The sequence below is a fragment of the Leiobunum rupestre genome, chromosome 9, assembly GCF_980474605.1.
Source record: "Leiobunum rupestre chromosome 9, qqLeiRupe1.1.hap1, whole genome shotgun sequence".
Classification (NCBI taxonomy): Eukaryota; Metazoa; Arthropoda; class Arachnida; order Opiliones; family Sclerosomatidae; genus Leiobunum; species Leiobunum rupestre.
In genome coordinates, this window is record NC_143392.1 from 51,516,882 (window position 1) to 51,638,777 (window position 121,896).

General features: G+C 36.3%; 5 protein-coding genes across 5 annotated transcripts; 3 read left to right on the top strand and 2 right to left on the bottom strand.

Moving 5' to 3' along the window:
• The first annotated feature begins 331 nt into the window (after nt 1-331).
• LOC149930860 (uncharacterized) lies at nt 332-892 on the top strand. The gene has a single exon (XM_090157955.1). It carries the CDS (start codon nt 332-334, stop codon nt 890-892), a length of 561 nt encoding a protein of 186 aa, XP_090014081.1.
• Nucleotides 893-72,453: 71,561 nt separating this feature from the next.
• Nucleotides 72,454-73,461, bottom strand: LOC149930861 (uncharacterized). The gene has a single exon (XM_090157956.1). It carries the CDS (start codon nt 73,459-73,461, stop codon nt 72,454-72,456), a length of 1,008 nt encoding a protein of 335 aa, XP_090014082.1.
• Nucleotides 73,462-73,880: 419 nt separating this feature from the next.
• On the bottom strand, nt 73,881-74,729 carry LOC149930862 (uncharacterized). Its single transcript, XM_090157957.1, has one exon. It carries the CDS (start codon nt 74,727-74,729, stop codon nt 73,881-73,883), a length of 849 nt encoding a protein of 282 aa, XP_090014083.1.
• A 1,235-nt stretch (nt 74,730-75,964) lies between these two features.
• On the top strand, nt 75,965-84,092 carry LOC149930863 (solute carrier family 60 member 1-like). Its single transcript, XM_090157958.1, has 4 exons — nt 75,965-76,087; nt 79,845-79,971; nt 80,194-80,352; nt 83,614-84,092. The coding sequence occupies exons 1-4, from the start codon at nt 75,965-75,967 to the stop codon at nt 84,090-84,092; spliced, it is 888 nt and encodes a 295-aa protein (XP_090014084.1).
• An 11,696-nt stretch (nt 84,093-95,788) lies between these two features.
• LOC149930864 (uncharacterized) lies at nt 95,789-102,969 on the top strand. The gene is made up of 5 exons (XM_090158545.1): nt 95,789-96,012; nt 96,957-97,093; nt 97,649-97,960; nt 99,474-99,660; nt 102,758-102,969. Exons 1-5 carry the CDS (start codon nt 95,826-95,828, stop codon nt 102,943-102,945), a joined length of 1,011 nt encoding a protein of 336 aa, XP_090014671.1. The 5' UTR covers nt 95,789-95,825; the 3' UTR covers nt 102,946-102,969.
• The last annotated feature ends 18,927 nt before the right edge of the window (nt 102,970-121,896 follow it).

A 121,896-nucleotide genomic window follows, 5' to 3' on the forward strand; every position in this document is an offset into this window, starting at 1 on the left:
AATACTTTGGAGACATCAGAAATAAGATCGTTTTGAAGATTATCAACTACGAACGGTGACGTATTAAACAGCGTCAGCACCCTACCTAGACACAAAGGTCTTTCAACAGCTATCCAAGCATATAGAGTCCAAACATCCGCTGGCTTCTCAAGTCTTGTGTGACGATTTGTACATGGACGATCTATTATCATACGCAGCTCTCTTATCACCAGTTATCATCCGAGCTTAAATCATGTTACAAGATATGTGGAAAATTAATGTAAGCTGGGAAGAAGAATTACCATCAACGCTCGTTCATAAATAGCGTACATTCCGGGATGACTTAAATGACATGGAAAACATGAGAATTCAGCGGTTTATCAGTCAACATCACTTCAACAAATCAAGTCTCCATGGCTTCGGAAATGCTTCGGATAAGGCGTATGTGGCGGCAGTCTATTTAAAGACTACCACTTTGATCAGGACTGGTCACTGTTCAACTGTACGCTCCACTCAAACAGATCACTTCAACAAATCAAGTCTCCATGGCTTCGGAAATGCTTCGGATAAGGCGTATGTGGCGGCAGTCTATTTAAAGACTACCACTTTGATCACTGTTCAACTGTACGCTCCACTCAAACAGATCACGCTACCCAGACTAGAACTCTGTTCCACCGTTCTCCTCGTAAGACTAAAAAAACTCGTGCAATTATCTTTACGAAATACCGTATCAGATGCCCATTGCATCGTACTGTCCTGGTTGGCCTCTCCTCCACAACGATGGAAGATGTTCGTGGCGAATCGAGTATCAGAAGTTCAAGATGTACGACCCACTATTCAGTGGCATCACGTTCCGGGAACGCATAAGCGGCATAACCCAGCTTCCCGTGGCATCGAACAACATAATTTTTAATCCATCAATTGAAATGATCAAACCATGATAGACAAACCTACATGTTCTATCGAAGAAAGAATTAGACCAGCTGTCATCCTACATTGCAATATAGTCTTCTACTCAACTACTCTTCGCTAACAACTCTTATTCACGTTGCGGCGTACATTCATCGGTTTTTTCGCAATACCAGAAGGTCCAATGAGTCAAGATAATTCGGACTTTTAACTATGGAAGTAAAAGATAACGCCCTCAATCACTGGATAAAAGCCATGTAGTCGTACTGCTTTGGAGAGGAAATCCGGCCACCGAAGATTCAGAAACCCTTGTTAGGAAAAAAAACCAAATTCTGTTGTTGACATGATGTATTGACGCAAGAGTTGGTGGACGGGTTTGACATGCAAAATTGATAACCGAACAGATTCATCCAGTCGTGTTACCTTGAAAAAATCCACTCACCAATCTCATTATCAACAATGAACATGCCCAAACGCTACATGGCGGTCCACAACTTCTAATGGCTTCGCTTTAGTCCGTACGATTCCACGTCCGAAGTGCTTGCGATGTGTGCGAAAACAGGTGAAGACAGTCACTAAACTCATGGCCATTCTACCGGCTCCTCTAATCATTCCTGGACGATCGTTTATCGAATGCGAAGTCAATTATGCTGGGCCTTTCAGTCTCAAAAACATAAAGGGCCGAGTGTGCCGATCTTTCAAGGGCTACGTTACCATATTTGCATGTTTCAGTCAGTGACATGTCAACAAACGCTTCGTCTCCCCTCGAGGCAAATGCACAAAAGTCTAAAGCGACTGTGGGACGAATTTTGTTGGCGCCAACAAAGAACGTAAAGAGTTTATCAAAATAGTCACAACCTACACGAAGGACTAGACCATAGCACGCTGCATGAGTGGCGAAGGAATCGTTTGGCACTTAAACCCTCCGGCAGCTCCTCATTTTGGTGGACTTTGGGAGGCAAGTGTAAAATCCGTTAAATACCACTTAAAGAGAGTCATCGGTAAGACAGGACTAACCTTCAAAGATACGCAGACCCTTCTATTTCAAGTCGAAGCCTGCCCGAGTTCTCGTCCACTCACTCGGATGACGTCGGGTCCAACTGACCTAGCAGTATTGACTCCTGGACATCTACTGATCGAGGATTTCTGGAGAGCCATTCCAGAACTCCATCTCACGACAATCAAAACCAACCGTCTTTCTCGGTGGCATCTCTGACAACAATTACTTCAAAACCTTTGGTGACGCTGGCAATCAGAGTTCCACTCTCGATTGCAACAACGGGACCGAAATTGACTAAACCTACTCGTCACTTACAAGTCGGCGACTATGTTCTACTGAAAGAAGAGCTACCTCCAACCAAATGGAAAATGGCCATAATCATTCAAGTACATCCTGGCGAAGATCAACTAGTACGCGTTGTCACAGTAAAACTGCGAACAAAGAGCTGAAACGACCTGTCACAAAACTTTCTCAACTACCTTTGGACTCCGTAATTACCTGTACTTTCAAGTTAAAATCCGACAATTTAAGGTGGCCAGAATGTTCAGTCTTAATGTTTTTTTATTTTTTTTACAACAATATCTAACGCTTATCAACCTTTCCATGTATGGTATTTTATATCTAAACATTCAATAAGATGTTTTTTTAGAAACGGTAAATAAACCCTATACAATTATTATTATCAAGCTGTTTGGCATGATCTTCAACCTTTTATATAATCTTTTGTAATTAAATATTTAAGTTCAGTATTTAGAACCGTCGTCAATTCTTTTTGGTATTCTGTCACGAACACTTACCAAGGTCATTTATTAAGCTGATTTTACTATACTCAACCACAAGGATCTGTTTGAAGGAGATGTTTTTTAGACTTTGTCCTACGCTCCATGGGATATGGTTTTTACTTCGAGTAAATCGATGAGACTTGGTAATTTTAGCAGGATATATTTTAAGCATGCGTTAAAGATAATATTCCATCAATTGCCATTTATAGGAAAGAGAGTTCGCCTTGGATTATTGGTGACCTTATCCATGACAGCTATGTAAAAAATTCTCCGGGAATTCAAAGAGATAATTGGGATGGACAAAGTAGCAGAATTTTATAAACTTCTTACGAAGAAAGACGCGAGCGACTAACGATCGGTTTAAATCTCCATTGCACGATACAATTGTGCGTATCCCTAGCGGTTCTGGACATTCGTACGCTCAAAATTCAAGATACCTCTGCCGTCGTCATTTGAAGTCCAGAGTTGTCAATTGTTATGTCCTTTGACCATATCCACAGCTTTGAAGATTTCTTCTACCGTAGTTTTAGTACGGCGGACCCTCACTTGACTTTACCTTCCCTTAGACTTTCGAGAATTGTATCTCATTTTCTTCAGTTAACGCAACAGCTTTGGCCTTAAAGCGATTGAAGAATGGCTCAGCCTGCGGACCAAATGGTATAACTCCTTGACTTCTCAAGATGATGGCTCAAGCTATTATTTACCCCCTAATGGTGAACATTTCTAACTTGTCGCTCTCGACGTCTTCTCTTCCTTCGAGTTGGAAGCTTACTAATGTCGTTCCAGTCTCACGTTACTGACGTTCGCTCGTCGACTTTGTGGCCTCATTTGAAGAACAACCGGTTTTCGCGAGCATCCACCACGCTATTTCGTTCGATTTACTTGACGTTGCGTCTCTTGTTTGGATATCCTACCTCAAGAAGGATATGGCGTCGTTGGAGCGCATACTGCGTAGCTTTACTCGATTCTTCCTTAAATCTCCAAATTCAATTAGTAATATTACTTATAAAACGCACCTTGAATATCTCGATCTTTGGCCGCTAGAGGTGTTTTGGACATGATAACGCTCTTAAAATTCATCCAGTCTACAACTTTCTATCTTGGTGTACATATGACCCTGGATTCAGGGCGGACCATCGCTACTGACTATGAGAAGTTTGCTAAATGGTCGACTCTGGAAAATTCTACTGTGCTATCATTCCCTAAATATCGTTCTCTGGTTTCGGAATATTTATTTGCTCGTTGGATCCATCCTAATACTTAGTTTATCTAATTCAAATTTTTTATTTAATGTTCTCTTAATTTTAACTTATTTATTTATCACTTTATATGTATTGTGTATCTTCCAAATAACCACCCTTTAAATGCTTTGTATCCGTGGTTGCCAACTTGCTTGTAATGTTTTTTGCGAAAAAAAAAATATTTTTTTGACAAGCAGGCAGGCATTTATTAAATCTTTACAATTGTTAGAAAGTTTAAATATATAACATTGAAAATTTAAAATGTTTCAACAACAGAAGCTACAAATCAAATGAAGTTCGAAAAATCAACCAGTTAAATATCTGATCCGATTGATCACTCCACCATATTGTTCTAGAATTATAGGTCAGACCTAGAATTTAATTTGTTTTGTTATTCCAGGAAATTCCCAGAAGATAATCTTGTCCTCCGTGCCAAGACCGTAGCCATAGGCCACAACTTTTTTCCAAATTAAAACTTGCGTTGCTATTTCTGCCATAAATGATACATTATATGACATCCGTGAACGACAGGACCGATAATGGCTTCGAAAAGAATGGCAGTTTAACTGATTGATCACTCAATTTCTATCTCAAGTGTCACAAACGAAGTTCTAGTGACAAATTTGCTAAACAGTGTTATACTTATGTTTATTATGTTACTTATATTAAAAATAAATTTAAAAAAATGCAACCTATTTAATTTTCTTTTGCATTGTCATTGTATCCCTATTTAAATATGGAATTTAAAATCACTTAACTTCAAGCACTCTTAAAATAAGAATAAAGCGAAGATTGGAATTTCCCGGCGCAATAAAGATATACAAAAATATTAAAATTCAAAATTCGCGCTCTGTAAAGAGATGGGAAAATATTGAAATTTGAATTTCGCGCCAATTTTTAGCGCGCCAGAAGAACAAAAACTTGTTGAGGTTAACGGTAATAGTTAGTTTAGGGAGCTGTTGGCTGGACCGCGTGGCATGCAGGGCTTGCCACCACCCTCTTACGCTTAGTAACCCATCCACCTAAATTAATGGCTTCAAAAGTCGCTTGATGACTTAGGCCTAAGGTGGTGCCTTGGGTATAAGCCTAGCTGATTATTATTATTTAAGCAATAAGAGTGGAATATTGCAGAGTTCCGAGAGTGCCACTCTTTCGAAAGAGGGAGAGCGTCAATAGGGGGAAAATTCCCCCTTCGCAGAGGGTGCTAGATGTGAGAGGGAGAGAGAAAGGGAGAGGGAAAGAGGGACTGATTCGTTTACTCTTTACACTCACCCTCAGAGTTTCGCCCATCTTTCATAATTTTTCTTTAGATTTCTCGCTCCCGATGGTTGTTTCCCATTTTGTCAGACTCTCCCTTAATACTAACTTAAAGATGGACACATTTTTATTGAAGTCTCTGCTATGATTGAGGCCCACCACTCTTTTAAAAAAACCTGCTCTGCTAAAAAAGTACATTTTTTAACTCTTTAGATTTTGCTCTTTTAATTCCTCGGCGCAAGAATTATAAAAAGAGTGGAATCTTAAGAATTTGTAAGGTCCACTCTTATAGCGGAGTGACTTCGTGAACTAGCTAAGAACTAGGGAGCGCGGCGAACAAGTGAGAAATCCACTCTTTCGAGCGAGCGTCTAAAACCGAAAGCGTAAGAGCTAATACTACTTTACTATCTTCATTTTGGCACAGAGCTTCTTTCAAATCTGAAATAAATAATAAGGGAAAAATTTCATATAATGGAAATATCAGTGTTTGGTCAAACAACGAAACTACCCGACTCGTTAAGGTTCCAACTACATAAACTAACCCAAAAATTAAATTATAATAGGTAAAATTGAATTTTTATATTTATGTACTTAAAATCGCCACGAAAAATGAACCAAGGATTTTAATTAATGCTTTCAAATATCAAAAACATCAACCCTAACTCGTAAGCCTTGGTGTCTTTAGCATAATTGCGTGAAATTTTTATTCACAAAGCAGTCTCACGAGATCAATTAGCCCAAATGTAATAGGTACTTCACAATGTAATTTTTTTTGTCGGAAATGAAATTTTATTTTTAATTTTTATTTTATTTTACAAATATTTTCTTGTTGGCAGAAACGATGTTTTTTCCTAGCACGAGGCTTTTTTGGTGGAAATAAAAATGTTATTTTTAAAAAATTTACTTATTTTTAGAAAAATTTGCTTTGGCGGAAATGAGGATTTTTTCGGGTGAAGTCTAGAATAGCCCCCGCCAATGAATGTTACCAAAACTAGTAGCAACTAATTCTTTCCCCCTTCCTCTTTGTTATACAATTAATATTTCGGGGCGGAAATGTTTTTGATTTTTTTTAAATTACATTTTTTGAAAAACGTTTTACAACATTCTTTGGCTTTAGTTCGCGTTACTTGTGTTTAGGCGGGTACAGTCTGTTCTACCATTAGTTTTATATCGGGTTGGAAAATACAAGATGCGTTTGGCTGGGTACTATCCTCTAGGTCACGTTGTAGGCAGCCCAGCTTGATATAAAATAACGGGGCTGGGGGAACGAACCAAGTGCACGGCACCGTCAGGTGCCAATATTTAAGTGACGAGTCTTTAAATTTAAGTTTCCCCAAAATATTTTTGCACCTAAATAATCTACAAGTTGCACTCTTTCGAAATAAAAAATAAGAAAAAAGGGTGGTGGGGGCTATTCTGGAATTTTGCCCAGTATGCAAAAGTAAGTGGTTAAAAACGTTTTCACTATGGTAAAAATTAATTATCGGCAATTAATAGCTAAGGTGGGGTTTATATATGCACCCATGATGATATAGAACTCTTAATAGGTTATTTTTTTTAAAAAACACACATTATTTCCAGTGGCGTAGCTGAGAACTCAGAGCCTTCCCTCCCCCCCTCAAAAAATCTCTATGAGGCCCCCCTTTTCTTTTTTTTTTGGTTAGCGGGGCCCCCTTAAGCTCGAGGCCCCCCACAGTACAGGCCCTGCGGACCATCAGCTACGCCACTGATTATTTCCACCCAAAAGCAAAATTGTAGTCCTTTAGATATTACTTTATTTGACGTATTTATATCTATTAATTTATACTATATATTTACCCCACCAAACCCAAAACATTTTACCCTTAGTATATTCTGTAGTCCTTCAGTTGATAACGTTTCCAGTACAGTTTTTGAAAAATCATTTCCGCCATTAAATATTTTTTGTTTTCAATGAAAATTTTTCAAAAAACTAATTTCCGCCAAAAAATTGCATCGGGTTCAACACTGAATTCGGCATACTTAACCTATTGTAAAATTTAACCCTAATTTATATTAAAAGTAATATATTTAAAAAAATTAAAAATAGATAACTAAAATGTTTTTATATTTTAACTTACTTTAGACTCGATGTATGATAATAAATTTTAAATAAAAATGTAAACAAACCATGGCGATATTTAAAATTCAAACATGGACCACATAAATAAAGATATTACTCTATAAAGCTTAAGGGATTTATGCTTCGTTTTATTGAATAATCATCCTTGTAGTTTACAAAATTAATTATGATTTTGCGGTCAATATCTGGCACTTGAAATAGCTCTACATTATGTTTGATGGACTAAAGTTAGATAAGGTTGGATTGAGTTAGGCCTTTTTCAGTTTGGCTTCAAAAATATTCACTGTTCTAAAATTGTTTTAAAATTTCTATTTCTTCACTAACGGTTTGTTTCACAGATATTTCGTCATCCGTACCCTACGTTATATTTGACGTCATATTTGATGTCATATTGGACGTCATCGAATCTCAAATGGCGATTATGCCTTCGCGCAATTAGCTCTACGTCTGATCAACCGACCGACATTATTTTAGTAAACAAACCGGTTTGAACAACCAAGGCTTAGGAGCTAAAATGAACTACAATATACTGTCAACTGCTGATAACGTAATTAATATTCAAATAAATGAAGTTTTCGAAGACTCAGTTCTAAAATAAATTTGCATAGTCAAATAAAAAAAGCTGGTTTATTGGAAAAAATAGTTGAAATTCAGGTTGAGCTTTTCTGGCGCATCTACAAGGTTGGAGTCTTTGCAGATTCTTTTGAGGCTAGGCCTTACTTTTCTCGACTTGGTATGGGTTTTAATAACGCTGGTGGAATATCCCACTTCGACGACTTGTTCCATTTTCGGAAAGCGATCAATAAACCGAACCGTATTGGTCATTTTCCAAAAAAAACAGTTCTTTTTCTAAACTACTCATTATTTAACTTCATCCGCACAAACCGAGCGAGTTTATAAATTTCAATAAAGCTACATTGGGCTGACTAAAATTCCTACATTAACAATTTCTTCTCAATTTAGAGGTTTTCCAATGGCTTAAATAAATATGTTAGTAACCAATAGTGTGACTCCAAAAATTACAAGGATGCATAAAAAGGTTAAAATCTAATGTAGCCCACCTTTTAAATGGTTCGTGGTGAAACCAACCGTTAGTGAAGATTTTTTAATGGAATAAAAAAAAACAGTGGCATGCTTCTGAGTAATTATGTTACATATCCTATATAGGTAATTTTATTTAAAACCTATTAAACCGTGTCCCTATATTTAAACCACTGTATTAAAATTTTAGATACAAATTTAAATAAATTTTTGCTTTATAAAATATGACGGAAAATTCGGGATTCCGTTTACAAAAAAGATATCCCCAACAAGTCAGAAATACAGAAAATCAAAAGTAAACTTCAATATTCGCAAAATTGTTATTAATTTGAATATATTACTACTTTCTAGGAATTGTTTTGTGAAATATCCAATGGGAAAAACCTGTAACGTAATTATTTGGGAAAATTTACAATTTTTATAACATCCTAGTCGGTTCTTCTCTTATTACGCAATCAAAGGGTCAAAATAACTGGGTAAATGTAAAGCCTGGCACGACTACATAACGTTCACAGTTTATCGCTGTACAGTGTACACTGACAGGTTTTGGATACAACGCCCTCATCGACGTCAAACATCCGGCCAATAAAGCTGTGATTTTATCGAATGCCCAAAAATCGCGTATCAGAATTACAGAATAAGCAGTTGAAAAATTAAGCAATAACTGTTAGTTCTCTATTAGATGAACTATTGTACTGATATTTTTTATAAAAGCGCTTGTTTCTATTACATATATTAAGCAAGTATATTAAACATTTTGTTTTTTTATAAAATTTTATTCATTTAAAACGAATCTCTATTACCGCTAAGCGGAAGGGCAAAGTAAAAATATAAATTACGCCAAATTATTTATTTCATAAATATTAAAAAACATTTTTTGTAGACCACGAGGGTTTTTTTTAATTTCCTTAACCTCTAAAATTCGTTTTTACGTAAATTTGATTTTTATCGCTTTAAAAACAGATGTGCTAAGACTTTTAATTATTTTCCATTTGTTATTATAGCTAGGATAATGGTGAAGCAATGGCAGATTTTTGCGTATCTTTTCACCATATCGTACATTGTACTGATATCATCCGAAATCACTGATACCAGAAATACTTTAAGTAAGTTTATTACATCTATGTTACAGATTTAAATAACCTGGCGAAACAAATACACCACACAAAAAACAATGCATGCGATCATCAATTTTAGGGTATGGAGTTGAAATGGGTCATCAAACGTATAGAATAGATATAATAATAATAATCAAGGCACCACCTTAGGCCCAAGACATCGGGTAATTTTTAATGCCTTAAACAGGTGACCAATTAAACAATTACCGTTAACCTTTAAAAGTTTTTAAGGCAAGTGGAAACCGAAGAACTCAGTTTTAAGGAGGTGCAAAAGGTAGCTTTCGTTTCGTTTTCATCGGAAGTAGAACAATTAAACCTCCGCAAAAATAAAAAATATATGAATGCGAATGTAGTTGCTATTTAGACAGTGAGCTCTCAAAGCCTGGGTTTCCTTTACCACTTCTGGTTTCGCACAGTTGTTGGTGAATGTTATTATTGATTAACGTTAAAACTAAATGTTGAACTACAAATCATTTGCGCCTCTTGCAATTTTTCAACTTTATTTATTAACACCATAAAAGACTACTCTCTAATACTAAATTCTTTAACAATTTTCGTTGTTTCCAATTTTACGGATTTTATGTTGCTGCGAATTAGGCTTACGTTATGGATTATTTAAAACATTATCTAGAATAAATATAATGAAAATAATTCAGGCTCTCAAACTTTTATTCGAAATAATTTTATACAAGTAAATAATATGAATTTGCAGGCATTAACCAAATATCCCTTATCGTTTGATTTTTCAGGGGCAGAAGTTAACAAGATGTTTCGTTTAAGTGCATCGAATGGAAAACGAAAAATACCCATTAAGACAAAATTAATTAGAAGCGGCGATATTTTAGAGCTTATAATAGAGTTTATTTTAGATTTAACAAATAATCTAAGACAGCTTAGGCTTTCTCAATAATTTGTTTCCTTGAAACGTTTGAAAATAAATAAAAAAACATTAATATTTATTTTTAATTAAACAACTTTAAATGAAACCAAAATTTTTAGAAAATTAGATTAATTGTTTATCTTGGTTAATACCGTAGAAACCGAATTCTTGAATATTTTTGAAAGTTGCAGTCCTAGTGGTTTTTAAGTTACTTAAAGGGAATATAACCTTAAGTCTTTTTTAAGGTTTTTTATGTTTTTTTTTAATGTTAACAATTTAGGCGGGTAATCACTAACCAGCGCCAAAAATATCTGAAGCCATAGGAGGGAGCGGGAAATGTTTGAAGTGTTGGTGTTCCACACCAAAAAACCTGAGGTTATATTCCCTTTAACATTGCCATTTACTAAAATAACTCTGACCATTAAAAATGACCATTGCGTAACTTGCTCAATAACGGTCGAAATTTAATGAATTAACTATCATTTTAAAGAGAAAGAGTAATAGAATCTATATTTTCGGGCAAAACTTTCAATTTTTAGTTTCGAAAAGGTTATTAATACTATACTATATTTAGACCTTTCACCAACCACTTAAAATGAAATGACAATTTTTCCAATTTATCCGTGCCTACTTTACCCGAGAATAATGAAATCCAAAATATTTTTTTTGTAGATCTTGAGGTATTAGTAAATATGTACAGCCCCTAAAACTCGAATTTCACTGATTAATACAATTTTTTTTACTTAATTTTATGGTTATTTCATACGAAATCCGCCAACGGTTTTGCTCGATAAGTGGCGTATTTCTTCCAAAAATTATTGGTTTATCTAACTTAATTATCGAGATTTCCGAAGTTTGGCAGGTTATTTTGAAAAGTTGTAAATTTTTGGAAATTAACCGCTTTGTGGCTAAATTTTGCGCACTTTTAATTTATGTAAAAAAAAGTTGACCAAGATATAACTGTCAGCAAAAATGTATCAAATGTATATACGGATATTTTCAGGAAATATTTTTTCCCCACACTTTCACTGCTTATTCAACAAACGTTTCTTGGTAAAACATTGTGCCGCGTCGAATACATCAGATAGTAGTTATTTCCTTTAATATTTTGGTTGAAAATTTATGGATAAAAGTTAGAAAATATCATTATTTATTGTAAAATCTAGCAAAGAAAATTATACATTATTAAAAACATAAACCAATGTGTTGTTTCATGTCTGCGTCAGGTCAAGTTAAGGAATTTGTAATAACGATAAGGGGGCATAATTTATATTTATCTTGTTTAATGTTACTTCCAATAACGGACTTGTTATGTTAAGCATTCGAAGAGGATTGATACGGCAACAAGTCAATAGAGAGCTTACTACGTTCCATCAATTAACAAGAAGGCTAAATTTAAACAATTTTCAAGATCTGATGTTTTAGTAATCGTTATTACGCCAGAATTCAAATTGAATCTACATTCATAGTAGCTAACACTTGAGGGAGGAGTGTCCATGATAAAACGTATTGGTGATATTTATGGTTTCATTTCAAGAGTATTTCACAAGGTAGGACATCAATTCTACCTTCATATACTGCTAATTTAGTCGATGAAAAGTAAGAACCCTCAGAAAGGAAACTTAATCTCCAGATTTGGTAACGAAACCATGAATAACTTCACCATGTGAAAATTAATCAAACCTGTTTAAATCGGAAAGGATTTGGTAAGACTTCTCCAGAATTATTTGCATTAGTGTTTTTTGTTGGGAATAAATGCATGAAAAACCACTTTAGTATCGTTTTAAAATATTTACAGCGTACACATGAGATCCGCTGTAATTAGTTATTTCACTCCTTATTCTATATGTGTAAATAAATAAAGCACTTGCGTTTAGGCTGAAATGGTTCATATTAGCGAAGCGTAGCTCCATATACGTTGGAAATGGTTCATCATTATTGTGTCAACTTATAACTAGATTATAACGGGTTATGGGTCTATCACCATGGAACCTCTTCTAGGCGTAGTGAAAGTAACTATAGTTGATAATTAACGTATGACTAAGAGCGTTTATTAAAGGGGCTCAAAAGTTCGGGGGCAAAATGTGTGTAAAGTCAGTAAAGTGCGAAATTTACGTTTGACTCTGCCCGCCTCTGCCTAGGCCGAGTGAGGGGTAGGGGGGGATGAAAAGTATGCTCATTCTTCTTTATTTTGCCACCGAACTTTGGAGCCCCTTTAAGTTATTAGGTAAAATTCAAAATTGTCAATAAGAAGAGACAATTCATTATTACACAGTAGAATAATATAAGAGAGTCCGAATACAACCTTGAGTCTAACTGTGAAGTGGTCCTCGCGAAGAATAAATTTCAAAGGAAAAACCGAAAAACACTTGAAGCGCGAAATTTAAACGATTCCGGAAGAATATATGCAACGATAATTTATATTTTTTTACCTACGCTAAAACTAACATGGGAGATGCGTACAAGGTAGAGAAGCTCTATGACAAATATTATAGACATTGGTCGATGAGGGCCCAAGGACTTCTCGAAGTTAAAGGTTGTTGGTTACAGAGGTGGGCAAATAAGCGAGTGTTCTTATATCAGTAGTCACGCTTAATAAAAAAGTGATAAAAACAAGTTTGTAAGAACGCTTATTCAAACAGCGAGCAAAAAAATTATCTTCAACTCGTTCAGAGCGAAATGCGACGAGATACTGAAAAATCGTTTGAACTTCTGGTACCAACTGATATGTGAGAGAGCTCGCTCTAGCGCCGTTCGCTCTCGCTATGTTGATGTTTCTATCTCTAAGCGAAAAGGCTCCTCGTTCGCTTACGAAGAGGAGAGCGAGTAGTTCCGATCAGAGGAGCTATTCCAAGAGCCAAAAATTGACCCCTTATCCATGATTAATTCTATGGAGCTTATTGCTGGGAGCAGCGTTGCCTAGCAGAAACGACATTGGAACGACAACAGAGTGTATTAAAACCGAAGTCTCGTAGCCTTCTTCAATGCAACTGGAATATTTAATATTCTTTGGTTTGTTTAAATTGTGTCGGTGATAGCTTTAATTTACGCGTATACAGATTATTTTGACCACTATGAGGTAAGTTAAATTATTTTTTGAATGCTTGCATTTTTGCCGTTTTATTTCCATCGAAGGGCTTTAATTTGAAACCGAAATATGATATCGCAATATAATTTTATATATATGTTCGTATAAAACATATATATGTTCGTATAAAACATATATATGTTCGTATAAAACATACATATGTTCGTATAAAACATATATATGTACGTATAAAACATATATATGTACGTATAAAACATATATATGTACGTATAAAACATATATGTACGAATAAAACATATATATGTACGTATAAAACATATATATATATATATATATATATTGAACAGCTCGTCGAGAGCGGTCGCTTGCTTTTTGGCTCCGTAAAAATTATCGCCTAGCCAGTCGAGGCCTAGTTTTGGCACTTTGCTTTACTTTATGACACCTTTGCGGTTTTCAAATTATGAAAAATAATCGTAATAAATTAACGACGGGTCCTTCCCAGAAAATGACAACAACCGTCAAGAAGAGCTCCAACAAGATACCTGGTAAAGTTGGTGTCCGCGGACTTTGTCCTCTTTGTAACTTTGGGATTCATGGTAAGCAAGACATCTTAACGTGCAAGTATTGTGAAAACGTATACCATCGTATATGCTGTGATGTTACCAAGGAGGATTATCCTTTAGTTTACAATAAGATCGTAAGTAAATTCACGTGTGGACCTTGCCTTGGACTGACGACAAGCGCTTCAATGCCCAAATCTACAAACGACCGCAATGTGAGCGCACTAAACTTGTCTACTGACGATGACGAGGATGGTAATTTGAATGAATGGGTAGATGAAGTGGACAATTTTTCAAGTACCGGTAAGACAATTAATACTACTAGCAAGGATAATGCCTCTTTTCGTCTAATTCTGACATTGCTAAATCACCTTAAAACGGAAATGTGTGACTTAAAAGTTCAAAATATGGATTTAAAAAAGGAGCTAGATAAGGTGAAGCAACAAAATTTGGATATAAAATTTTTTCTTGTTTTATCGGCGGTGCATACCCTAGACGCACATGACACGGATAGCGTAAATGTCCATAAAAAACCTGAACAGCATTCAGACCCAGATAACGAGCCAAATGGCATTTCAGTAGACGATAATGCGGATGGATTTATCGAAGTAATAAGGAACCGACCTACTTCCTATGTTAATGTTTTAAAAAATAGACCACAAACGAATTCGAAAACTTTCCACCAACCTTCGAATGGACGTTTTTTTCAGGACTCACAAACTCAATCAAAACACAATAATAAACTAGAACAAGATAACAGAACCAAGACTAAGAAAAAACTACTCGTGGGAGGTAAAAGCTCGGACACTATACAAGCTATAACTAAACAACCTAAAGTTCCCCGTAATAAAGCTTTATTTATATCGAGGTTGCCCGCTAGCGTCACCAATTTGGAACTAAAAGAGTATATCGAGACCGATACGAATCTTGGATCTGTGCTATGTACACGTATGAAAACAAAGTTTCCACCCTACTCGTCTTTCCACGTTACCTGTAACGCCGAAGAATTCGATAAACTTTTTAACCCGGACAATTTTCCGAGAAATTGTCTAGTATCCGAATTTTTCGGTTTCTTGAAAGATGACCAAAAGTACACTTTTCCGGCCCCTGGAGACAGCGCAAATAGTGCACCTTGTGACCCTCAATCTACAGAATAATAATGAACAGGACCGAACTAACGATTCTTTATCAGAATGTACGCGGACTCTGTACTAAAGACGTGGAGTTTTACGAGAGCGTACTCGAGTATATCTGCTCTATTTACTGTGTAACCGAGACTTTTCTTACCTCGGAACACTTTGATACGAATTACTTCAACGATAATTACATTGTACATCGTAACTACCGCGCCACGTTTAGCGGGGGAACCTTGATTGCCATTTCTAAAGATATAAATTCCTTTCGTCGTAATGACCTGGAGCTAGATTTCGAAGCAGTATGGATCGAAATAGGGCTTGGAAATAAAAAAAAACTACTAATCGGGAACATATACTTACCACCATGTAGCACAATAGAAACTTATGAAAAATTGGATGTACATTTACGCTCTTTCTTGGCAAGTTACGAGGGGGACGTCTTACTCGTAGGAGATTTGTTACGCTAAACGGAAAGCGGAAATCTTAATCAATATGGCTCAGTTTTGCAACTTAACTCAGACCAATAATATTATAAACTCTCAAGGTAATTCTTTGGATTTATGTTTTTCTAACAACCAACTTTCTTGCTTGTCTCCGCATCCGCCGTTAGTTAAGGAAGACAAGTTCCACCCGACTTTCAGCGTAACGTATCATGGAAATCTGGAAAAGTTGTCCCCTCCAAATTCGAACCATTATATGTTTGGAAAGGGTGATTATTTCTCCCTTTATAAATTTATGGACTCAGTCGACTGGACACCTGTGTACGATGCTACCAGTGTAAATGACGCAGTCAATTTTATTTCCGATACAATTATCAAAGGTATGGACATTTTTATACCAAAGCGTTCGTTAGTACGGAATACGACCTCTAGGAAATATAAAGAGCACTTCCCAGACTGGTTTTCCCTTGAATTAATCAAAGCGCTTAAGAAGAAAGCGTATCTCCACAGGAAATTGAAGAGGATACCTTCTATCAATAACAGGAAAATGTATAACGAGCAGCGTCTCCTTACGAAATCCCTTATTAAGAGGGACAAATCTGATTACCATTCGGCCATAGCTAATTCTCTAAAAACTAATACAAAGAACTTTTGGTCATTTATTAACAAACATAAAAAACCTACTTACCTCTCCGTCAGTCTTATAAAAGAATGAAACACTTTAGTGGATAACATTTCAATATCTAAAGAATTTACTCGCGTGTTTTCCTCAATTGCAGTAGACGATTCTAACCCATCACTTGTTCCAGTTATAAACTGTTGCCCAAACGAATTCTTCGATCTTAAAATTATAGAAGCGGATGTAGTCTCGGCCCTGAGGAAACTGAAACCTAAAACAACACATGGTATCGATCGTATCCCAAACTTCATTTTAAAAGGCTGTTCGGAGCCGTTATTAAAACCACTAACTTTTCTATTTAATTTGTCCTTGAAAACCGGAATATTCCCTGAAAATTGGAAGCAAGCCGTTATCTCCCCGGTCTTCAAGAAGGGTTTTAAAGGGGATCCAGAGAATTATCGCCCTGTCTCGGTTTTATGCTCCCTCGCTATGGTGTTTGACTATGTCATGCACTCTCATCTTTATAACTGGTTTAAACGCTTTATTCCGGATACCCAACATGGCTTTGTCAAAGGTCGTTCGGTTGAGACTAACCTTTTGGATTTTGTGAATTACGTGGACCCAATCGTAACTAATCGGGGACAGGTGGACACCATTTACATTGATCTGTCCAAAGCTTTTGACCGTGTTTCGCACCGTCGCCTGATTCAAAAACTCTCGGCCTATGGACTTTCTGGGGTGTTAATTGATTGGTGTAAGGACTACCTTAAGGATCGTCTCAACTTTATAAAATGTAATGGTGAAATTTCGTCATCTTCTTATCCAGTTGCGTGCGGTGTCCCCCAGGGGTCGTCCCTTGGTCCATTACTGTTCAACATTTATATCGCCGATATATCGACCGAAATTGAGTATAGCAAACTATTACAATTAGCAGACGACCATAAGCTGATTAAAAATATCCAATTTCAATCTGACTGTGGAAAACTTCAGCTTGACCTTAATAAAATAAACTTTTGGTTCCTAATTAATAATTTACCAATTAATGAAAATAAAACGGTCGTTTTAACGTATACAAGAAAAATAAATAAGGTCCAATTTAATTATGAAATCAACGGACAAAGTTTACTACGCGATAATTTAACTACAGACTTGGGACTTTACTTTGATGGTAAACTCAATTTTACAACCCATGTGGAAAAAGCACTTTTAAAAAGCCTAAAAAATTTAGGTATAAGTTTTAGATTATCTCGACAAATAAATTCTGGTGCCTGCTTTTTAACCCTTTTTAAATCTTTAGTTATGCCAGGTATTTTATACTGTTCGGTAATTTATAGCAGTACCTGTAATTCTAATATCTCCAAATTGGAAAGAGTCATTAAAAAATTTAATTATCTCCATACGTAATATTTTACAAAGAACCGGAAAAACGTTTTAATCGACTCGATCAAAAAAAGTTTTATCAAGAATGACATAAAATGGTTAAACAGAATAATCACCCAAAAGCTTAACTGTGGTGATATCTTAAATCTTCTGAATTTTAATTGTGGCAAGCGAGTTTTTAGAAAAAATCATCTCTTTTATTACAATTCAGTTACTCCTACCGCAATGAAACGCATGATGACTAACTATAATAACTACGGGTTCGAAAATGACATATTTTGCATAGATAAGTTGTTCAATAAAATGATAAAAATATCTGACTTTAATTTAGTTTATATATTTAGTTATTTATTTTAAGCTTTTATTTCTTTTTGTCTGTATAAATTACTGAATATTTTTTTCTATTTAATAGTGTCTAAAACGACGTTGCAATAACATATAAAATAATTTTAAATTAATCAAATGTTTTGTAATGAAGAATTGTATTTTATATATTTTTTTGTTATATAATTTTGGTTTTGTAATACATTGACATATTGTGTAACAACCCGTTGGTTCTTGTAACTGTTTTGTTGCACATTAAACTCGATATGTTTTATACATACATATATATGTTTTATACATACATATATATGTTTTATACATACATATATATGTTTTATACATACATATATATGTTTTATACATACATATATATGTTTTATACATACATATATATGTTTTATACATACATATATATGCTTTATACATACATATATATATATGTTTTATACATACATATATGTTTTATACATACATATATATGGTTTATACATACATATATATGTTTTATACATATATATATATGTTTTATACATACATATATATGTTTTATACATACATATATGTTTTATACATAGATATATGTTTTATACATACATATATGTTTTATACATAGATATATGTTTTATACATATATATTATCAACTTGCGTGGCAAATTTTCAACTTGCGGGGCAAATTTTTAAAAGTTTAACGTAAAACACAGTTATAAATATACAAAAAGAGCTAATGGAAACGACAATGGAACCTCAACAAGTTGCGTCAATGAAAGATCTGGAAACTGCGAAACTACAGCAAAGAGAACAAATAATATTCTTTCTCAGATAGTTTTAAATTATTATTATTATTACTAATGGGTGCTCTTTCATTGTCAGCATTAAAAATTATTTATTAAATAACCAGAAGTCTTAACAATATTCAATATTTTAGTTCGTCGGCGGTTCCACTCTACATAAAAATATCTGTTTTCCCTTCATTGGTTAATAAAACTGATTCTTAAGCCTTGGTTTTCAAAAATTATATTGCGATATCATATTTCGGTTTCTAATTAAAGCCCTTCGATGGAAATAAAACGGCAAAAATGCAAGCATTCAAAAAAAATAATTTAACTTACCTCATAGTGGTCAAAATAATCTGTATACGCGTAAATTCAAGCTATCACCGACCACGCCCCCTGCACGCGCTCACGCTGCTCGCGACGATAGCGGCCCCGGCGATCGACTGAAAATTGCGAAAGTGAAATTAGTTACCTTTTTTCCTACATCGACCTTTGGCGCTGACGTAACAACTAAGAAATGGCTGGAGTATAAGGCGAAAACGTTCCAATTTTTCGAGTATCATTAATTATTACTAATTGTGTAATTTTAGGGTTATAATTTCTTTCCGTAATCTTTAAATTACTTATTAATAAATAAGTAAAATACGTTTGGATATTTTTTAAATCAAAATACGCGCCGAGAAAACCAGACAAAGAAGACGCTGTCGACGTTAATAATGTAAACAAAAGAACTAGTCATGTGTCCGCTTATCAGCTGTTGTTTTTCGATTTTATTCTTAGAGTTCTTTGATAGTAAGTTGTTTTAATATTTACAAAGTTAACTTCAATTTAAGTAAATAAGTAGTAAATGTAATGCAGATTATAAAACTAGAATATTATTTTTACAGTTAACAAAGTCAGACAATGTTGAAGATTGCTGAAATATATGTATGAGACATGTAAGCATTCTAAATCACAGACTCACTAGTCTCACTTACAGTTTACAAATCACAATATGGGTTAGGCCTAAATGTAGAGATTCCCATTTTTTTAACCATAATTTAAGTTAAAATTGGTTTTGGTTAATTGCCTTTAATCCATTCCTGACTAAGAATCTCGATAACTTAGTAGTCCCACGCTCACATTAAATTAATCAGCTTTTTTTAAGTAAAATTCATCAAGATTCAATTAAAATTACTGGATGATGTAGGAACATGCTGGATGATGTAGGAACATGCTGGAGGATGAAATAGAAGTTGATTCGGCGTAGAATATTTTGTAGTGGAAAGAAGGAAAACTAGATGAACAGAGACCTGGCGAAATTGCGTTTTCAAAAGAAGTTTTTCGGAGTTATAAAAATGTATATATCTTGAAAATTTCGCGCAACTTCGCACTCGGACTTTTTGCAAGTTATAATGCGGAACTTATTCTACCAAATTATGATGATTTTTTCTGCAACTACTTGCAACATTTTGGAAAAAGGCCGTTTGAATATGCCATATTTTGATCAAATTTGAACCTTTGAGCGCATTTTACAAAACTTCTGTACAACCGATTTTCACTGAATTTTAAATTTCCGTTTAGCAGAAGTCTATACACACATTGACTAAAGAAATTCCACAAAATTCCCAAAGGGGAACGTTTGCCCCCCTGGTGGCAGTTACCAGAATATAAGTTATATTTTCGGACTGAGCTAAAAACAGTGATCAATAATATATACACATTCATTATATTTTGTTGAAATTTAATTTTGGCCCAAAAAAGTCGATTTTGAAACACTGTGAGGCGCTTGGCTCTCTTTGAGTGAATAAATTTCAAAGTCGGGTTCCTTTGCTCTTAGCAGTTTTCTTATTATTTTAACAATAAAATACCAATTCTGATACATGTTCATTATTTTATTGATTTCATTCATAGTATTATAAAAATAAACCATAATTTTTAATATAGTATTTCAACCACAAACAATAAATCGATAATTAATATTGTTATAAAATATTTTTAACGGAATCTTTCGTTTCTGGACGTCTCTCTACGAGTCTACGGCGTAGTGGAACTCAACGACGGATTAATTTTTCGTGTCGCGAATAAAGGCGCGATTTTAAAAAAAAACTACGATATGTGCGGAACGTAATTGGTGATTTTTAATGTTTTTTTTAAAAGCACTAAATTATGTTCCGCACATAAATCGTTAGAACTCGGAAATGATTAATCCTAAAGTATGGTTGGTCTTACCCAAAATGTTGATATAAGTTTTCAATATTTAGTGAAATTTCGAAAAAACTACGTTTTTGAATGTACTTTTGGTTATACTTGTACCTCCAAAACTATTAGTTCTAACGCTTCGAAGCTGGTCTCATTCGACTCAGCATTAAAACCTGCAAATTTTACTTCAAAAAAAAATATTTGGCAGCCAAAAGACCTTGATTCTTAATTCGTTAGCAATATTCACGAAAAAAGCTTAAATTATTACAATTTTTTTAAAAGCCTTCTTCTAATGTAATCAACGTTAAATTGGGTTAAATTGTCATTAATCAGTTTGTTATTTTGTGTACAGTGCCATGCGTTGAGACTGTTATGGTAGCGTTGTCTGCTATACAAATCTGCAATTTACGACTTAGAGGCCCCAAAGGGCCAAATTTAGTGTACATACTCATGGAGTCCTGACTGTTGTCGTAAGCGGTTTTACTCGCCAATCAGTGGTGTAGCCAGAGGGTGGCACAGGGGCTACGTGCCCCCCGAAAGGCTTTCGCTAATACTTGACGGGTACGCGCCTGTTCCTACTGACCCATCTTTTCTCAGTGGCGGATCCAGGATTTTTGGAGGTAGGCTAGAATTTAAAAAAAAACACATCATTAAAAAAATCGGTTATTAATTAATGTGGTGTTTACATTTAGTAAGCAATTTTTTTTTACAATCTTTCCTTAAAACCCTTTTAATCGTACAATGCGCGACCGAAACGGCAGCGCGGCACCGAAGTTTTCTCGCCAATTATCTTTTGTGAAGCGTCTGCTAGAGCCGTTAATAGGTTAATTTCAAGTTTGGGGAGTTGATGGTTCTGTGTTGAATTGTAAGATGAAGCACGAAGAAGACAGGTTCATTATTTTATTCTACTAAAAAAAATAAAATGGTCGTTTAAATGTTTATAAAAGAAAGCAATTTTGCTAGACGCGAAAACTGAAAGATATACCCAAATTCGGATGGGGTTGATTATACATGGTGTTTTTTTAATTTAAAAAATAAACGAATTTTTCAATGAAAAACATGACGAAAAATTCGTTTAATTTTTTCGAACAAACGGTATTCTTATGTTTTCAATGACGCTCTACAAGTTTCCCATTGACAAATTAATTCCACCACCTAGCGGTGAGAAATTAAGTTTTGGAAAAACGTGAAAATAATTTCCGAAATCGATGAAAAGTTTTTCAGCGAGTGTCCTCCGGCATGTACAACGTACCATAAATATTTCAACTTTCTAGAAAACAGTTTTAAAAAAAATAACTTTTTCGAGCTAATAATCACACCCTGTATATGATACAGAGACACAAAAGGTAATAATTAAATATTATTGAAAAAAATTTAGATAAAAATAACAATTGTTTACTTTTCAAATAATAGTTTTTTCATTTATTACAGTTTAAACACATTGTTTATTTGCATTTTATATTTGATGGTCGGCGTTCGCGCGACCGGAATAAAGGAGCCTTTTTCCAAATTCGAATTGAAACTAATCCTTTTAGACGATTGACAGGTGGCGGGGTCGCGAGTTTTTGTATCTGTATCTACGCGCGGAGCCCAGCGGAATTTCCCTTTTCTCTCCGAGACAATAACTCTCGGCTTGAAAAGGGACCGCGGTCCGAAAGCTCGCCAATGTAATTAAATAAAAAATTTTACCATGAAGTATCTTGGCTTTTAAATACTGTTGTTTTTATTTTAAAATATGATCAGTACTTATTATAACAAAAACAATTTGCAGCCTTAAAGGGACATATAAACATTTTATTGTTGATTAATTTGTCAAATTCATAGAAATAGTATTTAAAAAATTCCTGTGAACAACAGAATGACGTCATTCAGCCTTTCAAATCACAGTCCACTGCTCTTCCAATTTTTACCACAAAATCTTTGGTAAAATTTTGCCAACAAAGGTATCCATATTTATATTTATTTTCTTCCCTACACATTTAACATTAAAATTCTAATTTTTTTTATTTTTATTATTATGTATTATTAATTTATTGCAGATTACTGCAATAAATTAATAATACATAATTAAACTTAGTCGCTATCGGAATCAAAAAGTTCGTCCTCTGGCCCCCACTCTGGCCATCCCTGAGCGAATTGAAAACTTTCAGTTTCAGATTCAGAATGAGTTTCCCACTTTTCGCAGCTGGCTCGGTTCCTTTGAAATGAAAATTGTTACATGTACCAAAACAATTCGCTATATTTATGAGAGTGGATGATACCTTGCTTAATCTTCTCGTAATCCGCTTTCGTTTTTCCTTTTCTAAATTTGCATTAGCGATTTCTTTTTCGTGTTTGGTTTTTAATTTTTTTTAATTTATTTCCGCGTCTGCTAGTATTCAGGACTACTATATGGAAAACACTATAAAGCTGGAAACTACTTTTACGCATTTAAAAGCAAAAAAAATAGTAATCGTTTTAATGATTCGATTTCAGATTTGCATTTTTCAATCTCTCCATTGTTTCCAACATGATTTTCACTTGCGATGGTTTGACATTCTGTATTAGATAGTAAATTGGCTTTTAAGTATTCACGCCTGAAGAATGATCATTTATTAAGTAAAGTTAGTTAAACTTAATTATTTTCCAGAATATGACGTTCCGCGTTTCCCTATTAAAAAAACAAGACGCTCTGGTGTCGATGTTAAATCTAAAGATTCAGAATAATTGGGAGTCATTTTTATCTTTACAATGAAACGTTTTCAGATTCTACTCTCCCAGAACTCTTAAACTCTATGACACTAAATTTTAGTGATTTGAAATATGTAAAATTTAGTAGTAAAGGACGGTTACACGGCCGTCGTCTGTTGAATCACGTGGTTCATTTTAACGAAATTATATCCAATAAAATACAGCTCTTTGATTGGCTCGTCTATCTCACGTGATGCAAAAAATTTAGGAGGAAAAAAAACCCTAAAACTCCGGTGGTAATCCTAAGTTACCGACTTTACTCCTAACGACCATCCTATCCACTATGCTTAGAATGCGAAATTTTTGATCGGTATGAAAAAGTCGCTAAAGAGAAATCGGTAAAATACTGGTTAAAATTTTAGTCGGTAAGATAGCGACTATCTCAGAATAGGGCCCCTGGCTCTCACCAGCGCTCCCGACCCAACTGCAGTCTGACGCGATCTGAGTAGCCGGTGGATCCTATACTCAAATCTGAACTCCATATGCAACAAGATCCACGCCCTCCTGGCCTAGGTTGACACTCACAGACCATTCGTGATTGCAATCTCCGAGACCAAGGCTGATGCCTCTATATCAACATCCGAACTAGTTGATCCAAGCCTTACCGTCTATCGTAAAGACAGAAACATGCACCGAGGGGGTTTCTGCCTTGCAATTGACAACGACTACAAGTCGTTTCCACTGAACCTAAATATTACTGTCGAGGCGGTAGTGGCGAGGGTAAATATTGGCTCCTCCTGCCTTTGTATCTGCTGTGTCTACCGATCCCCCACGGCGCCGGCCGCATCCACCAAAAAACTTAATGCACTAATAACTCGACTGGCCTCCATCTCGTCTGACCTTCTACTATTGGGAGACTTCAACTTCCCAAGCATCAACTGGGGCTCCCTTACCAGCCCCTCCTCTGTGGCATCGGCCTTCATCTACGCCACGCTAGCTGCAATCCTCACGCAATGCGTTGAAGCCACAACTAGGGACATTACTGCGGGTGGAAATTTGCTCTATCTTGTCCTTGTTTTTATACTGACCTTATTGGCCCAATCAATAATCTCCCTGGCCATGATTTCCTTCCTCCTGTTTACCGTGCGGCAGGTGCGTCCCCAACACCGCCCTACACCGCGTATCGTACCGAATTTCAACAATCCCAACTACTCTGCTGTACGGAGGAATGGTCTGCTGGCCTCGAAAACTCTGGCAGAGTCGATGTCATATTCTTGGATTTCCAGAAAGCCTTCGACTCTGTGCCGGTTCCGAGTAGTGATTCCGGGCTATATTTCCGAGTGGCTTAATGCCCCATCGGGTGTCCCCCAGGGCTCGGTCCTTCGCCCACTCCTATTTGTGGTATATATTAACGAAATTGGTGACAATGTTGCCTCAACTCTGTTTATCTTCGCTGACGATGTGGCCGTATACAGAACTATTCATGCCTCTCTCGACGTGGCACTTCTACAGGAGACCTCAACCGCATTCAGGACTGGAGTGACAAATGGAAGCTCCCACTGAATGCGTCCAAGTGCGCCGTGCTGTCCCTGCACCGATCTGGGCAACCAGCTATAATTCCTGCCTACACTCTCGACGGCTCCACGCTGACGGTCGATCCCAGGCATAAGAACCTAGGAGTCACGATCACCAATTCTCTAGAATGGTCTGCCCATATTGACCAATTCACCTCTCGAGCTGCGCTGGCTCTCGGATTGGTGCGCAGACATCACTCGCACTGCTCCTTCTCCACCAAAGCCTTGGCTATAAAAACGTACGTCCTGCCCATCCTTGAGTATTGCTCCTCGGTTTGGTCACCGAACCCTGCGAGCGCCACGCACGCGCTGGAGCGCATTCAGAGGCGCTCTCTCCATTTCGCGGTCAACGTCGGGTTTTCCTGGAGTGTGAGCATGAACCAGGTTACGAAAAACTGACGGTGGGATACATTGGCTTCTCGTCGTCAGGTGAAACGCCTCACCCTAGTGAATAGCGTTATCCATCGCTCAAACGGTGCCCTGGCCCCACTTACCTCTGCCATCTCGGCATGGTGCCGGGCCCCTCGGGGTAAAAAGGCAGTTTCGTTCATCCTCCCTGGCCTTCGCCTTTCCGTCCGGAAACATTCCTTTCTCCCGTCTTCTCTCCGCGATTGGAACTCTCTCCCTGACTTTCTCAAAGTCGTACCTAGTCCCAAACAATTCAGGAAGGCCCTTACGACTTACCTATTCCTCTTTGTCTAGTCTCTAGCGGCTCTTTATCGGAACACTGTATAGCGTTCCTGTATATATTCAAATTCCCTATCTATATGTTACATATTTATGCGGTTTTTAAATTATCTGTCTATCTGCTTATATTAAACTTTTTTCCGCGCTTCTCGTATGCATTCGGTATAGTGATTCTGTATTGTTTGTATTACTGTGTCTTGACGTGATGGGTTTCGACCTTCTGTTGGGCAATAAAAATAACTTAAGAACTAAGAAGCTGTATATAATCGTCAATATTGAATTTTCATACTTCATTTGCATTCACGCGTCTTTCTTCTTGACGATTAACATCCAGTTCTTATTTCGTTCATTTGGCGTATTTTGTTTACGACCTTGAGTCTAGGTGTGAAGTGGAACTAACAAAGAATTAATTTTGAAGCAATAACATTTGAAGCGCGGAAGCATATACATATAATATTTGGATTTTTCAGAACAGCAGAAAACTATCCTCCTAAATAAGATTATGATATTTATATACCCCCAGTTCCACTAGGCACTACTGGGGGTACCACCAGTTATCAAATTTATATTGTATCTAATCACATAATCAGTGGCGTTAATAGCGCCCCCGCAGACCCCGTGGCGCAGGGGGGCCCCGAGTTCTAGGGGGCCCCCAAACGTTTATGATTCAAATCGGTCCTATTTAAAAGGGCCCCGAGTCATTTGTCACGTGGGGGGGGGGGCGGAGTTCCTAGTTACGTCACTGCACATAATATGAATCATCACGCATCGTACTTTTTAAATAAAAGATTAAAATAATATCACAAAAGACACATAAAAGCCCTGCAAAAAGGGTAAAACGTTAAAACACAATAAAAGGGCAAGTATAAATAAAAAAGATAAAAATAACCAGACATCAACCCGGACAAATTTCTCCGAAGTTGCTAGTTATGAAGCGCATGATTTTATCGAATACAATCATCTTTTCTGCAAGCTTCATACCTCCGAGGTTGCCTCTAGGGATCAGATTGAGAGTGAGGGCACAATTAACTAAGTAATGCTGAGAATCGCCTGTGTCTGACCCACAAACATAGGCAGGACTGAGCAAATGTCCTAAACTATGCAAGTAGCTAGGAAACTTGCCGTGAACACTGAGAACTTGCGTTGTGAAGTGGTTCGGATTGATCGCATTGTCGCCAACGTTAGGAATAAAATTCCTTGTAACATTGCCTTATTCCTGTTGCTCCAACTACTTTGCAAATCCTGGTAATGCCCCTCAAAATATTTTTAATGCTACCCAATCGAATTTATTAGAATGGATCACCTGATTTTCTAAAGCGCCCTTGGGCAGCGCATCCGCTCTCTCGTTACCAAAGCTATCACTGAAGATAGATACGTCTTCATTGTGGGGTCGCTCCCTAGCGAACCACTTAATGCTCTCCAATATGGAGTAAAGCTCAATATAAAATATACTAGTATTATAACTTTCTAGACGAAATGTCTTTGACACGAGTTCCAATCCATAAAAGAAGACCACAAATGCCGCAGCTGCGGCATTCTCCGATAGAGATCGGCGTTTGGATAAAAATTAACCGTTTATTTGGATAATAACCATAAACCAAAATTATCCAACAAATAATCAGTTAATTTGGAATTTTTCCCATATTAAATCGTTTCTATACATGGATAATATCCCCAATTTTTAAGATTAATTGAAATTTTGCCAGTTAATTTATTTGTTACGCCGATCTCTATTCTCCGATAGCGAGCCATCGGAGAATATCACTAAGCCTGCATTAGTGGGAAGAGCGTCTCCACTAGAAATCTTTACACGAGAGACTGGGTGCCTTCTCCAAGGGTCGCCCGGGTAACGAAAATTTCCACCTATAACATTGGTATCACAGTGTTTAGCGCCCATCTGTTGGTAAAAAGTGCGATGCCGAAACAACCTCCTTGATATGTTAGTATTGCGTGCTGGGACAATTAATTAAATGCGTATTCTATCCTGATATTTAAAAGGCCGTAGCTCGCGAACTATTGGTTGAAATTAAAAAATTCAAACACTATTCCTATTTAAATCGACCCAGAGGAATATGAAAATCATAATTAAAAATCAAATTTGTAAGCGGCAAAAAAGTTACTATTCCACTTTTTGGAAAGTTTAGACGAAAGTAGGTCAAAACCTATACGTTTTCTTATGTCAAAATATGTGTATTGTAGGGCTTTTCGGTTCTTTTCAACAAGCTAGGAACTTTGTTACTACCATTTCTAGAAAATAAATTATCCCCATTTAAATTTTAAAATTATAGGATGAACAAACTTTTCAGACAGACTGTACTTGGGGTATCGAAGAAAGTTACATGGCGGTATCGTAAAAAGGTTCTAGGAGGTATTGAAATATTATTAGATGGTGGGCTATTTATCGAAAGTACTACAAACATATTTCTGAACTGAATAAAAGCGACAAATTAAATTTGGAATATTGAACTGAAATGAAGTAGAAACTAGATCTAACAATTCGGCCCAGGCCGTTACATTAGTTCCACATCAGTGTATTCGAGTGGGCAAACCCTTAAACCCTATAGTAGACACAGGTCGGCAAACTAATACAAAAGCTGTTGAGTCTACGTGATTTCTTATCGTTTGATATATAAATTGCCATCCTAAATTAAAGAGTGGATGCTGCCCACCATCAGGAGATCCGGGTGGGAAAACTGATATAAAAACTGTTGAGCCCATGTTATTTCCTATTGTTTGATATACAGGGTGTTACGGATAAGAGTACCGAAACTTTCTATATGTATTCTATGGGTCTCTATGAGTAAAAATTGACTAATAAACATGGGTCCTAAAGTGCTTCGTTTCAGAGATATGGGCTCCCAAAAAAATACCCCAAAAACCGGACACAGCCTTAAATCTGGCAAACAATATTCTTCCTTAAACCAAATTGTTGGTGGTAAAACTAATATAAAAGCGGTTGAGCCCATGTGATTTCCTATTGTTTGATATAATATTTACCATCATATGTTAAAGAGTTGGCACCGCCCACCATAAGAATACGCGGGTGGGCAAACCAATACAAAAGCTGTTGAGGCCATATGATATCTTCTCGTTTGATATATAGATTACCATCCTAAATTAAAGAGTGGATGCCGCCCATCATCAGTAGACCCGGGTGGGCGTAAAGCAATAAAAAAGCTGTTGAGATCATGTGATATCCTATTGTTTGATATATAATTTACCAATCTATGTTAAAGAGTGCGCATCGCAACCCCCCACTGGATACGCGGGTGGGAAAACCAATACAAAAGCTGTTGAGGCTATGTGCTTTCCTATAGTTAGATATATAAAATTCCATCGTAAGTTGAAAGATTAAAACTTGGGTGCCACCCACCCTCAGGATACGTGGGTGGGCAAAGCAATAAAAAAGCTGTCGATCTCATGTGATTTCTTATCGTTTGGTATAAAATTTACCATCCTATATTAAAGAGTGGCCCACCCTCAGGATACCCGGGTTAGCAAACCAAATAATCCAATAGAAAAGGTTTTGAGGCCATGTGATTTCCTATCGTTAGACGGAAAGTATCAAATGTGAAATAGGTAAGCAAAACACGACGAACAGAACTCTTAAATTATTGTAATTATTGGAAATAAGATTTAAAGAAGTTCTTAAACTGGGATTAAAATGGGTTTATTTTAGGAAATTTATATCAAACATTTGGGTAGTTGAGGCACCAAAATTAAGTCATGTAAATTAGCAAATTCCTAAAAAAAATACCGATGAATTTATTAACTTGTTTTTTTCGATCACAATCACTTTAAGGGGGTTGGTCGGAGGGGGCGTAAATTAACGGCACTGCGTGCGCGTTAAAGAGTTCTATCTAATTTGACAATCAGGTTTTTTTTCGGTCACTCTTCCTTTAAGGGGGTTGGTCGGAGAGGGCGGAACTTAACGGCACTGCGTGCCCGTCAAATAGTTCTATCGAATGAAACCAAATGGTTTTTTTCAGTCACTCTCCCTTTAAGGGGGTTGGACGGAGGGGGGGAGGTAATTAACGGCATTGCCTGCGCGTCAAAAAGTTCTATCGAATGAGACCAACTTGTTTATTTCGGTAACTCTCCCTTTAACGGGGTTGGTTGAAGGGGGCGGAAATTAACGGCACTACGTGTTCTATTGATTGATATAAAAAGTACCATCCTAAGTTAAAGAGTTAAAGGCGGGTCGAAATTGTGCCCCCTGTTTACCTGGCAGACCTGAAACTGGCCATCGGCAAAAGTTGTGTAGCCCCACATTGTAATTCAAACTTTCCGCCACGCCCGTGTCACCCTTCGTGAAAATCCACTGGGTTGGGGGGAAGGCGAAGTTTGAGGTTCACTTGACCTTAAACGCTGTAAATATACGCAAAATAAAGCAGAAAAAGTAACGACAATCGGGACAAATAGAAACTATAAAAAAGTTTAAGGCTTAAAGTTCAAGTATGAAATTCGAAGAGGACAGTGTGGCTTGATAAACGCGTCGGTTTTTGGAAACTAGGCGGCTAGAAATTAATGGCCAATAATATAAATCCACCCATAAACCATTCGGTTAAAAATTGCAAAGTTTTTTAAACAAAAACGTCAAATTCTATATTACTCTAGGTCTTAAAAGTAGTGAAATCAAATAACGGGCAAGATCTGTAATTATATTTCCATAAACGTCCTAAACTGGACTAATTTATCGACAAGTGAGGTGCTCTGAAGTAATATGCTAGACTTTGCGCGTCCTAAGTGTTTTACTGAGTTAAAATCCTTTGTACAACCATAAAACATTACCAAGAGAATGGCTATTATTAGAATCTCATTGTATCAAATACACCGTTAAATAAATTGGTTTGAAAATTTTCAACAGTTCTTGGGATGTTCGCAAAGCTTTCTGTGAAAGAAAGAAACACACTATGGGCTGAAAATGCTATCTCTCGCTAGAGCTCGGCGTTTGGATAAGAAATAATCACTTTATTTATTTTTATCCACAAACGAAAATTATCCCGGGGGAAAACGAATATTTTACATGTTAAATTTCTATATAGCCGTGGATAATATTCATTGATAAACAGTTAATCGTAATTTTAATGGTTAGTCAAAACTTTAGCGGTTAATTTTTCTGTTTCGCCGAGCTCTGTCTCTCGCTCATGCGCTAGAACGTATTTTCAGGTCGATGGCTGAGACAAGTTTTCTTAGCTTAGCTGTTACGATTCTAATGATACAATATCAGTTAAATCATTTAGCAAGTTAATTAAAGAAAAAGGTCAATATAAGATAAAATGTTTTCTTAAGAATGTAGAAAGAGTGAAAAAATCAAAATATTTACAACGTAGCGGACGAAAGGAAAGCATAAATATCAAGAATTAGTTCCAAAAAACGATGTAGATGGCAGCATTACCTAATCACGAGACCATTTCAACCTCCCGACTTTAAAGTTTTCTTTCGTTCTCGCAAAACGTGGCCCGGCTTGTTTATTTTATTTATAGGTGCATATATTGTTTAGATAGAAATATATTATCTACTCTGTTTAGATTTACTCTTTTACCTTAAAAGCATAGTAAACGAGTTTCAATAATCAGAGTCAACATAACTTAGCAGTGAAATAAACGTTGGCACATGTTTAATTCTTGTCCCGCTCAAAGTACCACCCTGGCCAACCGAGACAAAATAAAAACAATCAATAAAATTACTGAAACTGTCCGTACTAGTGGTACTCGAACATTTATGTACATTATCGATAGGTAGCGGTGAGACTATTGAAACTGGCAAATTACTAAAAGCAGACAAGTTGTTGACTGCAGTGACGTAAGTACTGCAGTCAACAGCTTGTCTCCTTTATTAAGTATGGCCTACCGGCCATTCTTACCGGCCATTCTTATTTATGGGGTCAACGCGATTTCCTATGGCTAAAAGTAATACAGCCAAGCGCAGGAGAATTAATAGTCGGGTCGCTAAAAATTTTTAAGACTTTATTTTAAGCGATTTTCATGCCTAAGATTCAGTATTGTGGATGCCTACTTGCCTAGCGGGATTATTCTTACTGTCAACAATTATTGTCTGGAAGTACTACAATGAATATTAATGTATTAGCGTTGGTGTACAGTACAGAGATACCCATACGGATTTGTTGCTACTGTCAACTTCAGCGAGAAATGTATTAGAATCCCATCATTTAACGAAAGTTAGTCGACTGTAGATAAGAAGCTTCGTACTGTAATGAGTTAGTCTACCATTTTTGACATGGAATGCCAACTGATCAGCTCGTATCCATTTTCCCGGAAAAATGCAAAAATCAAATTTTGGCCGTCTTCGAGTTAACGTTAGTTTTCGCACTTTACACAATAAATAATAAATCATTTCTTATAGGAGCTTTATTTAAATCTCATTATTTATACGTCATTAATTTTTTAAGTTAAAAGTATCATTATTGTAATTAATTTACTTGCAGTTGAATAGTAATGAACATTTAACCGTTAAGCCTTTGCTTCGTAGGGAAATTAGCCGGTAGAACCCGATCATATATTTTAGATTAATAATAACGTATTTAGTAGTACCAGAAAGAATTTAGTGGAAAGTGAAATTTAGTTTGAAGTTAATTTTGTTTTATCTCTTCCATAAGGTTTTTTACCCAGCTTATTTTTTACAGAGTTAAAGAAAAATAATCATTGAATTTTGATTTAGGTGTATCCATCTAGCATTGTTTAATAATTTTGGGAATTTTAATTACAGTAATGAAGTATGGTAAATATTTGAATAATTTTTCATAACAATAAACGTTTTACGCATTCAAACTTAATCCTCTATGTAAAGGCGTCTTGATTATTCAAAAGCTTAAAGAGTGACTAGACTGAAATTATTGTTATTTGAGGATCAGTAGTGTACGAGCCATACCGTCGTAAGATAGTACAGCCAGAACAGGACTGGAGACCCACCATTCAAGTACTGTTGATAAATGTGCTTACTAACACTAAGCGCGTTTGAATTTTTTTAGTTTTTTAATATAACACATATTCATATTAATTGCCTTTGTGGCTATTTTCATTTACAATGTCTGTGTACTGTACGTACTTGAAAGATTTACCAAAATTAGCATATTTCACTTGCTTACTAGAACCAGTTATACACCTATTATCTTATCTTAGTCTTAATGGGAAATTCAAACTCAATTTGACATAACCAATAATCATCATTATTTTGAAATTTTAAGTTAAATATTTAAGATAATATTCAATATTTTAAATTACATTCAAAAATATAATAATGTCTGTTCAAAATATATTTAAAAATAAAACCTATTTTTTTTCTATTTTACGGCTTTTATTTTCAATTATAAATATTAGGCAAAATATGCCCTGTGAGGCAGAGCAAAGGGACAGCTATTAAATAAAAAATGCTGTTATCAAAGCAGTTGGAAGGTTGTTTTAAGGGGTAGTTCGGATCTATTAAGGCACAGATATTGGAAATGTTTTAGAATTAAAGAGCTATTTTTTGGAATTATTTTATAAAGCAAAATATATTTTTAAACAATTTCCATCAATTGTTTCTCACCTTTTATATATTTTAAAACCCTTTCCTTAAATTTGAGCCTTGAAACTGTAACAGTAAACTGATAAAATTTTAAATTTTAAAGGATTACCTGTAAAATTACTGCATTTAAATTGCTGAAACTCATTATAGAAACTAGTAAAAAAGTCATTAATAAAAGATATTTGCAATCAATTTAATTAAGAAAGTTATAAAATTAACAGAAAATTTGGGTGCAGCTATAGAGCCTCTTTTTTTACCATCAACAGATGATATTCTCTACCAATAGAAAGAGCCTGCAAGTGCAAAGAAAGCCATGTGTCTTGTCCTTTAGCTTAGAAAAGATAAGTTATTAATTTTCTTTTATTAAAGAGACTTTCAAGAGACCGTCTAGTCAATTTAAAATACGTAATTCAGTTGCCGTACATTGTGAACCCAAAGTTCCGACTGAAGGACTTGTATTCAACTAGGTCGTTCTTGAAAGTCCCTTTAACAATTCAAACCAGCTACTGCAGTGTAACTGCACACATTTCATCAAGCCTTTCTAAAATGAAATGTGGTCATTTTAATGTCACTCTAATGTCCCTCTTTTGTACTACCCGCGGGTACTTGACTTGTGAGGATCTTCAGTTTTTCATGATGCATGGCAAATTTAAATACTGATGTATAATTCTACTTTAAACCAGAAGTTTAAAATAATAAGTGCAGACTTGAATAGATAGAATTTAGTACATGTCTGTTTTATATATTCATTAAAAGAATTAGCTTACATAGAAAGTTGCAAACTCCTTTGACCGTTTAATTTCATATGTATTTATACAAAATTTTAATTTAACATATCAAACCGCATATTAATTAAGCTTATAATATTTTGCGAGTAGTAGTATGAAACATAAAACTGCATAATCCAGTTAGGACAGCATAGCAGACGTCTATACAGGGCTTCCACATTTGATACCGAAAATTTCCCATTTGCGTTAATTTCATTAAATGAAAAAATCCCGTTTTTCGCGTTTTTGACCTAGAAATTTCCATTTGGTATCCCTTGCTCTTAATACTAATTTATATAGATATTCAGATTAATTCTGAAAATGATTCCAAATTTAAGGTTTTATTTATTACAAAATTACTTACATTTGAATAATTTTGCATAAACATATCCTCAAAATTATTTTAGATATTTAGATCGTGACTTTCATTACTTTTATAATGACCCTCTATTAAAATTCCATCGCTTTCCCCGTTTCCCTCCTAATTTGCATTATTCCCTTTTAGCGTTTTTAAAGGTTGAAAAATTCCGGAAAAAGGAAATATTCCCCGCATATTGAAGCACGGCGTCTATAGCATTGAAAATCAATGCCAGAAATAAGCGTTTCAAAAATATGGTGCCTTATCAAGCACCATAACTCACCTTGTAGTATGTCTAGATTTTACGTTGGATGATTTTGCAATAACAAATGAGTACAAAAAGAATCGGCTCCAAATGATTTGATACGCTTAAAGAGCTTCCTGGTTGTCTAGTCGGCACGTCGAAGATTTTATTAGACGCTTTTTAAATATTTGAACTTCGTTTGCTTTTAGTCGTTGAATACTCTGTAATGGCCAAAGCTCAAAACAATTAACCGAAAACATTATTTTTTTTAAATATAAGCCAATATTTTTATTGAGAAGGGAACGAAAAAGCGCCAACTGTTTGAATTTTTACCGCAAGACTGATATTTTTGGTATCGGCATTGCAAACTATTCCTTTTTTCAGGAATAATATCGCACAACTACTGTTCCGATTTCTCGACTTTCAAAGCCCTTTAGTGGGCGAACCGTACATTTTACAGCGATTCGTCTCATTGAATCCTTGTTAAGAACATTGAATACTATGTAATGGCCAAAGCTCTAAAAAATTAATTGACAACTTATTTTTTTTCAACTATAAAGCAATATGTTTATTGAGAAGAGAACGAAAAAGCGCCACCTGTTTGTACTATGAGCGCATGAAAATCTAAACCTACGATATGATTTTTAGATCGATCGACTTCGTAGTTCTTCTGAAAACCTACCATTACTGTTTCGATATGACGACTATCGAAGCACTCTAGTGGCCGAACCGTACATTTTACAGCGTTTCATCTCATTGAAACAGTGTTCAGCATGACGAAAACTATATTGCACCCAAATTTCAGAAAAATTAACCGAGAGCCATTCCTAATGTTAAATGTGCGGGGTCCTTTAAGGAAAGGGTTTTAAAATATATAAAAGGTGTGAAAAAATTGATGGAAATTATTTTAGAAATAAATTTTGCTTTTTAAAATAATTCCAAAAAATAACTCTTTAATTCTAAAACATTTCCATTATCTCTGCCTTAATAGATCCGAACTACCCCTTAAACCAACCTTCCAACTGCTTTGATAAAAGCATTTTTTTTATTTAATTATGGTTTTAAGGTAAAAGAGTATATTTATTCAAAGTAGATAATATATATCTATATAAAGAGCAAACATTTTAAAGAAAGTACAGAAAATTTCATCAAAATCGGTTAAGTGGTCTTTGAATTATTATAAAAAGAAGTCGAAATGGTGGAAATCGATTTTTTCGGCGAATTTTCAGACTTTGTCGGCACCCATGACGTCAGAAAATGCGAAGCGTGTCATTGGCTAATTGTCTGTAATACATTTCTTTACATCTGGGATTAAAGCAGGTTGATTTAACTGCCAGGAAAAAGTCCTACGCAGTAGTAATTAAAAAAGGCATACACAAGCCTAAGTAGTAGAAAAACGATATGAAACCGAAGGCTCCTCGTAAATTTTTTGTTAAACGTCGGGTCGCGCGCTTCGCTTAGCGCACGCGTAAAAAAAAATTATTTTGATAATAAGCCTAACATTATCATTAAAAACCTCTGGTTTGAAAACTTCTACAGGTAAACAGAATCCCTCCACTTCAGTTCCTTCTATTTTAGGAATAAAACTACAGCTTTGATATGCCCCAAATTGCTCGTGCTACGGAGGAGAGATATTCGCCTAAAATTTCAGGATTTTGAGGAGCGAAAAAGATCAGTTTCGGACTCAAAGTTAATGACATTTTTGGAAAGAGAACGTCCTGCGCTTCAAAACAAGCCCGCATTCATTCGTTTTTATTACTATGGAGATTTCGTGCAACCAACACTTTAATAATTGTGACGCCTGGTAAACTCCACTGCCACCAAACTTCACCTTCTTTAGATGAGAAGTATTTTGTAAAGGCATTTCTAACATTAGCAGCTTCAATCGTAAAATTTCTTCCATAACCACAAGCACCTTGATTCAACAAACCCGTATTTGGATCTTCCCGCAATACTGTTTCAAACTCACCGGGAACTAAATTTCCATTAGGGTCTACAGAATCGGAAAAGCGTGGGGGACAATATACTTTATTTGTAGTTTTAGATTCTTCGTTCATCAGGTAATTGTGTAGAATAAGGTGGGGCGAAAATGTTGAGCGCTATCGTCTCTAGGATAAATTATTGCTATTCATACTACTTATCATATTTTTAATAGTTTTTTAACATTTTGGTTTTATTTTGTGTCTCCAATTCTTTTGTTTTCTGGCAAAAGTCGCCACACTATTGGACCTAGTTGGATTTTGGGGTTGTTTGATGTTATCAGTATTTAATAACTTATATTATGGTTGATTTTTATAATATTTAGTAAAATATTCGCCTCCGGTTCAAGTTCAAATATTTCAACGCGATCTCAAATTGCCCATTCTGTGTTTGGTCAACCATGTGAGTTACTGGATCTCCAACTACCAACAAAAGCCGATGTTTTCAAATGTTACTTTTCGTACTGTGAACGCGAATGGCTTTCGGATGATAGAAAAGCAAGTAAAAAAGACATTTTTAAACTTGTTGGTGGTGATGTTTTGTCATAGCTCCTTGCAGCGTGTTAAACAAATTGCAAAAAATTGTAGATAAAGGTCAGTATTTACAAAAGTATCCAATAACAAAACATTCTTGGCCGATTAAAAAGCCTTTGAAAAAGTCTTCGACATTTGTCCTTGCAAGTGTATCAGTAAAGGCTTGAGAGATAGAAACCTTTGTAAATGTGCTTCACAGGTTCCAGATCTGGAATGGAATTTTTGGTTCGACCAGTCTTCAAGCCGAAAGATGGTAATTGGATCAATTGATAAACGTGAAAGTGACCTGTTGCAAAAAAGAGCAGAAAGAAAGAGGCGAGCTGATCAGTTTCGGGAAAAACATTTAGAAAACGTAGGTTACGCGTGTACTTCTAATGAACCTTCACAAGAAATATCAACTGATTCAGAATCTGAAAATTATCCTAATGCAGAAAGTAAATCTGAAAATAGCACTTCTGACGTCTCTTATTCTGAAACGAGAACCAATCAAAACCGTCAACAGTAGGAAAATGTATCACACATGATGGAAAGAACTATAATAAGCAACCGTGACGCGTGTAAAATAATCAACGCTTGCTTACGTGGCATGAAACTAGACCAATCTGAAAACATTATCAAACCAACAAAATTGCGAAGACAGCGTATTAATTGGAGAAGAATAATTGTACATTCGCGTTCTTTGGAATCAACAGAGTTACTTTGTATTGGTTTTGATGGTCGAATAGATGTCACAATAATTCAAAAACCTAATCAAAGGCGAAGAACAGAGAAAGAGGACCACTACGTCATCGTCTCGTATCCCAATGGAAAATATATCGATCACGTTGCCCCACAAAGCGGAAAATCTAAGGACATCACAACTGAATTGTTGTATGTTTGCTTGAAACTAATTCCATTGACACACTTTGCGCTGTAACGTGTAATGGAACTTATGTAAACACGGGAGAGCAAAATGGCGTAATTCGACAGCTTGAAATATATCTCCAACGTCCTTTGAAATGGTTAATTTGTATGTTACATCTCAATGAGTTACCGTTAAGAGCTGTTTGTCAGCTGATGGATGGAAAAACGTCGGGACCAAGGGGATTTAGTGCAACCATCGGTAAGGCGTTAAAATTTGACTATGCCAACATACCCATTGTCGATTTCAAGGCAATTTCTGGATGATATTAAAAAATATTTAAGCACTGTTCAATCGTACGTTGCTAAAGGCTTGCAGGTAAGCAGAATGCCCGTGAAGACTACTAGAAGTTTTTAGATTCAGCGCTACCAGGTCTCCTGAACCATGCACGATGGCTGACCCTTGCGAATCAAATTCTACGGTTGTATATGGGAACCAATGAATCGTCAGGTGTACTTGTAAAAATTTTGAAGTACATTGTTCAAGTTTATGACCCAACGTGGTTTCAAATAAAATCACATCCCCATTGTACTGATGGAGCACGTAACTTTCACTTCTTGCTTCAAAAATGCAGATGCCAATATTCGTAAATCTGTAGTACATTTGCTAAATATAAACTGTTATTTCGCACACTAAGAAAATGTTCTTCTTTCGGCCCTGACAGACACAGATGTTGATATCAGAAAAGATACCGCCAAGAAAATTATTGCTTCAAGAATTAGAACGAGATCGTTGGCCCATTTTTTTCGAAGGTTTTCCAAATCCAAAATTAATCTCAAAATGGATGGTAGAACATATTATAGTATGATAGAATAGAACATGTCCGAAATAACACCACCTCCTGTAATCGATTCAATGTCTGACGACGAGCTAATTATCAAGTCGAAATTGGACCATGTCACACCCAAGCAGTTGAGCGAGCCATCAAAGAAGTGACCCGAGATTCTGCAAAAGTGTTGGGACATTCCGCGCGACACGGAATGATTGTGTCAGCTGATGAATGAAGAAGAAAAATCAAAAATCCTATTTCAAAGCATTCGTTTCTTAGCAAGTAAATTTTTTGTGTAACATATATAATTACTTTAGCCTTCATCTATACAATATAGATTCTAATGGAATGAGAGAACATTATTTACTGTTTTTATCTATTATAAAACTAAATAAAAAAATAATTTAATAAAGCAAGCTTCAAAATTTCCCAAAGATTTAATTAGAAAATAGATAATTATTCAACATAAAGTTGGGGGTCCGAAATAAGGTGCTAAAAATCTGAAAATTGGCCTTAATACCTTTAGAATTAGGGAAAAGGTTTTTCCAAATGGCATGTTTTTGTTGTCATTGGGTGTAGTATAAATATTTTTCAATTTGCGTTAGCACCGGGCGGGATTCGAACCCGAGCCTTCTGCACGTCAGGTGAACATTCTACCACAGAACCACGGATACATTGTACACTTCACTGAAAATTAGAAACTCTTATATTATATTTTGGCTTGCCAAATTGTTTGGCTTCATCAGAATCGGTTTACGAAAAATTATCCTTCTAGCTGCCATAATTCCAAAGACATTTTCACTGCAACGTCTAAAAAATGTGTATTATTATAATTTTATTAATTGAATTTTCATGTACTATTTCAAGGTAAAATATCCCAGTGATTGGTCTATCTGGTAGGCTCTAGCATAACTCTAATTTTGGGGGTGGCCTAAAAATCACTGCTTTAAACCCTGGTTTACGTTAAAATAAAATAAATTTTATACTCCCTTTAAACCAAAAAGTCTGGTTTTGATAATGATTTTTTCAGTGTTGGCCAATATCGCAATTTAACAGATTCCGATGACGATTTTTTTTACCGATAAGGAAATTCGTAACGATACTGATATTTACCTATATAGCAAATTGGTATACCGATAACGATTTTCACGGATACCGATTTCCACTGTCGTCAGCGAAGTCAATGTTCTAAGTGAGGGTTAGCTGCGCCATTTAGCGCTTATTTTATAAAACTGGTTTTATGTAATAATAAAAAATGCCAAAAATCAGTATGTTTGGTTTTTCCGATTAATCTGGTATAATCGGTATTTTCGATGCGAAACGGTTAATTGGAAAAATCACCATATCGGTAACTGATACCGATATCATATCGGTTTGGACCCAACACTAGTTTAAAATAAAAGTTTTTTTTAGAACCCTGCCCCAAATTGTTCATTATTATGGTTCACATTATTGAAAGAGATTTTGAGAACCGCTTGTTGACCCATTCCTTATAGATTACAGTGAACCTTGAAAAAATTACAAATCCGCCACATAAATCTCCTAATTAGTTTAAAACTAGTATTTTTCAAACCTGGCACGACTCAGTCTATAACTGAAAACTCTTCTTTCTGAATCAAGTTTATTTCCATGGAAAGGCCGCATAAAATTGGGTAACAACTGGAATGCCTCATCACCAAGTAGAACATAAGGCAATTTAATCATAGATTGAGGTAAATTCGATGGTTGTGGAAAATTTATTGTGCCATTCTGTACTTCTTGTCCAAATGGTGAGCACTTGAATATTCCCCCATCAGAATGAGAACCATAACCCCCAACGTCAACAACACTAAATCGAGATTTTGCATCGACAGTTGCCATCAAAACAATAGAATTAAATCTCTAAATAAAAATATAACGGGTGGACATCTAAAAGCAGATAATATTGGATTTTGATATCACAATGAAAACACAAAGTACCTTGTAGTTGTGGAACTGAGTTCCACTTTTTGCTGGTTGCTGGATCATCACGTCCTTACCATCTACTGCACCGCAACATAATGGATAATTCCAGAATTTTCGAACTCCGAACAAACACTCTTCCAAGTATAAGAATCTAAATTAATTTAAAAGTTAACTTTTCCTTGCATTATATGAAAATAAATTTGGATAATACAGGGATATATTTAGGTTCCAAACTTTCCCATAGAACCTTTGTTATTTTTTTATTATGTTGTGAGCGGTTGGTTTTTCCACTCTAAATGAAAATGCCAGAGACCATAAACAATTTCCAGTCGCCAGAAATCCAACAAAAATATTCCATTAATTAATTTTCCCGTAACTAACAAACTTTATATTTACCTCAATGTGAGAGCCAGTCTCAAGCCAGGTGGAATAGGTTCACGAATTATCTTTTTTTCTTATTTTTTGACCAACAATGGACAACAAATGGTCAAACTGTTCTGGGGACATTCTTGTGTATGTTTTGAACATACAGGGATCATGTTGTCTCATATTTTGAAGCTTAAAATGAAGCAAACATATAAATTTAATATATAAATATACATATATTCATTTGTAGAAAAATTAAAGTTACCAGTTTTTCATAATCTCCTTCCGCGGCTCTATTTTCCCAAATAGGGTTTTTCCACCACGTTTTGGAGTATATTCCCTCTTATTTTTCGGGTTCATGAAGATTATAATTTGCATAAATAAAAGCTTTTTTCTTAACAACAACAGTTTCTTCTTTCGGTTAAAGAGCGCCATTTTAAAAGACGAAATCGCTAACCGAAGCTAAAATCGCTTCAAAATATCGCTATAATGAAAACTTAAAACTCGCGCGATTTTTGGGGTTTGGCGAATTGCGAACACAAAACAATAGCTTGCGAAATCACTTGAATTTTATTTCGCGTTCCCTTTCAATATTCGCCCAAAAAATCGCTGTCATGAAAACGGGGCTCTCAAGGGGTCGGAGTGTGCAATAACTGGTGGCTTTACCGGGGAGTCGGGGTCCGGCTCTTCTAACCCTAAGGGCGGTGGCTTACTGGGAGATGTTACCTCCGTCCAAATGGTGGGTCAGGTGTGGGCTGGATACTGGGCTTCGGCCCAGGCTAACGGAGAAGGGCCGGGCAACCTGGCCACTTCGGCGGATTGAGTAGCCTGCTGTGAGCCTGCGGGCCTCCGTATGAGGGCCCGGCGGACCCATCTCCCGGCCTTTTGGGGTTCCACCGGAATATCCGGTGCCAGCTAAGCCGGGTTATGCGGGCTGCTGGGTTCCCGCCGTTCCCCTTAAGGAGCTCTCTCCAAAGGGCTTGTCTCTCTACCTTTCTCGGTAGGGTGCCGGCTGGCGTTGCTTTATCACACTGCTGTGGGCGAAGTGGCGAGCTGGTCGACCCATTGCTGCACCTTCTGCTGGGATGAGCGGCTTGCACCGAGGGTGCGACCATCAGTAGTGGGGTTCAGCTACCCATGCTGGTTTTGTCACCTGTCCGGGCTTGTGGACGCTGGCGTAGGGCATTCTGATGAGACCACTGGTGTAATATGCTGACTGATTCGCTTAGAAAACCGTTATATAAATTTCTGACCACATGTCATGAAAACGGGCCTTTACCCCTGAAGCTAGTATGAAACTTGCTCAAGCGTTCCCGTTAACAGGGCTCAAAAATAAAAAATGACGGCTGAGCCAGCAGTGTGGGAAAAGTGGCTAGTTTTAGAAGTAGTATCAATGCATTTAATAATACATTTAGAGAAAATCTGACTCGGGCATGGAGATTCCGGTTTCCCAGAGGTATCGCGGCAATTTCGTGGTCCCCCCACCATCCCTAGTTTCTACGCATGTTTTTCAATTTCTAAAGAACCACAGCGAAGGAAGGGGACTTTTGCCACGGATTGCGTGGATGCCCGAGATTTGTAGCTACGCCACTACTTGATACATGTACTTTGGAACACGCTGAATAAAATATTACTATATATATGGTAATAATAATACTATACAGGGTGTCTCAATGTGATAGATCAGGCCATTTTTCTCAAAAGGGGTTTATCCTAGGGTTCTGAAATTTTAAGGGTATATTTTTCACTGTGTTTAGAGGCCGTGAAAAAATCAAGTTTTACTATTTTTAACAAATTGTAGGAAACATGTGCATTTCAGTAATACGTTTTCGATAATAAACAAAGAACAATTCGATAAAACCCTAAGGCGAAGCTGGCAGTCCCAAAGCTCTCTCGAGTATAGGCGACGTAGTAGGCAATTATGGTGTTTTCAATGGCGATGTCAGTTATAGAAGTCGTGGACCACACTGAGAACCGTCGTATAACTTGGTCTGCAATTGGAAATTGACGTCTAAATAACCAACTTCCTAGAGTAGCGTTACGACAGCCTTCTCTAGGATATGAGCGCGCTGATCTCGAGTGTAAAGAGGCATAACTGACAACAATCGGCCAAGCTAAGATAATGTTTTAGCTTTGAAATGTGCACGCTTTAAATACTAAACAGAAAATTAATAATTCACGTTAAAAAACAACCAAAAAATAAGCGTAAATTTGGGTTTAAAATCTTCGTTTTATGATCTTACTCGTAACCACGTCGAAATGGCAGACGCATTTTTTGTCTAGTTTGGTGTTGGACCTAATCATTTTCTTTAACAATTACTTTTCAGTACATAGCGGAAAGCGTAAGTTCCCTACAATAAATGTACATGTATGTTGTGATTTTTTACGATTGCTTACGTTAATGGCTATTGCATCCTCTTACAACTTATTTCGGAGATGGGAGTGCATAGCAGAGGGATAGAGGTCGGCGTTTGAATAAGAAATTATACGATTGTTTATATTTATCCATAACCGAGACTTATTCAGAAATATTCGAAAAAAATTATTAATTTTGCATGTTAAATCGTTGTTGAATCGTATAATTTATTCGTATAAAACAAATACTACTAATTTTAATGATTAATTGAAATTTTTGCGGTTTATTTATTTTTTCCGCCGACCTCTATTTATGCCTTGGAGGGCCGACGGAGTTAATTTTTTCACTCCGGAGAGGTGAGAATGGAGCGTAGAGGGGAAAATGTGATCCTCCACGTTCCCTCCGAAATTGGAGTTTCCCTCCGGAGTTTTGCCCATATGTGTTCCGAACTCAAAAGGGGGAAAGCACCCCATACCGATTTTATAGAACGCTCTATTAAGCCTTTTATTGGAGTTTACAACATGCCTGCAGGGCAAAGCCGCTTGAGGGTTTAGAAGTGAACAAACTCAACGACGTTATAAATAACGAACTAGTAATTTATAAATGATTGCATTAAAAGAATATTTACGAATTATATACAATTAACAAATATTACTAGATAAGCACTGTAGCGACATTACTGCAAGAACCGCAGAAGCTATATGACACACCTTAGTCTAATGACAGGCGGTTTTATATACGTTCGAAATTTATCTCTAAAGGAGATAACGGAATGATAATATTTCATTAATAAAAAATATCTGCATCGCTGTTTTCCTTCAACACCTTTCTTGGCCACATAGTTTACAAAGGTGTCTTAGGTAAAATAGGGTACACGACGGGGCGATTTTCTGTTTTGACGAATCTGACGAAATCAATTTTACGGTTTTATCATCTTAATGCTACTCGCATCTGCAATCTCAAAATAACTTCGGCAAAAAATCTGAAGTCAGACCCAAATAAAGAGAGTGAGATTATAAATTTTTCTCTGATTGCTATTTTTCCTCAATTTTATTGCTGTGGGGGCTCTGCCCTTGTTTGTTTTTCCTTGTGGTAGCTCGAGCCCCAGAGCCCCCACGGGATCACCGTCACTGTGTGCAACACATATGTATTTCATTATTTAAGAATGATTTTGACACATCACTGGCACCAAAGAAAGGAACCAATCAAGCGTTTTTAAACTGTATTATGCTCCCTGAAAAAACCTAACTTTATCAGATATCAAGTAAAATTATTTTCATGTAATAGAACGAAATATTTAAAGTTGTTATGATTTTTAAATCAAGAGATTTGAAAACAAATTAATATGGTATAGTTTTCATAAAACTTTAAAGAAAATAGTGTCCACATCTACCAGAAATAATAAATAGTCTTCATATATAATTTTAATGATCAGTTAATCCGATAAACTACTACCCATGTAACCACACAGTCTTAAGTCAACTAGTTCGACACTTACCGGAGGCCGGGTTATAATGCGTTGGAGGGTAGTGGCAAGACCTTTATGCCTACAACAGCTGCCTAATCAATGTTTTATAAAAAGGGGAAACTGCATTCTGCTCGGGAGAGTGGGTTTCCTTAAATAAGCGATCAAACTCTATTTTACAATATTTATTTCCGTTGTCGCACTGAATTTCCGTCCGGTTTATAATTAAATATATACGGCGTGTTTTAAATTGCTTTGACTCGGCATTGTTTTCAGAAACTGCAAGAGATAGAGTGGCGAAATTTTCAGGGTATTATTTCTAGAGTAGGATCGCTTTAAATGCTAAATTTCAGAAAACTCGGAAATAATGACTGGTTTTGGTTAAAAATATTTTTTCACCAGTAGGTGCTAGAAAAAACGTTTCAATGTGAAAGTTGTAGAGTGCTGTCGAAAATGTTCAAAGAAATTGGTCTCATTGGAAAATAACACTTTTTCACGAATATATATGAGCTGATGAAAAAAACACGCTGTCCATATCGGCTAATAGCCTTTTCATTTTTATACGTAAATGAAAGAAATGTCTGAAAGATTTTATTGAACATTTTATTCGAATAAACGTAAGAATTTTACAAGTGCGGTTCTATGATAGCTCCGTGTGAAAAGTACCTCGTTCCGACGTATAATCTGGCGGTCATAAGAATGGCATATTTCTTTAGGAACTCAATTTGTGCCGGCGTAGCACCTTTATGTAAAAATGTGGAAATAATTTTTAAATTTAGTAGCAGTTTATGGTTTTTGACAGCAATCAATACCTCTACTTGACATGCTTATCGTGGCAGATTTTCGTCTCGATGTTGCTGACGGTTTTTTTAACGTCACTATGTTAACTAAACAAACAGAGAGAGGGAAGTCAAAGCCGTCAGAAAGATCTTATCATACGCGATTCGGCAGGATAAGCATTCCAAGTAGAGGTATGGATTTCTGTTTTCGATGATAAATAACTGAAAACTTTAAATTGTTCAAGTGAGAAGCCCATTGTTAGACGAAACAAAAATAAAAAGTTCATTCAATTCACAACAAATATTATTTGAAAAAGTTTTGGAGTAGCATTTTTACTTTTTCAGTAATCCAATGGGAGAGTGTGTGTAGTTTGGACGTTTATTGTCAGAATTCTTAGAATGCCTGGTAGAAATGGGAGGCAATGTAATTTAAAAAGAAACATGTATGATTAGTCTTAATTGTAGTGAATTCCTAAGTGGTTTGGATAATACAACCAAATAACAGTTTCACGAAATATTCGTAAAAGCATTCTGACCCAACGTATTAAAGTTCCCCCTGAAGCGAACACTTTCTTACTATAACCTTCTTAGTCCTGTTGAGAAAAAACCCTCAAAATTTTAAGAAACATTTGGGGCAATAGATGAGGATAGAACTCTCCCAGTATCGATCAAATTATTTAAAGCTGACCGCTCTTTTTACAACTCGGACAATATCTTCCGAAAATAACGTAAGAAAAAGCAAAAATTGCGGTTTCATATTCGTCGTTTATCTGAAAACATTCTAGGAAAAACACAAATTAATTGTAGAACTACCCCGATCCTCTATTAGAAGACATTCTTTTGTTTTATAATGCTTAGAAATAACAATTTAAGGGTTATTTTTAAATTCAATCTAACCCGCCTAAGACTATAAAATTAAAATATAGTTTCATTAAACAAAAATACCGTATCATAAGCGAAAGCTATGAGTTAAACTGATCAAATTCATAACTTCCTCGGGGTTTTCTTTAGAGATTAGAGCGCCTGCACATCTTTATTTAATTAGCTTGGGCGTGCGACATCCCGTGGCCTTCTAAACTTCAAAACGTAGGAACCGCGAGTCAAGAGCAGGAGACATAATATAACTTATATTAATCTATAGTTTATTAACAATAATAAAGTTTGACCTTTAAAGACTATTTAAGTCTATTTTAAAGGAGATGATTATATTGTATAGTTAACAGAAAATCTTACCAAAAAATTAATTTGTAGAATTCCTCAATACGCGGTGTGTTGAGGACATCTTCAATAGTGTTGATGAACTTTATTTTAGCGTTCTCTAATTCACCTTTCAGGTTGCAGAGGTAACACAGGTTCAAAATAGGTGTGGCGCCCTAAAGCCAACCACACAGGAGTAGTCTCCAGGAGGTTTTGCGTTGATGCCGATTTCCAACATATTATTATATTCACCATGGAAATCAGTAAACAAATCTTTTGCAGTGCAATATATTACTTTTATTTTTAACCAGGGCCGCCTCCATGCGCTCATTCCGCGTGCACTCCCTCGCGCGCCAGTAGCGGCCTTGCCAAAGAAAATCATACCATATATTTTCGCGACAGTCAGAAATCTCCGCTAGAGGCACTGGTGAAATTCCACTATTTCACCATTAAAAAGTTAGCTTTCGACTGAAATAGTTGGTTTTTCTAAATTATTGCAATATTTCGATATCAGTTTGTCGCTTAGCCTAACTTTTGTTCTCTATTATGAGATTTTAAGGTTTGAAAACTACTTTTAATATAAGCTGAAACTTTAATTAAAGAGTGGAGCTCGCGCTCGCGCTCTTCTCTTTTCTCCGGAAGAGTCGAGCTCGCGCTCAAAAATAGCTCTCGGACTCTCTAGAGCCCAGAGCCCGCCGATTTCTGTATATTAGTAATTTAATTAAAAACAATGTTAGTGTCGTAAACCTCACTTTTTAACTTAATTTTTTACGAAGATATTTATGTTTCAGTAATCACGTAACTTGAATATCCTCCGCCCTTTTAAAGCAAAACCAAGAAACTAAGGCTTCGCCAGCTACTGCTTCCGTTATCGTGCAGGCATTTGACGAAGGATTTGCCGAATTTGTCCGCGAACGTTAAAGGGGTGATCTTCAAATAGATAATTTTTTCTACAACGAACTTGGTAATAATGAAAAAAATATATTTTTATTGTTTTATTTAGTCTTAAATTTATTGTACTGTATTCTAGTCTTCGGGTCTGAAGATGAATACACATCTGAAGAAAGCATATTTAATCTTATATTTCTAACAAATTTACTAAAATTTAAACTCATGATTTTAGCTACTGTTATTGTTGATACCAATCCTCATGACTCTGAAAATGTTAATGCTGGCTTAACTGACCGGGAATTAGCAGAAACGTTCCCAACTCCAATTGACTATGTTGAAATTGAAATTGAGCCGGAAGTTCCAGACAAAAGTCGGTCACGTAAAAGAAAAAGAAACCCGGAGAACCATTTTAGATATCAAAAGTTATATGACTACAACATGGGTAAAATAAAAATATCAAATGGTGAAGAAAGACCATGAACTGTAACTGGAGTTTGTTTTCAGCCTGACAAATATCGTCTTCAATGCACCGGGAAAATTAATTCAGCTCAGCAACACTTACTTAACACATAATTTTTGAATATGGGTGGCCGTTATAATTACCGTGGAACCCACCTCCCCATTTTCTTATGTGATAATTACCGTCGTACACATTTCCCCATAGAAGAGCCACCGCAGTTAAGCACCCTCCCCCTTTTACCCATGCGAGAATTTCCGTGGCACCCTTTTTCCCATAGTCGACCCACCGCAAATAGGCCCCCTCCCTTTTTCCCATGCGATAATTTCTATGGTACCCTTAACCCCATTGGCCCCCTTCCCCGGCCCACAAGGGGTCGGAGTGTGCAATAACTGGTGGCTATACCGGGGAGTCGGGGTCCGGCTCTGGTAACCCACCACGGGCGGTGGCGCAGTGGAAGATGTGAGCTCCGTCCAAATGGTCTTATCTCCACCTCCGACTTCGGTCCGGTGTGGGCTGGTAACTGGGCTTCGGCCCAGGCTAACGGAGAGTGTACAGGCAAATTGGCCGCTTCGGGGGATTGAGTAGCCTGCTGTGGGGCTGCGGGCCTCCGTATGAGGGCACCGCGGATCCATCTCCCAGCCTTTTGGAGTTCCACCGGGATCTCCGGTGCCAGCTGTTCCAGGTTATGCGGGCTGCTGTGTGCCCGCCGTTCCCCTTTAGGAGCGCTCTCCAAAGGGCTTGGCTCTCTACCTTTCTAGGTAGGGTGTCGGCTGGCGTTGCCAGAGCATCCACTCTCATTCCCACTGCTGTGTGCGAAGTGGCGCGTTGGTCGACCCATTGCTGCACCATCTGCTGGGTTGATAGGCTTGCGTCGAGGGTGCGAACATCAGTAATAGGGTTCTGCTACCCATGCTGGTTTTTTTACCTATCCGGGCGTGTGAACGCTGGCGTAGGGCATTTGATGATGGACCTCCAGTGGTGTGGTTTCAATCTTACCGTTACACCGGGCTATAAATCTGATGCATGTCCAGGCCCCCTCCCCCTTTTCCCGTGCGATAATTTTCATGGTACCCTTTTCCCCAAAGAAGAACCACCCCAGTAAGGCCCTACCTTCTCCTTCTCTCCATGTGATAATTACCCGGTTACCCCTCCACATTTTGCCCATGTGATAATTATCGTGGTACCCCCACTCAGCTTTTCCCATGTGATAAATACCGTGGAATCCACCTAACCCTTTTTCTAATGTGATAATTACCGTGCTTAAAACAGCCGAAAACGGTCGGTCAGTCTGGCAGATAGCCTTTTGTTAGAAAATCACCCGCTGAGTTGACATCATAGAAATATAAATTAGACAAGATGCACGATGGGATTGGGCGGGGATGTACCAGCTAGAAGGCTGCCATCAGAGTGGAATCGCGATAGTCGCGCCATCTCATAGAAAAAGTTTAAACTAAATAAGTAAATATGGTCACGTGGAATAACATAAAACAGATCGTAGGCAACGTATTAAAAACTTTTTTTATTTCTCAGACATTATATTAAGTTATTTAAACAGCTTTAGGAAAATCATAAAAATCTCAAGAATCTACTATATACACGTAAACTACAGATAAGTCAGTTTTTAGAACATTTACTGACCTTGAAATATAATAAGCTTAGAAAGCTTGTGCCTTAATGCTGTGCCTTTCATTTCCAGGTTTTTGGCATATAACATTATTAGTTTTCTAATTAGACTGTTGCGGTGATGGCTCTTTCCCAACTCAAAGTCAAACATTTGATCTTGAAGTTCACTGAAAATGTTAGTATCGACTAATTTTCGCATGACAGCTGTTTCGATAGCTAAATTAATGTTTCAGGATCTGGTAAGCTAAAGGTGTGATATCCCTGTTGAATAAATTATTTTAGGTTAAAAACAAATTTATTTTTATTTACCAGTTGCCATGGAATCTTTGGTGAAGTTGAAGTTTCAACATAATTGTGTGGACTTGCTTTCAAACCCACTTTGAAACTATAATTGGTTATCACAGTTATAGAAATTTTTGAACCTAAATATCACAAAAGTTGTGGTACCGTATAATCATTTTGATCTTTTATTGGCTTTTCTGAAGCGTTGTGGGTTGTAAGGTCTAAACAAACCGTTTCTCCCAAGGTAAATGCTTCAACAACTGCAGTATTTGAATTATCCACTTTTTTTCTCGATAGGGTAACTGCTAACTGATTTAACCACGAAAGCATGTTGATTAACCACTTCAACTGTGTTGAGATCAGGAGAAGCTCTTTCGACTGAGCTAAAATCTACCGTGTCACCCTTTAAAAGTCACACGTTAAATTTGCGCAATCATTGTAAGTCTGAAATACCACAAATCATCACAGTTTAACTAATTTTTAATTATTTCAGTGTGGTTTAAAATATGCCTACATGAGATTCCAAAATCTTGGTTTCAGTTTCTTTGAAACTCTCATCAGTATTAGTCAAGTCAAATTGAGTGGTTTCCGGTAGTTCACTTTTTCCATAGGTTTTCTGAAATAACCTCTGATAAATAGGGAAACCAAATAACAATTACTAAAATCAATAAATTGGCATACTCTAGAAGATGTAAATATGCTTTGCTCTGGAATATATATTTTTGGGAGCTCTTTCAAATTCTTGTTATAATAAAGAAATTATTCGTATTTCAGTTTGTTGTTTTATTTCAGAAATGGTGCCTTCCATTTTGAAAGTAAATTTCATCCGGCAGAAAATGTTTACTACAAACAAAGTCATATGAAATAATTGAAGATGGAGTCCAATTTTCGAGTTTTTCCAAAAATTTAAACACGAAAAGACCGCCGCTGCGCACGACGTGATGCGCAGTGGATCGACTTTTTTCCCCCTCTTCAAAATTTGGGTCGTAGCTATGGCTACAATGTTTAATGCGTTTGTCAGATGGCGCGTACATAGCGATTTCACCCTAATGTCAGCTTCCTAGCTCACCTGTTTCCCTTGGGATTGGTGGAAAGGGCAGTGCTTCTAATTTAATTTCTATTTCTATGGTTGACATTGGCCGGTTTACGATGGGGATGGGAATGGGTATATAATTGAGTCCTACGGGTGTTTGGGTTTCTACCTCTCCGAGGGGACAAAGAACCACCGATACATGTTACAGTTCAAAGAAAATTATAAGCTCAGCTTAAGCGGAAGCGTGTATTACAAATTAAATTTCGGTTTTTATTAAAATACAACGAAATTTCGTGTTCCATTTAAATTATTGCATCGAAGATATTCTAATGTAGCGTCTTCTCTGTTGATTAAAAAGAATGCGCCGCCCAGGTTTTGAACCCGAGCCCTGGGTGTGCGACTCATTATACGATATTGAAAATTGGACGGCATTGGTCTTTTTCATGCGGTATGTGTCACAACGTCAACAGGAAGTCTACGAGTCGTCCACTATCAGATGTCGAATATCTACGGTATCTTCATGAAGGGCGAGTGTTGAAATAAAATGAGCGTTAACGATGCGGCAAGTATTTCGTAAGCGAGAAAAATACAAATACCCTCTGTAGATATTTATCTCATTAAAATTTGCTTCGTATTATTATTACGACACTTTTACTTTCAGGGGGGTTTTGGGGAGTCGTGGAGATCAGTAAGTAGGGAAGATTCAAAAAGTTCCAATTGTAACCTAGAGAATCTGACCCACGCATTAAACTCGAGGGAAATTTAAATACTTATTTCCCCGTGCCGTATGTATCAAATTTATTTGATCGGGATCCTTAGAGTCGTTATTGTTACAGTGTAGGTAAATGAAATCAATGGTAAGTATGCAAAAATAGAACTCTTGGTTTATTATTGGACTTGGTAACAACAGGTTCAATTATGTTAATAACACTGGTAATTACTTGGATATGATTAACACTTAAATGCTATGGTGGGCTTTTTGGTGTGTACAATGAATATAGTAGAGGGGACTTTGGTTGGGTAATTAAGTAGATTGGCTATAGTTGGCCGAATCTTATTAAAAATAAACATTGCCCAATTACAATTTATTATTACGGAATGAAAAAGGTTTACCTATTAGGAATCTGATTAAGTTGAATTTATACAAAATACACTTTAGAATAAATAACAAAAGAATGAAACAAAAACAATAGTTTAAAAGTACTTATCGTTCTTCAAGTAACCGTCCTTAAATCAAGTAACGAACCGCACATAATTTTCTTCACCAAGAATTATGACGAACAACCACGAATCCGACCGAAATACACCCGCACAAATACCGTGCACTTTAACCTTCACGTCCAACCGCGTCACCGGATGCTATATACCACATCTTGATCACACTTGAAGGAATGATTAAAACAAAAACTGAAGGAAAACTGAATGCGTGATTGAAGCTGACTTGGCTTTTTATACTAGATAATTAGATTAAACCATATTTTATCGGGGGGTGTAAATAACTAAAAAAGCTACGGGGCTGCCAGAATAGGCCAGAGAAATGCAACAAAACAAAAAACAATATATGGGTGGTCCCTAGATGGCTATACTGAGGGAAAAACGATAAAAAAAGAAAAATAACAAGATGCTCACTCCCGAAAGTTAACGGGTCGTGATATTATATTTAACTGATAAACTTGTTCCGTAAAAAGGGTTAAATTCAATTGTGCATTGTTTTAGTACGTCTAACTCGCTGTTGTTACTACTTAATTTATATTATTATGAATAAATTAAACTCGGTTGTTTCGTCTGAATTATTTTAATTAAAATTAAAATTTTATACCGGGTGGGATTGAACCGGGATTACGTTTTTAGTAAATAACTCTGAATTGCGGATATATCTTTAAGGGTCATCTCGAGAGATTAATACCACTAGGGACAATTCTTCCGAGGAGAGGTATATATTGGCTTGCCAACTTGTTCTAATTTTCTACGAACCATCCCTTGGTATTTCACATACTATTTCAATTGAATTTTTTTCCTCCCACTTTCACCACTTTCTTTTTCGTTTCAAGCTTCCAATAAACCGACAAAGCTATGCCTTTTTAGGGTAAGTGAAAGCAGAAGAAAAAAAGAGATTTTATTTCCAGCTGAACGCTCATTTTTTCTCTGTACTCGATTCGAAAATGGGAAGTAAGAAGTGTAGTGTACGGAAAAGCCGTACGAAAAGAGCCAAAACTCTTCGAAGTGTTCTCCGCGCGAAAATTGCCGCGATACCTGATGACCGGGGAGAATGTCGTGATCGAAATTCGCAGACTAACTCGAATATTTTCGAAGATCAACGTATCATTGAAACACCAAAGCGTCCCGCAAAATCCGTTTCCATTAGTTATAGAAATTTAGCTCCGTCAGAATTAGAGGTGCCGATAAACGAATTTTACCCTCCAATGTAAGTACTTTTTATAATTTATTTCGGAACTTCATCGCAATAACATAAATATTTTTAACTGCATATTAATCTTGTCAGTGAACAAATAGAGAATATAAGTAAAACGACGGAAGCTGGTTTAAATCAATGCCCAGAAAATATTTCGAGCCTACAGGGTTAACCCAATACTCTGACAATGTCTAATACAAGCAATTTAAATACCCCCAGGTATGTTACATTTTAGGAACTTGCTGTATATTAGAGACGAGTCGGGCAGCGACGGCGATCCCGTGGTGGCTCTGGGAATTAATTATAAATGAACTCATTGACGTTTCAGATATCAGAAAAACGCTTTCTTTGAAATTAAAATATACTTATTTAATAGATCCGACCCGAAAAAATTAAAAATTAAATTTGCCCGACCCGAAAAAAAATTTGCCTGACCCCACCGGACCCGTAAAAAAGATGGACAGAATCGCGGCCCCGACTCGTCTCTACTGTATATATTATACCTATCGTATATGGAATCCTTTAAAATGTTAAAATCTGTTTTGGTTTGGTTTAGACGCTTACATGACGTAATAAATCACGAACTACAACATGAGTTTGTTGATTTCGGAGAAAAACCTATTGATAAATTGGAGGGTTATCGCATAGAAGATATTGCTCACGTTTTGAAATGGGCTTTAGATCTTCAGGAATCGCATAAAAAGATTTGCACTTTGGGGCGATGGAAAATTTCGAAAGAAAAAAAGATGGGGTATTCTAAGTGTGTTCGAGTTTCATTGCGATAATTGTGGTAGAACATGTATGAAAACATCGGAAGCTACGCAAAAATTTACCAAAACCGAAAAGAGAGACGCAGTAGCCGTGGACGTAAACACAAAAACTTTGTGGGCCACAGTCTCAGTGGGAAATGGGTTTTCCCAACTGGAATAATTCTTATCCATTAGGAATATTCCTACAATGTCTTGGGATAAATTTTCCTCTCAAGAAACCAAACTTGAAAACGTAAATAAATTTAGGTTTTCTGTTGATTTAAAATTAACGCATATCACCTTGCAATGTAGGTTTGGCAAGATACGCTCTGGCGAAGAATCAAGGAAGCGGGAGAAGAAGAGCGAAAGGAAGCCATTCGACGTGATGATGTTGATGCCGATGGAGTTGCTTTCATTACAGTGTATTTGGACGGGGGCTGGTATAAGCGATCTTACAGACATAGTTACAACGCAGCCTCTGGAGTGGTAAAGATCACCCAACCTATTTTTTTTTTAATTTACACGTCTTACTTTTCACTCATTCTTTCTGTTCAGGTAATTATCATAGGGCCGTTTCACTAAAAATAATTTTCCTGGGCATTCGAAACAAGTATTGTAGTGTGTACGCCAGGGCATCGAATAGGAACGAAGCCCCCAGGGACCACGTTTGTTATCGAAACTGGGATCGCTCTTCTACGGGGTTCGTTACAAGCGCTTTGTAGCTAACGGCAATTCCAGCGTACATTGCCGCATTGTCGAAAGCGTTTCGTATGGTCTTTCGGTAGTCAAGCTAGAATGTGCCAACCACGCGGTGAAAAACTATACATCAGCACGGCACAAAATAGCTGTTAACACTAAATTATCTAGTAAGGCTAGGAAACATTTAAAAATGAACATCCATCGACTAACTAGCGCTGCCAGAGGAGCCATCACGTACAATTCAAATTAAAGAACGGCCTAACCACGTCTTCGGTGACCATGGTAAATGCAGACATAACTTTTGCGTTCCCAAAGATGGCGATATAAATTTACTTCCGGAAATGAAATCATCTGGCGTCTACCCGTTTATCGTGACTTGCTTGGATTAGTTGGTTAGAAAAGCTGATCGTCTCTTCTACAACGAAACGAGTAATAGGGCCGAACTCTTTATGAGTATATTAGCCAAACTAAATGCCGGAAAGAAGATAAATTTCACGCAAAAAGGTTCTTTCCAAAGAAGAAGCGTCATAACCGGCCTTATGTATTCGTCTGGATCTGGATGGTTTGGAAGTCCGTTAAAAAGATGTACGGGAAAAAGCCCAGGTGTTTATTCTAAAATATTCATTCGAAGACGGACTAACAAAAAATTGAGGTAGGAAGATTCTCACTTACTCGGAAGTTAAAAACCGGCGCAGAAACGGAAGAAGTCCAACTGATCTGCCGGCCATAGAAAAAGATTACGGTCCCCTCGCTGACTCCATTCCTTGAATTCCGATGAACTTGAACAGGCTAAAAACGTTCGCATTGAAAGTTACCAAGTGGTAATTAACAGTTTTACTTAAATTTCTAATGATAAAATATATTTTAATAGCCCTCTTCTATAATGTAGGTGACTTCGGCAGAGCAGACCGACATTGAGGAAAAATCTCGTGGTCAACACGGTAACCCTGTTTATGACGCAAACAGGATGCACAGGTTGACCACTTCAAATTTCAGAGTAGTCGTTCGACGAAAATTGAGCACTTCTTGTAACAATTGGGTCAAATCCTTGCTTTATAGCAGAAAATTTTCAACTGAGGCAACCGAATATGGCAAAAAATTTGAAACTTTGGCCATTGAAATTTTTAAAGAGCAACTGGTTTCAATGTACGCGAAAATGGTCTGTACAAAAATTTTAAAAGAGGATATTTGGCCGCTAGTCCTGACGGTTAGTGCAGAATATACGTTAATCAATCGATGATGTTACCTAAGAATTCTAACCTCTTTTAGGTATAATCGAAACTGAAAATGCTCTTGTGGAAGTTAAAACTGCACCATCGGCTAAAGGAATGAGTTTCGAGGATGCCATAACCAAAGGAAAATTAAGTTTTTAAACAACAATATGCGGCATAAGAAGAATCACTGCTAGTATTATCAAATACAAGGGCAATCGTGATAAATGTTATTTTATTGTGTATATAGATGAAAATGTGCCTTTACTCATATAAACTTTAGAACGCGACAAAGAATTTTGGGAAATACGATGGCCCCAAGACTCGGATCTTTTTCATTGATTGCGTTTTACCCGAAATCATTGAACCCCAAATTCCAAAAGTAAAACTATGTAAAGATCCGTCATACATACATAATGCGCAATCTGAAAAGGCATAAAATAGAAAATGAGTGAGAACCGAATTAAATGAAATTAAGATAATTGATAAAAGTTACACTGAGCTACGACCTCGAGCATTAAAAAGTCGACTGCCTTGAGGTAAGAGTTATGTAACGCGTAAATAGAATTTATATATTTTTTTTAATATGACGCTAATTAGTGAAGCCGTGTACGCCGGCGAAAACATATAGTGGTTTCTGATGATAATTACTGTCTCGCGAGTGCCTTTTTGAAATTAAATAATTCTTGTAAAACGCCAAAGACCAAATGTCTGAAATAGTTTGAATGCTGATGTCGCCTATAAGAGGATATGTCCTGAATACGCTCGTTTGTATCATGGCGAAACCTTGTAAGCGCCATTTTTTTAATTTAGTGGTGTTGTTGGTGGTAATTAGTTTTATATATCATCGAATACTATTTTGATGTTTGTATTTTCCACAGATGGTTACAAATGGCATTTACACGAGAATTCCCTGAAAATGAAAATTTAAAAAAATTTGGCATTTACTAGGTTTTGGCATGAGACAGGGGAACGTAACTAGACCGTAAATAGAACGAAACCGGTCTACCGTTGGAATTTCTGGCTATTTTATTTAGCTTTTATGTAGTTTATTACTCTAAGATCTATTTGATCCGAGATTCGCGTCTTCTTGTTTGCTCGAAGACCTATTGGTACGTGTCATTAGTTAGTTTTTTAATTTTTTCAAATTTGTTAAGGGTTTAGCTACCCCAGTAGCACATAGGCGCCGAAATACAGTTGGTTAAGTGTCCATGTGTCGGGTAAGAATCCAAAGTTTGTAGATGGTAAATATTACAATTAGCTGACTGTTCAAATAAATAACTGTCGGTGGTATACTTGTTTCGGCCTGATTACCGACAGTCGGCCGACCGTTGCATTAAAGGTCTCTTTGTAGATGGTAAAAATTACAATTGGCCGACTGTTCAAATAACTGTCGGCGCTATACTTGTTTCGGGCCTGATTACCAACATTCGGCTGACTGTTGCATTAAATGTCTCTTTGTAGACGGTAAAAATTAAAATTGGCCGACTGTTCAAACAACTGTCGGTGGTATACTTGTTTTGGGCCTGATTACCGACAGTCGGCCGACCGTTACATTAGGTAAAAATTACAATTGGCCAACTGTTCAAATAACTGTTGGTGATATACTTGTTTCCTGCCTGTTTACCGACAGTCGGCCGACCGTTGCATTAAAGGTCTCTAATAACCTCAATTAGGTTTATACAGCCGACAGTCGGTCGACTTTGGTCGAGAACATCTTATTTTTAATTGAGTTAGCTAAAGGCTGGCCGAGAGATTAACAAAGTGCCTCTCTCTATTCTTAAATGTCTACCATGTTTATTTTTCTTCTTCCCCGTGCGTAGAGTAAATTCTACGAATTGTAGCCGTCTACTGACCGAAATATGAAATAATTATTTCATAACAATCACTATAGTTATGCTTAAGCATACGCTTAACAGACGATTGATACGCAATGTACCCCCTTAGCAGACGCTATAACTACAGCGTCGCTGCTCCACCTAGCAGCGTGGGAAATAAGGCGGTGGCAGTGGGCAAATGGCCAGTTTAAAAATTGCTCGGAGCAGTTTATTAATTAAATCGGAGGGGGGTTAGTTAATTCGAGTTGTTTTATTTTTTTGTTTAGTAATTTGTAAAATACTAAATTATAAGTTTGTACACTTCAATTTGAATTCACCATATTGAAAACGGTTAAAAGTTAAACACGATATTCTAATGTAGCAGACGGCGTTCACTGGTCCAAGTTTAGTAAATTTTAGTAATAAAAGGTTGCGTCGATACGCTGTGGTTTCTTAGGGCTAAGGCTGGCTACTTCGTTGCTAACGAAAATCGTGACGTCACTGAGATGATATCCTATTAAAAATCAATGAGATCTCATCTGGGTGACGTCCGCACCAGACGAATTTTTGAGGCAATCTAATAATTATTTCAAACCGTTTCTCGACCGCGACCCTGTTGGTCAAGGTCCAGTTTATTTATTCTAAGCCAGGGGAGTCACTGGTAACATGTCCACTTTCAAAAAAATCCTTATTTCCCACCCTGCCACCTAGTCTAGTTTTGGTTAACGAGGATAGTAAGGGAGGCGAAGTAGGTGGAATGAACGCGCCAGCATCCTTGTAAGATGTGTTAAGGCGGCAAGATGACGGCCGCTACGCCAAGGGGGTCTCATGTACGAAAAAATGAATATTGGCCGAACCAGGTGATGTCACCTGTAACTTTGAGAAGGCTAGCATTTTCCGAAGCAGTGATGTAGAAGGCTGAGTAACAGACCGAGAATCAGAAGACGCGTAAACCAAAACCACCTTTTCGAGGCAACCTCTTCTAGATTAAATTTTACCAACCTTGCGCTACGTGCTGCCGCCATTTTTCCAAATTTTTCCCGCCGAGCGCGCGCTAAACGTTTTACAAGGATACTGGCGCGTTCATGCCTCCTACTTCGTCTCCCTTTCTAAGTTTCTATCCTCCTTGGTTTCGGTATCGAATTGCTTAGACGATTGTTTAAAGTCTATTTCAGCGACGTAGTGACGGACCGAATATTCCGCGTTCAGGTGTGGGAGAAATAGTCACATCGCAAGAAGACTTTTTTTTCTTGTTGTGGATATATTCCCAACTGTCCATCTTATTGAGTTATTAAAGACAGATTAATTTTATGGTTTTTTCGACCTGTTGCTAAATTAGCCACTTATAAGAATTTATAGAAGTTTTCTAAACTTTTCTTCTTTTAGGTTTCATCCGTCCGATTTAAGGCATGCACGATTTTAGTAAGCTAGGCTCTAAGGAGTTAGAATTATACTAGTTGGGCGAGTTTCGTTATTCATTTAATCGAAATATAAAAATACTCCTGGTGTTTTTATTTTCTGTAATATTTTGCTAAATCTAACTAAAAAGGCTTAGACTTTGATTCATATTTTACATGAATCTTGGATTTGATGTTATTTTTTTCTATTTGAAAAGTGTTTTATTTAACTTAAAATTCAAGTAAAAAAGAACACCTGGAAAATAAAAGATTGTTAATGTTTTAAACTTCTAAAATGTTCAAAACAAAGTAGTGAAATTATGCTTTTCTTTGTTACTAAAGCGCTTTTACACTTGTTCTGAAAGCGTTCAGATATTAATTTGAAAATTTAAAGTGTAAGTTCCTATGGAAGTGAAAACTAGGAGAAATGTTAGAAATCTGAACAGTGTCAAAAAAAATTCTAGTTCGATCTTAGTGATCAATATAGTTATGTAAATTTTATACTGTTTCTCAATAAATATATGTTTAAGAAATATTGCACTGTTTAAATTCGGGATGTATTAATATAATACGTTTTTATAGGTTCATACTAGAATTATATGTCTAGAGCCATCTTAATATTCCAAAGATTTCGTGTTGGGTATGACTCCGTAACGGGGTCGGGTATGAATCCGAAACGGGGTCGGGTATGATTCCGAAACGGGGTCGGGTATGATTCCGAAACGGGGTCGGGTATGATTCCGAAACGGGGTCGGGTATGAATCCGAAACTGGGTCGGGTATGAATCCGAAACGGGTTCGGGTGGGTATCCGGAACGGGTTCGGGTGGGTATCCGAAACGTGGTCGGGTAAGGATCCTAATCGGGGTCGGGCATGTATCCGAAATGTTGTCGGGTAAGGATTCGAAATAGGGTCGGGTAAGGATCCTAATATTGAGTCGTAATACCTACCCATTGTTAGTCGGAAAGAAATTTCTTTGCGGTAAAAATAGTTTCCCCGACTGTAATTCGGGCGGACATAGTACCAGTCAAAAGAGTAGTTTCCCGACTGTATTTTGGCCACGAAATAGTCACCGTCAGACAGTCGGCCCAATCGAAAATCGGCGTCGTCGGTCAGGCGACAATTGCCACTGGGGTAAAGTATCCCTTTTAATTATGGACTAATCTACTTTTTCGCGTATTTTATCATCCTTCGCACAGTCCATATGTGGTTTCTTCTAACTTTACTAACCGTAACTAGAGACAAACTGAACCCCTATATCATATCTTAAGTCAAGAAAAGCGAAAAGAGTAATTAGAGCGACCTTCGGACTCCATCGGCTCGGACGAAAGCCCCGCATGTCTATTGTTGCACCGCGCGCCTGTCACAGGGGGGTGGGTGGGTGGGGGGTAGTTATAGACAAGTTTATTGAGACGCTCTCGCTTGACCAATTCATCCACGTATAAATTACTGTAGCCTTGCCTTCTTATCTAGTGCAATTTCACATAAACAAACGTTTGGTACAGTTTCTTGAGATTTTTAGAACCCGGCAGAATACCCAAGTATTGGGAAACGAAACACTTTTTCTTTTCAAAGCCCCCAAACGGAGAAATTTGTAACTTTTTTCTCTGACGGGGCCTTAACTGAAAATGTGGAAATGATTCCTAAACATTTAATTACTGATCATCAATTATTTATTACAGTGAATGGGCTGCCTACCAAAAATAAAACTGTTTGTCAATTAGTGGTGCATATAAATTTATTTGGGAATGCTTTACTAAAAATAAAAAACATTCACCCACTTTATAATAATATAAATATTAGCGAGTTCACTGAAGAATTGCTTTATGGTAGCGCTAACGCTAAGGTTGTGATGGTGGGGTGGCGGAGTGGTTAGCACTTTCGCCTCGCAGCAAGAGGAGCCGGGTTCGATCCCAGTTTGTGGCACTGCTTGAAAACTCTGAACAACTCCTTCTTCATTTAGTTTGTAAGTTCTCTCCCCACTGGTTTTAGGGATTTTGCCCCAAGCTCTTCGGTTTCACCTTCCATAAAAACTTGTTTAGGGTAACGGTAATAGTTAGTGTAGGAGCTGTTGGTTCGCGTGGAATGCAGGGCTTGCCACCACCCTCATACGCATTGTAACCCGGCCACTTGAATTAATGTCTTTTAAAGTCGCTTGGTGACTTAGGTGGTTCCTTGGGTATTAGCCTAGCTGATTATATAAAAATTTCTTCTAACGAGAAGTCTTTGCTTCGCAGGAACTCTGCAAAGGAACTTAAATAATTATTTGACCACTATTCAATACACCCTGTAAATAGAAAAAATGCGGAGGGTATTTTAAATTTTTTCCAAAAGAAGAAAATAGAATGAGCATTTGGGAAAAAATCTGGATTGAATGTGCTTTCCCGACTTATTTTTAACTGGTAATTATGGAATAAACTCCGAAAGACCATTTTCGAAGCTGTCTGAATCAGATTTTCATCTTCAAAGAATTTTAAACAAGGATAGAAGGTTCTAAAGAAATGAACAATACCTCTTTCATCTTCATAATGACAGTGAAATCAAAGGTTTTTATCGAGAATTTGTCACGTATGAGTGCTAACAAAAATCTTTCAGTTAGTTCGTTTGTTAATCAAATGGAAAGCAATGATAAAGAGTTGGAAGCTGGTTTGACAGCTTACATGCAAAATGTGCGAGGCACTCAAGAATATTGGTATAAACGATGCGGTGAAGTGATAACAATGTGTTTTTATTATGGTTTTTAACTCTAAATCAGGCAGAATACGATTGGTTTAAGCTACATGATCGTTTGCGATCTTTTTACCCATCAAGTGAAAAAGGTTGTAAAATTCCAGTTGGTGAACTTTGCAGTAATGACCCAGTTGCCGTTACACAACATTTTCATAACAGGTTTCAAGCTGTTTGGCAAAAACTCATTATGAGTAACGAAAACCCAGTTTGGGGGAAGTTGAAATTTGTTTTTGGAGGGTAGAATATCAAAGTTGAGGTGCTCCTCATATTCATTTTATTTTATGGATGAAAAACGCACCAAAAATTGGCGAAGCGCCTAATAAGGTTGTTATGGATTTTATCCAAAAACATGCCACTTGTGCGTTTCTAAACAAGACTAAAGGCCCAACGTTGCACGATTTAGTATCCTAGTATCATTGGCACAAAAGCAATCGAACTTGTTTCAAGATGGGAAAAACTGGTGACAGGTTTATATCGCATTGTCGTTTCAAGTTTCCCAGAGAAGTTACTAGTATAGGTAAACTGAATGAAGTTGATACCACTTAAAATCGTCGAAAACGCTCTATTCGCAGGCTAGGACAAAGGCTGAAATACAAATTAATGACTATAACCCTGTGCTTTCAGAGGTAACATGGACATTCAGTTTGTAGCGGATGATAAAATGGCTATTGCATGTTATATTACTTCGTACATTACGAAAAAAAAGAAATCTGACACAGATAATTTGTGTAATGATTTAGTGAATGAAGATGTTCGTAGTCGTCTTTGGGCTTAGAAAAAGGAACCCTTTCAATATTTTCCGGAGAGGAGTGCTTGTGCTTTACCCTGGACCAAATGGTCGACCTTAGAATGTCTCCGCAAACGGAGAAACCAAATCGGTAGTTTATTTGGAAATGTTTTATTGTAAATAAATGTTGAAATTTAATTCAAAAGTCGTTTTCAATGTCACCTTATACACACGCCTAAAGATAAGGCCCCTTTAGTTTTTCCTTCGGCTAATGGTGTGCCTAGAGTCAGCTCTCCCATCTACCCAGAATTCCCGAGCGAGATAGTGGAAGGAAATCCACATTTTGGTGCCGAAACCCGGGAACCGTCGAACCGCCGCACTTTCGTGCGTTGGTTTATTGGTGAATTGGGATACGAAATTCCGAAAGTGAAAAATGTCAAACTCAGATCCGGAAGCCGAATTGACGAAGCTGAGAGCGATAGGAACTGTAGCGCGAAGTAATACTACAGCAAATATAACAGCGTTGGACACGCAACTGAAAACCGTAAATGCCGAAGACATAGCCGACCAACTTTCCTTGCTGTTATAAAAATAAGAGAGCAACTCCGGGAGCTAGACAACCAAATTGAGGAACTGTTACCCGATAGCGAAGATGAAATCAAAAAGGAGTACAAGGGAAGGACCTACGACGATAAAATTCAAATGGCGGAAAGGAAAGCCGAAAGAAGACTTCGCTTATTAGGAGCCGCCAGTATCTTAACTAGCACCAAATGCAGCACCACCACGACAGTAGTGCAATCAGTCGCCAGGATGGAGTCAAAACTACCGACATTTGAGCTTCGCAAGTTTAAAGTGGACTTCACAAAGTGGCCAGGATTTTGGTCGCAATTCAAGTCAACAATTAACGATAGACCAGGTTTACGACAGGTAGAAAAATTCAGATATTTATAGTCATATTTGCAAGGGGAACCGTTTGAAATGTTAGAAGGGTTTGAAGAATCTGATCAAAATTAAAGGTACGGTCAGACTCATTTAGTAATAAATCAATTAATGACTAAACTCCGTAAACTCACAAAGGTATCTAGGACTCTAAAGACATTTTTGCACTAAGGAAACTTTATAATTCAATTGAAACTAGTTTAAGAAGCTTACATGTTTTGGGGGTAGATACCGCTGCAAACAGCGTATCATTGTGTCCAGTCATTATTGCAGTCAACATAGAGCATCGGCGTGTACCTCCAAATTCCGAAAATGCCAGTAGCTACACCCTCGAAGAGAAAAGAAAGCTTGTCAGAAGCATGGAAAGGTGCTACATCTGCACCCGTACTTAACATAGAGCATCGGCGTTTACCTCAAATTCCAAAAATGCCAGTAGCTACACCCTCAAAAAGAAAAGAAAGCTTGTCAGAAGCATGGAAAGGTGTTACATCTGCATCCGTACTCAACATAGAGCATCGGCATGTACCTCCACATTCCGAAAATGCCAGATCTGGCAAGGTCGACATAACACCGCGCTCTGCAAAAAAACAACGCCCATAAAGCCGCGACGAGCCCTCCCGGCGTCTCCCCGCCGGTCATTCCCGACAACAATGGAGCAAACTCCAGCGCCAGTGGGTCCGATAACACCGCTGTGCCGTCCGTCATCTCATCGGTAGTCAGCTGTCATAAAGAAGTTCTATTAGGCACCGCTATGGCGATCGTGAGGAATCAAGAAAATCCAACGAGATAAGAGAAAGTTCGATGCATATTTGATAACTGCAGTCAATCTTCTATCATCAAGGAAAATGTCTCCAGAAAGCTGAACCTGCCGATAATTGAAAGCCAATTGGTAACAATTGAAAACTTCGCAAACGAATCACCGTCAACCGTGCTGAGAAATACGGTCAGCCTAACTTTGGAAAACAAGAGAGACCCGAGGAAGAAATTAAAAATAACGGCGATTGAAGTACCCTATTATGCAACACAGCCACACTAGTAAATTGCGTGGAAGTTGAAAACTTCGCAAAGAAAACAGGGTTTATTTTAGATGGCGAGCCTACCGCTGACTACCATAATGAGCCTACGTATGGGCACCATGGAATCGAGAAAACCTTAAAAGCAATACAGCAAAAGTATTGGTGGCCTCTTACGTCCGAAGACGTTACAACTTGGTGTAGGTAATGTGTTCCATGTGTAAGAACAAAACCACCACATCACTATGAAGTCGCACCCTTGATAAATATTTATGAAAAGATTGGGATTGATACCATTGGACCATTGAAAACTACAGAGCGCGGGAACAGTTACATTCTTACTATCACTGACTAATTCACGAAATGGCCGGAAGCTATTGTATTGCCGGCCAAAAAACGGAAACAATTTTATCGGCTCTTTTGCAATACGTTGCTAACTGGGGAATTCGGTGATTATCGTGACTGACCAAGGTCAAAATTTCGATTTCGGAATTATCCAAGATTTTTGTGAGAAGCTGGGAATAAATTGCCGTCGTACTGCGCCATATCATCCGCAAAGCGACGAGTTAAGTGAAAGACAAAATCGTTCGCTCAAGGAGAAGCTCATTATGTATGTTCCGGAGAATCAAAATGACTGGGATAATTATTTGCCTCAATCCGAAGCAGCGTTCATAGCGCAACTGGGTTCACCCCGTACAAATTGGCCACGGGAAGAGACGTAAAACTTCAACAAGACACCATTTTGAATTTGGAAGAAAAAAAATTAGTTTCAACCCAAGAATATGCAAGACAAGTTGACTAGGAAATGAGGAATATAAATAAAAAGTTATTGGAAGCATTCGCAGGAAGCAAACATACCAGAAAGAACAAAATTACAAAAAAATTCAACCTGTTTAATGTCTATGACAGCGTGTGGTTATACAATCCCGATTGTCCGCCTGGAATTATGAAAAATGTCTTCAACCCTGGATTGGTCCATACACGATTGTGGAGCGAGTGGGGGAGGTCAATTATAAAATTACTAGAGACAACGATTCGAAAGATTTTGAAGTGCATCATAATCGTTTGAAGAGGTGTTATACGCCACTAGCTTCGAAACCGAATGAATCTAAAACTCCCAACGACCAAGAAGAAGACACAGAAAGACTAATTGGGAAGCTATAGGAGATGATTACCTTCCTCAAATCGACCATTTCTTTGATGAATTGGACATGGAAGAACCAATATGAGAAGCCTTACCACAACGTCCACGAAGATAAACAAAAAATAATAACAGACTAAATTTGGTGTTAATTTTGAGTAAACACGGGGACGTGGTTTGTTTTAGTCAGTTGTAATTTGGATTTGAAAAGAAAGGCTTGTTTAAATAGTTAGGGTTAGAGAATAAAGGTTTTACAGAGTTAACATAGTTATTTGGTCTTACTTTTCCCACACCTAAACCATTTTACAGACCTAATAATCGTTGTAATTGCTTAAGATTGGTGAAACGGTGAAATTTGTCTATAGCTTCGAAACGAGACTTGTGAACATGACTTCCTGTTTCGTTCACTATATGTACAAGGATCTTCACTTGGGTAACAAAAACCGTTTTGGCAATGCTGTTAGGATGCATATGAATTTGGCAATACCCCGAACGAAGGTCTACCTTTTTTTCATTCAGCTTAACATATCCTCGATATGCCGAAGGAGATACGGGTCTAGGATTGTAAGCTTATTAAAGCGGCGATAGTCGATACTAAAATGAATTTTATTTACGACTACAGGACTGGACCATGGGCTAGTGAAGGGATGTATAAAAGCCGCGTTAACACTAGACACTTTGGAACCGTTTTAAAACGGTTTCGAAAGTACAAATTTTAAATTTTACTGTCGAATGTATGGCTTTTAATACAGTTCAATTTTAGCTTTCAAAACCGTTTTAAAACGGTTCCAAAGTGTCTAGTGTGAACACGACTAATGTGACAACGTATAATTTCCGGAACGGAGTCCTCTATAAGTTTAGTTTTCTCAGCATTAACTTGGTTGGAGGCCACTTTTTGTTGGTTCACTATTGCCCGTGTGTATTTCGTGGTACCAGAAGTATATACATGAAACAAGAAGTGTTCTACTTACAATTTTCGTGCGCCATGTAATTTCGTTTGTCTTCCCCCTTTCGCGCGGATGGAAATAGTTCGGTAACGCGGCTACAACGATCACGTGACTTCCTCGGCCAATTTACTAGGTACATAAGAAAAGTAGTGGCGATGGGCCAAAAAAAAATCCTCGGACGAAAGGCGATTGGTCGATGGAATTGGATGTTTTTTTTACTAGACTCCGGAATTTAGAAAAGTTGTAGTAGGCCTTTGAGATATGTTAGAACTTGGAAAAAGGTATGTAACGGTTATTTTTTCTTATTTATATTTATTTGTCAAGATATTTAAATAATAGTAATATTTGTATGTATATTATTAGGGAAATATGGTTGACCAACCCAAATTTGGCCCAACATTTCCTGTAGACTAACGTTAGTAAATTATGATGATGCATTTTTTACAACTTCATCGTGGTTTAATAAATAAGTTAGATTGGTTTTTGGAAGTAACAGAAGTTGTGCTGGATTGTTTTTACGTGGCATTTTAAATCGTCGAGTCTTAATGGCAGAATTAATTATGACGTAATTTTCATGATAACTAACAACTATCACGGTACCACCAAGGCTTAGAGATTACTTTGAATTAAATACCGGGTTAAATTCAATTAAAAAAAAACCCCGTGACAATAAAAACCTTTAAAATATAAATCGTGATTAAAATTAAGTAACACGACTTTTTAAATTATTAAAAAAATTAAAAACTGAATGACGCCATTATATGTGTTTACTGACCTCGGAACACTACTTTTTCTAACCTCTATTCTCATTGGTGACCTCTATTTTTACCATCGTCTGCTTCCAAAAGTTCATGGAATGCACGGGGAAGGCTAATAATTAAGCTAACTAGTACACTTCTTGTTTCATTTATATACTTTTGGTGGTATACTAAATTTGTACGTCCCTCTTTTTCACTATAAATTTCAGGGTAACGTAAAAATTCAGGTCGAAGCTCTTGAGCTTTACGAGAGGGAATCTGCGTATTCTGAATAGCCTGGTCTATCAGTTCTATATTGATTGGAGTGGGTTTATTAAAGGTATTTTCGTGCGAAAAAAGCCCGCGATAATTTACTAAGGTACAGGTATTATCGCAAAAATCTAAAAAAATGGCATGTTTTGATAAGAAGTCCCTACCGAGAATAAAATCACAAAAAAGTTAATTAATTTTGTAGGAAACAATTTCCGATCTTTGACATTTATAGTTTTAAAAGTCATAGTTTTGTATAATATTAAAAATAACTCGAAGAGACACGATACTTCATGACTAAATTTTTTTCTTTTTTTAAAAGGAATTTAAAAATTATTTTGGTGAGCTTTCGGCCGTAGTTTTTTTTTCAAGCCACGGTAAAATTTACAACTGACAAAATTTTGGTAAGATGCTTTCGAAAAATCTTTGTATTTATTATTTTTTATTTTATTTTTAATTCTAAATTCCCCCCAATTTTTCATGTCGATAGGAGCTTTATCCTTATTTAAAGAACCCTTATTCTTAATATATACATATTCTTTGAAATTTCTTTTTAGCCAATTTACTTCTGTAGTTGTTATATCAGATTTTTCCCCATTTAATTTTATGTGTATAGTTTTTACTTAGATGATACGCAAGTCCATTTCCTAAATTTTGTTTTTTTTATGTTATCTATATGCTCTTCTTTTCGTTTTGTGAACTTGCGCTTTGTTTGTCGAACGTAACCTTTACTATGTTTACAGGGAATTTCATATACTATACCGGTCTCGTTATCTTCTTCTATTTTTGTTTTTTTTAAGAACACCGATGAGAAATTTCTTTATTTATTACAAATTAGACTTATATTTTATTCATTGAGTTGACGATTGTTTTTTTTTCAGTTATTCCTTCCGATCCCCTTCTAAAAGTTTATTTTCCATCACCTAACATAATACATTCAACTTCTTCACCAGTAAGTTGTTAATTTGTAATAATATTATCCGAACCGTGGAGCTTACGCCACTGGGTCACACCCATAAGAGATACATCTGCTCCAGAGTCTAACCGAGCGACACAATCACCTTGGCCGAATCGAATTTTAATCCCCACGGGATTGTTACGTTTTCAAGTCCTTAGGCCTCATTGATACGGGAACCTCTGGCGGGCTCAACCCGCTCGTCGGACCGGCGTGCTCCCTCTTAGCTGCCCGTTGCGCCGTTTCCCGAAAGAGGTGTGGGACAATCGTTGGAAAAATTACCAATACCGTGACAGGTAAACAATTAACTTGCGACCTTTGCGGAGGTGGTGCGGTAACCCCCGACGGAAGTACATGAAAGGAATGGTTCCGTTGAGGCAGGGACGTAGAAGAATTAGAAGCAACCTAGGTGGGAGTTGACTCAGTTAACTCTGTAAAACCTTTATTCTCTAACCCTAACTATTTAAACAAGCCGTTCTTTTCAAATCCAAATTACAATTGCCTAAATATTTTAAAAACAACCGCGCGCGTTAACAAAATACTTCCAAAAACTTACATCTCGCGTCGCGTAACATTCTGGAACTAATTTAAATCTACTCTCACGTTTAATAATAATTTTGACGATGTTCCTGTAACCAATATTTTACACATCTCCTCCCATTAAAATAAAGCAAGTCCCCGTGTTTACTCAAAATTAACACCAAATTCAGTCTGTTATTATTTTTTCTTTCTCTTCGTGGACGTTGTGGTAAGGCTTCTCCTATTGGTTCTTCCATGGCCAATTCATCAACGAAATTTTCGATTTGAGGAAGGTAATCATCTCCTATAGGTTCTCAATTAGTCTTTCTGTTACTTCTTCTTGGTCGTTGGCGTTTTAGATTTATTCGGTTTCGTAACAAGTAGCGTATAACACCTCTTCAAACGATTATGATGCACTACAAAATCTTTCGGATCGTTGTCTGTAGTAATTTTATAATTGACCTCCCCGACTACCTCCACAACTCTGCGAGCAGACCCGTAGCCAGAAACATTTCGTTAAGGGGGCCATAGCTTTTGGTGAGGGGGCACTTTTTTTTAGTTATCTAATTACGAAAATCAACATGTTTTTGGTGTTCAACAAAACAACCTTGCTTTCTGAAGCAGACCATTCTTCAACTTTACTACATAGTTATTCGGTTTACTCTTTCTTTCACTGGAAGCTGGCTCGCTGCAAGATGCATGCTAGTCGTCCTTTAAGAAATAGTTACCTATGAAAAATGATCTAACCTTAGACCAATACAAGTGGTCCAAAAGTTATAATTCAAGGAATAGAAGTTTAACAAACTAACAAAGATTAAGGGGCAGGTAATATTCTTGAGGGTTAATTGATTAAATTCAGGAGTCTGTTGGGGGCATCGCCCCCGAATGCCCCCCTCCCCCGGTGGCTACGGGCCTGCCCATGAGTTTTGGTGGTTTGAGTTCTGACCAAAAGAATAAAAGGCGCTAGGAGGAGAAGGACGTGAGTGTGAGGAAGGGGCTCTGTGCCGCCAAGCCTCCTCAAGAGTACGTACGTGTTGCGAATCTTTAGATAAAGAAAAACGAGAAGATGCGCTCGTAACTCAGGGTTAACGTTATTGCATATTATAGCAGATTTTTAACCTTTTAGTTAACTCTTGTTGAGTTTGGTTTACAACTTGATTATTTGAATACACTCGGGAAGGCAACGACGTTAAGCGTCGCCCGATTAAAAATGAGCGGGACTCAAGGGAGCCAGCTCTCCAGCTCCCTCGTATACGTAACTTATTGGCTGAGAATTTATAGTGGCCTCAATTTCAATTAATAAGGTCTCGAGCTCTTCGTAACTGAGTCGAGCCTTTCCGAGGGTTTTGCGGAGGCATGATTTAACCGAACGGACCATCCTCTCCCTAAACCCTCCCCACCAAGCCGCTCTGTCCGCTATGTAGCGCCACTGTATTCGTAGGGACCCGAAATAATTCATAACTTCCGGATGTCTTAGATTTTTCAATAGTTCATTCAGGTCAGACTCTGCTTTTTTAAAAGTCTTTGCATTGTCACTATACACAATGTTGCAAATTCCACGTCTCGCGCAAAATCTCCGAAAAGATAACAAAAATTTCTCAGTGGATAAATCTGACACTAGCTCCAAATGTACGGCACGCGTAACCGCGCAGGTGTAGAGCGCGATATAACATTTTTCACCGTTTCTTTCGTATAACGGACCGGCAAAGTCGATGCCGCAAACCGAAAATGGGGGCGATGGAGTAATTCGGGCCTCCGGAAGGGGGGCCATAACCGCTAACGGAGCCTTCGCTCTGAATCTGATACACTAAGGGCAGCACTGCACTTCTCTTTTAATTAACCTTCTTATTTTATTCACCCAAAATTTTTCTCTTATTTCAACAAGAACATCATCTACACCGGCATGTTTCAACCGGATATGACTATAATCTATAATTAATTCGGTTAATTTATGTTGATGCGACAATATCCAGGGGTGCTTTTCCTGATAACTAATATACGCGGCGTTTAGGCGTCCGCCTAAACGCAATAACCCATCTTCATCAATAAAAGGTGACAACGACAATATTTTTGAATTTTTAGGAATTCCAATACCAGATTTCAAGCCATTAATTTCGACGGAATAATTTTCTTCCTGCGCATTTTTAACCCATTGTTTTTCAGCGTCGTTTATTTCGTCCGCTGACAATGAACCTTTAATTCTATCAATTTTCTTAACTGAATTTCTACATTTTTTTACGAAGCATCTAACCCAAGCAGTAAGCCTGTAAACCATATTGGCGGAACTGTATTTCGATAGGGCGAATAGGGGATCTTTTTCTACCGTTTCATCGACAATAGCCAGGTTAGCTTAGAGGGGGTCACCTGGCCATTCGGATATATGCCCTTTAAATAAACAACGGCTGCGAAGGCGCGTTTACTCGCATCAACAAAACAATGGACTTCTATTTCGGGCTTTATTTTTGTCGGCTCAGTTGCGAAATAGTAGCGAGGTATTTCTATTGTCGATAGGTGAGAAGCTCCGCGCACCACGCGTCAAATTTCTCGGAAAGGTCGTCCGGTAAAGGGGAGTCCCACTTTAACCCCCTACTCCACATCTCTTTGTAATATAATTTTCGCCCGAATAGTGAAAGGTGACAATAGACCCATGGGTTCCAAAACTTTGGCAACGATCTTTAAGACCCAGCGTTTAGTATCCTCCTTTTTCTCTAAATTTCGCAAAATATCGCTTACGTCAAAACTTAAATTATCACTAGTCTCTTTCCACGATATGCCTAAAACTTTTGTATTTTTGGTGGAGCTGATTAGTTTTCCTTCGCTATTCTTTACTTTAATTTTCTCCCCCCATTTCTCCCTTATTTCGCTCGAGTTACTGTGGAACTTTCTTAATTTCATCCCAGCTTCCGCTAAAATATTTGACGTTTGACTTATCATTTGATCAACTTCAATAACTTCCCTTTAACCCGAAATCAAGTCTACGACATAGAGGTCGCGATCCAACACCGCACTAGCTTTAGGGAATTTCCCAACGTATTTTTTGGCGTGATATTTGATAGTTGCCGACAACAAGAATGGACTGGTCGTACAGCCGAACGGAACCTTGCAAATCTGAAACCACGAATTCGTTTCTATCCGAACCTGATAAACCCTTAATCCACAAAAATCTTAAGGCATCCCTATCTCGCTCTACTATGCTAATTTGATGGAAAGCTTTTTCCACATCGCCCGTGTACGCTATTCGGTGTTTGCGGAAACGCGACAGCATTTTGAAAACTAATGGCAGCAAATTGGGCCCCGCCTCCAAACAATCATTCAGGGAAAGAAAGCCCCTCGCGGAAGAGGACCCGTCATAGACAATTCTTAGGGCTGTAGATTCGCTACCTACGCGAATGACCCCTCTGTGGGGAAAATAATAGCATCCGATGGGTTTGGCCTTATTTTCTTGGTCGTCAACAATTTCCAATATCCCCGATTTAATTTGTTCTTGTATGATCTCGTCATATTTTATCAACTCTAGGGGTTTCGATTCTAAGTTTCGTAACAAGTTAATTGTTCGCCTCTTCGCGACTTCTAAGTTATTTCCCATTAAATCGCGATTAGGCTTCCAAGTTAACGGTACCACGTAGCGCCCCTTTTCAAATCTAATATTCTTCTCAAAATCACTGAAAACAGTTTCTAAATGGCTAGTTTTCGTGTCTACGCTATCGTGAATCCCCATTGACTCCAAATCCCAAAAGGCGGGCAACTGATCGGATACTAATTTTTCTTCCGACTGGGTGGCTATGTGGATCACTGCTATGGAGTTTACTCCTATATACACCTCATCTCCTTCAAACTTGCCTTGTACGGTCCAACCCAAAACGGCGTTGATGTTCATCAAATCTGGAGAAAGTCTTTCAACTTGACCGTTCGCTACTCTCCAGAAATAATCAGCCCCAATTAAAACTTCAATTGGGTAGTTTCCCCCCCTCCCGCAATTTTGACCCACCAAGTCTGACAAATCAAAGTTTCTATTCCTCATTTCTGATTGTACATTTTCTCCGGGGACTGAAAATACTGCCCCGTTGATAGCTGGAGTTTCCAAAGCTAGAATCTCTACTCACTCTCCAGTGTTTCCATTTTTAAGCGTGACCTTGACTTTTCTGCGCACTGCTCGAATAGGGGCCTCGCTTTCAAAGGGAAATATATTCATAGTTTCATTACCGACAACATCTAACTGTAGCTTTCGGGACAAATCCTCCTTAATAAAACTACGATGGCTGGCTCCGTCTAGGATGCACGTTACCCTGACGTTTTTTCCAGACCCATCGCTAATATCTGCACGCGCTGTTTGTAAAACGATTACGCTGGAGTTATTTGAACCAACATTTAAGGTTGCGGAATTTTGGCTTTAACCTGGTCCCTCTGCACTGGCGAATTATCGTTCGGAACTGAATTAGTTTAGTCTGGGGTTTTTTCAATATTTTGATCGCATACGACTTGGTTATGTTTACGCTTACAATTTCGACAACTCTGTTTTCTACCTCTGCAATAGTGGGCGGAATGACCGACCTTCAGGCAGAGAAAACATAATTTTTTACGGCTAGCAATGGCTCGTTTGTCTGGTATTGAAACACCTGTACAATGGTAAAATGTGTGTTCGGTACTATTGCAAAAAACACAAACTTTTTGATAATTCTGATTATTATTGACTCCAGTATTAAGCGTAGCTGCCGAAAACGGCTTACTAGGGGGAACTTTATTACTTTGACTACCCTTAAAACTTGGTTTTTCTAATTGGTAACTAGTAGTCTTTGCTAGCGAGCTACTTGCTCTGTTTACAGCTAAGGCCCGTTCGCGACATTGGATCTCCCCACTTAAGAAGGTTAGCAATTCATTTATGTCCCACAGTTTACTTATTTTCCTTCCTCTAGTATACTGTTGTAATAGATCCAATGGCAACAAATCTCCCACAAGATGAGCCAGGAACTCGCTATGGCTATCGGTCAAACGACCCAACGATTTTAAACCTCTAACCTCAATTTGGCACGTATCATACAAATTTCTTAGGGCCGTTACGTCCGTAGACGAAGATACCGAACCCATTATCATAAAATTATTTAGTCTAGCACTGACTAGCAAATCCGGCCTGCCACAAGTATCCCCCAAAATTTCAATAGCTAAATCATCATTTGTTTCTGTTAAGGTTAGCCCTTCAATAGCTATTTCGGCACGGCCTTTCAAATAAGATTTTAAATAATTGAACTTATCAATTTTAGACAATTGTGAATTTTCGTGGATGTCTGCCATTTTTCGTGACTTCCGTCGTATTTTTTTATTTCCAATTTCGGCAGTCGAACGGTTGTCGCTGGTGGAGAAACGATGGTAGATTGGTCACTGCCTCCAGAATGTTGAGATCCCGATGGTCAGTTTCCGGTTGGTGCTGGTAACACCGTCGGAATACTTTGGTCGTTCATCCACTTCATCGCTCTGCCTCGCCAAAGAACTAATTTATCCATGTATACTTCAATTTCTTCCAACTCATTGTCCTGCTCCTCGTCGGTCGTAAATAAGGGCAGTATTTTCTGGTCCAGTTCGTCTAATTTCGGCTCTTTGGCGTTCAACTGCACTATGTAATCACTTATATTTTGCTCCGAAATAACCGTAGCCTTTCCGAGCTCTTCTTGTATCAGGTTGCAGATTCGCGTCACACCGCCTCGAACGGATTTGCGCTGTTTCTCCAAAAGTTTTTGAACGGCAGCCATTTTCACAAATTGTCCAGTCTACAAACTTATCGCGAGTTTTCCCGGGTTTCGGCACCAATAATATTGCGGATTATTGGCGCGAATAGCTTTGGGAGAGCTTAATTTTAATTGGGTTTAAACCGGCGAACCGGAACACCGACTTAAACTTTAGCACTTAAATTTTAGGGACCTAGCACGTAAATATCTCGCTGATAAATAAATAAATGGACAAAACACTTATTTAAAACATAACAAAAAACTGATTTAATGGTAACGCACATTGTTACAAAATATTGAGGCGCATAATGCCTTAACCCGCACATTTGGGCTTTTTCAAGAAATCTAAACAGGAATGGCCGAGGAAAACACGCTGGACCCCTTCTTTTTAGGGGTTCTCCCCACTTTCGACGCCAGCCTGTCCCGCCGCTGGGACGACGGAAAAATTCCACCACGTCGGAAGATTTCGGGGAAACCCGCTCGCCCAACAACTATCGAAGGAGCCCCGGTGCGCTCCTCGCCTTCCTTAGCGTCACTCTCTTTTTTTTTAAATCTAATGCCATAAGTACATAAAATAAATAATGAAACAGCAAATAAACGCGAACATACAAGACTACAAAAAATAATACACTGAATTAAAATACACTAAAATAGAAAACCAAAATACCCTAAACAGAAATTAATTAATATACAATATACAACTGATTAAATCTATACACACATAATTTGATTTTTAACACTGCTCCCCCAAAACCGATCGCGATCACCTTATTGATGCCCATATTCCGCGTCTGGCTCTGCGAAATGGCGCTCTCAGTCGTCGCCATCGGCTTCGAATTCGCACCGTTTTTCATCGGTGGAAAGAGAAATCTTCAAAAAGAAGTGAATCCCGGAGACAGGATTGGAACTTTAATTGTCGTTCAAGTGGTCAATTACTGAGTTCTGACATTTCCCCCAACAAAACCCTTTGACTGCACTGTTACAACGTATTAAAAAACTCAAGATTCAACATAAAATAATTAACCAACGAAAGCCACACACGTGAGCCCCCGAGTTACAAACTATATACAGCGACAGCAAGCACTCGAGGTCACCTTTCGGTTCTTATGTAATATTCCTTTCCACTCTAAAGGTGAGAGGGATAGTTATTGCCCAATTTCTACTTAACGACAACGTCGTTATTTGTCGATCTCTTTGTAATGATTTGAAAATTCGATATCTAACATTTATTTCAAATAGCATATTATTGCGAAAACGGGTGAGGGAAAATTAGCTCTTGGACCGATTGATACAATCGGGGTATTTAAGCGTACGTATTTCCTGTAATTATTAAATTTTGAGCACAGTTATTAAGATCTATTATAACCAAATTACTGCAGCAACCGTTTCTCAACCTCGAGAATCTCTTTCGTACTTTTTTTTAGTTCTACATAAGATACAGGGCGTTTGAATTGCTCTGACTGGGCATTATTTTCAGAAACTGCAGGAGATAGAGTTTCGAAATTTTCGGGGTATTATTTCTAGTGTGGTGTCGCTTTAAATCCTATATTTCAGATAAATCGGAAATAATTTCAGGTTTTTGTAATAAATATGTTTTCGTCGGTAGGTGCTAGAAAAAAACATATCAATGATAAAGTTGTAGATTGCTGTGGAAAATATTCAAAGAAATTGGTTTCATTGGAATAGAACACTTTTTCACGAAGATATGAGCTGATGAAAAACAAGGTGTCCATAGGGGCCTTAGCATTTTTGTACGTAAATGAAATAAATGTAAGAAAGATTTAATTGAACATTTTATTCGAATAAACGTAAGAATTTTACAAGTGAGGGTCAATGATACCTCGGTTTGCCGCGAGACATGTTTCTGCTCGATGAAGCATGTTTTGAAACGATCGTCTGATCATATCATAAGTGAAAAGTTTGAAGGCTGCAATGATTCGATGACGCAAATCTTCGATAAACCCCCACAAGAAAAGCAATTCAAAGCACGCCGTATAATTTTAATTACAAACCGGACGGGAATTCAGTGCGACAATGGAAAGAAATATTGTAAAATAGAGTTCGATCGCTTATTAAAGGAAATCGGCGTCCCAGGGCGCCGCACTATACCAATTCTCCTGAGCAGAATGCAGTTTCCCCTTATTATAAAACATTGTGAAGGTTAACGGTTAAAATATGTGTAGGCAGAAATTGTAACATTAATATGCATACCATTTTTTAAAAAAATTAGTCAATATCAATTATTTTTAAACCTTTATAAATATATTTATTTAGTTTTTAAATTTAAGAAAAATACATTGACACTTATTCAAGTTACCTTTTTAAAAAACAAATTTTTTGAAAACTGTTTCTTTGTTTTTTGCTCAACTCTTTTAAATGAGTTGTAAAAATTAAATCCTCAATTGACTTCAGTTATTTAAGTTGTTTATATCAAGGCTATTTTATCTTTCATTATAAGGGCTAGTAAATGTTTGTAAGACAAGGATTTAAGGGCAAAAGTTTAGAAGTAGTTAAATTCACTATTAAGAACTATTTTTATATTACAAAACGAATTATTTTTTAAGTCAATCGATTTAGCGCAATTGACATTATTAAGGAATATTTAAATCAGTATCGTTTATACTTAAGTGGTTGTAAAAGTTAGGCTTTAAAGAAATTTGTTTTGTTATAAGGTGAAACAATAAAAGCACTTGAGCCCCACAGATTTCACAGAGCTTCGACACATTTTCGGCGCACTAGGTAAAAATTATAATTACTTAACTACATATCTGCGATTTTTCGGATAAAATTCCAATTTTATAAAATAAAATACGTTATAAACTATTTATCTCAAATTATGGGCCATAAGGTCGACGTATTAAAATTTAAGGGTTTTGGGAATAGCCGAATACATATTTGTTTGGTTTCGGGTATATGAAAGTTTGAAAATAAATATTTTACACGCAAAAATTTGGTTTGAAGTAAATCCAAAGCGCTTGATCCTAAGGATTATTATTCTAAATTAAATCATTTCTAATATTGGAGTCGTACCTTCTCAAAATAATGTTTTTCGTTTTTAAAAGCTGTATTTTACTAAAAAACACCTTGTCGTTGTAACATACTATAATACCGTAAAACGAAGATTTCAATGGTCTTAAAAATATTTGATTTCTGATGAATTGTTTATATTGTCAGTGAGTAAAATATTTAGAAAAGTCTCATCGAGCCATTTATGCATGTCGATGTTGCTTTAAAACAGATAAATAACTCACATTTTGGACAACGAAAATAATTTATATTTAAATATGGAGTGTATATTTAAGTGCGGCCTAAGTAGTACATTTTGCTTTTATGTTAACTAATACGTCCTTAGAAACCTAAATAAATTCTGGAATAGATATTTTTTAACTTTGATTCCATATAAATATACACATTTCTAAATAAGTCGTCAATTTAATAAAGCTTAGGAATTCATTTCAAATTCATAGCATTGTTCCTGCAACTTTAATTACAAGTGTGTTCTTTAATTAAGGAAAGTGACCAACACCTCGAGTCTAATTTACCGTGACGAAACAAATCCTCGCCTGATGGCGTTATTGTTACAATTTGAATGTTCAATCACCTCTTATTGCTTCTGTAGAGTTTTGACTTCTTCAATAACAGAAAAAAAATAGTTCTCAGTAGCTTAAATATGTTCCGGTCTACTTTTCATTTCATTTGCACAGTACGTGTAAAAACAGCTGTGGCTACAATATTTCACGTAAAGTCGACGCTTACAAAACTTATTCAAGGGAAAGAATCATCTACCCAACAGAATGGTTCCGTTTCATTGACGACAATGATGAACGAGAGAGTGCGCGTATTTCGCACAGCTAACCTTTTTCTCAGTTTCTTCAGTTTGGTATGATATTTAAATTATTAGTTTTGCAAGACGTATAAGAAAAGAGGGAACACAGAAAAAGCGCCTTCTTAAGAGCGTTTCTATGCTTTTATTGGCAATTTAAAGTTAACGTCGAATGCATTTGTCTTTTGTTGATGCTATGAACGGTTCTGTTGTCGAAGGTTAAGAGTCACGCAGTGGGCCAGTTGATAAATCTTCCTGCATGGTTTCCTTTGGCCAAAAAAAAAATAAAAATGTCAGATAGTAGATAGATAAGAATTATGGAAATAAAATGTAAGCAATGGAGATCGCCATCCTGCAATGGAAAAACTAAATTGGCACTGAAAAACGTACTTAATATATTTTTAATTATTACATTTTTACAAGCTTAACGAAAAGAGCCCCAACTAGGTACAATGAAGTATTTAATCAGTGAATGATGCGCCTGTGGCAACCACAAGTCTGCTTCACATTTAAATTGTCGCGTCCTTCTTTAAAACTTTATTCGATGACATTTTGAGTTTGCAGACTATTTTGAAAGTTAATTCCCTAAAATTTTGATTCTTGTCCACTTTCCAATAGACGATAAAATAAATTCCAACAGCTTCACAGCCTCTGAAGGGTCTTTGAATTGGGGGGTAGGAAAAAAGGGGACAGTTAAAAATTAGTCTGTGCGCATGCTCCAATACCAACCAATCCGGTGTTCCCTCCCTGGCTAGTGTCCAGATCTTAAGTGGCAATGACGGTTTAAAATACCACCCACATTTATATTATCGTCTTTTCTTAATGTTTTATAAAACTAACTACTTTTTTTATTTTTCATAGGGACTGGTTACGAATATTTTGGGGCCAACTCTACCCATCCTTGAAAACAATATTCGTGGTGATTCAAGACAAATGGGATACGTTTTGGCAGTAAGATTTGGTGGCGGTTGCATCGGAGCAGTTTTAGGTATTTTCCTTTACGTTTACAATTTAAATAACAAATCAACCTTCAATACGTCGCGAAACATTTTGCTTCATGTGTTTTTCAAACGTCACTTCTACGGTTTCGATAGAATAACACCTCCTTTGAATAGTACGTGTGGCATGCTGAGTCTATTCCATATGAATATACATATACAGTTTATTCAGAGTTGTTCTTGATATCGAAACAAATCTTTCTTTGTTGTAGGAGGCATCCTCTTTTCAAGGCTCAATCGACAACTGCTTTTCGTTTTTGGGTTGCTAGTCATGTGCTTCACCAACGCTGCCTTGCCCTACTTGTTTAACTTAAGCCTTCTGATTGTGGTCTCGTTATTAGCTGGAATATTTGGAGGAGCCTTAGTTATCGGTATTGTCAAAGTGTTTTTAAATTCAAAAATTATATATAGACCCACAAGGAATGGTGGTAATACATCTTTCCAATTTCGTAAAAGGAATTCAATCTATTATTTTTTGCTTTAAATACGTCTATGCGAAAGCTAAATTCACTGACGTCAAGTGTCGTCGCACTTATTTTCGCCCTCAGTGGAATGTAGTCCAGGGGAATTATAGTTTCAATATAAGGGAAGATATGAAAAATCTCAGCCATGTTCGTTGGACCTTCCTGATGTTTGTAAGGTAAAGTGGTCTGGTGTCAGGCGTAAGCGTTGACATCACGTAAAAAATGCCACTTATCTAGTTTGATAAAGTGTGTACCAGTTACAGAAATAATAATAAGGTGGCAAATATTGAAATTAATAAGATAAGGAGTATGGACAGATGAAACAGATAGCTTTAAAGGATAAAATTTTTTCTGAGCCTTTAGAACCACGACTATAAATTTTTACGAATTAAAATTCTTTCAATTATAGAAGAGATCAGTTCGATATCTATCATAATTTACTTAGGTCCACGTATAAAATATAAAACACAAATCGAGATGAATAACATTTCGCTTTATGAAAAACACTTAGCAAAGATTAACTTTAGTTATGGAAATTTTGTAATTTTGATATAATTTAAAATGTCCGCTCAATGATTGTGTTTATTAATTTATTAGCATACCAATTCTTGAACACCTATCGAATTGCTATATTTGGTTAATATACTTTAAATTGTATTCAGATTTTAATCTGTTAAGAACAATAACTAAATTCTAAATTTAAATTTATTTCTAAAGAAAGGTGGTGTTATATAAGTGATGTTGTTCAGTTTATATAACTATTAAAGTTAGATAAATACCATCACGTAAAATTAATAATTTCAAATTAATGGCTTATCTTAATTTGTATAAGATTGTAAAATATTTTATATAACTCTAGTAAATGCGTTTAAATCTTTAATTTGTCTGTCTTAGCCTTGATTATCGCGAAAATAAAAAATCTTACCTTAAACCTTACTAACGCAATAAGGGTTAACTGGTCTAGGGTTTGCGACCTAGGAGCCGCCAAATGCTAATATAGACCTTAAAAAAACACAGAAAAGCCAAAAGAAACCAAAATGCTTAACAGTTGAGCGTCTACCACCGTGAGGTTTTTGACACGCAATGACCGCTTAAAGAATTGTGGAATGTCTGGAATGAATTTTACTTCATTCGGTGCTTTTGAATGTACCATGACGTACCACACTGTTGACTTTACACTAAACAGATAAACGTTCGTATGATTGTATTTTATTTAATTTGGAAACATGATAAGAGATTTATAAAATACATCCCTAACTAGCTTCCGTTCACATCATTACGGAACGAAGGTAAAAATTCGTCAAGACCTAGTTTTTGTTATCTTATAATAATGACCGAAATGTTATTTAATTCATTTGATGTTTAACTTATATTTTATTCAGTACGTTAGTCGAATAGGGCTGTTTTCATACTGTCGATATATGTATTCGATATAGGTAAAGGGAATTAATATTCAACACGGTTAGAGATGATCCGATTGGGCAATAGCAAACTAAAAAATGTGTTTCTTTCAAAGCTATATATTTCATATCTCTATTAGTTTATCTGAAATATAAGCCACCCTAACATCATCTCCGTTTATACATTAGAGAGGCATTTAATCAGGGCACGCTCAATTACTACCATTCATTTACAAAAGATTCTAGTGTGGTATACTTATCTTGTTATTTATGTTTTCAGCAAATAAAATTTGCGAAGGTTTATTAAACATTAGTTAAATATACTTAAGAACTGGTTTTCAGCAGGCCTTTAATAGGGTGTTTCAAAAAAATGCAAATATCGAAATGTTTTGGTGCTCATTGATTTTCTTGTTCTTTTTGGTGGGAAAATGACCCATGAAAACCTTAACGTAAATTAATTAATATTTAGGACTGCCTCAACGAGCTAAAGTTTTAACATTATAAACAAACCCATTTATAAGCCAAAAATAATTATGTCACTCAAATACTTTAACTGAACGAAATATTTAATATTTATTTCTTACCTAAGTTTACACGGGGTTTTTTTATAGTAATAAGTACCAGTACACAATAAAATAATAGCCAGAAATCCCCACAAAACCAGGTCCTAACTGTTGATTTTCAGCAGTTATGACCTGCTTTAGTGGGGCTTTCTGCCAAATATTTTATTGTGTACCGGTACTTATTTCTATAATAAACACTGTTTAAACTTAAATAAGTAATAAATATTAAATTTTAGGTTCAAGTAAAGTATTTGAGTGGCATAACTGATTTTTGCTTATAAAGGGGTTAGTTGAGGCAGTCCTAAATATTAATGAATTTACTTTTTTTCGTGGGTCATGTTCTCATCAAAATGAACAAGAAATCGATGTGCTCCAAAACATTTCGATATTTGCATTTTTTTAACCACCCTAGCCTTTAATGTGATTTATAAATAGAAATTTGCAAAACTGATGAATTTTAATATTCCAAATTTATTTCTTAAACTTACCTTCATCAAAAAGGTCAAACCTACATTTCCCGAATTTCTCAGAGCTAACCTTATTTTGGTTCAATGATTTTGCTATTACAAATATGAATTGGGGTATATTTTTATGCATTGATCTATATTTCCCATAGGATATAGTATCTCCATACTCAAAATAATAATAGAATTTGTTGATTATCCATCATACCACAGAAAATAAAGGACTAATTTTCTTAATATTTTACTCCTTTTAACCGCTATAAGCGAAGCGTAAAGTCATTTTCAGGATCTAATCCATAATTTGCCATTTAAATAACCTAAAATCATCTTTGGGAAAGGATGAAAATCTACTTCGTAGAACATTATTGAAACTTTTAATTTAAATTGTTTAAAACAAACTGTTTTTTTAAAGTAATACCTTAAAGCATTTGATTTAACCATTTTGATCCTTTGTTTGGTTTCCCAGTTGTTCATGGACAAAAATTAGTATTTTGATTCCGTTTAAATACTTTTGTAACGATATGCAACAGTTGATCAATAACGTGTGCGAGGGCGCAGTTATTGTCACGCCACCTTCAACCAGTTAAGTGATTTTGCTTAGAATATTATTTACATTTCTTCCGTGTCTTTAGTGTAATTTAGCATCTGTTTTTGAAAAGCTGGTAAAGATGGCGCTACAGTATGTGCTGAAATGGCGTATTGGTTTGCTTCTTTTTATGTTTGGCATTTTTTATATTGTAGGCGGAAACGTCCTATGCTTGGATCTGTGGCCGTCAACTCCCGGGCCATATCTGCAGGCGCTTCATTTTTTTTACGGCTTTGGCTCAGTAATAGCGCCTTTAATAGCCGGGCCATTCCTTTCGAGTGAAGCCACTAGCACGACTTTAAACTCAACCTTCTTCAATACGACAGAGTTGTCAGAAGAGTCAGATATCATTGGACGCGTGGATCCTGCGTACCTCATTGTTTCGGCCGTGCTCTTTCTCGTAGCCACCTCGACACTTGTATCCTTCTTCATCGACCGCAGCGAAGTCACTAGCAACGCCAAAAAAGAAAGAGTAACTAAAAAGGCTCAAGGCGTAGTGCTCTCTAGATGTCTTTTATTTTTTGCAATGCTTATGTTGGCCGCCTATTGCAGTATCGAAAACTCTTTCGCCCAATTCTTGTCGACGTTCGTGATTAAAAGCAAGCTTCAAATGAGCAAATCTGAAGGCTCATAAATGCTCTCCCTCTTCTGGGCGATATTCTGCTTGTCGCGAGCGGGCTCCATCTACTTCGCTACCAAAGTTAAGCCTGTTCGTATGTTATTCTTCGACGTAACGATAATTGGAATTTCCTCGGCCATCTTGGCCATTTGGGGCGAACATAGTCCGAATCTGGTTTGGGCCGCTTCGGCCATTTTAGGGCTTGGAGCGGCTTCAACATACCCCACCGTTATTGCTTGGACAGAAAATTACGTTGGAATAACAAATGGATTATTCGCGTTTTTTCAGATATTTGCAGCTACGATTACCTGCTCAACGGTCTTCATGGTAGGGCACTTTTTGAACTTCAACCCGCGGGCTTTCCTCTATATCATTTGCGCGTTGGCGGTATTTTTATTCACCACGTTCGCCGGTCAGTTTGTCGTTGTGTCGATGATTCGTCGGCAAGCACGGTGTACAAAGTCGTTTCGCCAAGAACCACAACAAATGCTACCGCTTTTTAGGGAAAACAATCGAAATATTTGAATGTATTTCATCAATAAAACATTGGTCTATAACCTTAAGGTCATTTTACAAATAAAGGCGAGTCGTCTATTGATCTTTATTTTTATTTTAGAAAGATAAGAAAACTAATTAGATTCATAAAACCTAGCTTACATATATAATGGGTAAATCTCATGCAAACGCCATTATAGCTTTATGGAACCAGAAGATGGTAACCGTAGAATTAGGAAAAATTCAATACATGAACTTAGTAAAGAAAGGGGAGTTAAACCCTAGCAGGGAAACTCAAGCTTCCGTTATTTTTAATTCAAGGTGTGCCGTTACATTTGGTTGAATTGAGTTTTATACATTTACCCGTACTTCACGATTATCATTGAGTGACTATGCGTAACTCATGAAACCAAAATTCGGATTTTGTAATGAAGGAGCTATGGATTTAGGGATTTAAAAACGCCACTCGTCCAGTTCCGCGACACGACTATCTGTCACATAGAGATCCAAAGGTGATATCAACATTGCCCGCAATACAGGCTCTTCCTGGTTCTAATACAATTAGCAAAGTTGGGACAAAAGTTCCACTCTAAAATCTGCCTTTACAATAGGACCAGAACTGTAATTTCATTTTGTAAAATCCGAAATAGCTGAAGCCATTATTATGAAGCCCCATTTTTTCTTACGAGTTTTAAAATCAAACTACGCCTTTTTCATATTTAACGTTATCAACAGTAGCGTCGAACGGGATCAAAAGTTGATTTGGGGAAAAGAGTTCTTACATCGTCTAGCTTTTAATTCCATATTAAACGCGCCTGTTTGTAATGCTTTAAATAGATAACCCTGGTGCAAAACGTCCCATCCCTAGATTCATTTGAATTTGGCTATAGAAATTCAGAATAAGGAATCACACCTAATGTACCGTTTGTCGTTAGACCAAACGATCTGGTGTTACCTGGTACGTGTTGGAAATGTGCCATAGACACCTTTTAAAAGTGCAAAAAGGCATATCTGCTTAGGTGTACATTCTGTAAATGCAATTTTAATAAATGATGTGAAAACCCTGCAACTATTAAAATTTTTAACTCTAAAGTTCATCTAACCATTAAAAAAAATTATTTTAATTTATAACCTTGATTCGCTTGCCATCTCACTGGATTTACATTTCAAATTACCCCATTTTAAACTGATCAATTAAACTAACGCAGTTTTATGATATTAAAAATGTAGCCTCATTGGGTTTAATTAAAATCTATAAATACGTCCTTAAATAATACATTACAAATAGTTTGGACGATGAAGCACAAACGAATCTTGTTTTTTACGTCTGTAAAACAACTGAGGGGTCAGACTAAATGTTTTATAACACTAGGGTGGTCAAAAGATGTGAGTGTTCATAAAGAAATATTCACGCTTAAAGATTAAGATAAAAATATTAGCCTTATCACGTTTCCTCAAAAAGTAAGCAAACACAAATATATTTTACTTTGCTTGTTAACAGCGAAAACTACAATACTCCTAAAAGTTCGCGTGAGCATGAGTAGTCGATTTTTAAGAGAGCGTGTTCAATGCGACCGAGAGGTGTGTCGCTCTGGGGCGGTTCGCTCTCGCTACGTAGAGCGTGTTCTCTCTAACCTCAGCTTCGCTTACGGAGTGACGAGCGAGCTTAGCGCATGGCCCATGCTTAGCGCGAGCGGAGGGCTTCTTGTTTTCTTTTAGCACTTTCCGCGCCGATAGTGGTCGATTCCGATCATTTCCGCGCGGCGTTCACGAGCTACCTCTTTCGAGAAGCGAATGTTTTTCGCGAACAGACAGAAATGTTGTTCTCTTCTATTGTTCTCAGAGCCGGATTATGTCGCTACGGATTATACCCAAGGCACCACCTTAGGCCTAAGTCATCAAGCTGGATTATGTCGCCTCGGATTAAATCGGGGTCAGCTGCCGCCGTCACGGCAAAAAAATTAACCTCTCACGGCTATATAGTGTAAACGAGATAAACATTAAAAAATAGAATAAAGCATAACCAACTGTTATAACTAACCAATCAGAGGACAGTTTTGAATCTGCTATCCTCGCTAGTTTATTTCGGTGTGCTTAAATATATATCAGAAGGAATATGGGTCATTTTTCAATCTTGTCATCTTCATACCTTATATTATCTCTTTTGTGCTCGAATTACGTTAGGAAAGATAGTGGGAGATCTCTGATAGAATTTCAAGCTTTTTATTTTATGGGTTTCATGTTGAGAGACTACAATTCATGTACTAACTACTGTTCAGCTCACTTCGGGAAACGTAAGCCGTAATACCATAAATCTTTAATATTGTTCCATAAGTTTGTCACTTTGGGGAATATTATACTGAGAGCTAGTAACCGAGTTACGTCATCGAAAGTAGAAAATATCCCCTAGCGAGGCGCTGTTAAGGCTACGTGTGACGCGGGAGCAAGCGGTGACGAAGCCCGTAATGCAGTCTGTCTAGCGAATAGCTCTCAGTAAATCAATTCTATGTGAAGAATAGTTAATGTCACACTTATGGTACAATATACTTATGTTCAAAGTCATTGAAATGTTCATAGCCTGCACGCTCTATGAAACCCCAAAATTTAAAATTCGTAACTAAAACACATTTTGAGATAATCACCCTGGTTCGGTTCTGAATTTACCGTATACGGTTAGCTCATAAGCTCAAAGAAATATAGATAATTACATAAACGTACCTTACCTAGAAAATGGGCAATTTCTTTGGTGTTAAGAGTTACGCAATGATGTTCGGAGTTGGAAAGGGGGTTTTCGGGGTTTCCCGGATTTGTTCGGAGTTAGCCTTCAATACTGGCTTTGGGGAATTTATTTAATTTAAATTTATATTTAATTAAAGTTAGAGGGAGAATGTGACTTGGGAATGATTCTTAATATCCCCACCTAAATTTTTTCCTTTCGTTAAAAATAATTTAAGTTAATAAACGATTTCTAAAAAGTGTTTGGAGTTATAGCATCCCAGGCTACAACAATTAGTTGAATCATCTATATCAGCTTCTTGCACAGTTATTAAGAGCAAAGAAAGTCGTAACACAGTTGCGTTTTCTTTAGGCCGATATGATGACGACAAAAAGAAGAAAAACGTATCAAACGAGTAGAAATATCTCCAGACTAGGTTCGAGCGCTTTGTTCCTCAAAAGAGTGTGTTACGAGGTTGTAGAACATTGGGTATTAGAGTATTATCTTTTCTCAAACCGTATATAAAAGCAAAAGGCAAAACTATAAATTAGATGGAGAATGTAAAATTGAATCCCACTAGTCTAACTGACGTCGTTAACTCGTTAATTGGTATTTCTTTAAAATAGTTTGGTTGCGTGCACTTTTTGCTTTCAGGGTGCAAGTGCTAATTTCTGCGAGCTTCTCATTGTAATAGAGTATCAATCTCACGTGGTTTTGCTTTCCCATATTAACAGGTTATAAGACTGAAACATCTATAAAATACCATACCGTTTCCGCTCCGTTTTGTTTCCCGGCATGTTACATATATCCGTTCTTGGTCCGCTTTGTTTCTACGTCCATTGATTCCGTCCGTTTCCGGTCCGTTTAGTTTCAAGCCTTTTATTTCCGTCCGTTTCCGCTCCGTTTGCTTATCCGATATTATTTCCGTTCGTGTTCCACACAGTTTTATTGATCGTCTATATTACTTAATATCAAAAGCGACATAAGACCCAAAAGTGTGTCAGTACGGTATAATGTTTAAAGAGAGCTTGTCGCGAAGTAAAAAGAGGGAGTGGGAGAGGGGGTTGAAAATACGTTATCAAAATTTAAAATTTTCTCCATTTCAGCGGCACTAAGTGAGGCATTTTAGAACGTATGTCTACGGGAGAATTAATCAAAGAGATAAAATCGCGGCAGACCATAGACTAAATATATCGTTGCTAGTACTATTCCAACTAGTAGGTTATGTAGTCTATTGTGAGACTAGCTCAATTTATTCCCCATTTTTGCTAAAAGGCCTTTGAACCTTTTGCGATACTGCGCATTGATGTACGCAACTTAGTCGTAGAGAAAACAGCTTCAGTTGCAGTTCTGTTTCCCAAGACCCGGCGGAGAAAGGGGATGGACAAAAGGGGGATTATGATCTCACGGTCTGGGAAAGTGGGTGAACCAATTAGCACGGGATCCGAAGCCTTCAATATACGACGTTTTTTCAGAAATTTGATCCGATTCCGTTCCGTTACAACAAATTTTCAGTTGCTCCGATTCCATTCCGTACCTCTACTTTCTTATAAATTAGCTCCGATTCCGTTCCAGCGCCGCGGAACGGAATGGAGTCCACGGAAACGGAATAAATTCCGCTCCGTTGCAGCTCTCTAGTAAAGAGCACATAATAGCCGTTCAAGGGCGAAAACGAATGGAAAACCGGACAGTTGACAACCATTACTTCTGCAACTATCGAAAGGGATTTAACGAGTGATTGTGTTCTTTACATGAACGTGAAAAACCGAATTTGTGTAAACATCTTCAACATAATCCAAAAAATATATCGTAATAACGAACCGAACTAACACCTTAAAATGTAGACATGATCAACACGGTCAAACCTCTTTCAAAAAACGGTAATAACAATTGTGCGGTTTGAATTAGCAATGGATATTAAGTCACGTTGCACCGAGATAGAATGATCAATACGTCTGCGAAAGATGATCTAACGCTTCGATCACAGTTTTTTAACCTTAAGCTATAATTATAACGTAGATCTTTTTACCTGAATTCGTTAGAGAAATTGGGCGCCAGTTCGCGAATTTTATCGATTCTCCAGTTTTATTAAGGGAGCAACAGAAAATTTTTCAGTACCTTGGGGAGGTGGGTAAACCATTATAAACATTAACTTAAATCGTTCCTAGAATATTCCAAAAGGCTATGTAATACTCGACGAGGATTCCATCGAGAACGCAAGCCCGTAAATTAATCATTTGAAAATATCGCCAACATTACAATTCTATGAGAACTGCGAAACGTTAATAAATAAGTCGAAATTAGATTTTAAACATAAAGTACTGTCTTATCACCAACACTTTCAATTGAGATAATTAATTTAGGAGTCTATGACCGTTCTCCAGGGTTTATTAATTAGAATGTCAATTAATTATTAGGTCAGTGTCAACATTCAAAAAATATTTCATTAAGGATACACAAATTTATCAGAATTTCATTGTACAGGATGTTTTCAATTTAATTACCTTTGGCTTAATTTTGGCTACCATTTTAAATTAACCTTAATAATTCGTTAGTATCATAATAATTCATAAGACTTCGTTCTTATGGTGCTCGGATAGACTTTGGCTGAGCGCAACGAAAAACACGAAGAACCTGGTATTCTGAAGGGGTGAAGGCGCCACAGCACTTGAATTATTTTCATAGATTGCGAATCAACGTCTATGGTTCTCCGTAAACATTTTAATCGATGCTGTGTTACTGCGGGGGGACACTTGGTTAATAACGAAAAATAAAGGAGTGGGGTCAGCGTCTTATAGGAAGTAAAATTTTTCTAACATGATTGGAAGGTTTCTCGATGTCAGATGGAAAAACTTGGAATAAGATCAGAGCCACATTAACATCTGAACAATATTGTCAGTACTAGACTAAGTGATTTTTTTCGAGGGGTCAAACATAAATGTTCGAATTCAAAATTTTTTTTAAACGCTAGCAAAATTGTTACAAAAAATTTATTTTAAGTACATTTAACCCTTTTACAAAAAGTACAAAAAGACTAGCACATTATTTACTTAATATTGATTTAAAATTCAAATTAGACACAATTCCAAATCTGTTTGTGACAGGTACATTGAAATAGCATAAAATGTTCCTTTCTTAAGAGTATCGGTCTTTATTTATTTCGTTGCCTTCTCCTAGGGATGCAATTAATATTGTTAAGAGAACTTGGGACCCGGGCCGTCTGCCACCGCCCCCGTAATAACGCGAGTTGAAAATTCTTGAAACGTTTTTAGATGACTGAGAGCACAAAGTCTACCTTCCAGCTATCGTGCAAATTGAAGGCAAACGAAATGATAACCTTGATTTTTCAGCGAACTTGTTTTATTACTCAGTTATCGAATGGACGGGAGTTAAAGATGATTTGACGTCTGGCTGTTAATTGTTTTTTTTGATAACGATATTTTCGCTTATAGAATTATTAAAATGTGTACAAATTAATTTTACTAAGTGGCTTAGGAAAACATAATACATTTTGGAACAGGGTAAAAAACCACTTTGGAAATCTGAGCTTGTCAATTCGACATATATGCAAACATGTTTTTGTGTAAAATGATAACGAAAAATTTCAGATCGCGTCTATGGTAATGGGCCAACTGCGTAGTTACTATTTGCGCAGTTACCATTACCACATATGCAATTTTGCGGTTTTCCATTTGCGCATTTTAATTGGCGCAGTACCCCATTTCAGCAGTTTACCATTAACACGTTTCTCACTTGCACAATTATTCTGTTGGGAATGTATCTTCAATCAAAAAGCAAATCCTAGCTTCTCAGAATTTGAGCTAAGATGAACGTGATATCTGTCACGCTGACAGAATTATTCTTTCTCACGCTATGAAAACGTTTTCTTGGTTTGTTAACTAGTGTTCAGCGATAGGTACAATATCTTAAAACCGACAATGCTAGATCCGTTTTTACCTCTCCCAAGTCATCTAGCGACTAATTAAATATTATAACCTTTCCGAGGGTACTATGTAACCTAGGAGGCGTTATACAATCACCGTGACTGTCTGTGTGGGTGGATGTGTGTCTGTCTGTCCTGCAAAGGTTAACCATTGCGTACCCAGTTTATCGTAATCTCTGCGTTTGCAGGTGCTAGGACTGTCGAAGGGTTGGCGAAACCACCGTGCGACGGTGAGCGTTAACGGATTAATTTGCGGTTAGGCTTGGTTTGGATGGTGTTTTTTCGTTAATGTGCTCCGTCGTGACGGTTTTAACTCAGTTTGATTGGATATTTCGTTATTGTTATGTTTATGTGTAGGGTGTAACGTTGTGGGTGTTTAGTTTATGTTATGACGGTTCTGGGTGTTGAGTCTGTTGAGTTTGTTGTGCTTGTGGTTGTGTTTGTGGTGTTTGTGGTGTTTGTACGGGCGTTATCTCTACAACTTCTTCTTATTGACTTTTGGGACGGACCGAGTGCTGAGTGTTACGCAACCTCTCAACGTCCAATGGCAGAGTTTCCACCAATTGTTCACGGTATTCGTCTTAGTATCAATTTGAGATTTATTGGCGCCGGCCGGGAATCGAACCCGGGTCTGCTGCGTGCAAGAGATTTACTCTAACCACTAAGTCACCGTCGCTTGTTAAGCTACGATGTTTTTCGGAAACCGCTTTGGCGAATGTCCCCTACGAAGTTATAACGTTAGGTACTATAATTTATTCTACATCATTTTAAATATTTTTTATTTATATTAATCTTATATTTAATTAAATATTTATAAATTATATTAATCTTATATTTAACTAAATATTTATAAATTATATTAATCTTCTATTTAATTAAATATTTATAAATTATATTAATCTTATATTTAATTAAATATTTATAAATTATATTAATCTTATATTTAATTAAATATTTATAAATTATATTAATTTTACATTTAATTAAATATTTATAAATTATATTAATCTTATATTTAATTAAATATGTATAAATTATATTAATCTTATATTTAATTAAATATGTATAAATTATATTAATCTTATATTTAATTAAATATGTATAAATTATATTAATCTTATATTTAATTAAATATGTATAAATTTTATTAATCTTATATTTAATTAAATATTTATAAATTATATTAATCTTATATTTAATTAAATATTTTAGTATTTTAATGTAAAATTTGATAGTGTCCAGGAATTGAACTCGGGTCGCATTGTTACCATGCGGATAGTTCACCGCCGAGCTATTGACTTCCTTAGGTTAAATATTAAAGTAAAGGAACCATTACGATACGGCGGGATTTTTACTAAACGGATGAATATAATATCTGTATATATTGTTTATTGAACTTTGTTTTTAAATTTTTGTGAACTTGTTAAAGTCTAAATATTTTACGTATGAAAATTTAAAGGTCAAATCTTGCTTTAGCGCAGTCAGCAGATAAAAAGGTTAAAGGGTAGAACCCGTAAGTTTTTTGTAATTTATTTCGTTTTTCAGTCTTTTTTTAATCTATTGTGTGTTTAGCGTATTAGTTCATTTATGAAGAAAATATCGAGTTATTTACATAGTGGTCTGGGTTTTTAACTGGGTCGTCATTACTTCGTAATTTATTTTAAACGTTTTCTCGACTGCTTAAGATGTTTAATTCAGTTCATCAACTGGGTTCGTTTGTTTTATTTATAAAGAGCCCTAACTATTCCGTCTACGGTCATTTATTGATATACGAGCTGTCTTTTAGTCAAGGGGCTTTCTGTGCTTTGTGAATGGTAAGTTTTTCGCTTCTTGTTAATTCATTTTTTATTGGTGTGGATATTTGCATATCTACGATTCCTAATGCAGTCATTGATTTCCTGGGTGTGCGAGTCATTATATGATATTGGAAATTGGAATGAGTAAAATCTTTAGCAAATCCTTTGAAAATATGATTTCACCAGGATCATGATTTCTTGTAGCATCTATTTTGTAATGGTTTTTAGCAGCATTTGCCTTAGAAACATGTTCATCATCAACCCTGGTTACATCGTCATTAACATTCATTTAAGATTTTTTTAAAGCATATTCAGTGCAATGAGCACACTTATCAGATTTTCGCATTTTAAGTGATAAATTCATTTCCTTAATAGTTTTTCTATAAGACAGGCATTTTTCCTGTGGAAAGGTTTTTTAAGTCTTGAAGCATTAACTGTCGCGTTAAATTTCTAGGTATATACCTTACATTCGGAGAATTTACTCTGCGGTAATGTGCTTGCGCAGGATTGAGAGTTTCTATATGACCTTCAACAATATTTTTGTTAAGGACACGCGTCTTGTCTTGCAATCCACCTCTTCTTTCTTTAACATATTCTCCCAACGTTGAGCTTCGTTTTGCTTTTGACAATTCAGTTATCACCGATGGATTTGAAAATCCAAATGTCTTAAGAAAAAACTGCTGACAGACCCTCAACGACTTATTATCTTTTTCAAAAACATATATCCTGCATTCTTGTCATTTCAAGCTGGATGACTCTTCACTTTCTTCTAGTGTCACAGTTCTCCGTTTAACATCACCAAATGTTACGTGAGATAACCAAGATTTCCTTCTATTTTCACATGATTGAGACCAATATGCATTTCAAATTTCTTTGCGATTCTCATCTGTGAAATCAGTGCAATGGTAAACTTTTTCATAACAGCCAGAATTTCCTTCACAAGATTCTTTTATCGGATATTTTTGTCTGTTCCTAATTTCCTTTTCTGACTCTGTCCTTCTCCGTTTGGGTTTCTTAGGGGTTGAGGTAGTAATTGTTTCACTTGAAAGATTTAAATTCATACCCTGAGAATTTAACTGCATTGGAACATCTTCATTATATATTGTGTCTTCGGTAGTTGATTTGACAGTAGGATGGTTTATTCTAATTTCAGATAGATTAGCTTCAAGCAGATTCCCACTTTCATTTGACGCTACACTGTTTACTATTAGGACGGCCTGATCAGTAGGAATGTCATTTCCAACTTCAGTTGACTGACTAGACGTAGAAAGACTGCTGCAGCTGCTCTCAATTACAGCTGGCTCTTTATTAATGGAGTTGTTTATCATAGTTGAATCTTTATTTATGCCAAACCACCATTTATTTTGACGTTTCCAACTTCATTTGACTGACTAGACGAAAAAGGTCTTTCAAATACAGCTGACTCTTTAGTCGTTGAATTTTTGAAAATACTAGTTGAGTCTTTAGTAATTGAGGAGCTCACGGTCATAACAGTGGAATCATTATTAATCTTTGCCATTTATAACTTCAGTTGACTGACTAGACGTAGAAATAACGCTGCAGCTACTTTCATTTACAGTAGGCTCTTTAATAATGCAGTGGTTTATCATAGTTAAATCTTTATTAATTAATGCGCTTACAGTTACAGCTGCCAAATCACCATTTATTTTGACGTTTCCAACTTCATTTGACTGACTAGACGAAGAAGGTCTTTCAAATACAGCTGACTCTTTAGTAGGGGAATTTTTTAAAATCCTAGTTGAGTTGCCATTTCTAACTTCATTTGACTGACTAGATGTAGAAAGAACGCTACTTTCATTTACATTTGGCTCTTTAATAAAGGATAAGTTTATCCTAGTTGAATCTTTACTAATTAAGGAGCTCACGGTCACAGCACCTGAATCATCGATAACAACGGACTCTTTAGCAGTGGAGTTGTTAGTCATAGTTGAATCTTTAGTTATTACGGTCACAGGAGACAAATCATGTTGACTGATTAGATGTAGAAGATCTTTCAATTAAAGCTGACGTTTTAGTAGTGAACTGTACTATTTTAAGGCAAAATATCAGTCGTATTCCAACAACTACCTATTTTATTTAAACGTCAGTTTTATAACCCTAAGGCTCTTTAATAATTGACAATATTTCGATCACCAATTCGCTAAGATCAATTAAGTTTATTTGATTGTATTCATATTTGGCTCATAATGCATAAAGAACTAAATTTACGAGATTATCATAAACTTAAGTCTTTATGCATTATGACGTTTTAGTAAAAAAGGTAGATGTTGGAATACAACTGATATTTTGTCTGAAAAAAGTACAGTTTATTCTTAGCGTGTTGCCAAATATTATCATTAACACTACGATATACAATTTAAAATTAAAAACCAATATAACCCCTAACATTATCGGAAAAGAAGATCCTTTAAATTAAGGGTAAAAAATCCGACCCAGATAAAAAGGTGACAGCTCAAAAGGGTCTAGTTGGGCCCAGGTTAGACGATAAATAAAAACCTCTTAACCTGGTCAAATTTATCAAAATCTTTACAATAAGAGTAAATCAAGAAATAAATTTACTTTCGTTAAAATCTTCAGCTCATTGGTCTTCATAACCTCGTCATAATTGACGTTCTCTCCCGAAAAAAATACCAAAAGGAAATACGAGTCGATTTAAACTTTCTTAAACAACGTGATCTTATGGTATAAACAAGGAACTTTTATCTCGTTTTCTTTTTTGAAAAAAAAAATGGATACAAGACCTTCGACAGAAACGCATGAGACGACAGTGAAGTAACATGTTTTTTAAATTATCTCTCGCGTTACTCTTTGCAAATGCGCTTTTGGCGTTTGGTACCCCCGTTGAAGAGTTTGAATTGACCTCAAGTATATCGCCTTTGGAAAAGAGAAGGAAAGATGTCTGCAGAGCTGGAAAAGTAGACGCTTCAACCAGAACTCAAGATGGAACCACATACTTCTTTAAAAGTACGTACATTTCCTCAATCTACGAAATTACTCATTTTAATTTCCACGAGGGTGGCTTACGAAGAGTATTTCCGTCACTTATTGTTCTATCTCGCATACATTTTCTACTTATCAATGTTTCAAACTTCAATTAAATTTTAGAAGCAATATCTTATGGCTTCAAAAGTAGCTTGACGACTTAGGCCTAGGGTGGTGCTTTGGGTATTAGTCTAGCTGATAACTGAGCTGAATGAGTTGCAATCGTATATATGTATATTATTTTTATGGCGGGTTCCGAGAAATATGTTTAAGATCGGATGGAAAAAGATTCAAAACTTTGACTTTAGTCAAACGTTGAAGTCTAACTTATGATTAAATTTAAAGAAGATATATTTTTTTATTTACCCAAAGCCTTTTCACACAATATTTTCGTAAATAGAGTTTTCTGATATTTTGTTATATATTTAGTAGACATTTAAATTATAACACAAATTGGTTTTTCGTTAACGGAAACTACTATATTTAATCTAAGTTTCAAACGAAGGGGATTTGTTACAATTCCTTAACTTTATTTTAAGAATCTGAAATGCAGTTGAAATACTTATAAAAATCTGCATTATTGTAAGAAACTGGTCTTAACAGCAAAGAAATTTACATAATTTGATTTATTTATTTTCTCTATTAAGATAAATTTGGGGTAATGAATATTTTGAGTTTACAAGTGTGATGATACGGCAAGATATTTTTAGATTAGATATTTATTCTTAAATAAAGCTCTTGTTGTAATAGCATCATTTCAAGTAGGTCACCGTAGCTATATACAAGAACAAATTTATAATATTAAAGAGAAAATTGCAAGTCGTACTGAAGTACTTATAGATTGGTTAAGTGAAAGTATTTTTCTAGAAATTAAACGGTTTATTTCGAACAAGTTCTAAATGCATGATTTTTCGCTGAACCAAAAGGTGATTACTATTGGAAGTACAGTGAAAAAGATGGAGGAATCGTGGACTTACGCTTGATAGCCGATGATTGGAAAGGTGTCAAAGGTTCAATAGACGCTGCTTTAACCTGGGACGACGGCACAACCTTTCTTTTTAAGGTACCCAATCGCATTTCCTTTAAACAAGCGATATCTCTCCTGCACACTCATTTTCTTACATTATATTTGCCAATTTTATTTTTATATTTAAGTAATACAAAATTTAAATATAACATGACAAAAGCTTTAATAATTTACTAAATCCATTCTTCACAACGACAATGAAAGTATATTGAAAATGCGCTAAGTGGTAGCAGCTACAAGAAATAAACTTTTCGTTTACTTCATTTTAGGTCAAGGCCTATCAACATTAACACCGACATTTCATGTCACAATTAAGCAATTAAATCTATTTTAGTTTATAATTAACAATGTTTGAAATAAATAGTCGTAGCAGAATCAAAAAAATAAAGTTCGTTAAAACTCGTTGAATTTAAAAACATATGTAATATAAAATGTTAACATGAACATTCGAGTAAATATATGATTTATGATTTTAAAAAATCGCAAAAATATTTTGATACACACACATAATTAAGAGCAAGATTTCCCTTTTCTTAAAAAAGATTAAATCTGAACTTCGCCAAATCAATTTAAAACTAAGTTATTTCTCAGGGTGAAGAATACTGGAGATTCGTGAATAAAAAGGCCCTTCCAGGATACCCCAAAAAAATCAACGACGGCTTCCGAGGAATTCCGAATGACCTTGACGCCGCCCTGGTGTGGAGCAAGAACGGAGTCTCGTATTTCTTCAAAGGGGACCAATATTGGAGGTACGACCAAAAATCAGGCACGCCCACTGATGGTAAACCCGCCCTGATCAGCTCTTGGAAAGGTGTTCCCAACCACGTTGAGGCCGCCCTTCGATGGGAGAAAGGATTCACGTACTTCTTCAAAGGATCCAATTACTACAGATATGATAACGACGTAAGCTTTTATCGAAAAATAAAACTTTCTCAAGTTTATTTGTTAATTTATCAGTTGATAAACATTGATATTGATTCGTATAATTTCGACCTTCCGAATTATTAAACAAAATAAATTTAATATAAACAATGTTACCCGTATAGATAATAACACCCTAAAAGCCATGGATATAATTGTTTTGATTTCTGTTATGGAGAATTGCGGAGATAAATAATTATTAGTCAATCATTAAGGCATACCTAATATAGAAATAGAAATTTGGTGAAGTGCCAGCTGCACAATTTTTTTACAGCTAGGATGCTTCTAGGCAAATCATTTCGAAATGCAAGGGTTAAAAAATTACTAGCTTGAGACAGAATTGATTATATTTAAACATGAAAGTAATCCCAATATGCATAATTGAAACAAACTTCAATTTTCCTGAACAGAGTTTTCGGACGGTTTACCCCCATTTCGCCCAAAATAGTTCTCCCAATTCCAATTTCTCCCAATCCCATTTGTCCCAAAATAGTTATCCCAAATCCCATTTGTCCCAAAATTACCCTTGGTATAAACATGAATCTAAGTTTTATTTTAATATGCAAGTACATCAAATTTTGCCCATTTCATTTTACATCGAATCCCCATTTTATCGCTTCGAGGAATTCTTCTGGGGTTTTGGATCCTAACCTAATCTAACCTAACCTAACCTAACCTAACCTAACGCCAAGTCAATTCACATATTCACAAAACGGTAAACTTACTTTGTTTACCGATTCCAAATAATGATTGGGAGAAAGGGGAATCCATATTTTTGGGAATATTGATCGTTGGGAGAAATGGGAATCAATTTTTTTGGGAAACTTGATCGTTGGGAAAAATGGTAATACATATTTTTTGGGTTAAATGAACTCCGGTTCGGAGAAATGAAATTGGGACAAATGGGTCACCATGTTTTTGGGAGAACTGATAACTTTGGGAGAAGGTAAAATTGGGTTAAATGGGATCATACCTTTTCGGACCGGCCCAGTATTAGTTAATATTGAAATAATCAGATAAGCAAATACCCAAAGCACTCGCATACGTCCATGTAAGCTAGTGATTTTTTATGCCATTAGTTCAGGCTATTCAGTTACATTACCTAATAAGGTTATGGCAGCACCTTATGTCACAGCTCCCTCCATCCTTTTTTTTCCTCAACAGGTTTCTACGAAATAGAAAACTATAGAACTCGATGAATAACATCTTTAACAATTAAAAAGAGAACCTTCAAATTGAACGCAAAAGAAGTAATACAACATGGCCTCAATAAAATTACACAACGGGCTTAAAATTAGCTGTGGGACCGTTCTATGGCGCAGCCAGAAATTCGTCAAGGGGGGGTCGAATTATGTGAATGTTAAGAGGGGTGTCGAGAAGGAGCGGAAATTTAGTACAGGCAAAAGTAGCACCCCCCCTTGTCTACGCCACTGGGACCGTGTTTGCCCATCAGTGCGTTACCTTTTATAATTTATTTCTGGTTATATCATCACAGATTGAACGAGTCTCTTCTCAATATCCGAGCTCTACCGTTAAAGCTTGGTTCGATTGCGAGAAGCAGAGCCATCTCTCGAATCACTTCGAAAGGGAAATGCCCAAAGAAATGGAGAAGACACCCAAAGACATAATTGAAGCCATTGCGGAATTGAAGAGTGTCATCGAAGGAGTCTCTACCGAGATGGGTAATTTTATATACAGCCTCGATTAAATTTGGTTTGATTATTTTTGAATTCCAAATGAAAATGTTATTAACTTATGTTAAAATGTTATGCAAATTTAACGTGTGAGAGGTTTTTAAAGGTTCAAGATCCATAATCTAACGAGTGTTCAATAAAGAAATAATCTCAGAATTTTCAAACCGTGAGATATTTAAAAATAAATATTAAAGATGTTTCAGAGAAGTCTGCCACAAATTAACAGGCGTGTTCTTTGGATAACAAGGAGATAAAAAGGTCCTTAATAAACGTTTTCCGAAATCGAACCGTATCCGAGTAATTGCTTGTCAAAAATCGGCCTCCAATTTTTCTAAAAACACGCCAATGTGCAGTTCTATTGGTCCTAAGACCCAATTGTTTCCTTCACTATAAGCATTGGTTACTTATCTTTTAAGATAAAAAACAAAGCTTTTATCAAAAGTGCGTTGTTAAATTGAAATAGTAAGCTCGTGTAGAAATATGTGTTAAAAATAATCATGGTGTTTTCTAAGTGACTACGCCTATTGAAAAGGGAAATTTTAATTTCGATTTATAATTCTTCTAATGTCATAAGTAAATAAAAATTTAACCCCTTATGAGACATTTTTGAATGTATCCAGCTCGTCTCCGTGGGTTTTTTCCATATGTTAATACACTGAATAGAGTTGACTTGTGTAATTAATGATCTTATTAAATAATCACCCGCAAAAAATGCCTTTAGTCTTCAGGTTTAGCCTACAAAACATGTTCTAATAAATGTTTTTGGACGTGTACGAAGCTTGAATTGGCAATAACTAGGGGCACTTTAATAATTAAATTTGCATCTTAAACTTTCGTATCTATGCTATGGCGTACTTCACGAATACAGAACATGCCGATATGCCGATATGCCGATATGCATATAATCAGCTAGACTAATAGCCAAGGCACTAGCTTAGACCCAAGTCATCTAGCGACTAATTAAACATTATAAATATTATTAATATTATTTTTATTGATGCTGTCAATATTATAATTTTTTTTTTCAAGTTTTTTTATGGCATCATATCCAGGTGCCACCTAGGAGCAACAAACACAACACCCCACGCAAGGAGTACGCAACCCGTCAAAAGTCGTGGATTTTCTTGTGTACGTTTTTCATTGGCTAGACGCTTTAGCGCCTGCGGCCGTCGGAAGGGGAAAATTCGGAAATTGTCTTCTCCCCCGCCCGTAAAACGTTCAGCGTAAAGGCTCGTGACGCTCGTCCAATGAAACTCGTACACAACCCTTCGTTAGCGTGTTTAAAGGCTAGCTGTGTTCTCCTTGTGTTTGTTGCTCCTAGGTGCCATATAAGCAATAGTTGGTTGTGCGTGGCTAGGGTAACTTGAGATTATTTAAATTCAACAGTAAAACGAATAGTGCATGACTAATAAGCCAGCGAATGAATGAAGATAATACCTTGTGAGTTAGTCTAATATTCAAAATACATAATAATTCTAATTTATAAACAATTTATTACTTATAATGCCTGAAAACAGTTGGCAGGGTTAAATTGCGTAGGAGGGTGGTAGCAGGCCGTTCATGCCACGCGAGCCAACAGTTTAAAAATTGAATCATACCTCAATTAAACGCCCATAAAAAGAGCTTTAAAATGAGGTATTGCTCATCCATCAATCTCAACTGGTTCATGAGGAAAATGGCAGCTAAATCAAGATCAACGCAATATTTTACTTTTAATTACAATAATTAATATTTTTTAAAAGTGAAAAATACAATTTTTGTTATGAATTTCATTCATAGCTACATAATCTCCCTTAAAGGGAATATAACCTTTGGTATTTCAGTCACCCTCCGAGGGTTTCAATATTGTCCGCTGCCTCCCATGACTTTTCACACCTGCGGCGCTGATAATCGCTGATTGTGAAGTGAATAAAGGAAATTGATGGGGTCTTCCATAAAGAACGCGTTGGAGGTTCTATTCCCTTTAATATACCAATTTTTTGTCAAAATCAAAAAACATGCGTTTGAATCAATGAGTTGATTCGATGTTGAACGACCCCTCCTTTTGTTTGTCGGTTTATACTTTATTCTGATAAGTTACGGGTTGAAACTTTCTAGTTTTATTTGTTAGCTATGTCAGTTATGGATATGATAATTCCTTATCAAAAATGCAGATAATATGACAGCCGATTCATCACCATTAGATTTCGGGCAACTGTTATTCGAAACTTTAAATGGAAAGACCAGAAAACCTCTTCACACCACAGATAAATGAAAACTCTGAAAACCGTCAGGCGGTTAAACTTGCACAATTTTTGACTGTTATATGTATAATAATAATATCCAATGCCGTATAATTTCTAGATATATATATTATATTTCCTATAAGCAGCAACCACAGCAAACATTTTAAATGACATAATCCCAGTTAATTTTGAATCGACGGTGTAAACACACTTTTCGGCGTCTTGAATCTGTTGTTAACATTATTGAAGGTAAAACGAGATCCACATTTATTCTGTGGAGGACGTCAAAAATATGCCTTGATCATATTCCCACAATTAAATTAAATGATATAATTTTGTGGCCTCTGTTTGGGCAAGGTTCACTGCCTCTGAATCATTCCGTCGTCTTTATCGGCGCTGTGGCGGAAAACTCATTTATTTAAATGTAAATTAAGCTCTATTGGGAATGTCCATGGTTTCCATTTCACACCACCACATAATTAGCACTTCCTAAATAAACAATTATTGAATTTGTTAAATTGGGCTTCATAAGAACGGCTTTTTAACAAAAAAACTATTCTGAGAGCGCATATTGAACTGACGTTACCGAATTAATGTAGGATTCGTTTAGTAGGGCACTCTTTGCTTATACTCAAGGCGTTAACGCGAAGACCCAACGTTAGTCTAGAAACATTTCTAGCGCAGCATAGCAACATTCTATACGGATTCATATTATAAACTGTTCTTATACCGGTGTTATTTTTTATTTGCAGCTTGTTTTGGAAATTAAATGGCAATATTTTAGCCTACTTAGATATTTACGTCCATTTAAATATAATATTGTTTTTTAATATAAATCAATGATATATTGTTCTTTTTAGGGACTAAGCAAAAGCTAACCGAACATTGGATCACAAAACTCGTTTTGTCTCTAAATTGCTCCAATACATCCAAAACGATTAAAGATTTGGAACAAATTGATCTAAGTCGAGAGAAAAACCCGGGTGAAAACGATTTGGAACAAATTGATCTAAGTCAAGGGAAAAACCCTGGTAAAAAAGAAGAATAGAAAATTAAATTTGTACTTTCAAATAATATTGAAGTTCAATAAAATATATAAAATCATAAGAATTAACTATTTTAAGATAGTTTAATAAACTTCGAGCGTAAATTTATTTACACCAGTGAATCGTACTCTTACGACAGAACATAACTACTTGAATGGCGTTCGACAAAAAAATCGGTCGTAATATAGGCTAAACATGGTTGCACTTCAAAACCTCGGTCGTGTATTAATTATCGGTCATTTTCGTAGAAGATGTTCCGAGCAGAAGGGTGGGGGGAAGGCGATGGTATCTCCAGTTGTTTAAGAGTAGGCTGGATATTATATCACTATATATTAATACATTAATATTTTATAACATGGAGATATAGTGTTTTTTGTGAGAAAACGAGTAAGGCGTCTGATTGTACGCAATCCTTAGACGCACTGCACATTTATTAAAGCCTTAGGAGTAAGAGAGAAGATTAGAGAAGGCCAACAAAAATGAGGTGAGAGAGGAACACTGAAAGGGCCCGCAGCGATGCCGGTTGATGCGCATGGGTAAGAGCTTGAGCTCAATGAGAGCCACTAGGATGAACCGTACTAAAGTGGTGAGCTGCGAAGCGGGAACACGAAAAAAGAAAATGGTCAAGGTCACTGAATAGTGCACATGCTGAGCATGACGGGGAAGGCGCCCGATCGAAGCGATAAAGCACGCCAGTAACAAACACTCTTCTTGCGACGTAACAAAATATATGTTTAAAAATATCTACAATATTTAAATATTGTAACTGCTAAAGCTATTGTATTTTATATAAAAAATTTCACAGAATAATGAAACGGAAATAAATCAATTCTGCCATAGTAAAAAGCCCCGCTCGATCAGCGTATAAAAAACTAATGACAGCCGACACGACCGAAATCTTAATCCTATCATTTCACAAAAACGGATTTCTCTTTTCAACTGATATTTTACAAGATGTTATTATTCAGGGACGTTACAAAGGCAGATGGAAACTTAAATATAATTTCAACTCTTTTCAATTATTTATGTAACTTGGCGAGCTTATTAAAAATTTTAAATTTTAAGTTTGACCTAACGCGTAAAATGATGACCATGGTTTTTTTAGGTCTAAGCGGGTTATTATATCTTTACAAACTATTAACTACTTTTATATTAAGGAGAGCATGTTCTAAAAAGTACGGTCATTTTGTATAATTTTTATTTTCGACGATTTTAAATACACTTTCAAAAATAAATAGCCCTTCAATGATAAAACTCAGCAAATGAGTTTCTATCTGTATTAAAAAAAAAGAAAATAAGACAACGAAAATGTTCTCATGTACAAGTAAAGAACTTTAATATAAACTCGACCTCAGTTTCGGCTACTCTTATGCTGCCTTTTTCAAGAAAAGTGCCGATTCACAATTTGTAAAAGTGTATTAATACAAAGAAGAAATTTTGAGAAAAAAGGGTAGAGTTAAATTATAATTGAAACGAACAAAGATCAATAAAATCAGGTAATATATTTAAATCATATTTTACAATAATTTTTTTCGTGCCTTAGTCCTTGTTGAAAGGGATACTCAAAACGAAAATGAACCTACATTTAATCGTACTAGCGTATAAAAATAATCTTCAAATTGTTGTTCCTTCGTCAAAATAATTTAAATTTAATTTTTTTAAATTTAAAAACTTAGACGAATTTGGTCATAACGTTCGGACGAAACAATTGTATGAGCGTCCAATAAAAGAGTTTTCTCAGAAATTGTCGGTTTGCCAATTGCATTCGAGATTGGCCGCATGCTCTAAATAACCATGATTCGCATTTTTTTGGACAATTTATTTTGGTTGTATCATTCCTTGGTACGAAATAATCGCAAAGTAATAATATAAACTTTTTTCAACGAATTGCTACAACACGAATTTCCCTAGTAATAAGTTCTAATAATAATAATAACAAACCGGTATTAAAAAGGTAAGCACTGTCTTTCACCATGTTTTCTAATATAAGGCCAAGGCTTACTATGTTTTCTAATATAAGGCCAAGGTTTACTATGTTTTCTTATAGGATTGGGAATTAGGTTTTCTGTTAACGTTAACGTGGCTATATAGGTAATGGCACGCAATGTGGTATGTGACGTGGCACTTTGTGATAATACATTTGGTAATTGAAAAGGGCCAAACATATCTTTTCATTCAGTTCCAAAACCTCCGGAGATGAGGGATGTGTGGATAAGTGAAATAAGAAGATTTTAAACCACCGGAAAATCTGAGTTTGCTCCGTCCACTTTATACGTGACAGATTTAATCCGAATACTGATTCATATTTTTTTTAAAAGAAATGCAGTGTCAAGCATTTTTTATCATAATGTGTTAAAAATACAGTAATAAATAACCCTTTATTGTCTGAAACTGAAACCACTTCAAAGGATCAAAGTGAAGATCTAGCAGGACCATCATCGGAATCAATAGATGTGTTCCTGTTGGTGTTTAGAGCGGATCCAACACATTTTTAAACTCACGCTTCTAATGTAAGTGGTCGTTGTTTTTATTTATAAAACTTTGAATTATTTCTTTTTTTTAAATTGTTGAAATTAACAGTGACAGTTGTAACCCAGGTAGAACTCAGCTATAAAAGTGTCGGAGTGGAAATTAATGTATATATTACTTGATGCATGAAAAAAATTCCCAACAGATCTAGGAGAGTCTCAAGTTGTACAGCATGATATTTCTTATATAAAAACATCATCCTGTAAAATCCATATAATCCAGCGGCATTGAATCTCGGAAGATATTTTCTATGATTCTGATGAAGATGATCAAGGAAATGAAAGTTAAATTTCCCAACCAGTGGCAGAACCCATTGGTTCTGCCTTCTGCCTGTTTTCCTTGAAGTTTTCTTCCAACTGCGCAAATATCCTGGTGGTAGGCCAACCGCAATACACGTCGGCCTACCTCCAGAGATAATTTAGATAGGGAGAGGTAGCTACTACCTTTAACAGTACAAAAAGGGATGTCGCCCAAACACACGGTCGCGTCGAGATTATCTGGCCAGGTTAACTTCCTGTCACGTGTCAACTCCGTTTTCTCCTAGATTCTTATTGGTTGCTTTTCTTTTTATTTTACGAGTATAACTGCAGCGCCATCTGGCAGCGGTAGAGAGAACGTTTGATCATTTTCATCTGAATTCTATCGAGCGAGCGAATTTAAATTTTCTCTGAAATATATTCAAATTTGCTTACGAATTGGAAGGTTTATTTTCTAAAGGTATATATTCATTGCGTTTAACTATATCAACTTTTTCCAATTTTAATAACATTATTAAATGGTTGTATCTTATAGGCGAGTCAAATTTATTAAACTATCCAAGGCTTAAAAAAAGCCTCAGCGAATTGTCTGCAAATATGGGTCTTGTAGCTCCAAACAAAACTCGACTAATAGACAGGTTACTGGAGCCCCCGGAGTCTTTTTTATTTAGTTTCCATCAGCAAAAAAGGAAACCGAAAAATATCAACGGTGGGTTCAGGCATGTGGTCGAGAAAGCTACTTTATCCGATGTTTCTCTATGAAAATGAAAACGATGAACGTTTGAACTTGAAGGTAAATGAAACCATTTTTTGGATGCCTCAAGAAAATAAATGTCATTCTTTAATTTTAGTGGCTAGAAAAAGACTTCATGAAATATTTAGAAGATTGGGAGAAAGATGTTACCAATTGGCCTGGAGATTTTGCCAACAGCGAAAGGAACAAAATGCTTTTGAGCGCAGTAACAATTGAGGGTCTACGAATGACTGGTACAGCTATAATAAATATTTATTATTTTAGTGATAGTAAGATTCTTTTTTTCTCAATTACAGTCGTTAAATTCCTTTTTAGAAAAGGTGCAAAATAAGTGTTGATTCAGCACTTATATCAAGATCCTCTTGAGCAATACTTTGGGAGGCAGCGATGCTCGGGTGGTCGAAACAGTAATCCTTTCATTGCGTTGTTTGACGCCAACATGGCTAAACTTAAAGCCTTATCTTGACTAATCATAGAAGCGGTTAATGGCAATACCAGAATTTCCAAAAAAATGCTTACATAATTTTATTTAACTTCAACTTGAAACATCATCTCAGTTTTGAAAAATAAAAAAATATAATAGTGATTATTTGTGAAACAAAATAATGCGTTCTTTTTAAGGTCGTTTTACAATACAAATTTGATTATGTAAACAAAATTAGCCTAAATTAATCTTTACATAATACAAATTGTAAAAAATTTATATCACTAGAAATATCACTTAATCTTTCCGTTGTAACACTATTCTGATTCTTCACTCAATCATTATGAATAGGAACATTTATTAGGAATACATATTGTAGTGGGAAATTTCACGATGAAGGTAAAAATTGTTGTAAAGTTCCAAATCTGGGTCTCCATTTAAAAAAATTTACATTGAATTATCGTCAATTTAAATTGTACTTTGAGATGAGCTTGAGCTGTTATTTGTTTTAATTTCTGGAATGTGAATGGTGGGAATTTCTTCCTTAGTTGGAGATCCTTTACTTAATTTGTTTTTCTTCAGAGGAGATTCTAGCTTTTCCTTCTGCCCAGGGGCGGATTAACCCTTTCGGCGCCTTTAGGCACAGAAAAATTTGGCGCCCCTTGGCATTGGTCAGCTAAGGAGGGGCGTATCGGTTTATAATAAATAAATAAATAAATATATTTTAGTTTCCCCAAACTTTTTCGGCGTTATTTTGAGTAGGGGCAAGCCAAGTACATGGACCGTGGGGCTTTATCAGAGTTTTGGCGCCCCTATAAAAATGGCGCCCTAGGCACGTGCCTACTTTGCCTAATGGTTAATACGCCCCTGCTTCTGACATTTTTTTCTTTCCAATATTTTCCATTACAGGCTTTTCTTTGGAGAGATGAGTTTCGTAGACTCTTTGGACTCTTCCATGATACTCTTTCGTAACTCTTAATTAGCTTTGAGGGCTTCTTTGGTTTCATTATGATATTGCTATAATATGTCCCGGACTAAACATTTTCCTCTAGTATTTACAAATGCACCCATTAATAATTGTGGTTCATTTAGCTTCTTGAAAGTATACAGCACCTAAATAAATAATATCATAAAAAAGCATTACGAAATAATTTAAAATAAGAAACAAAATAATAACCTTTTAAGATGAAACACATGACTGTTCAAGTTTGCTTAGGCCAGAGAGCTGAATTTCAAATTTGGTGCTACTAACGTCTATCGTTTAACTCCGCCTCTTTAGGGAGGTTACAAAAGCATCAAACCGGAAACCGACCTGGCCTGTTATTTCGATCACGTGGTTTTAAGAGCGACAATTCAACCCCCAATTGCCGCTCCCTATCTATATTCTCTCTGCTACCACCAGGATATTTGCGCGGCGGGAAGAAAACTTCCAAGGAAAACAGGCAGAAGAAATCCTAGGCCTTTAATTTGTATGTGCATTAATTATCTATGTAATAAAATTTGTTTTAGGAAAAAAATTAAGTTTCTTGATTCACGTCCTCCACACAAACAAGATAAATTAATAGTTTTCTCCTCTTGTTTACTTCTGTTTTTTAAAACTGGCCATGTGTGCCATCAGAAGCCCATTATCAAAATAAACCGCAGAATTGTTGGATCCTTACTTTACATTACAACAAAATGTTTGGATGTTTATTTTTTCATGTGGGAGAGACAGCCTACGTTTGGGTGTTCATCCTGGGTAAATTATTTACTCGCTGGTACTATGTTTTTCTCTGGGATTCTTCTAACATGAACCTTCACATTTTTAATATAATAATAATAAATAATAATAATAATCAGCTAGGCTAATACCCAAGGCACCACCTTCGGCCCAAGTCATCTAGCGACTTATAATGCCTTTAAACAGGTGGCCGGGTTACAATGCGTAGGAGGGTGATGGCAGGCCCTTCATGCCACGCGAGCCAACAGCTCCCTACACTAACTATTACCGTTAACCTCCACAAGTTTTTATGGGAAGGGGAAACCGAAGAACTCGGGGGAAAACCCCTTTAACCAGTGAGGAGATAATTTGCAAACTCAACGCAGAAGGAGTAGTTCCGAGTTTTCACCCAGTAATATATGGTGCTTTAGTGAACGGATTTATTATGACTACCAGCTGATGTTCCATCCTGTTATTGAAAGAATGTTTTTTTGGATATTAATATGAAATAACGAAGAAATGTAATGCACCTAACGTTTCAGTTGTGGAGGAATAAACAAGCCACTATGTTGTCTATAGCCAGAAAAAAAGGAAATGGTGGTTTGTTCAGATGGCAGAGCCGATTCACCGGGGTTTTCAGCTAAATGCGAGTGGTTAAAAAATTATTCCAATGTTAGTGACAAAACGACCAACAAAAAACGATTTACCTCTTTCCTTTGGCCGTGGTATCAGGTTACATTGACTTCGTATTCATAATAGCATAAGTTTATAATAAGGTCCCTCTAAGTCTGAATCGAAAGCAATTTTTTGAACCACAAGCATCCTATATGAAGAGGAACGTACACAATATATGCGCTCCTGGTGGCATCCCTTGGTACCTCATGTTTGAATATATATTTCCCGCGAAGTCCGCGCGCAGAGGTTCATAGCGGAAATAGAATCATCGAAAATCTTTATACGTATGCTCGAGATAAGAAGTCAGATGGGATAGAATGGCGGCTGAATTAAAATCGGGAAGGTATTTAGCCAAATTAGAGTTATATATAAAAGGAAAAGTAGTCACGGAATTACATATAAGTAATAAAAGAGGTGCAATATTATCGGAATTAGTGGACAAAAAAGTGCATTTAAAATATTTAGGTTTGTTATTAGAATACCTTCTAAAAAGCATAAAAAATATTGAAAATGAAGTGAAGCCTGCCCAGTTGAAAACACATCAAGAGGAAACCCCAGTTTCATTACCAGAGTCAGTTCAACGTGAAATTATTGACACAATAGAAAGTGTTATTAAAGAGAGTGTAATCATCTGCGAGCGTGAAAAGATTCCAGTAATTAGTGATCGCTTTTTGAAAGAGAAGAAGAGGAAAAAACCAGCTGTAATAAGTAGTTTAAGAATTGTGAAATTTAAAATTTAATATCTCTCATTTGCCAAATGCCTAAAACCGGAATTCCAGATTGATCTAAAAAAAAATAACATTTCTTCAGATTAGGAAGAGAGTGAGAAGATTTTTAATTTTATGGCTCGTTCAGTTCACGAGTTCAGTATGATGATTTGCAATGGAGAAGTACAACAGGAAAATGAAGATTCACTTCTGGAAGTGGAATTACTAGAACATGAAGAGTTTGAAGAACTTCTCTCTTCTGACATTTGTCAATTTACTACATCCGCTGGTGAGGATAAATCCTGTAAAGATTTTCTTGTAGACATTTCTGCTACTCAAGACGGAGAAGATTGGTTTGAGCAGTCAGAAATAGACTTTGAAATACCGTCGGTTGAGGTTTTAATGGAAAATTCTATAGCTAGTAAAAATCTTAACTTTTCTGATGAAATCCTTTTCTCACTCTCTGGAGGACTGATTAATATTGAACCACCACAATCTCTTTTTCGACTTCGTGGTGGATGTAAGAGAGAGATAGTGAATGTCTCTAAGCGTGCCAAAGAAAACAACAACCACCCCATTGAACGAAGAATTAAGGAGATAAAGATTTACAAATTGGGCGTAGCATTAAGTTTAGAGGAGGAAGAAAAAGAAAGTTTACCTGGGGAATTAAAAGATCGCGACAATGGAAATATGTCATTTCCAAAGTTTTGTTTTTTTAGAATTTCTAAGTAGATTAAATAATGAAGTGAGAAAGTATGCCAGTGCAGATGGATTTAAGAGGTTTGGGAAAAGTTTGATTAAAGAATGTCATAAAAATATTACCGAGAAAATTCCAAAATCGTGGTACCTGTTTACTAAATGCCTTCCTATTAAGCATGATAAAAATGAAGAAGCTGTGATATCTTTTTACACAAATATGGGTGAGAAAAATTGTAAATGCCAGAATACATATGTATCAAGTCACATACCAAAGAAGCTCACAAACTTGCCAAGGGGGCCATACATTAAGAGATGGACTCTATGCTGCAGTATCTACCAAGAAAAAGGCCAAAAAGAATGAGGAGTCAGTCAGCAAGCTTAACTGTGATAGCCCAAATTTGATTGCAACAGAATCTCTCGAGGTATTGCAAAGTACTAGTCCTATTCTAGGAAATATTTCGGAAAATATATCTACTGATGCGACTCCCAAAAAAAGGTCAGATTTCAAGTAAAAATTGTAATAAAAAAAGGCAAGAAAAAACCTCTCTACTATATTTGAAGACAGTGTTAATTATAATGATGAACAAGTTGTAAAAAAAATTGAAGAGAAATGATAAAGATAAGAAATTACAGATTAAAAAGCAAGCTTACCAAAAATCAGGTGCTACAGAAGTAATTTTGGATACCATTCCAAATTGTGATATCAAAGATGCAGTATTAGATACCTCAAAGACAAGCCCACCATTCTTACTGAGAAAAAGTTCCAGAGCAATAAAGAAAAACAAAAGATACGAGTGATCAAAAATTTAAAAATAAAATTTTTTTAGTTAAAAAATTCAGATTTATTACATTCATCCACACTAAAAAATTGCGGTCAGGAAAGTTTATATTTAATTCCTTATAATCAAAACACTACCCGAAGGCCAAAGTCGAACTAGTATAAAAACCACTATTTCATAATTTGTTTTATTATTATTATTTTGACAAAATTAAACTAATAGTGATAGTACTGGAACAAGCCGGGAGTAGTGGCTCACTCCTGTAATCCCAGGCGTCCGGGAGGCAGAGTTTGTGGATGGTCGTGTGAGGACGACTACCAATTCCCCAACGGGTGGTCGGAATACTTCCGCCACGGGTGTCCCCACCCCTGTCCCCACGTATCCCCCCGTTGGCGTGGCCGTTACACATATCTCGCCCTGATTAATCAGATGTTGTTTCGCCGGGCTCGCGGTCTGCTCAGACTCAATCAGCCCTTTCTTCCTTGAATAAAAAAAAAGTACTGGAACAAATGGTTAATGTAAACACACATTAAGATTACTTTGAGTTTCTTTCCAAAAGCGCATAAATTGATTTACTTGACCTTGGCTCTTAGGTAGTGATAATGGGTATATTGATAAACATGGCTTTTATCATAGGTAACATTATTATTCCCATAAAAGTTAAATAATTTCTAATATTATAAACATAATACAATTAAATATTTGTAATATTGTGGAGTCTGGACTAATGATAAGGAAATTATAAAATATGAAATTCATATATAAAATGAACCCTCTTAGATACCCTCGCTTAAGTAAAGATAGGTGTCTCTAATATTCTTATTAGACCCCAACGCCGCGAAATTTTTGTCGGCGGCGGCGGCGCGAACGGCGTGCGCCGATTTTTTTGTCGGCGGCGGCGTTTCTTTATAAAAAAATATTTTTATACTAGAAAGTAGAAATCAACCTACCTGTGGTCCTGCTCCTTGTTTAATTTATTCCGAGTATAGGCTTATTTTATTTACGCTAGTTTAGAATAATAATTAACAGCATATGTAACATAATTACTTATAAGTATGCCACTGTACCTTTATTCCATTCAAAAATCTTCACTAACGGTTTCTTTCACCACGAACCATTAAAAGGTGGACTACGTTAGATTTTAACCTTTTTATTCATCCTAGTAATTTTGGGAGTCACACTATTGGCTACTGACATATGTATTTAAGCCAATGGAAAACCTTTAAATTGAGAAGGAATTTTTTGTATCCGAATTTTAGTCAGCCCAATGTAGCTTTATTGAAACTTATAAACTCGCTCGGTTTGTGCGGATGAAGTTAAATAATGAGTAGTTTAGAAAAAGAAAAGGTTTGGGGGAAATGACCAATACGGTTAAGAGATCGCTTTCCGAAAATAAAACCAGTCTATGTCGAAGTGGGATGGATATTCCACCAGCGTTATTAAAACCCATACTAAGCCTAGGCTCAAAAGAATCTGCAAAGACCCCAACCTTGTAGATGCTCCAGAAAAGCTCAACCTGAATTTTAACTATTTTTTCCAGTAAACCTGCTACTTTTATTTGACGTTTAATTATTAATCCAAGATTGACAATGCGAATTTATTTTAGAACCTGAGTTTCCGAAAACTTAATTAATTTGCATATTAATTGACAGTATATGTAATTCTTTTTAGCTCTTAAGCCTTGGCTGTTCAAACCTGTTTGTCAAGATTCCAGATTTCTTTATTGCCTTGTAAAATTACAACCCTTTTGCAACAGGGCGGCTCACCAAACCTGAAGAAGCGCAGTCTATTTGGCATATATCATATATTGTATCACATATCATATCACATATCATATCACATATTATCACAAATATCATATAATATATCATCAAAAACTTTGATATTTCATAAGTGTTCAAAATAAGTGAAAAAAAATTAAAGCAGATAAGGATATGGCATATAAAATAATGGCCGTCGTTTTATCAAACGTAGTGCTAATTGTGCGACGGCATAATCGGCATTTGAGATTCGATGACGCCAAATATGACGTTAAATATTACGTTGGATACGGATGACGCAATATCTGTGAAACAAACCGTTAGTGAAGAAATAGAGCTAGTGGCATACTTATGAGTAATTATGTTACATATGTTAACAGCATATAATAATTCCGTCTTCATCACGTTGCAATTGTCCAAAATAATTCCAAGCTTCGCTACTGCTGAAAACCCCAAAAACCGCGTGGCAGCATTTTAGACAGAATTAATCGGCGTCGCGCTGGAAAATAATCGGCAGCGGCGGCGGCGGCGCGCCGACTAAAATTCAAATCGGCGGCAGCGTTGAAAAAAATCGCCTCGGCGGCGCGCCGGCGCGTAACTCGGCGGCGTCGGGGTCTAATTCCTATTAATTTAATTTCAGCCAAGAATGTTTTTTCTTGTAAGCACAGCTTTCCTAGCAGTTGAATAGTTTATAGTTTACTACCCGTTGCATACTTCATCTGTGAAAATAAACTTTCTACAGCGCTACCATTAGTGCGTAGGGGAGATAAGAAATAATCAGGATTCTGGCTAAGAAAATCTTCCATATACCATAATCCTCATTAGGTCCCATGTTTGCCAGCTTAAAAATTTATTTTGTTTTGGGGCGTTAAAGTTATAGTCGGGTTCCTCCTCCAAAATTTCGTTGAACCAATCTTCAAAATATTTGAAGCCAGTTACAATTGAATCTAAAACCTCAGAATTAGAGTTGGAAACCTTTTTGTGAGACAAAATCCCATTTTCAAATATTTTGTTAGTAGCGCGTAAATAGTCATAAGTCAATCTTGCGCTTTTCCTTTTCAACTCACTCCCTTCTTTCCCATTCATGAAATTATATAGCTCTGACAATAGATCCTCCTGTTGCATGATTTTACTGGGAACCACGTTTAACCGAGTCCATGAGTCTCTTATTATATAGCTTGTCAGAAGTTTAGGGACGTATCTTAACTGGTTTCTCTTCGCTCTCCTTTCGTCTCTTTGTTTAACACTTTGTATCTCACTCCATCCAAATTTTGTCCCATTACGAATAAACTGCTTTGGGTCTGCTTCCCGGGATGAAAATAGAGCTTGTATCGTGTTTTTCAACTGATGAGATGGACAAACAATCCAATGAATTTTCCCTCCGTCATAAAATGGATTCTCAAACGTTGGATTTATAGTGACGTCAATTTTCTCCCCATATTTATGGAAACCAAAGGGACCTTTATGATCCATTGTAGACTTTATTAATGAGAGATTCTCCGAAGCACCATCACATACTATCACAGTCGTTTCAAAAGAATAGGCATGTAGTGCTTCTATGGTAGCAAACAGTGCTTCCGCAATTAAGTGTTGTTGAAATGATGAGTCGAAACTGAAATAAGGACCTATAAAATCAAATTTGGACGACAGATCTCTTCAAAGAAACTGTAGAACATATTGAGCCGGAGACTCAGCTTCCATATTTTCAGAAGGTTTAATGATAATGTCATTTAAATCTTTATATTCTTCTCTCGACATTGCGAAGCCAGTAAATTCTTCGCTCTTTGAATTCCAAATAATCTTTTCAATAACTTTGACCTCATCAAACACAAGAACACCTTTCCCTAATGGTTTTTTGTCACCACGTGAAACTTTCATTTTGGAATAGTTTATATTTGCTCTCTTGGTCAGCTAAATATTTATGGTCAATACCTGGTTCATGGTGGTACTTTTTTGCTTTTTTTTGCAACGTACCTTCGCAAGGTAGTTGTAAAATATCAAAACTTGGGAGAGCATTGTACGCAGCCTTACTTCGAGAATACACAGCCAAAGCTAGTCTTAGGGTAATGGTACTCCACTTATTTGTTTTTATCCCATTTTGATTTTCAATTTGATCATTTAAAAAGTCTTTTTTATCTTGGTATTGCCTTAGGTGCAAGTCCTTCTCCCATGAAATTCTAAGGGTCTTGCGAGTAGGTTCGGTTAGATTCTTATCATTAATAGTCTCTTCAAGGGCATTTGGAATTTGATCATTAATTATTTGTGTTATGTTTTCCATTTGCTTAGATTGATCATTATTAAGGGTGACTTCGCATCTTTTAAGTTTTTTTTCTAACATTTGAACTTTGGTTTGGAGATACTTCCTATACTTTTTTACACGGGAAAGTCGAATTTTTCTGCTTGCTGGTGATAACTTATTGACACTGTAATTGCTAGTTATACGCTGACGTTTGAACTTCCTGGTTGGGGTTTCAATTAATTTTCTTTTACGTGCTCTTGATAAGTATGATGATGTGAGCTGACACTCTTTACATTGCTTCAATTTAAAAACTTTGGATTAAACTTGATCATCAGTTGGTTTTTCGTAGTACACCTCACAGCGCTTAGATTTATATCGTTTTGATGAATGGTTTAAAATCAAGAGACTTTGTTGCGATCTTAGAATTAATTTCAGGACAAAATATATAACTTCCAATACACGACACCTTAGTTAATATAGATTTAAAAACACTTTCATTTAACACACCATTTTTGTAGGTTTGATATACCTCCTCAGGTTTAAACAACACAGATAAAATTAACAACCCATCGCGATTTAAAATTACCGTTAAGGGATCCAAAGATAAACCTAGAAGGCCAATAGTATCCTTTCTAATTATTCGAATAAATAGGTTTTTGTTGTAGTCCTTTTTTACTTGAATTTTTAAATCAGCAAATAGTTTAGTGTCAATGACCTTTAAAACCTGGTTCAAGAACTGCTTTGTTGAAGGTTTTACACTACCTAAACTTGCATTATTTCCTTGTGGGCTAATATCACGAACTGCAGGGCATTGGGTCCATTGATTACGCTGCGATTGCTGGCTAATATCATGAACAGCAAGGCATTGGGTCCACTGATTACGCTGCAATCCATTTTTCGGTTTGCTCAAAGTTGATAACACTTTCTGTATATCTTTCGACACTTCACTTCCTCCCTCTAAATTACAACTTAAATAGCACTGCGTTGAAGCATTGGCTTTGTCAAAAATGGTTTGGCAAAGTTTTGACTTTTTGTTATTAAACTTGATACAAGGCTTAATAGGATTTTCGAAGTTGCAATCACTTTTGCTTTTTACTTGTAACTGAGCTTTTTCTTGGAGGTATAGATCACATTGAGTTGTTACTGATTTCTTCTTACAATGAACAACTTGAGGTACATTTAAATTTCGATACATTTTCAAAGAAAATAGAACAAAGTGGAAATCATTGAACCCGCTATTCGGCAGCCATTACTACTCCTCCAAACTTCCGGTTATTTTTTATAGCTATAAAGATGGCACTCGCATCGTAGGCGCGAGAATTTTAAAATTCAAGAATGATGATATGAGACCAATGCAGTCCACACGGGAGCTTATTGGCGATTCAGACTTAGAGGGACCTTATTATAAACTAATGATAATAGTTTGTTATTTTTCCACTAGTTTTTATACAATCTATAATCTACAGGTGTATAGAGTTAAAATCAAATGGAACTAGAGGTCTTGTTAGATATTTAAATTTTTTTGAAAGACAATTAATTATGTGGATAGCAAAAAATTGTCTACGTTTTTGGGTGCATTAATTACATTTCAATTATTTTATTTCAGTGGGAACCATCTTGGTTTTATCTGATTGTAACGGATATTTTGTGTTAAGTTTTTTGGGGTGGATAATTAATTACTTCTCACGCATTTAACTTAAGATGTCACAATCTTGGTTTACATTGCCATATTAAACCACTAGAACGCGGTAAATTCGTTAATTGATCAATGACACGTTTTTCCAACGGTTTTTTCGTTAAAGGTGGTTATTGCGGGGTTATACAGGGTGTATTTTTTGCTCGAATAAGTGATATTTTTCAAAAACTATGTTTTCTAGAAAGTTGAAATTTGTACTGTACATTATACGTACCGGGGAACACATTCTACCAAAATTGCATCTAAATCGAAAAATATTTTCACGTTTTTTAAAAATTTATATTTTAACCGCTAGGTGCTATATGAAAATTGTCAACTAAAAAATTGTAGAGCGTCACCGAAAATGTACAAATAGCGTTGGCGCGAAAAAAATAGACGTTTTTTCACTGAAAAAATACGACTTGAAAAAGTGACAAGTTGGGCTTGCTAAAATAACTTTTTTTGGATTCCATCGGGAGAGTAGTGTAACTTTATGAAAGTCAGAAATTTCTTAATCTGGTGTTTAATGCAATTTGGCTTGCAGTAAAACTCGCAATTGGAAAATTTTACATAGGCATAAGTACCATCCTTACAGAACAACGCTTCACCACGGTTTACGAGATGGAGACGCTCAACAACGGCTGGATTTTTGCAACTGCAGGCTGCTAAATTCCGTGCACGCTGACCCACAATTCCTCCGCAACATGCTATTCTCCGATGAATCCTCGTTTCAAGAGACGGCACTTACAATCAACAAAATAATAAGGTTTGGGAAGACAAATCCACACTGGGGATATGAACACCGTCACCAATTTCTATTTAGGCACTTGAATGTTTGGATTGGTCTTAATGGAAACCGGTTAATTGGTCCAGTATTCTTACCGCATAATTTAAATGGCCATAGTTATTTAGATTTCTCCGCCTCATTACCACAGAGCCGTGAGGGATTACCTAAACAACGAATTTCCACAACGATGGATAGGGAGAAACAGTCCCGACACTGGCCAGCAAGGTCGCCCGATCTGACTAAGTTGGATTTCTTTCTTTGGGGCTTCGTCAAGGACAAGGTGTACGCCACTCCGGTTGAGACCCTTGAAGAGCTGCGTCAACGAATTGTAAGCGCTTGCCGGGAAGTTACCCCGTAAATGATTCAAGCCGCCTTCGACAATATGATTGTTCGCGCCCAAGTCTGCATCGCAGCCGAAGGTGGTATTTTCGAAACGCACAATTTTGGTTTGAAAGTAGATAAATAAAATGTCTGTTTGTTTTTTCAAAAATTCGCATTTTTCATCCTACGAAATTAAATCGTGTAATACCTTCTTTGCCATTGTCTCCTGGATTTAACAGCGCTGTTTATTGCATTAAACACCAGATTTACGAATTTCTGACTTTCATAAAGTTACACTACTCTCCCAATGGAATTCAAAAAAAGTTATTTTAGCAAGTCACTTTTTCAAGTCGTATTTTTTCAGTGAAAAAGACGTCTATTTTTTAGCGCCAACGCTATTTGTACGTTTTCGGTGACGCTCTACAATATTCTCATTGACAATTTTCTTATAGAACCTAGCGGTTAACCTTAAATTTTCAAAAAACATGAAAATATTTTTCGATTTAGATACAATTTTGGTAGAAAGTGTCCCACGGCACGTATAATGTACAGTACAAATTTCAACTTTCTAGAAAACATAGTTTTTAAAAAATTTCAGTTTTTCGAGCAAAAAAACACTGTATATTTAATGAGCTTGGGGTTAAGCGTGTAGGTGTAACGATTGATTAATTTTATTACTTTTATATATCTCGCCTGTGCGGTTTTTGTGTGGTCACATTATTTACATTTATTTTCAGTCTTCGTTGTCCTATTTCGGGAATCTCCTTGACACTGTTGACTCAATATTAGCCACGTGGCGAATGAACGGAAATAAACTAGGTGGCCCGGCGCAAAATTGTAAGACGCGTATCGGGTACAACGTTAACACCGCGAATACGACACCACGATTGCTCGTATGTAAAATGTTCGTAGAAACGTTTTTTGTAGGAAATATCCAGGCCCCAATGCTCGTAATTGGGTTTATAGTCGTAATTACATTACTTATGTAGATATTCGGGATACACCATTACTCTGCTCCTGTTTCCCCCATAAACTATTGTGCGTAGAATCGAATGGGTGGGAGTTTTCACACTATGTGTTTAGACTTCGTAAAGGTGCATTTCAAAAATTAGCTCGGTAGCTATTTTTTTATGTGAAATCCTAAAATTACTGGAATATTACAACATCAGTTATTTTAGGCCCGTGTCAGATAACGCAAAGAGTAACCGGGGGGGGGGGGAGTCTCTTAATGATACACCTTTACACCAACGTTCCCCAAATATTCAAAATAACCTATTTTTTCAACATTCAACATTGTAAAAGGTACAAAGTGAATTTTTTTAAATTAATCACTAATTTGGACTTACCTTATAATGTCTCTCGCCATGCCGCTGTCAACGACATTTTCAGGCGAGCTTTCGTCACAGCCGGCGTTCCTTCCGTCCTCCGGCTCTATCGCGGGACGACGGAAAATGCCCGGATGGGTTGACTTTGGTTCCCTGGTCTGGCGAGAAATCTCTAGTATGGGATTTCACTTGTACGGATCCCCTGGCTCCATCGTATCTGGCCTCTTCCTCCTCAGCCCCTCTCTGGGCCGCTACCCAGGCTGAATTCCGGAAGAAGGCCAAATACTCCGGCTTGGAGAACCGATACATGTTTCGGGCCGTTGCCATTGAAACTCTTGGATCTTTCAGGGGAGAAGGCTTAGCCCTGACCCATGCCATAGGTCGGCGTCTTCGTGAGGCTACAGGTGAGCCGCGTTCAGTTGCTTTCCTCCTACAAAGAATAGCGATCGCCGTACAACGAGGCAACGCGGCCTCCGTGATGAACACTTTTCCTCCGAGGGCTCCCCTAGAGGAATATTTGTTTTGTTAAAAGTATTTTTCTTGTACATATTACTATGTCTATCTAATAAAGTTGATTTACGAGAAGTCGATACCTTTTCGATTTTGAAATTATTAGGTTTGTTTAAGCAAACTCCTTTCAATTTGGCATACTCATATAAAAAACTTGGGAAAAGAAACTTGTTTTAGTTTTGGAAACCCCAAAACATTTGCCATTACTGCTATTTGTGGAAAATTGGAAATAATTTTTCATTAAGGTAATGCACCACTGAAAGAAAAAAACTATATGAACACTTTTAAACACATTTTACACATTAATTTTTTTGAGAAGCAAAGATAATAAAAAGTGCTCAGAAAAAATTTATGAATTGAATGAAAATATTTCAAATGTCAAAGAATAAGAGGAAGGGTGAAAATTTATGTTGTATCGTTGATACTAGTTAATACTAATTAAATACGAAACTGTTTTCTATTTTAACAAAACATAATTTATTATACGATGCGACCGTTCGTGATGATTACATTGAAGGGAGAGTGCATATGTCACTTTATAATTGAGTATTTATACAAATTGGGCAATATATAAAAAACTAGTTTATCAAAATAGATAAACAACGATAAAATAAAAAGATGAGATTAAATCAAGGTTTGACAACACGTCAATTTACTACAGGCCAAAACCATAGACGAAGAACGGGTAAACTCTTTTCTAAGACACTACTTGATTTGAAATTAAATTTCAGAATTTATTTTTTACTTAATTTTACTAGGAAATATCATTTAGATACATAAGAATATTGCACCATATTCAAGAAGAAGAAGGCGTCAGATTTGCCAGTAAATTAACAAAACATGTGATTAATTAACAAATCCAAAAAATGAAGGTGAGCTTAGCAGCAAAATTGCTCAGTGCCTCAGTTTCAAATGCACTCTTATTCCTTCAATCAATTGGTCGCAAAGAATTCAAAAATTGTGATGCAACTACTAACTTTATAGTTTATAGCATTGATAGACAAGTAAGAAGTTTTATAGAAAACTTAACTAGTGAGAATCTCATGGTGAACACAATTTTGTTAATGAAATTGTTTATACCATGAGATTATCTCCAGTTAAATTTAATTTCTTATAAATATATTTTACTATGGTAATAAAAAGTTTAATGTTGAAATAAGAATTTTATTAACGTAAAATTTTATGTGGTCAACCTGGACCAGTTGTGTTGCCCTTCCAACTCATCCTATACCATGAATTATCTACACAGGTTAGAACTCAAAAGCGATATAAGGGGTACCGTTATGAACTGCAATCCCGCGGTCCAGGGATATTATGCCGCTCGACGCGTCCTCTATCTATGAATTGTTGAAACTATTATTTTATCTTGGTTTCTTTTAATTTACATTCTCATTTCAGTTTTCTGTAAATATTATTAATTATTTGTAATAATATAAAACACATGAAATGTTTAGGTCTTAAAATTTTGAATAATTCAATTATTTCTTTAAAATTCGAGCTATTTGCGCCTTAGGAATAGGGGCCCGTTAGTAGCGCCACCTGCATTCTAACTTTAATTATTGATAATTAAAATATAATTTTAATGAGTAATAAAATTGTATTTTAAACAAGAAATTTTTATTTTAGCTATTATTAAATTATGCTTACATTGAAAATAACATTAATAATAATTAGTAATATATTAAACTTATTATTTACCATGGTGAATATTAGTAGAAATTATGTTTAATTCAGAGAAAACGGCATGGTATTAGAAGATAAAACTTATTTTATACAAGACTTTTCGAGCCGAGGCTCTTCTTCAGTCGTTCGT

What these genes read in the sequence shown, in the direction of transcription:
- LOC149930861 (XM_090157956.1), bottom strand. Translation starts at nt 73,461, where the DNA reads ATGAGGAATAGAAACTTTGATTTGTCAGACTTGGTGGGTCAAAATTGC.
- LOC149930860 (XM_090157955.1), top strand. Translation starts at nt 332, where the DNA reads ATGGAAAACATGAGAATTCAGCGGTTTATCAGTCAACATCACTTCAAC.
- LOC149930863 (XM_090157958.1), top strand. Translation starts at nt 75,965, where the DNA reads ATGGCGCTCTCAGTCGTCGCCATCGGCTTCGAATTCGCACCGTTTTTC. An exon ending in CTTTAATTGTCGTTCAAGTG is followed by an intron (nt 76,088 to 79,844) that starts GTCAATTACTGA and finishes TATTTTTCATAG; the next exon opens with GGACTGGTTACGAATATTTT. An exon ending in TTGCATCGGAGCAGTTTTAG is followed by an intron (nt 79,972 to 80,193) that starts GTATTTTCCTTT and finishes TCTTTGTTGTAG; the next exon opens with GAGGCATCCTCTTTTCAAGG.
- LOC149930862 (XM_090157957.1), bottom strand. Translation starts at nt 74,729, where the DNA reads ATGGCAGACATCCACGAAAATTCACAATTGTCTAAAATTGATAAGTTC.
- LOC149930864 (XM_090158545.1), top strand. Translation starts at nt 95,826, where the DNA reads ATGTTTTTTAAATTATCTCTCGCGTTACTCTTTGCAAATGCGCTTTTG. An exon ending in ACTACAGATATGATAACGAC is followed by an intron (nt 97,961 to 99,473) that starts GTAAGCTTTTAT and finishes ATATCATCACAG; the next exon opens with ATTGAACGAGTCTCTTCTCA. An exon ending in AGGAGTCTCTACCGAGATGG is followed by an intron (nt 99,661 to 102,757) that starts GTAATTTTATAT and finishes TGTTCTTTTTAG; the next exon opens with GGACTAAGCAAAAGCTAACC.